The sequence below is a fragment of the Lagenorhynchus albirostris genome, chromosome 9 (genome assembly GCF_949774975.1).
Source record: "Lagenorhynchus albirostris chromosome 9, mLagAlb1.1, whole genome shotgun sequence".
Classification (NCBI taxonomy): Eukaryota; Metazoa; Chordata; class Mammalia; order Artiodactyla; family Delphinidae; genus Lagenorhynchus; species Lagenorhynchus albirostris.
In genome coordinates this window covers 46,183,690-46,286,148 of record NC_083103.1, presented here as the reverse complement: position 1 = coordinate 46,286,148, position 102,459 = coordinate 46,183,690, and the positions used below count along the sequence as shown (strand labels likewise).

Sequence of the window (102,459 nt, the reverse complement as noted above, 5' to 3'; positions counted from 1 at the left end):
GGGAGAGGCCACAACAGTGAGAGGCCCGCATACCGCAAAAAAAAAAAAAATTATATATATATATATGTAAGATATATACCTGGTTTAAAAACTTCAAAAACAGTATAAAAGAAAATATAAAAAAGTCTTCCTTCCCACTCTTGTCCTCCAGTTCCTCTCTCTTCAGGCAATCACTGGAGTTTCTTGTATATTTTTTCAGAAATTTTCAAAGGGAATGCAAAATTATTTATGTGTGCATAATACATTTTTGAGAGGAGAGGTCCATATACTGTAACAGATTTTCAAAGAGGTTCATAATCTCAAAAAAGGTAAAAATCACCAGCAAGGCTAAGGGTTCAAGTTCTACCCCAGTGTATTGGTAGGATTAGCAGGATTCAACTTTCAGTTTGCTTGTGAATATTACTATGCACAATTCCAGACTACAAAATAGCTTCAGCAAGCAATGTTGGTTAACGTACAGATATGGTTCAAAAATACCACATCTGTTTGTAAATAACCTCCTAATTTTATGTTTTTCTCAAACAATCCCTCCAATAAATAGTTCCTCCTGTTGACTGACTGACAAAGAAAATCTGTAAGAAATTTCTGGCATATACATACACAAAGACAGTAGATATTTTTCTCTCACAACCTGAAATTTTTCTATTGGGATAAAATAAAGATTTTATTTATATCTACACAGAATTTAAAGGGGAAAATTAACAGTATTGCTGGTAGATATAATTAACATATGTTTGGGGTTATTAATAAAGATCTTAAGAACCTATCCTTTAAGATACAAATTAATTTTGTCAAGATAGTAAATCTCCTTTGGATTTCAGTGATTATTACTTTCTTAAGTGTTTTAACTGGGATTTTAACATAAAATTACAAATAAGTTATTAGTTTGTTAAAGTATTTAAGGGATAATGGAACTGAACTACTTCACTTATCTCCTTTTTCATAGTAGAATCTATTTTGCTTGCCTAAATAGTGCCTTTCACTCTCCCCTTCCAAAGTACATGAAAGATATAGTACCTAAGAGCAAGGTTTTTTTTCTATAATCAGTTTACAAAAAGGTTCGGTCAGACCTAAGTTCATTTCTTTTCTTGTTCTATAATGTTGTTTGGGGTTTTATTCCAAATACTAGGCTATTTAGTATTTATTTAAAGAAAGTATTAGGATAGCTTGACTGATGATGCTGGGTGGGCTGAACCTAACAGAGAATAAGATGAGATGCCAGGTGCTCATTAGATGGATTAGAGACAAGAACAAGCTCAGAAAGGCTGGCTTAGTCAGCCTTATATCGAAGAAATATCTCTACATTAAAGAATGACTTGCCCTTGTCACTAAGTTCACTGAATTTTGCCCAACAAGCATCCCCGAAATAAGAATAATAAGAATGTAATATCTTCTAGTCCATATTACTTGCAAAAAAAGAACCTATAATAAATAAGAAAAAATGATTATATAAATATAGCTATTTATTCACTCAACAAGTGTTTATTAAACACCTGCAATAAACTGATTTTGATCACGGGGAATAAAAGAGAAATAAATTGTACAAGCAAGTTTATAATCTATATATAAACAACTAGTCAGAATAAAATAAGTGGTATAAAAGAGACAATGAGGAGGAAATATAGAAATTTGCAGAAGTAGTAGAGATTCTTACTGAGAACTGAGGGAGAGAGGGCTGGAACTGAACCTTAAATGATTGTTAGAATTTCCATTTCAATAAATAGAAAAGAAGGGAAGATAATTCAAAACCAAAGGAATTGCCTGAGCTGTGAAATAGTAGCTTTAGGAACAATGACCGGTCCTCATTTGACTACGGTAACACAGACCAAAAATGTAGATTCAGTGGAAAAGAGTTTGGCAGTTCCTCAGAAAGTTAAACACAGAATTACCATATGACCCAGCAATTCCACTCCTAGGTATATACCCCAAAGATTAAAAACAGATGTTCAAATTAATACTTGTACACGAATGTTCACAGCAGCACTATTCATAATAACCAAAAGGTAGAAATAACCCAACTGTCCATCAACAAATGAATGGACAAACAAAATGTAGTATATTCATATAATGGAATATTATTTGGCCACAGAAAGGCATGAGGTATTAATACATGCTACAATGTGGATGAACATTTAAAACACCATATAAGTGAAAGAAGCCAGACACAAAGGTCACTATATTGTATGATTTCTCTGAACTATCCAAAACAGGTAAATGTATAGAGACAGAAAGAAAACTAGAAGTGATGGTTGCACAACACTGTGAATGTAATTAATGCCACTGAATTGCACATTTTAAAATGATTAACTTTTATGTTGTATGAATTCCACCTCAATTTTTTTTTTAAATGGTAGATTAAAGGTCGGTGGTACAAACTACTAGTGCTTACTAATATTCTTCCCAATCCCCAGAAGTTTATATCATCCAGTCACCCTACAGTTACGCAGGGCCATGGGGCTGTTTTAGCAAACAGGCTGTGAGCAGAAGCAACACATGTCACTTCCTGGCCAAAGTACTGAAGAATGGGTAAGAGAAGAGAGGCCATGCCTGTCTCCCCTGCAAAGCCCTGTGAGACAATGGAGAAGACTGTGTCCCTGAATAAATGAGGGCCTCCCTATTGGCCCACGCTGGACTTGTCGTATGAGTAAGAAATATGCTTTTGCTATCTTAAATCACTGAAATTTTAGGGGTTGTTACTGCAGTGTAAACTAATCCTACTCTGACTAATAGAGGGTCAGATCCAGGAAGACCATGAGAACAATATTAAGAAATTTTAATCTTATTCGGAAGGGCGTAGAGAAACAATATTTTTGAGGAGAAAAGTGACATGATGTGTACTTGAGGAAAATAATTCTGGATGCAATGTGCTGAGTAAAGTATGAACAAAAGCAATCCTCAACCTCTGGTGCACATCAGAAATCACCTGAGGAGAACTATAGTCATCTTCTAATTTCTTTATATTTCTGTAAAGAATAAAATATTTGTCCTCTGGGGAAAAAAATCATCCGAGGAGGTTTTCAAAATGCAATGCTCTGGTCCAGGGTGTCTCTAGATATTCTGAACCAGAATCTCTAGAGGTAGGGTCTAGGCACCTATAACTGAAAAAAACTCTATGGGAAATTCTAGACTACAGGTTAGAGTCAAGGAGGAGATGTCTAATCCTAAAATGACCAAGTTTACACGTTTAGTGATTTCAAATAAACAGTATAACAAAATAATTATTTTCTTGACAAATGGAATGATAAATGTTTAGGGAGTTTCTGTTAAAATACTAAGTTATTGAAAGGTTACTCACATTAACATTTGTATATTGCTACTAAGAGCTGAATAAAGAATGTTCATTTGGTATGCAGGGATTTAAGCTTTCGGGGCTTTTTGTTTAGTTTAGTTTTGGTTTGATTTTTCTTTTTAAAACCATGCCACAATGCCAAATCTTACATTTTTTTCTTTTTCCTGTTGAACTGATGCTACATTAAGATATAGGCACAAACATCTCCTAAGTGTTTTAAATCCATCCAATTGTTTGAGAAGGCATACGTGCTGGGCCAAAGAAGCCAAAACATTAGAGCTAGGAATTTTGATGAAGATAATAATTGCTTACAGACCAGCTTGTTTTAACTTGCTGAACAAAGAACACAATTTTATACCACATTTTCATCACAGGCTTTTTCTCTGCATAATCACTACTATACATAATGAGCACTTTGAAAAGGGAGATTATTTACAGGTTAAAGAGTAAGGAAGTTATCAGTTAGATTCCACCATCTTCAAAATTTCACTTACTCAAATTTTACATTAATTAAAAAAACTTTTTTTGCTGGCCTAAGCACTGTTTTGAATATTTATAACCCATTTGTTTAGTGTGCACAGCAAAAATCTAGGAACAAAGACACTGTTAATTTCCAGTTAATTTCCCTGAATGGTTCTATAACGTTGGATAGGTCAATAATTTCTTTGTGCCTTAGTTCTTTTCCAGGACATTTCTATATAGCAATACAGTTCCATCTTTCTCACATCTGAAAGCTGTATTCAGGCTCTGTGCCTATGTCAGGAGTTATGCCCTCACTCCTTCTCCCATTCAGTTACTTCCATCACTTGCAGACCCCATAATTCAATACTCAACCAATATTTATTAAGGGCTTAATCCAGGACAGGCAATGCAGTGAGGGTGGGGATGAGTTCAGTCCACAAAGAACAGTGATGCTAGTTTCCTGACTAATAGAATGGATGTCTCAGTCATTTTGCTTGTTTCATCCTGATTCTGGATTTCCTATTCTTTACTTCCTCTAGAATATGTAGCTGGAAGTCCTAAAAATCAAGGTAGTATAAATTCTGAGTATCGGGTTAAGGCAGTCACTCGGTGATCAGATGGTTATAGGTCCACACAGTCCGGAAGTCAATATGGTTTCAAGACACAGATTAAGAAGTCACGGAAGGAACCAAAGCCACCAATTCACAAGGCCAAGATAACTCTTTGTTTGTGGTACCAGTGATGACCCTAGGTTTGCTTAATCTTTTGCCCTTACAACTCCAGCCTCTAAGGCAGAACTCTGTGGACCTCAGCAAGCTATGTAGATTTCTGATTCCCTTAAAGCAGGGAGCCATTCATCTCAGCACCTAAGCCTTCAGTATCAGTGTGCGAAAGCAGGGTCATGACTTCCAACTAAGTCTGAAATCTTGTAAATGACAGAGAGAAAGGAGGGTGGGAAGTGAGAGACCTATGTCGTCCAGATGTATAAGGGGTCAGATTCTAATGGTAGACCTTAAGTTTGAGACTCCAGACCCTGGACATGTGCTCATTATTCCCCATCTACCCATGCCACTGGTGTTTGTATGTCAATCTCTTATACTCTGTCTTTGATCTGTTGCTTGCCCTGAGCCTTGCCATTCAGAGGCTATCTGATTCTGATCCATGGCCTTGTTCTGATCTTGGATCATGGATATGCCCAATCTCAAACACTTATCTGGCTCTGGATCCCTAGCCCAGGCCTGATCACAAACTTTATTCTCTTGCCACCTATGCTCATGCCACTTATTTCAGTCTCACCACAGTTTCTTGTCCTCCTTCCGCATACATTGTTGCCTATAGTTTGGGGCTGGCTAGAATTTTAGAATCCTTTCTAGCTCATTCTGGCAGGACAAAGGAGGTAAGTAATAATTAGTTTATTTAACAACAGTGTACAGAGAAGACCTAAATTTGCTCACATTTAACTGTAGTATGTACATCACGTAATTATACCTTTCTGTATCTCAAATTTCTCTCTTTAAATTAATACATTTGCCATCACATTCCCTCAAAGATATATTTATACTTAATTAAAATAACATGTCTTCTGAGGTTATAATAAAGCTATATATAGTATGCTCTTGCATTCCTAACTGTAAAATGAGTATTAAGAACATTTAGAAACAAATTGGCTCCCTAAAAGGAATAAAAATTTTGAGTAATTTATTTTAAATATAGTACAGCCCACTTAACAAAATATTTCTGAAATGTTACATAAAAAGAAAAATATTATAAATGAATTAAGTAGAACATATTATTCAGAAGAAATTCAATGGTGGGTTCTTTTTCTTAGTGAGGAAAGATTTTGGAAATGTTATCAGTTGTCCCATAATTTAATAAGTTTTACATATTCAGATATAATTGCATTGAGTTTTCTGAAAGAGATTTATCTTAACAATCTTAGGGGAAAGGAATATTCTAAGTACATTTTATTGGGTTAACTCAGTTAAAGGCTTTGATTTTCCTAGCAGGGAATTACTAAAACAGACGCATTTTTCTTTTAAAGGCACAAGAATTCTCATTGTGCTAGTATAAAGAGTAGATTCTAAAGTGTTATATAAAGTATGCTTCTAAAATTTAAAAGAGTTAAAGGAGATTCCTCATCTCAATTCCTAGGAGATGCTGTATCTGGAAAGGGTAAACAGAAGCAAATAGTTTCCTGAAATTGTGCCAAGGCTACATGTCAACTGCCTGGCAGGAAATGCTTTTGGAGGGCCTAGATAAACAGACTATCATCTTTTTTTGGAAAAATCTTCTTCTTTGACTTCTTACAAAGCAAATGTACTGAGTCTAACTAGCATCATGAACACAATAAGCAGAAAAGGGCACAGAAGATTTTTAAATGATGGTATCTTAAGAATCTCTAACAAGTGATCTGTCCTTCACTTTTAACATACATGGACCTCACTGCTCAACAAGCATATACTCAGTACATGGTTGTTGAAATTTGCTGGTAAATTAAATCTTATCTTTCTATTAATTTTCATCATGATTTTGGTGAAGCTTTATCTTACAAGAAATTTTCATTTAGCAGCAGCTCTAAATACTTTAGCATTATACAATGATAAGATTTTCTTGCATTTATATAGCAATTAATTTTTCAAAATATTTTACATCCATTATCTTAATTTTTGTTCTAACATTTTATTTTACAAGTGCTAGCATTGATGCTAAGCTAGCATCTAACTAACATCTCGTGAGATGTCAGTACAAAAATTAAATCAAAGATTAAGTTAGAGGACCAGACCTAACCTATTTGTCTGAAATATTTTCTAGTACATTTCCTTCTGTCCCCACTATGTACCAGATAATGGATCCAAAAATCCTACTGTCATATCTACTAAAATAAACCTTTGACCTCACCTCACTTTCTTAAACTGCAAAAAGCATGATGAGGATCTAGGTGTTGACTCAGAACACCTACTATCAGCTAGAGAAACGTCCTGCCTTGTATACAGCCTAGTCAGCTTTTTTGTACCTCCTCTCTCCACCAGCCTACCTGTTCTGTTCTGCTACAATCCTATCACCAATATTCTCTTCCCCTTTTCTCACACTGAAAGCATCCTATGCCCCACTCATCTTATGCCAAATCTTACCCAGTCCACAACCCAGAGCAAAATTTCCCTGGCCCAAGTAACAAAGTAATATGAAATGTGGCATACCTCTCCACCTGCCTGCCTTATCCTGTAGTCAGGGCGCCTCAGATAACAATTTGACCCACTGCAACTATGAGGTCCTTCTCCATATTCCACAGCCACCAGCCATTACTTCCAATATCCACCCAATCTGCTCCTTCCCTCCCAAACAGAACATCTTTACCTTAGTTACTATTGGGCCTCATGGGAAAAAACAAGACAAAACAAAACTTTGTGTGTAGACCATTTTATGCACTCTCCACAAAATGTGAAGGGGATGGTATGTGACTGGACGAAAGAGTCACAAAACTGAAAGATACAAATATTTGAGTGTAAATAGTACATTTTAAATGATATAGTCACCCTATTATTTCTTTAAAATCTTAATTTATTTCTATTATTTCTTAAAATAGAGTATACCTATAATTATAATTAGGTAAACTTAGTACAGACCAGGAAATATAAGTAAAATTTTCTCTAGGACTGGTATAAAACTAACCCTAGAAATTTGGTTTCCTACTCCACTTGTTAGAGCTTCTGGGAATGGAAATAGATCCAAACATCAATACAGAACAGAGGCTTAATAAATGACCACTGAACAAATAAAGAAATATTGATGGAAAGAATAAACATAAATTTCATCCTAAAGAATATGTAAAAGTAAATCTTAAGAGAGTTAAGAGTTATTAGGAGTTTGGGATTAACATAAACACACTACTACATATAAAATAGATAACTGGGACTTGCCTGGTGGCACAGTGGATAAGACTCTACACTTCCAATGCAGGGGGCCCGAGTTCGATCCCTGGTCAGGGAACCACATCCCACATGCATGCCGCAACTCAGAGTTCTCATGCCACAACTAAGGAGCCCCCGTGACGTGACTAAGGAGCCCACCTGCCACAACTAGGAGCTGCTGCAACCAAATAAATAAATAACTATATTTTTAAAAAATAGATAACCGGGCTTCCCTGGTGGTGCAGTGGTTGAGAGTCCGCCTGCCGATGCAGGGGACACGGGTTCGTGCCCCGGTCCGGGAAGATCCCACATGCCGCGGAGCGGCTGGGCCCATGCGCCATGGCTGCTGAGCCTGTGCGTCCAGAGCCTGTACTCCGCAACGGGACAGGCCACAACAGTGAGAGGCCCGTGTACTGCAAAAACCAAACAAACAAACAAAAAATAGATAACCAACAAGGACCTACTATATAGCACAGAGAACTACACTTAATATTTTTTAATAATCTATAAGGGAAAAGAATCTCAAAAAAATAGATATATATGTATGTATAACTGAATCACTTTTCTGTATATCTGAAACTAACACAACCTTGTAAATCAACTATACTTCAATTAAAAAGAGAGAGAGAGTTAAAAGAGTTATATTTTAAAAGGTTAGGAGGGTTATAAAATTGGAAGGGAACAGGAAGATCAATATATTAATTTTTAAAAAGCAGCTGGGTCTGTGAATATATACTGTATCAGTTTTTAGGACATTAAAACTCCACATTGGCATGTATTTTTCATTTGCCCCAAATGCAAAGAATATTTCCCTTTCATGGGATTTTTTCCATGATGCACTTTTTTTCTGGAATCATACCTAGATTTCCAGCCTGGTGCAGGTACCTCTCAAGGTCGCCAAACTGGAAGTAACCTCTGCCACTCTCAACTCCCCAGACATTGTTCTATGCTACTTATCAAGTTCCACTGTACATCACGGTTACTCAGTCCTCATGTTTACATAGTACGTACCTCCACTCTTAGATTATAAACTTCTCAAAAACAATGACTTTCTTACTCATTTCTTCTTCTCCTCACAGCAAACTATAAAGGTCTATTCAATGTATTTAGAAAGGGCTTACAATTCTTTAAATTACTGTTATCAACATTCATCCAATAAAAGACTAGAACATTAAAAAAGAAAAAAAAAAAACCCTCCACATTGGGAACACTTCCAGAATGATGGACTGAGGAGACTGACAAATCATCTATCCAAAAAGTCACATTAAAATAATACAAAATTATCAAAACAATCATTTCAAGATTTTGGGGGGGAAATTAACCAGAGGTACACAACAAATTGAAAAGCATTATTTAAAAGAACAACAACAACCGAACCTCTGTTAAGAAAAGTAGGGATCTGGGGCATCAGAGGCTGTTCTCATTCCCTATTCCCTACCCCCAACTCCAACATGATGATTCTATCAGGACAGGACAAGCCATGAAAACCAGCAGCTCTGCTGCTTGGAGGGTGATGGCTTAATTTGGTGTCCAGAGTATTGTCGGAAACAAATGATCTTAGAAAATAAGTGGTAAATGATCACCAAAAATTAATATTACAGCTGGCTGAGACTGCAGCACTGGTTGGGGCAAGCAATAGAGCAGCCAGAAATTTAAGTGAGACCCAGGGAACTGTCGTAGTAGACCTTGATAAGCTCTCACATATCCGTGGTGGTCTAGAAGGTGTGCCCATGTCCAAGGTTATACACTGGCTGAATGTAAGGCCTTGCATATACAGAAAATAAAAGTCACAGCAGACTTGACTGAACTTTAAACGTGTTGCTCAAGTCATACACAGATACTCAGCAAAGGGTAAAGCCAAACTAGGCTCAAGATATTTAAGTACAACCTGTTACCAATCATTAGCTGACCACTAAACTATGCTGACAATCCCTAGGAAGTCTGGCTTAAAAATAAAAACAAGAATTAAAAGAAAAAAAAAACTGAGGAGACACATCAGTGGCCACACATTGCAGGGGAAACAGACTCTACATACTTAGTCCAGGCAAGTTACCAAACAGCCAACAAACAACAGTAGTAGCAACAGCCCCTGGTGAGGGGGAAGATCAGAATCGAGAGTTGCTATATTACCTAAAACAGAGGTCAGAAAACTATAGTCCACAGCCCAATTATGGCCCATTGCCTGTTTTTTTTACATAAAGGTTTTTTTGGAAGACATCTATGCTCATTCATTTACATATTGCCTATGTCTGCTTTCCCACTACAACAGCAGAGTGAGTTAGTTACAACAGAGACCACATAGCTTGCAAAGCCTAAAGTATTTACTGTATGGTCCTTTATAGAAAACATTTGTTGGTCCCTGATCTAAAATGTTCAGTTTTCAACAAAAAATTATGAGACACACAAATAAATAGGAAAGGGAGGCCTATATACAGAAAGAGGACACACTTAATAGAAACTGGCTCTGAGGGGGCCTAAATGTTAGACTTAACAAAGATTTCAAGGCAGCTGTTATAAATATGTTCAAAGAACTGAAAAAATAGACAAGTTTTTTAATTAAAGTATGACAACAACTCAATAGAGAATATCAATCAAAAGATAGAGATTATAAAACAAAACAAATGCCAGAGTTGAAAAGCACAGTAACTGAAATGAAAATTCACCAAGGGATTCAACAGGAGATTTGAGATTGCAGAAAAAAAGAATTAGTGACCTTGAAGATATATCAATAGAGATTACCCAATCTAAAGAAAAGAAAGGAAAAAAGATGAAGAAAAATAAACACATACTAACATATGTGTAAGGGGAGCCCCAGAAGGAGGAGAGAGAGAGAGAAGGGCAGGAAAAAAAGGCCCAAAACTTCCCAAATATGAGGAAAAACAATCTACCCATTCAAAAAGTGTAATGAACTCCAAGTGTAATGAACACAAGAATCCACAAAAAACCTACTAGTACCAGCAAATGAATTCAGCAAGGTCACAGGACACAATATCAATATGTAAAAATCAACTATATTTCTATATACTAGTATATAATCTACAAATAAAATCAGGAAAACAATTCTATTCCCAATGACATAAAAAAATAAGTATTTAATACATTTGTTAAAAGAAGTGCAAGAGTACAGTAATAGCTATACAACATTGCTGAGAAAAACCTAAAAAAAAAACCTGAAATACACAGATGTTCCGTTTTCATGAATTCAAAAACCTAATGTTAAGATTACAATTCTTCCTAAATTGATCTATAGATTCAGTGCAATCTCTATCAAAATCCTAATAATTATGCATAAGCTGATAAGCTGAATTTAAATTTTATGGAAATACAAATGACCTAGAATACCAAAACAATTTTGAAAATTAAGAACATAGTTGATGGATTCATAGCTGCCAATTTCCAAACTTAACTAGAAAGCTATAATAATCAAGACAGTGTGATACTGACATAAGGACAAACACAGATCCATGGAACAGAATTAAAAATCCAAAAGCTGATCCTTATATTTAATTTGTTAAATAATTGATATTTAACAAAAGTGCCAAAGCAATTTAATGAGAAAAGGATAGTCTTTTCAAAAAATGGTACTAAGATAATTGGATATCTGCATGTAAAGAGAAGAATAAAGACCCTTACCTCATAACACATACAAATGAATGCAAAATGGCATAAACCTAAATGTAAAAACTAAAATATAAAGCTTTTAGAAGAAAACATAGGGAAAAAATTTTCAAGACCTTGGGTTAGGGAAAGATATATTTAGATATGACACCAAAAATATTGTACAATCCATAAAAGAAAAAAATTAATAAGTTGGACTTCCATCAAAATTTAAGATGTTTGTGCTTCAAAAGACACTATTGTGAAAATGAAAGCCATGACACAGACTGGGAGAAAATACTTATAAATCATATGACTGATAAAGAATTCTTGTTAAAAATAAGAACTCTTGGGCTTGCCTGGTGGCGCAGTGGTTGAGAATCTGCCTGTGGTTGAGAGTCCGCCTGCTGATGCAGGGGACACTGGTTCGTGCCCGTGTCTGGGAAGATCCCACATGCCGCGGAGCGGCTGGGCCCGTGAGCCATGGCCACTGAGCCTGCACGTCCAGAGCCTGTGCTCCGCAACGGGAGAGGCCACAACAGTGAGAGGCCCACGTACCGAAAAATAAAAAAAAATAAGAACTCTTATAACTCAATTTAAAAAAAAAAAATTTAAAAATGGAGCAGAAGATTTGAATAGACATTTCATGAAAGAAGAAATAGGAATAGCTAATAACCGCAAGAAAACATGTTCAATATCATTAGCCATTAAGGAAATGAAAATTAAAATCACAATGAGATACTACTTCACACCCATTAGAATGACTATAATCAAAAAGACAATAACAGGGACTTCCCTGGTGGTCCAGTGGTTAAGAATCTGCCTTCCAATGCAAGGAACACAGGTTCAATCCCTGGTTGGGGAAATAAGATCCCACATGCCGTTGGGCAACTAAGCTAACGCGCCGCAACTACTGAGCCCACGCACTGCAACTACTGAGCCTGTGCACTCTGGAGCCCATGTGTCACAACTAGAGAGCCCACATGCTGCAACTACTGAGGCTGCATGCCACAAGTAGAGACCCTGTGAGCCGCAACTACTGAACCACATACTGCAACGAGAGATCCCGCATGCCACAACTAAGACCTGACGCAGCCAAATTAAAAAAAAAAAAGACAATAACAAGCACTGAGGAGGATGTAGAAAAATTGGAACCTTCATACATTGCTTGTGGAAATGTAAAATGGTACAGCCGCTCTGGAAAACAGTTTGGCAGTCTCTTAAAATGTTAAACATAAATTTACTGTAGCACCCAGCAATTTAACTCCTAAGTATCTCCCCAAGAGAAATGAAAACCTGTATCTACACAAAGTCTTATACCCAATCTTTTATAGCAGCCTTATTCATAACAGCCCCAAGCTGGAACAACTGGTAAATGGATAAACAAAATGTAGTATATTAATATAGTGATGCAATATTATTCAGCCATAAAAAGGAATGAAGTACTGATACATGCTACAATATGGATGAACCTCAAAAACATCATGCTAAGTGAAAGAAGCCAGACAAAAAAGTCACATATTATATGATGCATTTATAGGAACTGGACAGAAAAGGCAAATTTATAGAAATGGCAAGCAAAATAGTGTTCGCCTGGGTCTAGGGGTGGGAGCTAAGACTGACTGCACATGGTGGACACTAGGGTTTTTTTTTAGGTCATGAAAATGTTCCAAGACTGGATTGTGGTGATGATTGCATAAATTAACTAAAATTAAAATAAATTAACTGAATTGTATACTTCGATCAGGTGAATTTTATATATAAATTATGCCTCACATTAGTTTTTAAAAAACTCTACATGGATTCCAACTATTTATATCTTCCAAAATTACTATTCCTTTAATCTCTGATGTTTTTAAAATGACAAAACTTTTCACTAATCATTCCTGCTCTGCAATCAATTTTTTAACTTCCAGTCAATTTTTAACATTTTGTGAAAGCTAATTCTCAGAAGTTGGATTCATTTTCTTTAATCTATATAATTGAGATGACAATTTTGATGAGTTTCTTTCATTCCCCAATAACCCAATGAGTTGATGTAATCAGGCAAAATGAATGATCTAATGACTCACTCAGTCATGATATAATGACTGTAATACTACTTTACAAAGCTATAATGATTCTAAAGCTCTCTAAGTCTCCTGAAGAAATAAAAATACCACCTGTCAGATAAAATGATTTATACATTCTTCGGTATGTGCAGTATAAATCATTGTCTAACTGGCATGACACCCACTTTTGCATCCTACGTTTTTAACCCTTTTTGCCCCCTCCACATAGAGAAACAGAATTTACACTGCTCTTCACTAGATTTGTTTTTTGTCCTCAAAAAGTCCCAAATACGGCATCAATCTCTTTCCTCAGATCTCAGGAATAAAGACTTCCTCCAGTCATCTATTCCCCCAAACATAGACAAATAACTTCTATGTGTTCTCTGTAATGAATTTACCCTTATGAAGAGAGAAATCATGGAAGACTTATACCAATGGTTTCTTTCTCCATCAATGATCAGATACATTCCTGATTATATGCCCTCCCTCTATTTTTTGGTCCATTTCTAAGTCTCTACCAGTGGCTTTCAGGAGTACCTGGCTTGGACTGTGTTTGATTCACAAGGGTCCTGATGGCAGGTCATGTTCCATCACTTTTTTCCATCCAATCTTAAAAAAGAGAAAAAGGATTCGCTCAATCTGTGGCTTACAGTACGAACGTTGAAATTATTTTTAAATATATATATATATTTATTTATAAACATAAAGACAAACACAAAGATTTAATTTCATGTCAGTCTTCAGGCTTCAGTTTCATTCCAAGCAACTTCTTTCCCATATATTTCTAAATGTTAAATTCTGGAAAAATTAGTTACAACTGAATATTCATTGAATTCATTAAAGTGTATGTATGTGGATTTTTTTAAGAAGCCAATTCTTATCTGGCCTAAAAGGAATCTATTTAAACTAAAAATTCAATCAGTAAATTCAACAAATATCTATTGAACACCTACTGCTCAACAGTCCCTGGATACTTAGGGACAAATAAGGAACAGTTTCCACCTTCAAGAAGTTTATAAGCTGATAGGAGAGAACTAATCAGAACTACATATAATTTAAATCAGATGGGGATAAATACCACACTATTAAAAAAAAAGCCATGAAAACATAGGTTGTACTTGGGAATCATGGAAGATTTCAAAAACTTCCCTTGACAAAAAGATAATGCTTCAACTGGAATGGAATTGGGAGTGGAGAGTAGTAACAGAATCCTGGGGAAGAGAGTCAAGTGGGGTGCAGTGTAGATGTAGTCTCAGATGAGTGAGGGCATATTGGGAGAGAAGGCTGAAGTCTGATGAAGATAATAATACTAGCTAATATTTATTGAGCATTTACTATGTGCCAAGTACTATTTAAAGCACTTTACATATATTAACTTATTTGATCCTCACAACTACCCTATGAGGAATGTACTGTTATTATTCCCACTTTATAGATGGCAAAACTGAGGTATAGAACAGTTAAGTAGTCTGCTCATGGTTACACAGACACAGATAACAGTTATGGAGCCAGGATCTCGAAATCCATAAATAATAAAAGAAGAACAAATTCTATCTCACCCCTAACTACATTCATTATAAGAGCAATTCACAGGTATCTTAACTACCCCTTCTCCCATTAACTCCTAAGCCATCCTTCAAGGCCCAGCTCCAATGTTTCCTTCCTACAAAACCTTTCTTGATCCCCCAGCTGAACAATATATATTTCTCCTCTAAGCTTTGTAGCACTTATCTGGATCAATCTTACAGCAAACAGCATATGAACAAAATCTTAATATTTCATTCCTAGCATTACGGATTTTATGTGCATCATTCCCTCTTTTAAGTTCTCCTTTATACTTTGTATTCTCCACCCCTCCTAGGGCAGTGCCTGGCACTTAATGGTAGCTGTATCTATGGAGCACTTATGCTTGGCAAGGCATTGTGCTGAGTATTTTACAGGAATTCTCTCACAAAATCCTTACAGCAACCCTATTAAAGCATTCAATAGCTATTTTCAGTCCCTTCTGTGGCAACTAAAATACTAGATGACTCTTAAACTCAGTAAACAAGGCAGATATGGTCCATGTCCTCAAGAAGCTCACCGTCTATGAAGAAGTACTATTGGTATCCTCTAGAATAGAGATGAGGAAAAGTGAGACTCAAAGAAGTTAATTTGCCCAGAATCACACAGCAAAAAAGTGGCAGAGTCTGAATTCAAACTCAGCTCTCCAGACTGGATATTTGGAACCCTGTGCATAAAACCACTATGGTCTAAAGGAGGCACCTAATAAACACTTATTGAAGGAAAAGTTTTAGAAAACTCCTACAATGAAAACTATCCCGAGGATAATGAAGACTTCCATTCAATTTCGCTCTGAGAGGAAAGCAGGAAATGAGCAACAGTGCAGATGGAGGTTGTAGTAGTATCCTCATACACACCTGATACCTCAGAACTGCTAATCAAGCCATCTGCTGAGGAGACCTGCTCAGCACTGAGGATTTCCTCGTGTCCCTTAAAGTGGTCCCTCCTGAGCAACAAGGCCTTGCTGCGCGCCAGGATGGTGTAGCGAAGTCACTAATTCTCAGTGAGACCCTGTATCTCCTACCAGATAACCGGTGGCGTGGAATGGAAGGTAAAGACGCACGGCTCCTTATTTAAACGTGGGGCAACTATTCTTGAAAGGTGAACCCCCGCCCCCGAGAGAAGCGGCCTCCAAAAAAGGTGTGTCTATGCTTCTCACCGGAGGAGTGAGGAAGCAACCACGAGGGGATTACGAGAGACCCTACAAACAACGCAGGCACCCCTGGCCCTGTGGGCCGGACATCCCACAGCCCACAGCCTGCTGGCCAGACAGACTCCCTTCTCCAAACGCCACTGTGGCGGCCGCACTGTTTGGCCTATCCTAGTCATCTCCCAAACAAAAGAGGTTTGAGAGTAGTGATATCCCAAAATATAGACCAGGCATTAATAGGCGCCTGGAGGCACGCGTCTTACTACCCACGATTTCTTAGCCCAACAGACCACCTGACTTTACACCAGGTTCTCCGCGTTGGGCGGCGGAGACGACCTCTAAGGGCCAGATCCTGACCCAGGGCCTCCTGCGACAGCGTGGACAGACAGCCTCCGCCACTCGGTCGACTCCGGTTCCCGCGACCCGCCAGCTGGCAGGCCCCGCCCCGCCCCCTACGCTCTGGCAGTTAGCCCGGCAACCCGCTCACAGGAGCAGCGGCCGGGACACAGTAGGCTTGTCCTGTGAGGGCCGCACGCTTCACCGCCCCCGCCACATCCCTCGACCCCGCACCGCCAATGGCCTGCTGCGCCGGCGCAGCATGCTCCAGGCCCAGCCCTCCCTCGACGACCGTGCGCTGAGCGCATGCGCCTTGAGAGGCCGGTTGGGTGAGGGATTCCTAGCGAGGGAGGGGGAGACGGAAATGGAGGGGCTCCGCGCGCATGCCTTCGCCCCTGACACCAAGCCCGCTGGAGAGCGCGTTGGGCGGAGCCGGGGGCGGCGGTCGCCGGGGAGATCAAGGCCCTGGGTCCGACCCCGAGCTGGAGCGGGGTCCCGGAGGCCTGCTAACCCGCCGGTGTTTGTGTGTATGTGCCCTCGCAGGGAGACATGGAGAACTGTTTGGCGGCCGCGGCGCTGAACGGGGTAGACCGACGTTCCCTGCAACGCTCGGCTAGGCTGGGTCAAGAAGTGCTGGAGCGGGCCAAAAGGAGGGCGGTGGACTGGCATTCGGTGGAGCTTCCCAAAGGCAGCGTGGGGGTCATTTCCCGGGAGCGGCCCTACAGAGAAAGAGGGCTGGCAGCCGGCCCCCATCGCCTTCTCCCAGGAGAGGTGAGGGCCCCAGTGCGGCGGGACCAGCCCATTCATTCGCTCAGCGGCGGCTTGCTGAGAACCAGGGCACGCCACACAGCAGCACCCGAGGGATCCTGTCCTTGGCGGAAGCTGTTAAGTATCAGGACAGTGAACCGGAAAGCCTTTTGAAAACTCTTGACGTTTGACAGATTCCTATTGGCTAGCTTTAGGATACCAATAGAGACCGCTAGTGCTCGGCCCTGGTTGGTTACTTTTTACAACAATTCTTACAGGCTACCGTTTGATATTAGAGGAAAGCCAACAAACCTGTCTTTGTCCTGGAAAAATTGCATGTCTGTGTATTCCTTTTAGAGTTGGAATTCTTTCTCAGTAAGAGCCTTTTACTGACTTAAACGAGCAGTGGCCTTTCAAAAAGTAAAAAGGAAGGTATTCCCAAAATGACTTCCTTCTCCAGTAGGGAATACAGATCTCACCTGTGACTTGCCGTTTATTCACATAGAGAGAAGAAAGACACCCAACCCTCAGTGCTTCCTTCAGAACAATGGCTGAATTCATGGACTATACCTCAAGTCAGTGTGGGGTAAGTTGGTGTAAGCCAAAGTCATGCCCCTGATCTGCCTGCTGATGGATCACAAAGTGGATTTTTGCGGAATTTAGGGAGAATCTGGAGACTGCCTGTTCACCCTGCCCTGCCTTCGTGGGCAGGTTGTAATCAGCTAAGGGTTTAAACCAGGTGATAAATCCAGGTTAGAATTCATTCGACAAATATTGGATGCCTAACTTTAACTGTTATGAGGATACAGCAATGCACAAGCCAGAAAAGATCTGCCCTCACTATTGTTTGGGGGGGCGGGGCTTATTTGCTGAATTCCAAAACAAGTCCGAATATTAGCGGTATTTAAAACTTTGAACTGAAATTTTTTTTTTAATCAGTAAGATCGTTCTAAACTGGAACCGAGCCTCTCTGTTTTCAAAGCAAAAACTGAAACAGAATCCCTCCATTAGATCTTAATCTCTGTTCCAAGTCCCTGGTAAGGTAGTGTGCTTGTGTGTGTGTGTGTGTGTGTGTGTGTGTGTGTGTGGCCACACAGCATGTGGGATCCTAGTTCCCCAACCAACTTGCACCCCTTGCATTGGAAGCACGGAGTCTTAACCACTGGCCACCAGGGAAGTCCCCCTGGTAATGTAGTTTTTAAGTATGCCCCTTTGGGTCCATATCACTTGTTGGCCACAGAAGTGGTTATGTGGCACAGATGCAGTGCCCTCATCAGAGGTAGTGTGGCTTAATGGCAGGAGCAGCCTCCCAGGAATCAGACCTGTGTTCTGCCACTTTCTGGCTATAATGCCTTAGGCTAGTTAGTCTCTCTCAGCCTTACCTTCCCACATGGTACAATGATGATGTTTCAAGTCCTTTCCAGCCCTTATAATCTGTTTCTTTGGTTTCCCCTGGGAGATGAACACCAGAAAATTGTCATAAACTGTAGCACAGGGTACTTATGTGAGATTTTTGGTCCCATTCATTGAAGTGGGTGAACAAAGGTTTTAAAGGCCCTCTTCTCAAAACCATACACTAAGGTCATCTTTAAGTACTTTCAGGGAATGTTGAAGGCAGGCAGCCAACATTCAAGAAAATCACCTGCATGGAAGGTACTCTCTGTCTTCTAGGAATTAAAACAGACTCTGTGGTCTCTTCCAGCCTTAACATTTTATGATTCTTATGTGTTTGTAAGGGTGCTTGGTCTGTACGGCAGAAGGAAGAGAATACCTTGTTTCTGTCCTGCTTTTCAATTTCATAATGAATATTAAGTTTCAAAAAATCTCTAATATTTCTACATCTTTTATAAAATCCTTGTGACTCCAAAAATAGGATTCCAACCAGTGAGATACAGTTCAGAGAGTATTTTTATGTTATTATTTTGTTAAATGGTTTTAGAAAAATCCATAACTTTGGCTCTACTATAAAGTGATCAAGTTAAACACTTTGGTTCATGGTTCAGTAAAAGGAATAATATTTGTCTTTGGTTTGAGGTTTAGCAAATTGGTGTTCTTCGTTTTGGTTTTCAGTTCATGCTTTAGTTCAAATCTCCATTAAGGAATGGAGGCTCAGAACCTCTCAGCTTTCTAGAAATAGAATTAAGAACAGTGTTTGAGTTTGCTTTCAGAATTTTGGAGCATCCCCTAAATTACATCATTAGAGACATGTCCTGACATGCTTTCCCCAGCTTCTCATTCTTTTGGTCTCTTGCCTTAAACATTGTCCCTACCCTCTGTTCAAAGCAAGCAGGCTTATGTTGTCCTCATCATTAGTCACAATCAGGGGCAAGTCTAAGGTTAACTTTGAGGGGGAGGAAGGAAGTAGACAAGAAAAAAACTGCATTCTGATCCTTTGGATTATTTTTGCTTAGATCGGAGTCTTCTCCCTCCCCTCCTCCGCATGGGGAGAACGGCTGCATAGCTGTTGGGTTTATATTTCCTGTTGTATTTCTAAATCTCAAGGAGATGCACCTCTCTCTTCTCTTGTCCTTGTCTGAGACTTAGTAAACCCAGACCTGTTTGTCAGAACTTGTCATGAGAGGAGATGAAAGGGCTTGTGTATTTGACCTCGGGGTGAGGATGTTGTGAAAATTATTTAACCTGGCAGAGAGCATGGTCCTACCCAGCTTGAGTTGCCAGAGTTCTTGCCCTACAGAGGCAGCAGATGGCAGCAAAGTAAGGCCAAGTGCAGTTTCCTTCTCTGCAGCCACTTTACACGGGCTAAGATTTGTTATATGACTTCAGAGGCCTCTCAAGAGGGCAGGTAATTTACCTTTGCTCTCTTCCCTCCCTCCTTAACCATACTTTGCCCAAGTAACGGAGTTTTTTGAAAATTTGACCAGTCTATTTGGTTACCCAGCATCTTCCACATTACTTCTCTAGAAATATTATTCATCTGTGCCAGAGGAAGGAGGGGCAACCCACGTCTATCGTTATCACAGAGGGAAGTCGAAGCTGCACTTGTGCTCGGACACTGGGAATGGTCAGGTATGTATCCTCAGCTGTGCTGTGCTGTGCCCTCAGCTTCCCAAGATAGGAGGCCTTACATCTTGGAGCTCCTGCTGGATTGTATTACTGGATGCCTGGGTGACTCAGCATTACAGCGCTCCACAGAAATCTATCACCTCCCAGCCTTAGAGAACTTACAGCAATGAACATGAAATAGGAGTTTTTGTCCAAAATAAGATATTAATGCCACTGTCGGATCTTCAGTTGAACCTGCAGTCCTGGGCCAAGGGATTCTTGGACAGGCTTAACAAAAAGCCTTTCAAATATCCTCTTCTGCATCTAGGGATATGAAAGAGATTTTTAATAATCACATATTTCACTCTAAGGTAGTGATAAGTATCATGTCTTTGGTAATTTTAAAAAAGGAAATGCAAGGTGGGGGTTTCTTTTAACAAAATGCTTTTCCTAAAGATAATTACAAGCCTCTCACTGCAAATTACCTGTATTTTACCACATGTCACTCTGGGAAGCCAAAGACTCTACTTGTTGAACTGATTCAACAGGAGTCCTTTGTTGTTGTTTCTGGGGAGAGTAGGCTTTTTTTGCTTTTGTTTTTCTTTTTAAACTCCCCTGGTTGTACTCAAAGATAGCAAACTTAAGTTCAGAGTCTAATCCACAGGTTGGATTCCTGACTTCTCTGGCCTGTGGGTTTAGGGAAGGGACGGGAGAGTGGCCGCAGGGATGTGAGCCATCCTGTTTCCCTGGCCTGGGGTACAAGGGGTAGCACCAGAGCCTGGATCCTGGCCTTCCTCTTCTGCCCTGGCCTAGGCCCTCTTAAGAGTGCTTGACCCTAAGGGAGTTACATGTGGGCAAGAGTCATTCGTATCCCTCCCATCCCTTCCTATAAGACGTAAATTGGTGCCTCTAAGGGAAATTGACTTTCTCAGTTCAGCCTCTTCCCCTCTAGTACTCCCACTGCTGGGAGAACCTTGGAAGAGAATTCTATTTTCTGAGAGCCTGTTAAATGTCAATCACTTTTGCACTTTAGATCTTCCTTACAGCGTAGTATGCCGAAGCTATAGACTAGGAAACCAAGGCATAGAGAAATTAATCTGTCCGTCTCAGTAAATGACAGAGATAGGATTCAAACTCAGGTCTATCTGAGTCCAAAGCCCATGTAAGGATAAAAGGTAATCATGGTAAACATCTGACTAAAAATACTTTGCAGAATTCACTAAAAGCCTTAAGAACTTAGGTGACAACTTGGAAAACACTGACAGAACAATTGTTAGTTCCTAATTAAGAAGGAAAAATTTTCTACCATTCAGAAGTCAAAGTTTGGGCCCTAATCAATGTTTCTACCTCACTCTTCAGAGAAAAGACACCCCCCTTGGTGTCGGAGGCATCCGTCAGACGTCAGAGTGTGCGCTAGAGGCATCCCAGCCTGTGAGTACAGAACTTCTAGGGTACTGGGCTCCACCACCACTGCAATTCCATGAACTGATCTGGTTACTATAGGGTTCTTTGTACTGGATCTATAGTATTTTTAAGTTGGGATATTTTTACCCTTGGGGACAGTGTACAACATTTTAGTTCAGTGTAAAATTATGTTTTCTTGGTATCCTTCCTTCACTTGAAATTTCAGGGATACTCTTTGTGCCTGAACTCATAGTTGCGGTTGGAAAGAATGCAAAGTATTCATATCTCCATTCCTACAGCTCAGCTGGGCTGGCACTGGGTCCTGTTGGAATTCCACCATCTGTTCAAGCAGCAGGAGGGGCCTGACCCTCCTGCTTACAAAGTGAAAACCATTGCTGAAATTCTGAAACGTATACATTTGGTTAGATCAGGTTCCAAAACATTTGAAGGGATTTGTTCCTATTTTCCACAAATGTTTCTCTGTGAAAACATACAGTGATGTTTTTAGGATAAAATATTCATTAGTTCATGAACCCACGGAATCTTTTGGAACTTGGAAGAGCTGGAATTCTGAGGAATGGAACTCTGGTGTGTTGCTGCAATAGTTTGCTTAATTTTTGTTTGCATACAGTGTGCTACTAGCCAGGATTCAGAATATACTAGAGTTAGTAGCAACTAAGACTATTCTGCTTTTAGTACAAGTTGTTAGGCTTAGGTGCCTCTAATACTTACTGTATTTTGGTAATGCTAATCTTCCTGATGTTCACAGTGTAGGAATCACAGAGGCCAATCTTGCACCTTTTATGCAGACAAATGAAGCATCCTTGGCTTTCTGCAATTCTGATACAGCTGTATTTTCTGAAACCTTTTGTTTATTTTCATAGTTGATGACTAATAAATAGTTGTGGCATTGTCATACACATTCACGTCAGTTAAATGATGATAAGCCTCCAATTTTGCAGTAACCGGGCATGAAAGGATATAGCATAAAGCAGCTTCGGAAAACCTTGGCTTCAAATCTATTTGCAAGATGGAAAGAGAGGAAGTTTCATAAAAGTATAAATATTATCATTTATTCCTCCTAGCAGAATTTACTGGCAGTAGTTTGGTCCACCTGCCCCCCACCCCCAGGGGTGGTGTAGAAATGACAGCCTGTGGCTCCTTCTGAGCATTGAGTAAGCATTGGTAGTGGTCTCCCAGTTGTGGGATAGGCGCTTTGGCTCTTAATTACAGGCTCTTTTCTGGTTTGTGACTCTGCTCTTTGGCCATTTGAGCTGAGACCCTTCCTCTGCCTGCATATCTGCCATGACCACTTACCAGCCGGGCATGAAGTCTGTCCTTGGAGAATGGCTTGTGCTCAGCTCAGCTCTAAACATAAATCTTTCCACTAACTCCAGCTTCCAGTGTTTTGTAGTATCGATCTTCTTTGACTTACGTCCTGATAAACCCATTGTAAGTTGAAAATATCATAAATTGAAAGTGCATTTATTTTTTTATTTTTATTTTTAAATTTTTATTTATTTATTTTTGGCTGCGTTGGGTCTTCGTTGCTGCACGCGGGCTTTCTCTAGTTGCAGTGAGCAGGGGCTACTCTTTGTTGCGGTGCATGGGCTTCTTATTGCGGTGGCTTCTTTTGTTGCAGAGCACGGGCTCTAGGCACACAGGCTCAGTAGTTGTGGCACGCAGGCTCAGTAGTTGTGGCTCGGGGGCTCTAGAGCACAGGCTCAGTAGTTGTGGTGCACAGGCTTAGTTGCTCCGTGGCATGTGGGATCTTCCTGGACCAGGGCTCGAACCCATGTCCCCTGCACTGGCAGGCAGATTCTTAACCATTGCACCACCAGGGAAGTCCAAAAGTGCATTTAATACACCTAACCTACTGAACGTCATAGCTTAGCCTAGCCTACCTTAAACGTGCTCAGAACACTTACATACCCTGCAGTTGGGCAAAATCATCTGACACAAAACCTACTTTATAATAAAGTTTTGAATAGTTCATGTATTGATAATTTATTGAATGCTGTACTGAAAGTGAAAAACAGACTGGTTGTATGGGTGCAGGATGGTTATAGTGTATCAGTTGTTTACCTTCGTGATCCTTGTGGCTGACTGGGAGATCACTCACTGCCGCTGCCCAGCATCACGAGAGAGTATTGTGCTGCACATCACCAGCCCGGGAAAAGATCAGAATTCAAAATTGGAAGTACGGTTTCTACTGAATGCGTATCACTTTCACACTATCATAAAATCAAAAAACCATAAGTCTGACCATTATAAGTCGGGGACCATCTGCATAGGAGAACCGGTCTCCCAAGGGAGGGCTTTAGCCAGCCAGCTGGCTTTCTGCATGACAAAGTGGAATCTACTCATAGTGTTCTCAGCTTTAGGTGAAAAGAAATGTTCCATCCTCCTAATAATGAACTTAGCAAAGCACAGTTAAAAAGAATACTTCTCATTATCCCACAGCGCCTTGCCATTACTGCTGATCTGTGATAACAAGTGCCACTGCCTACTTTTGAGCCCCAAAGCAATCGTCATTAGCCTTTCCCTCTACCTGATTCTTAACCTTTCTGCTCCAACCAGAGTGTTCCTTTTATGATCCTTCATGTTCCTATAACAATTTAGTGTTTTCACATACATGCTTATTTGTGAGCTAATTTTAGAAATAAGGAAACAAGCATAAGGAGAGGCTGAGACTGGCCTAAATGGCAGTCCTATTACGTTGCCAAGCCAAGCCTTGAAAGCAGGACCTCCATCTCCCACGTTAGTACCTCACTCCATCACACACAGAGGGAGCCGGGTGGAGGTGCCCTGACGGCACTGGTACATAAAATCTCTAAACTGCTAATATCCACTTTTCCTTCCAGGCTGAGAACATCTCTAAGGACCTCTACATAGAAGTATATCCAGGGACCTATTCCATCACTGTGGGTATAAATGACTTGACCAAGAAGACTTACATGGTAGCAGTTGATTCAGGACAAAGTGTGGACTTGGTCTTCCCCATATGATGTTGACCATCACAGACATCGCCTTTTTCTTGTTTGTTTTTTAAGTATCAAGAAGAATAAAGCTACCATATATCCTCTTAAAGTTTACACATTAATCCTGCTTTTAATGCTGACTGTAGAGGGTCAGCCTTCCTAGGAACTGGAGTTTGTCTCTTTCAGTGCCTATTTTAACTTGAAAGTCCCTTCACCCTCTTCTGCCTGAAGTAATAATGTAATGATGCTGTCTGAATAGTTTTTACTGCTTGCTTTCCAAGTAAAGGTTAATTATGATAATAAAGTGAGAAATTTGGAAATGAAGAGAATTCCTTTTTATTGGCATTAAGAAGTCAAACAAAATGTTGCTCATGTACAACTGAGGCTTCATGAAAAGATGGCAGAGAGGCTGTGGACACATTTGCCCAAAGCAGGCCAACCATGTTCTGTAGCTTCTGTGGAAGAGGCATCCTCAAGCAGATCGCACCAGGCCCCTGGAAGGGAGCCCTCGCCAGGGCCGCCACACTCCTGTGCCCCTTAGGACAGGTGCCTTCCTGCCACTTATCTGCAGGGATGTCTTCCTGGGGTGAAGATGCTGCTGCTTATTGGACTATCACCTGTGGACTGCACTGTACCATTTCCATAGAAGAAGGCCTTGTGTCAGCCACTTTGTAACTAACTCCTCCTCAGGTATCTACTCTTTAGCTTCCTACAAGAGAAAAAAAAATCCTGAGAGTCTTATTTTGACTTTAAAATCAGTGACTTTCTATTCTTAAAATTACAAAGTCATTGATGTGTCCTAAACATCTTTAAGCTACCACACCAACAGTATTGTTGCATCTCTCCGTTTAGTTGCCTAGGGAGTCACCTCATTTTGAACATGTCTTTCCTCAGAAAAAAGGCCAGTATTTTATATGATGAAAACAAAGGTTTGGGGACCTCCCTGGCAGTCCAGTGGTTAAGACTTCACCTTCCAGTGCAGGGGGTGCGGGTTCTATCACTGGTCGGGGAGCTAAGATCCCACATGCCTCACAGCCAAAGCACCAAAAAAACATAAAACAGAAGCAATATTGCAAAAAATTCAATAAAAGACTTTAAAAATGGTACACATCAAAAAAAATATATATCTAAAAAAAAGAATACAAAGGTTTAAGTAGAGCTGTATTCGCATTCCTAGCAAAGAACAGACTCTCACGGACCGAGGGCCTAGTAAAGCAGGCCCATGCCCACCACCATAGGGTAGAGGGGTCAGTTAACTGGGGATCCTTGCACCCCTAGTGATGAAATTCGTGGGTTCTGTAAGCCTTCTGAAATCATATGCAAAACTGTGGGTGTGTGCATTTTTCTGGGAAGAGGTGCCATCGGTTTTATCATTCTCAAAAGTGGTATGACCCCAGAAGGTCAAACAACCATGGAAAGAGTCCTTCAGAAGCCCCTTCCCAGCCATCTGCTTTACCTAGATCCTTGGGGCTTTTCGTTTAGGGGGAATTCTGGTCTCCTGATGTGCCGCAGTACCCCGACTCAGTTTTTTGTGTTCAGCTTCCTCTGGCAAGATCTGTAGTGGCTTCATGCCAGTGGCTTCCAGGACCAGCTCCCTGGGACTCCCCACTGCTGCAGTTTTCACTTTCTGTTGTTTGTTGCCCTCCTCTTCTTTCCCGATGTTGCAAAGTCTTGTTCCTAAACCCAAAATTCAGTTAGTTGAATATGCCACCATTTTGATGGGATTAGACTTGACTTATGTAGAAGTGTATCAAGGATCACAGAATCCCTTAACTGTCTGAACCCTGTTTCAGTCATAAGCGAGGGTGGGGAGCAGCATGACTGCTGGCATGAATCCTGGCCCTCTAGGACTGTTAGGTTAGTCTCAGACAGTAACCTCACTGCCTGCAACTAAAAGGAGTCAAAAGTGTGGAGGGCGGAGGACCCATACAAGAGGATCGTTAAGAGGTAGAGCCTCAGACCAGACTGTGAAGCATCAGTGCTTAATGGCAATCAAGCGCAGTTAGGAGAAGCAAAGCAGCACATTTCCTTAAAAGGATACAAGATCTGGAGGGGAGAGAAGAAAAGCTCTGGTATTTGCCATTGTTTCTAGCCCAGGCACACACGTCGTTTTACAAGCTTCACCTCACCAGTTCACCTCGCTAGTTAGGGTGGTGTGCAGCACTCCATCTGGGACGGGGGCTGGAGATGCCCCTTTCTCCACGCCCCATGCAGGCATACTCTCCATAGCTTTGGGTGCAGAGATAGGACCTGGCAGAAGGCAGGCTCACTGATTCTCATGGTTCAGCTCCAAGAATTAACCTTTGCCCAGAGCATAACAAATGATCCAGTACCTAGAGGAAAGCCAGGCCAAGTACCTGAAGATACTATATTTCTCCTTATAGCCAATTATTAGAATGTATTTGGGTGCGGGGGTAACTTTAGAGTGGATCTGTTTAAATATGGTGATGCGGGGAGAGAGGCTGAATGTAGGTGTGGGTGCGTGGGTAGTGGCGATAAGAGCGGTGTATGCTTGGGGTGAGGGAAGATTTGTTTGGCCTCAGTCAGGTTTAGAACCAGTCTGGATAGAACGCCATGGAGCAGGCCACAGCCATGGGAATGCAGGCCTGGAGTCTGGGGCAGGTCTGACCGCCATGGCTTCTGGTTACCCCACTGGCATTCCTCTCCCTGAGACTGGGTCTCATGCCACCTCAGTTGCTGCCCCAGAGACTCCTCCCTGTTGGAGAGATACAGCTTTTCTTTCTCCAGTCTGTGCTGAAGCAGGAGGGCAGTGGAAGCTATGGAGAATTTAGCTTGAAAACTCTAGACTTTGGCACCATTTTCTTTATATTATCACTTGTTGGAGGGCATACCCTGTAGAAACAGCTGCTTCCAAGCAGCTTCTGCCAAGGCCTTTCACTGCAAGGAAAGAGGCCCAGGAACACCTATTCCTGCTCCCACCTTTATATTTTCAATACAAAGTGTCCTCTCAGGGAGGGGAGGAAGAGCCCAGCTGGTCATAGCTATAGCTTCTCGTTCCTCTACTTATTTCCCTCTCAGAGGTGGGGGAAAGATCGCACACCTCGAAAGCCAAGGGAGGAACCTCATCTAAAATACAGCAGCAGCCAACACATCCATCCCTGCCCACTCCGAAGCCCAGGGGTCCAGAGGAGTCCCCCAAGAAGGTTTCTCAATGTAGAAACAATTTCTCAGCCTCCTGGAACTGAAGACTAATAAAGGCCTTACTCCTGGTGTAAGATTAAAATCCTCGTGGGCTGAGAGGTCCTTCTGGTTGAGCAGCTGTCCTGAAAATAGGGCAATGGCTTCCCATGGGGACCCACAATGAGTCCCAGTGTGGGCAGTGCCTACAGATCCTTATGCCCTTAGCAGTGGTATTCTTTAGCCCTCAGTATCCCTGCCCCAGAGTGGATGTTCATTTAGTTCACTGAGGTTGAATTAGTCAGCACAGGGCCCCAAGAATCTAGTCTAGGGCTGGCTTATCCAAGTCACCTCCTTCACAAAGCTCTGCCGGCTGCCTTAGGCGTCTGCTCTTTCTGGGCCCCACTGGGAATTTAGACCGCACGGCATGAGGCATATCAATGATACACTGCTCTAAACCTACACGGGCATGTTGCTTGGGTAGAGAAGTTTGGGGATGGCTGCAGGTTGCCGATGACAATGACACTGCCTCCCCTCTCAGTGGTAGAGTGAGACGCATAAGGCTGTGCCTGGTTCCTCCCGCTCTGACTTCCTAAGGGGCCCATCTGGAGAGTAGGGTCTGATGGCCAGTGTTTAAAGACCCGTTTCTGTGCTTCTCAGGGTGCTGAAAGACTCCAGTCAACACCTGGAGGCATTCTGACTGTACATCTAGAGAAAAATCAATGCCTCCAAGGAAAATGAGGGAGGGGAGGGTAGAAATGGACAGTGGCAGAGTCCTGCCGGTAGAGACTAGTGAACAAAGAAAAGACAGTTGTCAAATAGGGATGCAAACCTTAGCACAAAGATCTGCCCATCCTTCCTTGTTAGGTTTCCATTTAATCAATAAAACCCACGTTTCCCTCTTATCACAGCCCCTCCTTTGACATGACTAAGTGTTACTTCCAATCCCAGCACAGCGGACATGTGCATCAGATTCCTGAGAGACACATGGGAGGGAAGGGAGCAGGGGCCTCAGCCCTGCCTTAGGAAAAGGTCTACCTGGCTTCCTGGGATGCGGCTCAGACCCGTTTCTCCTCCAGTACCTCCATTCCGGCTGGCAGAGGCCACCCTGCCTCCTTGGAGACTCCTCAAGAAGGATGGGGGCCGTGTTGCCTGTGCTGTCCACCAGCAGCCTCTGGGGAAGGCCCATCTTCAGCTCATTCTCCAGATCCTCCTCTTCAGAAGAAGAGGAGGTAGAGGAGGAAGAAACAGTCATGGGAGCCTGCACTGCTACTTCTTCCTCCTTAGGACCCTCAAGGGGCAAAAGCTGTGCCGTGGGCTTCAGCTCCATCTCTGTATGCTCTCTGGCTGTGACCCCTGAGGTTCTGGTTAGAGGCCACCAGGTGGGTCCAGCCAAGGGGCGGCAGCAGAGGCAGCCCTGGCCCAGCAGCTGGCAGCAGGCATGCGGGTGACAGGGAGGGCACAGGAATGGAGCGCTCAGAGGAAGCCCGCCGGTGACACATCCAGCGACCGGCCCCACCAGAGAGCAGCAAGGGGCCCAGAGGAGGGGCCTGGGGTGCTCCGTGGTGAAAGGCTTGTGCAGCCTGTCCACAGCCTTCTTCCAGACAGCTGGGGGCACCCACCTGACCCCTCCAAGAGGCACAGGAGCTGTCCTGCCATTCCAGAAGTGAACAGTAATTTCTTCTTCTTTGGATGCTACATAACAGAAAAGGTCACAATTTTGTTACAGCCGCCTCTTTCATATCATGGGATAAGGGTTCTCCTCTCCCCAGAAGCAAAGCCTCATCACAGCCCCTCTGCTCTGCTTCCGCCTGTGTGCACCTCTCCCTGGAGAGCCTGCCAGGGACATTCCTCACCTGTCCCATGTTTACTACCCCTTCCTGTGCCGCCATGTCTTGGTTTTCACGTCAAAACCAAGATGCATCCGCAGGTGGGAGAAGGGAAGGAGAAACCTCCTTCTGTCGCTTCTCTGAACACAACGATGCTGACTGGCTGGCCTCGCACAAGGGGACTGTCCCAGTACCTGGACGACTTGGTGGGGGACCAGTCATGAGTACTGGTGTGACCCCAGGATAACCTCACCACACCATAGGTTAAGTAACCAACATAGACATAGTAGCCTTGGGCTATTTTGCCCTGATAAAGAATATTTTATAATCTGAAAAATATGATTTGTCTCTCTGTGGCCACCCTCATGACGAAGCTGCAAGTGAAAGGGTAAGGATTTTTTAAGCCTCTAAGACCCCTAAGCTGGAGAGACACCCTTTGCTCTCTCCTCAGCCTGATCACCAGCCTGGCTCCTGGGGACTGGGAGGCCAGAGCGCTCCCTTACCTCTCTGGGGGTCTCTTGCCTCCAAGCCCAAAGGAATGGTGCCGGGGCCATAGCACTGTTGGTCTGGTCCCCAGAGTGCCAGCACCTTGTCCCCAAGGCGCAGTGAGTATTCCACGGATGGCGAGAACTGAATGACATCTTCCTCCAAGACCACGATCTGCCGCTGGGCTGGCAGCCCTGGGCATGTGACAAGGGGAGCCTCAAATTCCACCAGCAGGAACCCCTGCCTCTCCAGCTGTGGGAAAGAAAACACTCAGAATAAGACCTGGCATTAGGAAGTACTACAGGGAGCACCATGGTTCCCTACAACGCCTAGGGCCAGACCCAGGGTCCCCCTCGCATGCGGCAAGGCCCAGTTAGGGAAAGGGCAGGGCCAGGTGCTGCTCGGGAGCCCACTATGGCAGAGACAGGCCGGCTGTGAGGCGGACGCTCTTCCTTCTGCTTCTTGCCGTGGCAACTCTTGTTTATCACTTCTTGTCTTTCCTGTCCTGCGCTCTTCCTTTTCCTGTTTTGTTTTTTTGGTGGTACGCGGGCCTCCCACTGTTGTGGCCTCTCCCGTTGTGGAGCACAGGCTCTGGAAGCACAGGCTCAGCGGCCATGGCTTACAGGCCCAGCCGCTTCGCAGCATGTGGGATCTTCCCGGACTGGGGCACGAACCCGTGTCCCCTGCATCAGCAGGTGGACTCTCAACCACTGTGCCACCAGGGAAGCCCTCCTGTTTTGTTTTGTTTTGTTTTTCTCCTATCTTTATGTTTGGCCTGCAATTCACAGGAGTAACCTGGGTCCTCTGGATCTTTCCCCAAGCACACCCCCTCCTCCCAGCACTCCCAGGAAGTGTTGTCCCTGTGTCCGCGGCCAGCCAGGGGTGGGGTATCATCTACAGGCCCTCTCGGGCGAGGACAGGCTGGGGCTGTTGGAGCAGCCCTCTGCACTGCCATTACGTCCATGAGGGGAGGCTGGGCAAAGGAAGCAAATGAGCAGCCTGGCAGAGAGGGCAGGAGAAATACTAAGCTAATTAAAAGAACAAGCTTACAAATTGACTTTTATCAAACCACTAGACAGGATCTATATTTGAGAAAAACCCTGTTAATATTTCATTTGAAATTACATATTAGTTACTTGAAAATGACTTTTGATTGGAAATTCTATCATTTATATATATTTTTAGAAATCACACTTGTTTTCCCTCTATGGATCCACATTCACAAAGTCTGACTCTTTTTGGGAAGAGAAAAATCCCGAAGAAGCAAGTAACCATCAAAGTAAAGCCCAGGCCTGGCCCCAGCACGCAGGCACCGTGCTCCTGTGTGGAGGGACACAGGCTTACACGAGGAACACACATCTTGCTCCTCTTTCCCTTAGGCTGGCGCCCATAATTTGACACACTGAATTTTCCTGAACAAAGTGCTTTTACTGTATATTTTCTTCACTGTTATGGATTGAATAGTTACCCCACCAAATTCATATGTTGATGTCCTAGTCCCTAGTACCTCAGAACGTGACCTTATTTGGGAATAGGGTCATTGCAGATGTAACGACTTAAGACAAAGTCCCACTGAGTACAACTGAGTAGGGTGGGCCCCTAATCCAATGACTGGTGTCCTTACAAAAAGGGGAAATTTGAACACGGACATGCACCCAGGGAGAACAGCATGTGAATATGAAGGCCAAGATCAGGGGGATGCTTCTACAAGCCAAGGAACACCAAAGATTGCCAGCAAACCACCAGAAGTTAGGAAAGGCGCATGGAACAGATCCTCCCTCACAGCCCTCAGAATCACCAACCCTGCCAACACCTGGACTTCCAGTCCCCAAAACCGAGAGACAATTTCTGTTGTTTAAGCCACTCAGCTTGTGCCACTTTGTTACCCAGCCCTAGCAAATTAATGCACTCACTGACATTACATTTTCACTTCTGCATCCTGACCATGGAAGATCTGTGCTTATCCAAGAAACTGAACTGCTGGGCACACACAGCTGAGGCATATCAGGTATGACAGGGCCATCCAGAGGAGCATATGGGGAGATTCTGGGACTTAGGGACTTGCCTCGGGAGCAGCCTTTATCTGAGCCCTGTAATAAAAGCCATCTGCTTCCCTTCTTGCCAGGACCCATGCGTCCGCAGCATCTCCACCTCTTCTCAGCCAGCCAGGCCCCTGCCATGCTGGGTCAGCAATGTGGAGACACGGGTCATAAGATGCATATCTGGGAAAAAGCAAACGGAATTAGGGAGTAGAGAAAACCAAGCCCTAAAACCATCAAGAAACACGTTTCAGAGTTAGATCTGAGCAGCGCCACGGTGTGTGCATGACAGATAAGGCAATATGGAACAGAAATCCATGTAAAGAGTGGCAATCTGTGACTTCCAGTAAGATAAGGTAAACTACTGGAAGGGGCAGAAGGAGAGGAGAGTGAAGGGAACCGTCGTTTGAGGATTGGGAATTGTTTCAAGGTAATCAGGGTGGGATTAGCTTTTATGTATTCTGGTTATGAGTGCTGGTCTGAGACTAGACAGCAGGCCAGGAAAGACTTCCAGGAAGGGAAATTCTGAGGCGGTGTGTGGGATTCCACGATGAGGCATGGAGGCTTGGATGGTGATGCCAAAGGAGCAAAATTGCAAGAAGGCTGAGCACTGTGGGGTAATAAGAGAGGAGGAGGTGTTTGAGCACAGGAAGCACAGAGGAGCTGACTAGGAGGCTGTGAGACAGAAAAAAGGAGAAGCTAGTTCTGGGAAATTTTGTGGACAGGACCAAGCTGTAGGGAATTGTTGAGTCAGGGTTGGGTTTCCGAAAAAACCTGTTTACTTTGTGGGCAAGCCCGGATACAGGCTTTGAATGAGATGGTCCACACAAGTGAATCAAGAAAGGGGCTAAAGTGTTCAGGCTGGCATGTCTCTAACCTGGGCAGACTGACTTGAATAGCATGGACATGAATCCCTGGGACTTGCACAACCTGTATGTGCTTACAGGCTGAGGTTCCTTTCCCCTCTTGTATTCACACTGTAGACAGCCAACTAAAGATACCATTCACAAAAAGCCAGGATAACTGAGGGATACTGAGGGAACTTGAGGAGGGACCTGGAGACCTCACCTTAGCGGTTGGTAGCAGAAACCCTAATTGCTCATGTAGTCCCATGGCAAGTCTCAGAGCTGATGGTAAAATGAGCTAGAAGTTTATAACTGATGATGCCTGACCGCCTTCCCTCACACATGCCAACTCTGACATCTGCCACTCCACTAAAAGGTGGGATGAAAGCCAGGTCAACCCTTGATGTCACTGGGAGTGCAGTTTAGACTAGGGGAATATTAAACCCCAAGCAACTCAGAGCCCACACGGTAAAGAACCCTTTCAGCCTTCCCAGGAAGCAAGCTCTCTCCCTCCTGGGCCATCTCTCCCACCATCTAGAACCAAGAACAGAGAGGAAAAAGGAAGCCGAGATCGATACCTGGTGAGAGGCCTCTGCCGGGTGAGCCAGGGTGCTTGGGAGGTGAGAGGGCAGACGAAGGAGAGTTCCCAGGGAGGAGCAGTGCCGGCCCAGGCAGGGGCCTTCAGGGTTGTGGCCACGCTGCAGTATTTGGGCAAAGGCATCCCAGGCCCTGGGGAGGAGTCCATTTCCTTGGGAGAAAACACCTGAGAACAAGCGGCACTATTATCTGAGTTGCTGTTTATCTGAGTTGCAGCCCACAGCCCAGGAGAGGGCGCCTGGCCGGGGCTGGGCTCAGCTCTGCGGTTTGCGGCCTCTCTGCGGGCGCACCCGGTCCCACCGAAGCGCAGGGTGTCCCCAGAATCACCTGCCCGGGGAGGCTCAGCTCAGGAAATAGGGGAGGGGTTGAAAGAGCAAGAGCTGGGATTTCAGAGAAGGATCTAGCTGTAGTAAATCCTTCACAGCCTGCTGGCTGCGTGCTCACTTCACCTCGGTGCTTCAGTTACCGCCCAGGAGATGAGATATGGAAAGCACCTGGCATATTTAAGTAGCTCAACATACGTTAGTTTTTTTCCCCCATCTCCACCCCAGTTGTAGGGGCTTCGGGGGTAAGACCACACGCCCCTTCGCAAATCGTAGTCCTGGTGACAAACTGACCCCTAACCCAAGCCACAGACTTCCCTCCTAACCCAGTCACCTGCGGGACTAGACCGAGCTGAGAGCCCAGGGCTATAGCCTCCGTAGACGTGCTCAGAGGCGACAGGGCCACCCAGGGCCCGAGATACCACTCCGCTGGCCCAGCCCACCACGGCCCTGTTGAGTCTGCTCCTGCCCAAGTCCACAGCTCTGACCCCAAAGGGACTTATCACAGCCTCAAACTCCACCTCAGCCTCAGCCCCTTCCAACAGTTGGAGTTCACGGCCTCAGACCAACTGACTCCTGGATGCCTAGCAGGTTGCCATGGATGCGAGCCAGCTGGGCCGAGGGCGTGTACTGAGCAAGTGCAGAGGGGGGCTGGGGCCTTAGGCCGCATGCGCGGGGCGAGAGGGTAGGGGGTAGTTCTCCGCCTTTCTGGGGAGGGGGTGTTGGCGGGAAAGGCCAGTGCGACCTCAATTCCCCAAAAGCTCGGGCTTCACCCTCTGCCGGAAGAGTCCGTCACGGTGTGCAGCCCTCACGGATCCCAGGAGAGTCTCGTGATGGGGGGAGCTGGTCCCCCAGAGACTCAAGGCTATTGACCTGCCTTCACCCGGTGCGGGCAGGAGGCTGGAGTGGAGGGAACCACTGGGTGGCCTAAGGACCCTAAGCTAGAATTTGTCTTTAGTTTAAAAAAAAAAATAACCAAAAGTGTGGGCATGTTTGTCTGTAACAGGACTGCTGAGGAGCAGAGGTGTAATGATCACTTGGGGTGGTGGGAGTGGACAATGGGGACCAAAGGAACAGAAGTCTAGATTCTGCTCTCATTTGAACATCCAGAGGAGGAGGCTGGTATCTGAAGCATCTCACAGTCATTGTGCACTGGCTGTGTGCCCAGCACTGTGTTCAGTGCAGAAGACCAAAAAAGTATGTAGGGACGTTTGTGGTTGTCTCTACCCCATCCATCCCTGCCTTCCACCAGTTCCTGTTTCTGTTGTGGCTCTGTGTGGTTAGGAGAGGCTAACTGTACCCCCCGATTCATGAGTGTCCATCAGCACATTCCATCCCCTGGCCACTAGGGCATGGGCATGTTCCCGTGCCTCTGGAATCAGAATGAATCTGTTGGAAATCCTGGGTTATAAACTTTCTTTTTCCTCCTATACATAAATAAGAAAGCTTGAGGTTCTGGGAGCTTCTGACAGTCTTTCTGGGACACTGAAGCTATTCCCAGAGAGGACAGACCTAAAGAAAACAGGTTCTTGGAACAGTGTTGAGCCCTGCCTGAAGGCGGCCCTACTGCTAGAAGTTAAGGTATGTAAACCAATAAATTCCCTTTATTGGTTACACCAATTTTTATCAGATTTTTGTATCGGTTGCCACCGAAAGCATCCTAACTGATGTCTACCCTCACAGAGCTTAATTTTGCAGCCAGGAGAATGACTGTTACCCTAAAGGCTGAGGGATTTAGTCTCTGGCTATGAGAGAAGTCTTCCTGAATAAGATAGGTGGGATTTCAATGGTGAAAGGAAGAAGGAGAATATTCCATTCCGTCTTGGTAGGAAGCAAGAGCTAAGACAGAAGGATGCATTTGCAAGACTGTGATTTTCTTTTTGGGGTGGAGGGAATGGGGTGTCATGGGAAAATCAAGTGTGGATATTTGGGAAGGGGCCAAATTGATGGGAGCTTTGAAAACCAAGCAGATAAATGTCAACAATGTCATAGTCGAAAGGAAGTTGTCATGGGGCTTGAGCAATGAAATGACATGAAACACTTTAAGAAAGAATATCAGAGTGATGATAGAGCCAGTTGAGAACAGAGCCCAGGAGGCCTCGGAGTTATCCAGACACAATGTGACAAGATGGGAATAGGAAAATAACACCACCAAATATTTCCTGATGCCTACCTGACTTGAATCACTTTGCTGGGTGCTAGGAATATAGGATGAATAAGACTGACCCCTATCTTCAAGGAGCTTACACTCTACTGAAGACAGAGATAGGTGTACAAAGATAGCAGGATAAGAACGGCAAGGAAATATGTGTTCAAAATAAAGGAACAAGTAATAGCTGTGGTGGAAAGACTTCACAGAGAGGTGACAATGGAGATGAATGTGACAGTGTGTTGGAAGTCCTGCCTGGGCTTGGTGACAGAGGGGACGTGGGAGTTAAGGAAGAAGGAAGAGCTGAAGCTCATCATAGGAATAGAAATAGAAACATTTTGAAGGCAGACTCCAAGATAGGGGACGTCACTGTCCTTCCCACATTTTCTGGCCTGGAGAACCTGAAGAATGTTGATGTCATGGGCAAAAAAGGAAAAAAAGAGGATAATAAAGTTTAAAAATAATGGCTATGAAAACATTATGTGTTTTCATAATGTTTCACATTATGTTTTCACATAATGTTTTCATTATGTTTCACAAGCACTGTTAATACTGATGATAAACATAAGGGGTAGCTGCTTTTCCTATAACTCTCATTCTGTGGATGAAGAACTGAGAAAACACAGTGGGGATGCAGCAGAGTCAGAATGTAAACGGAGGCAGTGTGACTGTGGAGCCTGCACTCTTAAGCGCAAACTAAGCTACCTGAGGATGTCTGCTGCATGCAGGAAAAAGATGACTCTGAAGTAATTTCAAATGACAACAAGGTTTTGTTAACTACTTTTGCTTTAGCCCCAAGATACTTCCGCATCACATTATGAGTGAGGTATAGATTTCTTGCCAACTCCAAATAATAAAACCCACCAAACTTTGACAAATCCAGGGAGGTTCATTGTGATTGCTTAGCATGAAGCGTCTGCAAAGTGCAGTACAGGCATTGAATAGTCATTAGTCTTACAATACTTTTGTGAGTTTCTCACAGCTGAGACTCTGGCAAAGTGTGCGAGAAGGGCAAGGTGAGAGATATAGAGAATTCTAGGGACTCCTGCTTCCCTAAAGTTCTTGAAAGAAATTACCAAAGGTTAAGAAGCGTTTTCTCAATCTACATAAGATAGTTTAGTACATCTGAAACCCAGGTAAGAAATATCCAACACAGCTTTGCATTTGAACTATTATCTGCCCACCCAGAGATTCCATTAGGAAAACTATCAAATGATGTAAGGGACCACATTTTGTGAAATTATTTGTTTCTATTTAGAAACACAGAATCAAATGATTCTGAAAATGGGGTCAGTGTGGCGGCTGGTGGCTGCCATTACGGAGGAATCTTTCCTGGGTTATTCTTGGCCTCAGCCTCATCAGGGTACAGAAGGGACTGCAGGTAATTAATGTACTTGACTGCGGCTCTGAGGGTTTCCACTTTGCTGAGTCGTTTCTCCAAGTACTCCTCTGGCAGATGATGTCGGAGCTGGGCATAGCCTTCATTGACACATTTCACACGCTGCCTTTCCCGCTCATTCCTTTTCTGGATAAAGGCTGGCCTGTAGGAGTCTTCACACCTTCTGTAATTTGGATAAGGCATTGGGAAGGAGAAGGCGCAGGGTTCCCCATAATCTTCCATGATCAGAGAGTCACTGGAAAAAGGCAGCAATGGCAGGTCTTCAGAGTAAGGAGATGGCACCGGGCCCTCAGGGTACAGGTGGAACATGATCATGGGGTCCAGATAGAAGGACCTGGTCAGTGGCAAGTGGGTGGAATCAGAGGAGACAGGCAGTTTGTCTGGCAGATTTGAGTAGCTTCTATTGTCCATCGTTTCCTCTTTAGCCTGGAAACAGAACCAAGTTTATTAATTTGGCCAGATCAAAAGAGAACAGATATCGACAGAGATCAGAGACTTTTCTGCTTTGATGAATAGTTTCTGAGCTCATTCTGAAAACTTGATGGGGTTACAACATTCTTTGGGTAGGATTTTTGATGGTACACAGAAACAGCATGAAATAACATTGACTTGCCTTGTGAGAAAGTTATTTCCTTTCAGTCCTTATGATTACAAGGATATATCTTTAGTCTGATGAGAGTGTGTTTTCCATACTACTAGAATGCTTTCTAATCCTCCTCAGATGGAAGCCTTCAACAGGAATAGTATCTAGCTAGAATCTAATAATATTATACTATTAATTTCTATTTATTGTGAATTATACTGATTTCACATTTACAGTAGTGATACAAAGTCTCTTTTAAAAATAAAGCTACTTGAGTAAAAAATGTAAATTGATTTACAGAAAAATAGTAAGTAAATAGCAGTACAGGTGGAACACTAATATAATGAAGATTGTGAAGGTGTATGCAAATACTGATGTTTGGGAAACACTGAAACACCACAATATTCAAATACGTGTTGGAGAAATTACAAACTAGTTAGTGATCATGCAACCTCACAGGCATAGCCTTCTTAAACGATACCTGATATGCCGGGGGCAAAACTGAAAATAAAAATAAAAAAGGAATCATTTGCTCTTAAAAATTCACTGTAAGATTCCCTTAATGAGAAACTCCCCTAACACATTTAAAACATGGTCAATTAACATATTTTTACTTAGAACTTTAAATATATTAAGTGCATCTGTATTTAGGTTTTTTTTTTCATGGAACTTAAAGTATAATACTCTAAGATGTCTCATATCAACACATTCCCTTCTTCTGAATAGGCCTGCATCCAGCTTATTTATTACACTACCATTACTTTTTGCCTTTGACTGTAATAATGTGGTCACAACGGATTTCACAGGAACATTACAGTGTAACTAGTTAACTGGAAGTCAAGGAAGTGCTGTAGGAAAAGAGCGTTTTTCTTTCAATCATTAACATTCTCAAGTTTCAATCTTGGCTTTGCCTCTTCTTAGCTGTGTGTCCTTAGGCAAATTTCTTAACCTTTCTGAGCTCTGGCTTATTCCTATGTCCAACTGAGATATCAACTATTCTGCAGGGTGGTTGTGAGGATTAAATGAAAAAAAAATACATAATGCACTAGGTATTAGTTCTTTTCCTGTTTCGTTTGTTAACAGATGAATACTTGTGAAGCATCCCTTTCTCACCTGCACCTTATAGAAAACCTGGCCTATATTTTCCCTAACACTGGAAAATCAAACATTGATCTATCCAAAGCACATCTGTTGAGAGATGAAGAACACACCCAAAATGGAAAAGGAAAAGCCACATGAAATCTAATTTTGGGCTTTCAGAAAAGAAGGAAAGGTGGCTTTCTTTTTCCACAAAAAACCCAGCCCTAATGTTTAAGGGCAAGATTAGGTAAACACTGGCACTTGTTTCTCTACCTGAGTAAAACAAAACTCTGCAGGCTGCACTATGTAATGACAGGAGCAGTCTCTAAGCACCAGAAGTCAAGTGCAATAAAGTGTATTACAATTCTTGTGAAAAAACCTATCCTATCAAGTATGGTTACAGAAAAGACAAATGACTCTGGAACCAGAAAGAGCAGTAGGGGATGGGGGATAGCGGATGAGGGGTGGGAAATGTGAGTGGTGGGGAGGGTTATAATGTCATGGTGAAAAAGGCTGAAAAAGGAATAAATGCCAGGAAAAGCTCCTCCTAATAGAAGTGTGGTGGTGAGGGAATGAGATAAGTGCCATAGGTCCAATTAAAAATCAAAACAGAGGAAATGAAAGATTCCAAATTACTGATCCAATGGCCTAAAATAACTAACATAAAATGAAAATCTCTGGATTACAAACTAGCCAAGATTCTGCCAAAAAGAAAAAGTTGCTGAGAAAAAGAGTTGGGAAATTCTCGAGCCAAGAATTCTAGAGGGTAAGAGATAAAGGATGTGTATGGCAGAAGTTGGGAAATGATGGCACAATGGGTATGGAGCCCCTATTACTACATTTCTGAGAACATCAGCACCTTATTTCTGCCTATAGCTAACGAGCCAGAACTGATACAACAAGGTACCAAAAAGTAAAGCAGATGTCATCAAAGCTAATTACACACAGAATTCTTTCGGTATAGTTCATCCTGACTGATAATTTTAACAATATCTTAAGCCTTGACCCAGATGAAGTCTGAGTAATTTGTATACACAACAGGTAATTAATAGTTTCTAGGTTTTAACAAGACATTGCATAATTCTTGGAAAAAGAGCCTGGTGTCTTTGGAGACACACTGATGAGAAAGCCTTTTCTATTGAGCATTTCCAAAAAGTTCACCAATCAATGTAGCAGCATTTAAATGATCCTTTATTCAAAGAAGAAAATTTAACAACAACAGTGATAGAATGAAAAAGGCAGTAGCGAAGACGATCAAGATAGGAAGTCTAGTGGCAGCTGGACATGTTTGTAGAAACTGAGTAAAGGTTTTAAAAGAGAGCCACACAGGCTGTAAGTGCTGTGGCTCCAAAGCCAGATACACGCATAGCTAACAAATGCACCTGCCTTTTAGGGAAAATCTCAGGTGTCTGTCTTAGAACTCTTCTGGGAAATAAATGATGAGGTCTTAATGATAAAATCCTAAGAGATTCTGGATGCTCTGCTGAGCATAAAAGCTTCAACTTTCTGAGAGATTACAACTATCTAGCATGGAAAAAACAAAAAGCTACAACTGCACATATAATTGAATTACTGAACGTTAGGCCTAGAGAAACCTTAGAAATCCTCTTATCCAATCCCTCATAATTGTTGCAGAGCTGGTAGCAGAGCAGAGGTCAGAACCTAAATCTCCTGACTTCCAAACCCAAAAACACTTTCCGCTCCTCCAGATGACTGAATCATCAGCAAAACTGACTCTTTCAACATATAAGCATATTTGATAGTTTAAGATAATGGAATAATCAGATAGCTGAAAAAATTCATCATTTATCAACCGTGCCTAGGGATTTTCTTAAAAACCATGTTTTTATTCTCCCCCATGGGCCACTCTGGAGAAGAGTCTCTTACCTGAATTTTGTTGCCGAGAGGCTGTACTTTGGGCTGAGTCAGACTTAAACTGATTTATAGGTGATCATTTAGTAACAACATGCAAAATAGCTTACAGTTAAACAGAACTGCTCAGTCTGGTTTATCTGTTTTCTCTACCTAATATGTAGATATGACAACATACAACAAAACTAAATAGAAAGCTTTGCTTGCAAAATTGGACTCTTGTAACAAATTCTTTTATAAAAAGAATGCCCTCCCATTTATCTGAGTTATATAATCTTATATCAAAATTATTTATGGAAAATATCTTTAAGTAATAATCTCATATTGTGCAAATATTCGCCAATATTTTTAAAACAGAGATTAAGGCCATAACCAGGAAGCTCAGTATGAACCTCCATTTTATTATATATCTATTAAAATTTTTTTCCTTCTAAATAAACTATTTTTCAGAGCAGTTGCAGATGCACAGCAAACTGGGCAGAAAGTACATAGTTCCCATTTACCTCTTACTCTTACATATATGCACATTCTCCTCTACTACCAATAAGCCAGCCCCAGAATGATATATTTGTTACAAGTGATAAACCAATACTGACACATCATTATCACTCAAAGCCCATGGTTTACATTACAGTTCACTCTTGGTGTTGTGCAATTCTATGGAATTTGACAAATGTATAATGACATATTATATACTGATTTTTTTTTTACTCCATAGTTTTGCCTTTTTCAGGATGTCATATAGTTGGAATCGTATAGTAAATAGCCTTTTCAGATTGGCTTCTTTCACTTAGTAATATTTATTTAAGGTTCCTCCACATATTTTTGTGGCTTGATAGCTCATTTCTTTTTAGCACTGAATAATATTCCATTGTCTGAATACCATATGATATCACTTACATGTGGAATCTAAAATATGACACAAAGGAACTTATCTATGAAACAAACAGACACACAGACATAGAGAACAAATTTGTTGTTGCCAAGGGGGAGGGGAGTGAGGGAGGGATGGATTGGGAGTTTGGGATTAGCAGATGCAAACTATTATAATATAGAATGGATAAACAACAAAGTCCTACTGTATAGCACAAGGGACTATATTCAATATCCTGTGATAAACCATAATAGAAAAGAATATGAAAAAAAGTTTTTCAAAAATTATTTTTATTGTTACATTTCAAAGAGGACATAGGAAGAAAAAAGCCAGTTATCCAATAACTGCTATACCTTTCAGAGGGAGGCAACTGGAACTCCAGTGCTAGTTCAAAGCTGTACACACTACAGCTCAAACAGCTGCCTCTCAACCTGACTGGAGATGCTGACAAATATGTGTACGTCATCAATCCAGGGAGGCTTGGGTTTAAAAGAAAATTTCTTTATTGCAAGTGTCCAAGTCCTTAGGATTCATCCTTAAAGATACTAGAAGAAGATGAGAAAGACCACACACCAAGACTATGTTTATTCATTACAGTAAACTAGTGAATGGCCACTTTGTTCTAGGATGCATTGCATCAGACATCACAGTACATGAAGAAAATCTGCATCTTATGAAGAGCCACCAGGCATTTCAGATCCAATTTACCATGAAGTGCAGCCACAGGCCAACCAGATGTCCAGATAACATAGTCAGTGCAAAATTCAAATAGGTAAGTCAGGGCTTTGATGAGGCTGACAGACTTCAAAATATAAATGAAACTTGAAAATAAAAGGCAAAGTCTATTTACAACGATTGTTTAGTAAAGTGACTTGAGAAAAGTTATGTTAAGCACTTCTCACGTATCCCTCCCCTACTCTGCCAAAAACAAAAACAAAAACAAAAAACACCACACAAAAACCACCCCTGAAAATTATCTTGAAAACCAAATTAAAACTGTGTGGTAAAAAAGAGAGTGCTTTTTCCAGGTAAAGGACTTCAAGATAATTTACAGGCAGACATATTTTTATTAGTAAAAGTCACAAATAGGAAAAGGCTAACGTTGTTTGAGGCGTGTGCTTTAAAAAATGCCTCCATTAATACATTAACAAGAAAAGAAAATACCAAGCATGTTTTTGTTTCCAGTTTCGAATTTTCCAGCAAGAGTTAGTGAAATCAACAGGGCATTAACACAAAACCCAGGAAAACTCAGTCAATTTTTTCCCATTGTCTGCCTTATTTCTTTCTAGTCACCTTGAATTCGATTCCCAATTAGCTGAGGACAACATGACGGTCAAAGACGGATTTTCGCTGCTCTTGGACTTGAAGCTTCCAACGCTGCTGGGCATACTCTACTTTATTCAGCACATTGGCTCGACTGCGGGAGCGGGCCAGCACATCGTGGGCATTTGCAAAAGGCTGGTGATCCTGAAAGTCCAGGAATGGAGAACATCAGACAGTATGGTCCGTGTAAAACACACACACACAGTTATCCAGCCACAGAGATAGGAGCAGCTGGCCTTTTCAAACAGACCATCTAATTTGGCCAAGCACTCTTAGGCACTCAACTACCAGAAGCAGGATGAACTCAACTACAGAAATAGTTGGTTCAAGTAAAATAAGCGATGAGGAGGTATTTGTGCAAAGTTCCCATGAGTCACCATTTCCAAAGACATTCCCTTAAGAAGTTGGGATCAAGACAAAGACAGTGGTCATTTACGTTAAAGAGAAGCCCGTCTTGATGAGTGGTGGAAAGAAAATCTATTTTGCATGTTAATATCTATATGTTACAGATACAGAAAGTGAGGCTTTTCCTTGTTTTATTCAATACTATATAGCTAATCTGTGGCTGAGGAAACTCCTATCTTTTAATTTCCTGACTCCCATTATATTAGAATTTTTACTTGCCAGCTTGGGGCCACATTCATCCTGGGAGATGAGTTGACTGGATCCTATCTTGGTTGGTTTCCGTCTCTTCTTATGCCCTCAACACCTACATTTCCCCCCTTCCCCAATCTGTAATGAACAGAGACATAGCTCAAGTGCTACAATTACCCTCTAGTGCTAAGGACAGTAAGGAATTATTACTTCAGCATTTCTATTTGGTAAAGACTTGAATCTTTCATTGCTAAGCACACAGTAGCTTCCATGTTAGCTGCCGCATTAGGAAAGAGGCCATTGAAGGGTCAACCAGGTATCTGTAGAAAACGAACCTGTCCTGGTCAAAGTAAACCAACGCCACTGATGTTTGTAGTCATTACACAGGAAACCACCATGCTTATCTATCTATGCATGAGATATAAACACAGCTGCCTAAATGACAAAAGGCATTCAGTACTAATTTATTGCTTTTGTTTGCCTTTTCCTTGATCTCTTTTTCCTGAACCTGGGTTAGCAAAGCTCCTAAATGTTCCAACATAGGATAAAAGTCACAAGTCAGACCTCTTAAACTTCGCCTCTCAGAAAGAAACAATATTGTTTTGCATGTTTGCAAAAGCTCTATTATATACCCAGGGCAGCAGTCAGCGTGTCTATGGAAAGCTATACATAACTGCATAACTATATATATAAAACTATAACTAAACAGTGTTTTAACACCTGGTCTTCTTTTTAGAGCAAGATATTTATATAATGTCAACATTTCAAAGACATCAAAGAGTTTTCTGTAAAGAATCTATCCCTGCCTTCTTTACCAAAATTGCTTCAACTTTTCACTTAATTTAGGTAATATCTTGTGCAAACCCCATTCTTTTTTTAACCTTACAAATGAAAATAATAAAAACAATTCCACAAAGTTCAAATGTTTCAAAGATGTAAGAAAGAACATTAGGAAAGAGGAAGGCAGCTAATGTTGTTAGATTACTTTATTTCCCATGAGGAAATAAACCGATCCAAGGTCATCTAACAAATGAGCACAAGCACAAGTCTTAGCTTCCCTAAACGTGACTTGGTGTCGTATCTTACCACACTGATTTTGTTCAGGTAGATTAAAATGACACTATCCGAATATGGTGCTTCAGTGAACTTGTATATAAAACATTATTACCATTGGTTTGTTTTGACATAAACAAGACTGGGAAGAAGGATGTACTTTACCAGCAGAGTGCTTCTCAATTTCATAGTCCTGTTATCTACTCTTCAAGGTAGGGAGAGAAACATCTTCTTAAGGAACAAATTTAAAGGACTAAACACACAGTTAATCCTTCTGGCCTATTCTCCATCCATCAGAACAAGACTGAACTAGCTGCTCATAGTCATGGATGCCAGGAGAATGCAAATAGAGATTTACTCTTTATATATGTTTGCACTTTTTATACCTGATAAAATTACAATAAGTACAAAACATGTTTTAATGTAATGCTTTGATAATAGCAATGATGTGTCGTGGATATATAACACAGTAACTATTGTGACTACTTTCAGTGAGCTTCTTAACTATTTGTGCTCTCACTTGATTCAAAGTACTTTACACCCAACAAAAATGGAAAAAATTAAAACAGAACTTAACTGAGAATTTAACAAAAGCATGTATAAAGGCACATAAAGAGTGAAGAACTATCGTCTTGGATTAGCAACAATTGTAGGAATTTAAATTGAACTTCTTTTTGAACGGAGTTGTTACCATAAATTCATACCTGTGTTTAGAAAACCTCTCTCTGCCCAGAATCAATTTAACTGATATGCAAAAGTCAGCCAGGCCTCTCAAGACAATGTTCTCACATGATCGACATGCTCACAGAATCAATCTCTGGTGAACAAAATGGTTACTAAGCACATGGTCCCATCAAATGCCTTTCCTACATGTTTTTATCTATACATTTGTACATCCATTTCTTTTATGCTCTGTGTATTACATTAATATTGTCTATCCCTAAAATCAGGAACCAGATATTTAATGCTATAAGGGATGTAGTTTAAGTCACAGTTTCTGTCTCTGTGCCTATAATGAAACGGTTTAGGTGGCCTTTGATACATAACGTCTTCATATGTTAGTAGTTCTCAACTGGGGGTGATTTTGACCCCCAGGAACATTTGGCAATGTCTGTGGGCATTTTTGATTGTCATGATTGGGATGAGGCTTCTAGTGGGCAGAGGTCAGGGATGCTATTAGATATCATGCAGTGAACAGGACAGCTCCCTACAACAAACAATCATCTGACCCAAAATATCAATGGGAAATGTTGTATGTGAATGAAAATTAACATGGGAACAGTATTTGAGACTCTAATTCTTCCTGATATGGAAAAGTTACTTGTTATGTGTTGGTTGAATTACTAAAGGAAGCAAAGGGAAAGAGGCAAAGAGAGGTATTTCTATGAAAGTTCTTCACAAAACAAAAATGAAATCTTGCTCAAATTAAGTTGAGTATTCAATATTGATATTCATGAGACAAGCAGGCTCTGTAATTATAACTTAAGCTATTCATTCGGGATCCCCTTTCTCATCTTTTACCAATGGGTCCACAAGCCATTCCAGAGTAAAAGGACTTTTGACTGTGATTGGCAAGGCTTTATCCTGGCTTTGGCTTTTGGAATTGATTCTTGACACTCTACTAAATTTTATTCACTTTAAGAAACATAGTTCAATAAAGTAATCCAAAATAAAAACTAATTTCTAAAGAATATTATATATGTAATAATGAAATAGTGGAAAATTTGGAAACAAACCCAAACAGGATAATGACAAAACAAACAATATAATTCTCTAAGCCATACTGAATAACAAATTTGCGGACTATGTCAATTTCTCAAAGGTTTTGAGTGAAGTAATATTATTATATATACAAATATGAATGTGTTTTAAAGATAGGAAGAGAATCAGGAGTGATGGTTTTATTTTTCTCTAGAGTTAAAGATCACAGATTTTTTTAAAGAAGGAGGAAAATAGGAAATATAAAACATCAGCAGGTTATCAAGCTGTACTTCATTAAGTAAAGAACATTATGGTTTTCATGCTTCCCTTCACTAAAGCCTCTTTGCCTTTTAAAATATTTGGTGATGTTGACAGGAAAGGTGTTCAGGCAGGAGCCTAGGAAGAAGACTATCTCTGATGCTTTTCTCAATGTAAACAGGAAAAGGCAATGAAAATTGTGCCCTTGGTAGTGAAAGGCAAAGCCTCGTACAGCACACTCACCAAGGATCATCGGTCAAACCACCACATTTATGGCTTTACAGAGCAATTTCCTCATAAAGAGACATACACTAATATTAGAATTGTCTTTAGGTTCTCTGGTGCAGGATCTGCTCCAGATAGGGACATCTATTATGTAACTACTCTTTACATGCACTTTATATCAGATGATGACAGAGACTGGCCTTGAACACCTAGGGCATGCTAAGAACTTACCCCAACATCATCATCGCTCTGTATCAATTGTGAATGTCCAAATAGGCGTCTCTTCAGTATGGGCTCAACCAGAGTAAGATATACCATGTACAGAAGCAGAAGGCCCAAAATGGAGAGATAAATTATAATGGTAACCTAAAGGAAATTGAAAATAAGTTGTATCTCTGTTCAAGCCAAGAAATCTGAATTTTGTATAATAATGCTGAAGCCATAGTGAAGACTGATCTGTTAAGCATACAGGATTTCTATACAAACCAGATTCCAACATAAGAAATAAACTCAACTCTTCACCAAAGTATTATTTATAGAAAAAAAGGAAAGAAAGCATTTTGCCTTTGGGATCTTTTCACGAGTCTTCAAATTCCATCTTCACCTACTGCTAATCATTTGCACCACTGCTAGCACAGCAGTTCTCTTTTTTCACCTGAATACAGTGTCCTAGATTCAACAGCACTGCAGTCAAGACCACTTTCTGTTAGGATCCCTAACAGAAAATGTAATTCAGATGAATTTCAACAGCATACTGCTTTAGATCAATTTAGATATACAAAAATACATTTTAGGCACATGACTTTCTTGAGATCTTAATTCGTGCAGTGTCAAGCAGTACAGTGTGACACCTCCCACTAGAATGGCTACAGTTAAAGACAGTCAATACCAAATGTTAGCGAGGATGTACAGAAACTTAACCCTCATATGTTACTGGTGAGAATGTAAAATGGTACAACTACTTTAGAATACAACCTGGCAGTCTCTTAAAAAATTAAATATAGGGCTTCCCTGGTGGCGCAGTGGTTGAGAGTCCACCTGCTGATTCAGGGGACACGGGTTCGTGCCCCCGTCCGGGAAGATCCCACATGCCGCGGAGTGGCTGGGCCCGTGAGCCACGGCCGCTGAGCCTGCACGTCCGGAGCCTGTGCTCCGCAACGGGAGAGGCCACAACAGTGAGAGGCCCGCGTTCCGCAAAAAAAAAAAAAAAATTAAATATAAACTTACCTCTCTTAGGAATCTACCAGAGAGAAAGGAAAACATACATCCACACAAAGACATGTATGCAGATATTGATGACAGCATTATTCATAAGAGTAAAAATCTGGAAATAAATGTCCATCAACTGATGAATGGATAAACAAAAGGTGGTATGTTCATGTAATAGAATGCTATTCAGTAATAAGAAGGAATTAAGTACTGATACATGCTACAACATGAAGAGACATGTTTTTGAGGTCTGTGTGAAAGAAACCAGTCACAGAAGACCACATATTTTATGATTCCATTTATATGAAATGTCCAGATCTGTAGACACACAAAGCAGAATAGTGATTGTCTAGGGCTGGGGGTAGGAATGGGATTAACTATAAATGGTTATGAGGGATCTTTTTGGGGTGATGGGAATGTTCCAAGACTGGATTTTATTTTTATAATTTTTTTTTAGAAAGTTATCAGGGCCAATACCCAAAGTATTTATTTATTTTTATTTTTTGGCTGCGGGGCATGTGGGATCTTAGTTCCCCAACCAGGGATTGAACCCGTGCCCCCTGCATTGGAAGTGCAGAGTCTTAACCACTGGACCACAAGGGAAGTCCCTAAAACTGGATTTTAAAAATTGGTTTTAAATTTGCTAAAATTTATAAAATTGTACACTTATAATGAGTGACATTTGGGGTATGGAAATTATACATAAAAATTTTGTTTAAAAATAGAAAAGTACAATGATGGTTTCTCTATGGGACAGTACCCTGCTGGAGCAGGAGCTCTCCACAGGGTCAGTCACAACAGGAGTCTTTGTAACTGGCATAGCTGAGCACCCCAGATTCCCCTGAGGCTTTTTTTTTTTTTGCAACAGGAATGGGGACCTCCATATAAAAAAATTGGGGAGAAGAACTATTAGCCACCATAATAAAGTAACTGAACTCATTAGAGGTCCAAATTGTGATGAGTGATCTACATTCCATTTCCTATAAAAGATAAAGAAAGGAAATCTTAAAATCCAGAAGTGATGTTTTCTAGGATAGAGCAGTCACTCTATATATAACTTTTTCTAAGGGTTGAGAGGGCAGGAAGAAGAAGGTCTAATCATCCTGCTTTCTCACTAATCTTTGGCGTACATGGCCCGCAGAGAAGCTGGAATGTCTTTCTGGGAAATGCTAATTATACTTAGGGCTTTTTTTGTGCCATTTCACATATCACATCTATCTAAGGTATCCTAATTAATGCACAAGGCATCTCAACGAGGCAGGCGGAGAGCAGGCCCATTGCTCCTTTTAGGGTGCGGGCTGGGGATGAGAAAGGAGGGGGTAAGAGGGTGCTGGGGAACAGGATGGAAGAGCAATAGTTTAGGTAACTAAATAGATTTCAAATGTCCAAAATTTTCTTTCTTGTCTAGATACCAACAAAAACTGTTCCAGAAGCAGAAAAGATGGATTATTGTTTTTTTACCTTGATCGTAACAGAACTTCTCTCCTCATATTTGCATTCACAGCGTAGACAGTATGCTTCTACATCAGGCCCCCGCACAGGCATGGGGTCCACAACATGAAGGCAATCGCTGGAAAAACAAAGATAAAATACTGCCTAAACCTAGCTGGATTTTCTACTTGCACTGATCAAAGCTTTCCTGAAATCCGGAATAATCACTGAACTTTCCCAATGAAAGAATGAATATAAGGAACGAATAATCAGTAAGGGAAGGGAAATCATTTCCTCTCTAAACATTAGCAATTTGGTAAGCTTTAACAGTCTAAGAAACCATAAAGACACATATGTAGCAGCTATTTTCAAAAGTGCTATTTATAGTTAAAAATGGGAAAAATCCCAAATGGGACTGAAAACTACTTAGCAGATCAAGTCATATTTAGACTTGTTCATTTAGCAAGTAAAACTGCCTTAAATGATTTAAAGTGACCTGAAGCATTATTCAAATATGAGATTACCTCTTTTATGAATTAACTAATATCATCTAAACTGCCACAGTGTGGTATATGAATGGCTAATCACACATAACAGTTGGTAAATTATGAAACTCTAAAAGCTGAACACCAGAGTAAGAAACAATTACTTTTCTTAATGAGCAAAAGTCTATTTAAAAAGCATGGAGAAGTAGGATTAGGACAACAAAAATATTTTAAAATGAAAACACTACCTGGCAACAGTACCTAAAAATAATAACAGGCTGAATGTTTTTGTGGTTGGACGTTTATCTCCTCCCCATTTTCCAGGTCACTTATTTACAGCTTATGATAAGCAAGCCTAACCAAAAAATCTTTTTCCCAGAAATCTGTCAATTCTAGGAAATAATTAAATTCTTACTCTCCCCAGCTATTAAGAGCCCACTACCCTGATCACCTTCAGCAAAGGCAGGCAAAGCTTTGCTGTCCTCCTGCTGGCTGCTGGGCAGTTTCCCTCCCTCTTGTGCTCTCTCCCTTAGGCATGTCTGGCTGCCTCACGAACTCTACCACAGCATCCTGTCTCACTCCACCCACCTTCTTGAGGGCATCCAATGCTCCAGGCTGATTCTTTCCCTTTGCCCTATCAGAACGTACTTTTTTGTGTTCTGTTCCCTCTGAGCTGTGGCATAAGAAAGAAAACCCAAAATGGCATAAATGATAAAAGTTCAGTCAGTTTTCCTTAACAGGTAATTTAATTTTAACAAAGGTAGTAATGAAAGAATAAGTCTCAACTGGCAGACTTTCAAATAAGAGTAAGGTCCCACAATTCACACCATACAAGTGTGTGATATTTGTTCCAAATGTACAGAAGACCAGGAACGTATCCAGCTGGATGCAGGCATAAAATAGGCAGAGGAAGCTAAATCCCACTGCAGGGGTATCTAGCTCAGAATCATAGAAGTCATCCAGCCCAGCACTCTCGGAGAGGTCACCTGTACAGGTCAGAGTAAAGTAATAGGTAAAAGGACCAGAATCCAGGGCTCCTGCCTCCTAGGACAGCCCCCCTGTATCTCTCTGAACCTCAGGAAAATGAGACTTATCTCCTACTTAGTTTTCTATTTCAGCTTCAGAAGCCTTAGTAACAATACTTAAGAATTACTTGGGGAATTTAAGTGTTGAGTATTTCTTTGGAAGTACAAATACAGTTTAATAACAAGGAGATTTTGAGTGCTGTGCAGGATGGGAGAGGAAGCAGGAAGGTTGGTTCTGGCTGGCCACTCATTGTAAACACAGAACCCAGATACAGAACACAACCACTTCAGGAACTAGGCGACACCTCCCCCTAGTGCCAAAAGGAGGACATTATCAGCTTGAAATCACGCCTCAAACACAAACCAGAGAACTCAAAATTTTTCTTAAGTTAGACAGTATAGGTCAATGAAGAATTAAAGCTAACAGCTGGACAAAATGGAGAGGCCAGGAGGTAAAAATATATATAGGGTCAGATAAGATATTGGAAGCCTCGCAAAGCCATAACATCTTGATTAGTCATAACTTGCCTACCCTTCTAAAGCCAGTTAAAAAACTTTCAGTGACATCTGTGAACCTATCCCTAGTAAAAGGCTAAGCTGCAGGAAGGAAGCAAGGGAGAGAGGGAAGAAAAATTCCAAAGCAAGCCTAGTTTTCAACTCTTTATTTTCAAAGCTCCCTATTTTCACCAATAACCAGGGATAAATGATATACGGTTCTCTGTGAACCTGGAAAAACAAAAAGTCAGTGAAAAGATTAGTGCTAAACACTTGAATAGTGAGTTCATTTGCCACTCAAGTAACAGGCATCATATTCTACTACTGATAATAAAATAAACTGATTGTAAGTGCTCAATATATTTGGAAAATTTATAGGAATAACTTATTTGAGTTTTCTTTTCATATAAAGTAACTTGCTGATATAAAACCTAGAAGAATAGCTAAATCACTGTAGTATGAGACAATTTAAAGTAGAACACAAAAGCTCACAAGAAGTTCTCAAGAATATACTCACCAAATGTCGGATTGAACCTAAATGCACATCATGGGAAGAACAGACAATGACATCAGAAAAGCTAAACATGCTCAAAGCCTGCCTTTTTTTACTCAAAGTCAGCCTGGAATATTGTAACAGAATGAATTTAATTCTGCTTTCAAACTTTCGGGGCTATTTAGCTGTGAAATCGGGCACATGTGAAAGTACAGAACATTTGGAGCTATTTTTCTTCTAGGCCTATCCTGGCAACCTTCCATTACAAACCATAAAACGTCCCAGTCCAGAGTAAGGAGCCCACCTATCCTGCTACAAAATAACTGCTTCCCAATCATTTTACGGCACATGTAGAAAAAGCTATTATTTGTAAGGTCCACTGGGATAAACAGAGAAGGCTGCTGGTGGCTAGCTAGTCAGGATCCCAGTCATCACAGGCCTACTTGATTATATGCCAAGGGCTGAAGGGATCAATGACTTGGCACACCTATAACCTATTAATAGCACACCAATTGGTAAACTCTGATATTCATGGCTCATTCCCATTCCTTCCTGAGCCTTTTGACACTTTTAAACATAGTCTCCTATATCTGACAAGATATCATCAAAACCTACAAATTGTAAAAGGTCTGACCCAGATAAATGAGGCTTGCTTACCTTCCACTGAGAAGCAAGAGGGAGGACCAAAATTTAAGGGGACGCAGAAGGGTAGCTATGAGTAGTTTGGGTGCCACAAACTCAGCCCCATCCCAATGTAAAAGCCTCCCTGCCTGGGGATTTTGGCTACATTCTTTTAGGCCTACATCATGCACTCAGGGCCTTACTCTCACTTTTTCAAATAGAAATGGAATTCAACACTTTTGCTTAAAGAGAAAACAATACATTGGATGAATATCCAGGGCTAACAGTGGCAACCAAAGAAAGAAATTTGACAGGTAATTCAGTAATCCAGAATACTTACCAGTCTTTTTGGGATATGTTCTTATTATAAATACGCCCAGAATTATCTTTATAGGGAGGACAGATACATTTACATCGGACATCCTCAGAATTCTATAACCAAAATAGAAACTTGTTGACAGTTTATCATCAATATTTTTAAAAACTGCAACTTACACATTGTGCTAAGCATCCCCGCCAAGTATTCTAAAACCATTCATTTAAAATTTTAAATAACTGTGAGATATACAAGTTTTTAAAAGCCATTGGTAATGCTAATGAATGATTATATACTACATAAAATTATTTTGAAATAACATCTAGTATCTGTGACTTGTTAATCGCATTTTTGTGTCACATGACAATCAAATTGTGCTAATGTTATCACCATCTACCTGCTAGTAGAAAGACGAGGTAGACAGACAGCTGCGCCTGCAGATAAGAATGCTGATTACAGAAGGATGGGGAAATATCAAACTAAAAATTACTCACAAAACAAATCACAATTCTTCTACTCACCATCCTTCCACCCTTTGGTAGAAAGGTATTGCTATGGATAAAATGGGTTGGGCCAGAGTCCTATAGAAGGGATGAAGTTTTGGAGGCACTCAGCTACAATTAGAAAGGAAGTACTGGGTTGGCCAAAAAGTTCGTTCGGTTTAAAGTAAAAATAAAACACACCTTCTTCATTTTCACAGAGAACTTTACTGAATGTGTTCATTAACCGAACGAACTTTTTGGCCAACCCAATACATAAGGGAAGTAGTGTGAGTGTAGCTGAGATCAGTTTGGTCTACCCTTCCCAGGAAACTTTGCTTCTAATCCCTGGGAGACAGAGAGGACAACTACTGATAAAGCAAGTTTCAAGAAGTGGAGGAAGGGGTGACTAAATTTATGAATAGAGGGAGTAGGAGATGCTTCCCCAACAAAGGGGAATCTAATCTGAGAAGGCAGCAGCTCATTAGTCTCCAGAGGACCAGGTCCAAAACTCCTAGATATGGTGGTATATCTGGCAGAGTTGGTAATTCATTTACTCATTGAGCAACTACTTAGTGAGCATTTGTCCTGTGCCAGAACTTGTGTACAATGAGGTGGATTCAGATAAGTGTGAGACATGGTTCCCGCCCAGAATTAGGACATGCCCAAGCAAAGGAGACTGACAAGTACATGGTTACAATATACCACTTCAAGTGATGACAGAAGATATGCAGAGGGTGCCAGCAGTGTTTTGAAAGTCAGGAGACTTGCTGCTGTCCCTGTTTCTGGAGGGACATAGGGAAGATTTCAAAAAGAACCCTTGACCTAAACAACAAGGATCTATTGTATAGCACAGGGAACTAAACTCAATATCTTGTAATAACCTATAATGGAAAAGAATCTGAATTACTTTGCTGTACACTCGAAACTAACATAGCACTGTAAATTAACTACATACTTCAATAAAAAAAGAACCCCTGACCAAAACCCCCCTGATCTGTATACTTGTCACCCATCTTTCCCAGCCCCTATATTTAAAGGTATTATAGAGTAAAGCTCCAATTTAGAAAAGAAAAATGTCATTCTGTTTTCCCATCACATTAATGTGCAGGCCATCTGTTTTCCCTAGTAATGATCTAGCTCATCAAGGACAGGTCTGGAGGGTATCGGCACGAAGGGGACTAGAGATAGCAGCATGAGGGGGACCAGAAGGGCCAAGAAATGGAGCAGGGGAGAAGGCCACAACCTCACCTCTCCTGTAGTTTGGATCCTCCCTTACCCTCTAAATTATCAAGAAGAGAGAAGGCAAGAAAGGGGCCAGGAGGTCCTGGAGGGAGTCAGGTGAGGATATGAGGCCAGTGAGAGAGCCTCCTGTAGGTCGTATTGAGAAGGAAGGCTGCCAGGAGAAGCAAGTTCCCACAGTGGGAAGGGATGAGTTCAGGGGTGAGTTGAGAGGAGTTAGTTCCTAAGAGGGAAGACAGCTGTGAGATGCGGGCTTCCTATCATTTTGGCCTGGGGAATTGGGGCAGTGGTCTGTGAAGCCGGTGGAGGGCGGCGGTGGACTGTCAGAGCTCAAGCGTATGAAGTTAAAGGCTCTTAGAGTTGGAAACGCTGTCAAGTTTGAGGGAGGGGGGGTGCTGTCGGGGCTGGGAAGGGAAATTCAAGGAGGCGGAGATGCTGTCCCGACTCTGAGCGCCGTCAGGACCGGGTGGGGCTGGGGCGGGGTGTCAGCTCCGCGGGTGGGAGGGGTGCGGGCGGGGACCGTCAGACAGCTGGAGCAGGAAGGCTGGACTGCTCCCTGGCCGTCGGGAGGGTTCCGGGTGGTAGTCAGTCAGGGCTGTGAAGCTAGGGGTCGGGCTGTCAGGGATGGGAGAGGACTTGGGTGGGACGCAGGTGGACAAGGCCGGAGGCAGGGGAGGAGCTCCGGTCTGGGGCGAGCGCGGGGCGGGACTCACCTTGGCGGCGTCCGACAGCTGCACTAGCAGCAGCACCGAGAGCGCCAGGCAGGACAGGCTGAGCATGGAGCCGAGACGAAGGAGGCCGGCCCACAGGGTCGCCATCGCTGCCAGCCCCAGCAGTCCCCACAGCCGGAGCCCCCGAGACCTGCTCTCGGTCGGGCTCCGGCTCGGGCTCCGGCTCTTCCACCCGCACTTCCGTCTGGGCCCTCGCGTCACGGGCCGCGCCGGGTCAGCTACGAAAAGCATTCGCCCCGGAAACGGTTCCCGGTGCGAAGGCCGGGAGGCTGCGCGGTTCCCCAGAAGCAAAGGCGGCCTCTCGGGGGCGCAGCGTGGGTCCGGCGGAGCTTTGAGGTGATAGGCCATCTTTCCCTGGCACCGAGGCTGCGGGGCTGTGGGCCGCCAGTGCACTAGCAGGTCCTCCAGCCCAGGGAGACCCCACCACCACCCCCCCCAGCAAGCCCGGGCTGTCAGCGGGGGGACGGGGGGCGGGGCCAGAGCGACCCCTGCGAGGCCGGAGCAGTTCGTTGCCGGACCCAGAGTGAGCCTAATAAGCCCCAGGAATTGCTGAGAGGCGGCCCGTCCCAGCCGGCGCCGGCGGGGCGGGTGTGAGGCGTGGGGACAGGTATGGGACTGGCCGAGCCATCGCTTCCCGGGATGCCCACCCCCAGTCAGAGGGTCGAGAGGTCCTCTCTGGCACTTTGGGTACTGACCTGCGGCCCACTCGCATCCCGGACCCCACTCGCCGCGAAGTTGCTAACAGTCTGTGAGCTGCCTTCTTGGGTGTGGCCTCCGTTTGGGGCTCCCCGCTTGCCTCCCACTGGGGGTCTGACCGCCTAAGCACAGCCTGCCGCCAGGAACTGGGAAACAGCGGAGGGGCTGGGCTGGGCCAGGCCTGCCTCCGGAAGGTGTGGAGTTGGCGAGAGAACCGCCCTAGTAGCCTCCTCCGTCCACGATTCCAGAAGGTGGGGGATCGCGGCGCTACAATCCTATTCAAGGTGGCTGGTCCCCTAAGTCAGAAGCCGGGGAGGACTGACCCATCCTTCCCAGAGCGGGTCATCCTGAAGGGTAATTTAGGATAACCTTGGAGATGGCATAGTGTCTCCAATTAAAATATTTTTCAGTTAGTAGAGACAGTGGGGTTGTAGTGGAAAGGATGCAGGGGCTCATCATAACTTCTACGGATTTTTTGAATGACCTTGGTCCAAACACTTCCCTTTTCTGGTCTCAGTATGAGGTGACTGAACTCTTACCTATGGATTTCAAATTCTGCTTTCATGGAATACCCCGTGTTTCCTTTCTCTAAGCAAAACTTAAAAGGTGGTCTTTTCCTAGTTTGTGGAAATGTTTAATTAACGGATAGAATTTTCTCAATATTTTTCTCCCATGTGATTCTTGTTGATGCTAGACTCTAACACAAGGTGTCTGATGCTACGCCAAATATTTTTAGCCCCTTTCAGTCCCACATGGCAAGTGGTTCCCGGTCCCAACCAGAACCAGAATGGCAGGACTAGATGACTTTTCACCAAGGCCCCTCCAGGCTGCCTTCTGAAGATGCTGTTACGTTAGTTAATTATCAGGTTTTCTTAGCGGGTGTCCTGCTGGCCAGAGGACAGTCTGGAGACACCAGGGGTCAAATGTGTCTGACTGTGATGCACTTGTGGATTTGTGATTGCTAAAAGCTGTCTTATCAGCAAGTTTGAGATCAGTTTTGGGTTAGTTGTCTAGGTCTAGCATCTGAAGGGAGTGATTACTCTTTGGCTGAAACCTCACAGGCCTTCCCGTTCTTCAAAATTGTTCTCAGGGCTTTGACTCGGGGTACAGAGACCTAGAGGAAATATATAATAGTGCCTCACCAAGTACACTCAGTCTGGGCAGAATTTTAGAGTTACACTGTCAGATATTGTAGTCACTAACCACATGTGGCAATTGAGCACTTGAAGTGTGACTGAATTGAGATATGCTGTAAGTGTAAAATATACTGAATCTTGGGCTTCCCTAGTGGCGCAGTGGTTAAGAATCTGCCTGCCAATGCAGGGGACACAGGTTCGAGCCCTGGATCCCACATGCACGGAGCAACTAAGCCCGTGTGCCACAACTACTGAGCCTGCGCTCTAGAGCCCGCGAGCCACAACTACGGAGCCCGTGTGCTACAACTACTGAAGCCCACGCGCCTAGAGCCCATGCTCTGCAACAAGAGAAGCTACCGTGATGAGAAGCCCGCGCACCGAAGAGTAGCCCGCTACAGCTAGAGAAAAGCCTACGCACAGCAACGAAGACCCAGTGCAGCCAAAAAAAAAAAAAATATATATATATATATATATATATACTGAATTTCAAAGACAATATGAAAAACAAAATATCTCAATGTTTTTATATTAAGGTTGAAATATTTTGGATGTATTAGGTTAAATAAAATATGTTATTAAAATAATTTCACTTGTTTCTTTTTACTTCTTAAATGTAGCTACTAGAAAATTTAATATTTATATTAGATATAGCTGTTCTAGAATATAGGCTGTTGCTGCCTTGAGTAGAGTAACTGTAGTAAGATGGTTAGTTGCCTGGCTAGAGTCTGAATGAAGACTCAGGCCTGGGTAAGGAGAGGGGTGACGGAGTTGAACTGGCACAGCTAGAGCCAAAGGTTTGAGGTTGGGGGGGTATATGTCACTAAACAAGGAATGTAATTCCAGGTGACACAGTGGAAGTGGAGGAGTCAGTTCTTGTTCTGCCCTGCTCATGCCTAGATAACTCTTACTTTCCCCTTAGGTCAGGAGTCTCTTCAACTAGAAAGCCTTCCCTGACTTAGGTGCACTTCCATCTGTATTTGTGCAGATCTGTTTCCAAACTTAACCCATGAGGATAAAATTATGTTTTCATATCTGCCTCTATACTCCCAACCTCCATCAAAATTTTGCAAACTCTTTGAGGGCAGTGGCCTTGTTCATTATCTTTGTACCTGGAGACTGGGACAGAGTAAAAACCAATAAATGTTTGTGGGGACCTGGAAAAGGGAAAAGGAATGGGAGAGGCTCCCCTGGTCAGTCTCCAAGAATCAGGTACCTACTTGAATCCCTACTTTATTCCTTTATTATCATGAGAGGGCAATGCTGAGATGCCCAAAGAAGTGCAGATGGGATCTGGGCACCACAGTAGGCAGGAGGGGGGAGATTTTCTGTCCTAGGGTCTTCCTAGACCTTCAGGTCACATCAGAGTTGTTCTGTTTACAGACAAGACTCGCCTTAGTGAGTACCCACTCTTTTCCCTGCTTCCCTGTGACTACGTTTCCTTACTCTATTCCACTTAAGGAGTGATAAGTCCAGGTGCACCTTCCTACCAGGTATGCGCCCTCTCACTTCTTTGTAAGGCCTAAAAAATTCCCTGGTGGGGGATGGTCAGAAGAGTAAGAAGACTCTTCTCTAAATTTAAGTGTGGAAGTCAGAAGGTTAGGAAGCAGAAGTGACAATTTATGTATCTGGGACCGAGGTTTTGCTAGCTCTGTCTGCAGTCCCCTCACCCCTTTTCCCTCCAGAGCTTAAATAGTTCTCTGGATGCCCCAGTCTTCTTTCTCCACCTCATCCTTTCTGATCTACTCAGCACTTTCCCAGGCCACAGCAGTCCAGGAGAACAAATGGAGTCATGCACAGCATCAATATGATGGTTTCCTTGGATCATGTCTCCAGTGGTTACAGCAGGACACACAGAAGTTCTTCTGAGCATACCCTGGGAATGTCTCATGTGAGCCCTCTCCTTTACCATGTGCATTGCCAGGGTGCTCCCTCCTACTTAAGCCCCCTTTAGTAAGATTTTCTGCCCCCTGCTACTTGTAAAGCCACATAAGTATACTTGCTGGCTCCCACCATGGTAACAACAATGTATGAGGCCAGAATTACATCTTTCTGTTCCTAGAGATGCTGGTATCAGCAATAGCTGACAAGTTACTGGAGACTGTAAAATAACAAAGCAACACAAGGTTTAGTACCAAAGCAGGGAGAATTTTTAAAGTTTCTTTCAGAAGGGTGCTAAATCAGTATTCTTGGTTTCCCAGTGTCTTATATCTTACAATACCTAAGGGAAACAGTTCCTCCATTCTGACTGCTAAGATTTTCAAATAAATGAAAAACTATACTACTTGTATTCATCTTTATTTTTACCAATATAGTATATATATATTTTTTTTTGGCCGCATCACACGGAACTTCCCCGACCAGGGATCAGACCTGTGCGCCCTGCAGTGGAAGCACGGAGTCTTAACCACTGAACCACCAGGGAAATCCCCAGTATAGTGCATTTAAAGATATCAAATGGTACTTCACAGTTGACCCTATCCCAGCACTCTACATTCTGAATTTCTGCTCCCCAGAGACAACTTCTTTCTTATCTTTTAAGATAAATCTCTTCTGGGATTTTCTCCCTATTTCTTAATAGCATGCTTATACTCTAGTTCTTGATTTTTCAGTCTGGGCTATTATCTTACTTCTTGCTATAGGAAATAAGCTATGTACTTACACTCCAATGTCCTCTCATAAACACATGTATTATTTCTCCATCCTCCATCCCTCAATATATCTATATCATCTTACTTAGGTAAATCACTATTCCTTACATTATTATAACTGTGTACATATTTATTCACGGTTGAATAAATTAGCATAATATGATTTCATTTCCTTTTTTTGACCAAAGTTAGCCATTGCCTCTTTTTCCATGTTTCTTAGCATTCAAGTATCTATAATTAATTTATCCCAAACTCTCAATACTTTCAAACACATCAGGTAGCCTATCAGTTTAGTTATTTTTTTTTTAATTGAAGACAACCCTCCAGGGCTTCATCATCCTCCTTCATTCTGGACTAGTTATTCTTTAAGCCCACTACACAGGTTTTGCCCTAGAATAATTGAATAATTTTATCATTTCTTCCCCATTTCTACCTCTTTTTGTTTTTCTGAAAGGCTTCTATCTTCCAACTCTCTTTTGAATTTTCACATTTCTGTTATCCTGTTTTAAATGTACTACTTTCTTGACTGCCCTGCCCCCTTTTAAATAGCAATCTGTTCCATCTGGGAATACAGCATCTTATTTCTCTGACGATATTTCTAATGTTATGAGTTTTTCAGTCTTTGTTTCATGGCTGTGTTTTGGTTTTTTTTTTTTCTGTTAGAAGCTTTTTTTATGGCCACACCATGAAGCTTGCAGGATCTTAGTTCCCTGACCAGGGATTGAACCCAGACCACGGCAGTGAAAACACAGAGTCCTAACCACTGGACAGCCAGGGAATTCTCAGAAGCTTTCCTTAAATGTCTGGAGATCCTTGGCTATCTATTCGCATGTAAGAGTTAGGCATTAGAAAACTGACTGGAAGCTCTGTGTACATAGACAGGGCTTGTGATTAGTAGAACACACTGCGGTATTTTTCAAACTTCTGGTTGCAAACCCATTAGTGGTTTGTGAAATCAATTTAATCACTTGCTACAAACTTTTTTTCCCAAAAGACAGAATAGAAAATACTATGTCAGAATATATCACACATAAAAAGGAAATTGTTTTGTGAAACTTTGGTTTCACATACACACATATACATCATATGTACATATTATGTACTGGGTCAAGTCCATAAAATGGGGATTTCTTATTGTGGGTGTTTTCTTGAAGAAGTTTGAAGAAAATACCACTTAGGGCACTCAAGATCAACTGCCAAGATGCATAGTTTCTTTCTCTTGGAAGGCGAGGTAAGTTTCTCTAGAGAAAAATTCTCTAAATTCCTACCTGCTGGCCTGGTAGCCAATGTTCAATCAAGCATTTGTTGAGCACTTACTACATGCTAAACACTCTTCTAGGTACTTGGTATACAGCAGGGTGTAAAACAGATAAAACTTTCTGCCCTCCTGAAACTAACATTCTAGTCGGGGAGACAATAAACACAGTAAATTATACAACATTTTGGTTTTGTGCTATGGTAACACAGTAACAGAAGGGAAAGCTGAATTCATGCATAGAGATGCTGGTAAGAGGTTAGATGTGGTAGGAGTGGTGAATGTTCTGATTATTTCATGAATGAAGTAGAAAGCAAGGCCATCATCTGGCAGTATTAGAAGGCAGTATTAGAGACTTGAGAAGAAAAGAGAAGGTGTGAAATAACTTAGGAACACAGCCCAGCAAACTAGAGCCTGTGGCCAAATCCTGTTTTTGTACAGTCTGCTAGGTAACGATAATTTTTATACTTTTAAATGGTTGGGGGAAAAAACCTAAAGATGAATACTAAATTGCGACACATAAAAATTACATAAAATTCAAATTTTATGAGTTGTATGGCAATATGTAAGGCAATGCTTATATATTGCCTTTGGCTACTTTTTTGTTACAATGGCAGAGTATAGTAGTCGTGAAAGAGACTGTATGACCTGAAAAGCCTAAAATACTTACTATCCGGCCCTTTGCAGAAAAAGGTTGCAGACCCCTGATCTAGAATAAAAAGGTGAATGACTAGGGAAATATGATTGTTGGGCAGTGTTAAGGGCCTGGGAGTTATGGACATGAGTTTAAAATGAGACCAGTCAGCATGGTTGCTGCACAGGGGTAGGCAAAGAGCTGGCTCTGACTGGAATTGTGGTTTTGCAAAGTGAGTGTGACAAAAAGAGAAGGTAAACTGAGTTAAAAGTATATGCAAGTGAATCATTATATCCATTGACCCAGGGATTTAAGTTGCTTATGAAGAGAGGAGAGAAACTCAGGTTAGGGACAATGAAAGGTGATAATCAAGGGAGTGTTGCAATCAAGTTGCTAGGAGATATCTGGAAGACAGAGCTGGTGGTCAGTCAGATACATGAGCCTGAGATCATGAAACGGTTATAAGTTTTGGTAATAACAAGATCTAAGGTATGACCATTGGAGTAAATGGCAGGGAAAGGTAAAGGATAAAATCAGTGGAAGACTGTTTATTCAAGGAACCAATATGTCAGGGAGTTGAAAGGCTCATCCATTTATGTAATTAAATTACGAAGAATTAAATCTGGAGTAGTGTTGTGGGGAGTGAAATGAGCCAAGAGCTAAACTTATTGAAAACTGAGGCGGAATGACCCAGGGGCTTGTAGATTTTGTAGATGATAGCAACAATTAAGGGACAGAATTGATATAATTTGATGGCATGAGGCTCAAAGCTGGGGGGTTTTAAGGGAAAGCAGAGGGAGAAATATCTGCAAGAAGTAATAAGAAGCAAGGAGACCATCTAACCCATCTCTAGGACCAGTAATAGAACTGTGGGAGAAAAAAACACCTTGAGAGAGCTGCAGTGAAAGCACTGTCCTAAGAGAACAGCCACATTTCAGGGTTCTGGGATCCAAGTCAGCTTAAGAGGTATCTGATGCTTCAGAATGCTGAACCTTAAGTCCCCATTTTCAGTAGGATGCCTCCTCTCAGCTGCCAGTTGTTCCTGGTGGCTCCAACTAGTTCAGTTTCTCCAGGGGATAAACAAATTAACAAATGAATGACTAAGGGGTGAGGATCTCAGGTCTAATTTACTTTATAGTCTTTCGAGTAATCATCTTGTTTTTAGTGGCTAATGGAGTCTTCGGTGATGTGTATTTTACCACCATGAAGCAGAGCAAATTAAAATTATTATGAGATGTATAAGTCAAATATGAGTTATACAGTATGGTTTGTTAATTTAGGTCTACTTCAGTATTCGTGCCCCTTCTTTGATTATCAACGTAGGTTGATGCTGAGCTTCCCACCCATTTTCCCTTCCCTTTAATTGTCACTCTTTTCAAGTCCTGGCCTTCCTCCTAGCCCTTGCCTACTGATACTGAGCCTTTATATCTGAAATTCTACTCTCCATGGGGCATACCAGTTGGATTCTCCTCTCTGGCTACCCTTCCTCAGACCTTAGGACAGACCCCCTTCATACAGCCCTGTGACTGAACTGATCTTTATGAAATCTATTCACTTTAAAGTACTTTCTATTCTCCAACCGGTTCTTATCTACCACAGAGAAACTGTTATGAACTCAGATACGTGGGGGATAGTTTCTGTAGAACCTTCAAAACAGAGTAGTTGACTCTTCATATGGGCAGCCCAGAAACAATGAAATTCTCATGTCCTTACCCATTTTCAAAATAAGTAAGATGAGAACCACTATAGCAGCCCCCCAAGTACAAGGGCATCCAGTATATCCAAGGAGTTCAGAATTTCACAACAGAATCCCAAGATATCCCATATTAGTTTGCCAAATGATGAAAGCAAAGTTAAATTCCCGTTATCCAGGCTCACAGCACAGGAGATTAATATGTCTCCACTCCCTTTGTCCTCGAAGTCTCTCCTCTGGCAAACACAAGTATCTCTACTAGATCAGCCACACCCCATCTCCCCAGCTTATTTCTCCTGTTCAAGGGTTTGAGTACGTCAGCATTGGAGTATGTGGGTCCCCTGAAGAGTTAGGTTTTCTGTATTAGTTACACACTGGAAGGCTACTCTGCCTCCAGTAAAAACAATGCCAGGATTGAATTCCCCTCTCTGATTTTGGTGGCTGGGCTTTGCTGGTTAGGGGCATAGGTCCAGGAAAGAGTGTGATAAAGGTGCTGAAAAGAAAGAACAGGGCTGGTAGTCATCAGGCTGCTAGAACCTTGGGACAAGTCACTACCTAAAAGCAGGTAAAGACCCAGCTTTTTCTCCATTCTGGTCAGGCATCTGGCAGCCCCAGTCTTCTGAAACATACCACAACCCTTGAATAAAAAGGTCTCTGAGAAAATAGATGTCACAATGCCCACATGCTTGACACCATGTGAGAAACAGCTGCCAGTAGGTCACTGACCAGACAAGCAAGCATAAAATAAGATAGTAGCATAGCTTAGGATGCACTGATAATGGAAGGAAGAAGTAGCGGCTAACAGAGGAGTCCAAGCTATAACACACAGACTAGTACGTCTCTGCTTTCTGATTTCTTGAGAACAGTAGCCTGCAACTCTTCATAGCTGCATAAAAAGCTCATAATTTCAGTCCAAATTAATGAGTCTATGTTTGTAGTGATGGCAATGAGTCAAAAATAAACTACATTTGATTCACAATCCCATTTAATAAATACGTCCTAGAATCAAAGAATTTTGGCATTAGAAATGACTTTGGAAGTCTCCTTATCTAACCTTCCACCCAATGCAGAAATCTCTCTCCAATATTGCTAGGAAATGATCATCCCACCTTTCACTCCCAGTGAAAGAGAATTTAGAGACAGTCCATTTAATTGTGCTAAGCAACTGTGTCTTGATACTACTCTGAGCCTTAGCTTTTCCTTCTGCAAAATTGTGAACACTACTACCTTCTTTGTATAAATTAGTATAGTCCCTGGATTAAAGTAGATGCTTCCCTCCAACTGAGTCAGGATATGCCTCTCTGCAACCTCCACCTATTGGAAATGCTTGCTTTCTGGTGCCAGAAAGAACACTTTCCACATGACAACTCTGAAGACCATAATGAGGTTACCATTGCCCTTTTCTGGATGCTCCACAGATTATATACACATCCCTGTCTTACAAATGACATCTCCTACACACAGACTCCTTGATACTTCTACATAGAGAATGCACAATCAACTAAACACCAATATCATCTTCACAGGAATTTCTGTTAATCCAAGTTCTCCCCCACTGTGCAAGTGCAATAGATTTTTTAAAAATGGAAGTCAGAATATATTTTTTAAACTCTGTTAAAACAATTTTGTTGGCTTTATTCTATTAAGGTGATTATGAATCTTGATTCTGTTGCTCATTGCTTGTTTGTTTTTGTTTTTTTTTTCTGTACGCGGGCCTCTCACCGTTGTGGCCTCTCCCGTTGCGGGGCACAGGCTCCAGACGCACAGGCTCAGCGGCCATGGCTCACGGGCCCAGCCGCTTCCCAGACTGGGGCACGAACCCGCGTCCCCCGCATCGGCAGGCGGACTCTCAACCACTACGCCATCAGGGAAGCTCTGTTGCTCATTGTTTAAGAGTCAGATTGGTTAAGTCTTTTTACATTTATTATATTTAGAATAAATGGACAAAAGTAAGACAGAAAACCTTTTGAGGTGGAATGGTAATATCATCTGAGTAGTGGTAGAAACATAATTCTAGATTGTGATAACCACGGTCATGGGTATAGAATGTTTCTTGTTGACTATTTAATAAATACACTGTTTAAATACTAAAAATATTAACACTTAAAAGGTAAGTTTCTATCATCTGTAAAATGCAGTTATTTGCAACATCATTTAGACCTTAACTTTAACTATATATTAAGGTTCATTCAACCCTTCCCCTTTCCAAACCTCTTATTTGTTTGAACCAAATAAATATTTCCTTTCTAAATAAATAAATATATTTATAAAAAGTAAATTCGTAAACAAAATTTCTAGAAGTAAATGTTCTCTCACACACTGGGGATCCACCATAAAAGATTGTTCTCACAAACAGTTAAATCTTTGAGGGACTACCATAAGCCAACCACTTTACACAGGTTATCTCATTTGATACTGTGAAGTAAGTACTATTATCACTTCTGTTTTGTAGATTACAAAGCCAAGCTCACAGAGGTTCACTAATTTGCCCAAGGACATACAGCCAGTAAGAGGGAGCAAAAGGGCTAGTAGCAATGGAGGAAATGAGGACCACAAAGCCTTGTGTTCAGAAGATCCTTTAAGAGAAACACAGATGCAGCTGGGCTATGCCTGGGCTCCGCCATCTTCCAGGGGACCTGACACAAAGATTTGGTCAGACAAGCACACAGAGGGGAAGATTTCACTTTATTGTTACATTAATCTCACAAATAAACTCAACACAGCCACGAACACTGAGCAGATAAAGTGCCAATGCAGAGGACTGGCAACAGAAGGAGGGAGGAATCCAGTTCGTCTCCTCCATGTGCCCAGCCTGGAAAGATATTTCTATTATACAAGAGTAAGGGCAGCTGACATACCAAGCAACCCATCTATAGACACTTTGAGCTAAGGAATAGAAAATCTTAACAGGTGGGGTCTGTGCAGGGCAAGGAAATAGAAAAGTCAGAAAACATTTTTTCCTCAAATAAGTCAGGCACAGAAATACCAAACGACAAAGACAATATTTTTCAAACTCCCTGTATTTTATTTGGACATCTAATAAGGAATGAGAGGGATACAGTTCTACAGGGTTACTTCTTGCTACCACCTGTCTTCAGAACGGTGACCTGAGTTTCCTTATTCCCACACCCTCAATCAGAGGTACCAGAGAGAATTTTCTAGGATTCTGGGAAGAAATGACCTTCCCTGCTTAGCTAGCCAGCCTCAGAAAAGTGGACCAGTGCTTCCTCATGAATATCAAGGAGATATGGGCTATCAGAGTAATCAACCTAGAAGCATTTAAAGAAAATTAATGAAGCTCAAGACTTCCTATAATTATCTTTAGACAACTTTAGGTACCTCTATCAAGCCTGAGGTTTAAAGCACAATTATTCGGTTAGTGAATTCAAATGGTCTGACTGCATGGAGTGAGATTATGATACCATAAGCTCAGATCACCCCAACTGTCTCTATTCCAAAACTGGGACGTCACTGACTGATTTTCAGAGGCCAGAAAGATCACTAAAGGCCACCTGATCAACCCCCTGATGCTATATAATCCTGAACTCGAAGGGTCAAAATCAGTGGCATCTTTCTAGCACCTGAGAATTCCTGGCCTCACTTGGTCCACAGGGAATCTAAATAAGGATAAACCAGGCCAAGGAACTTCTAACATGCCTCACTTGTGGCCAAGAATCAAGGCTCAGAGTGGAACTTTCAACTAGGGAAAAGGTGAAGTATTTCAACTCAGTCCTAGGATGAGAAGCAGGCCAAAGTGGTTCCATGATAGGTAAGGGAGGAGAGTGGAAAGGCCTCAATGGAAAGGTGCAGGTGCCCCCATGTAAGAAAATGGGGGTAGTTTGAGGGGGCACGGAAGGCTGGTAACATGGGATCACCTCTGCTGAGCTTCAGATGTGGCCTCCCCTACTGTGGCTGTGCTTAGTTTTCCATCTTGCTTTCTCTGTAGAGGCTGATAAGGAGGGCCTGGGGGTGACGCAGTGACAACTGGCTACAGTATGGCTGCCTAGCTGTTCAAATGGGGGTCACGTCACCAAGTTCCTAGTGTTTAGGGAGCTTCTGAAAAGCTGAAAACATTCAGAGTTCCAAAAAACTGTTTGATAGAGACAGTAGCTTAACGCTAGACAAGTTTGGCAAAGTTTGAAGTAGGATCATTAAATACTCGAGGAACTGCTGCTATGAACCAAGGGTAGACTTGGGAATCTCTTAAAGGGACACCCACAGCTGGCTATTTTTCTGACTTCTCTGAGCACATCTCTGACCAAACTGAAGGGGAGATTCCATTACAGGTATCTATGTGCCCAACTGACACCCCAACAGAAAGGCTTCAAGAAACCCCATGACCTTTTTGAGAGGGGTCAGGAAATACTGAGGAGTCAGAAAAAATTGTTGTGAACTCTTGGGCAGGCTCCTGCCCTGCCTCTTTCCTTATTCCAGGACAGAACTGAAGAGCTTCCCAACCATCAATTCCCTGCCAGGAAGTTTCATTCCTGGCCCCCATCCCAGAAATGTTTCCCTAGGTTAGGCTTTCCCACCAACTGATTCTATCCTTCTATTTTGGACCTGCTCTGGGTTTTTTCATCTCCTTTCCCCACTCCTGTTCCCAGCTACTTGAGTCTGATGCAGACAAATAACAGGCTAGACAGAAATACTGACTGGATCTTGGGGTTATCAACATCTGACAATGATGCCCAGATTATTTACTGAAGCCTTCAATTCCATCTCAGAGAGTGTTAATGTTTTTCTGTCTGTGAGTCCTTCCTCCTCCTACCCTCCAAGACGTTCAAGGTGCGAAGCCACCTCATTCATCTTTATACCCATGGCTTTTAGGCACCAAGATAAGCACCTAAATGTGACAGTCTGGGTCAGGGGACTTCTAGTGGGCTTAGCACCCAGGAGGGAGGGCTACCCAGATCCTCTGGCATCCATCCCCAAAGCATAGCCTTCCGCTACCCTGCCTTTTTACAAATCCTCACCTCTTCATCCTCCTCTCGAGGCTTGACGCAACAAGTGAGAATGAACATGGCCTTGGCCTTGGCTTGTCAGCTCTGAATTCTAGGTCCCCTCTGCCACCAACTCAGTATATGAGCTTAGACAATTCAATTGACTCTCCGGACCTTTAAATGAAAGGGTTGGACTAGATGATTTCTCTGGGCTCTTTCAGATTAATTCATACTTGAGAAATCAATGAAAGAATTAGAAGAAATTCGAATTCTGAGCCATAGGTACCCTGTATCTCTTTGAAATAGCTGAAAGGAGGTAAAGGTCAGATTCCTGTTCATTATACACTTTAACTACAGGAAAAGAAGCAAGTGTATCTATGGAGAAATAGAACCTAGCAGCCCCTATACTTGACTAATAAAAGCAATTTCCTTGAAGAAGCAGAGAAATAGGCCACAAGTGGGACCTGGCAGTGTCAAAAAGGTCTATAAATTAAGTGATCAAAGGAGTAAAAAACAATGGCTATAACCAGACAAGATCTCTAAGCACAGACTAAAGTCTAGAGAGGTCTGGGTGGGAAGGACCCCCTGGAGCTTCTATTAGAGGGGAGGACTTGGTCCAAAGCAAGTTGCTACTGCATTTGGTTCAAACCCAGTTTTCTTAATCTGTCAACCTGGTATGTGTGCACACGTGCAGACATGCTGCAGGCTGTAGTTATGCTTCTGAAGTGCTGAAATGAGAAAGAAATAAAAGAAATGATACCAAATTCAAAGAAGTTAGACTGAACGCAAGTACAATTTTAGTTTAAAAGCTACTCATCTTCCCCACCACTCTATGCAGTATCATCACTGCTCATTCTGAAATGTGGGCTATAGTTTTGTGGGATTGTGAACTCTGGGGGTGAGGAGGGGTATACTTGTGGAATGATTGAAGGTCAAAAGCAGGATACAACCCAATATCCTGTGTGAGAACCCCTCCAGTTAATGACCAATGGATTTTACTTGACCACACCCATTTGGGCACTCACTTGTCTTCATTCAAGGAAACTGTCTCCTCAAAAGGGATTTCTTGCTTGTCTGTCTTCCCCATGATCAGCTGGTGCTTATCCAAGTTTATGATGCACTGAAAACAAAGAAGAATCACTGGTTACCCTCAATGATCCCACTATGGGGTCTCCATGTAAGAGGACCCTTGCCTCAGAGAAGAAGTACCAATGGGAATGTAGAATCAATCCTACCTTCAGGGATCGGAGAGTCTGGAGACCAAGGGACAAGTTTTTCTCATTGTCCTCTAATAAAAAAAAATTAAGATTTAACCATTTACATGTTGGTTTAGAAGTCAGCCTTATCACCATTAGGTTCTATGCAACCTAACCTCCCTTCCTTCCTTCCTTCCATCCATCCAATAAACATCTGTTGAGCATTTATTATATTAAGTAATTTTCCCAAATCATTATAGTTAAAAAGTGACAGAGTCAAGATTCAAACTGAAGTCTTTTTAACTCTAAAGGACAAAGGCCTTTGGACAAAAACCAGGAACTTAGAGTACTCTAGAATAGAGTACATGAGGGAAAGTATAGGAGTTGGTGGGAAATTATGAAGGGATTTATGGCAAAGGAGTAAGAGGATCTTGCCCTCTACCTCCAACTAGCCCACAGAAAGCTCTCAGGGGCACACAGAAATGTTTGTTTTCTTACCCCTTGAATTTTTTTATTCTCTGAGTGATTCTCAATATGTCTTGAATGTAGCTCAAGGCCCATCTGGTACTTCAGAAGGCAAAAACTGGGACAAGATTTATAGTACAAAAAAGTGGAAACCTGGGATTTTGAAGAAGTCAATATTTACAGGCATAAAATCCCATGAGGGTTTGGTGGAAGGAGGGAGAGGGTTTAACTTAGGGGTCCATAGGTCCAGTCCCCCATTCTACTCACCAACCACGGCTGCTGGGCAGTCCAGATGGAGGGAGCCCAGAGTGATCACTAGGTGCTCAATCTGGCCCACTACTTTCAGATGTCGGGGTAGAGAAAGCTTCTCTCCTTCATGCTTGTGAGATCTGACATGCTCCTTGAGTCTGCACCAGAGAGGAAATAACAGAATCCCCTTGGCAGAAGTTTCTGGTGGAATCTGGCAATGCCTACCTTCTGACACACAGCTGGAATTTTCCAGAGATTTCCTGGGTTAATTTACCAAAAAAAAAAATGCTAGTCTACAATTCTTGTTTCAGCACTTTATCCTAAACATGCCAGGAGATATAAAAAACTAAAGATTCAGCTCCTATTCTCAAAAAGCTATGTCACTATCTGCACTGGTGGAATATGAGAGTTGACACACTCAGAGAATCCTTTTCTGCATCTCAACATCCCCACCTATGTGCAAGGCAATTTAGTTAACATATCCTTTTATCCATCTGTGGGTAACAGATCTCAGAGAGGGCAGGTAAATCCTAATTTTAGAAGATGCTTTGTTCAGTGTCTAATTTTCTCTTTGTCTATTTCAGTCTATCCTCATCATTTAGTCTGAGGCCATAAGGATGGTGGAGGCAGGTACTTATTTGTTAAGTGCATTGATATTGGCATCAGCAAGGCATATTGTGGAGAAAGTCCTAATTAATTTAACTTGTCTGTCTAGGGGAGGAAGGAAAGAACAGCACCAAGGTTTCACACAGTTATGTAAGCTCATTGGAACAGCTAGCACCGAGCTATTATGAGTTGGTGGATAAATACTTAATTATGGACTTTCTGTGCCAAAACTTCTGCTTTACTCCATTTCCTCTCTTTTGGTGTTATAGCCCATCCAAAAGAAAAATAATTGCAATTTTACAGATGGTTATTAATTCCTCTGGAATCATGGCAGTCTTCTGCCTAATTATGCACCAGGACATTATTAGTCTTTCTGGAAACATCATGTTGCACTACAGCTCATCTCTTCACCACATAAAAATGCTCAGGATTCTTCTCATAAGAGCACTTGTGTCCTTGGACTCCACCCCCACCCCACCCAGTCCACCGCCCTAAACAGCAATGCACAAAACCCACAGAGCCAGCTTCAAAGAGTCACAGTTGTGGTGAGGGGTGAGGAGAAGGTAGAAATGAGAAGGAACAGAACATGTGGCAGAGGTCACTGATTATACAAATCAAGACTTGTGCAAGCCCTGCCTAATAGGGATATTTTGAAAGGAGCTTAAAATGGGCCATTATATCTACCCTAGTGATTGTTTCAATACAGAGATTTAGGCTGGGGAATGCTCTGTTGTACTTAGGGCTAGAGAAGTGGAAAAGGATATTGGGTTGATCCTCTCAATTCTGGGCTAGACCTCAGGGCCCATCTGGTACTTTGGAGGAAAGAGAAGGAAGAAGAAAGGAAATAAAAGTACAGATTGAGTGAAAAGGAGGAAAGATACAAAATGGCTTTCCCTGACTAAAAAAGAGGGAGAACCCAATTCCAGCTGTTAGAGAACTGAAGATATTCAATATATGAGGTGTCTGCCTCACACCCAGGCCCCAGCAGGGGCAGCAGTAAGAGCTGATTTTACCTGTTATTTGCAGAGAGGAAAGGTACTAATCACCCCTGTGATGGTTCAGGCCCAACAGCAATAGCAGCTCTATTCCACGGTCTGACTGATACTTCTTGGGACAGGCAGTGTGGCCTCCAGAAGGACCCCAAGTAAGCTAAGGCCAACCACATCCCTGATTTTACTTCTCTCGGGTACACCACCAGGGCAGATCCTTCTAACTTGTTGTCTGGGCAGGGCACAAATCAGGATCAGGGCATGGCACGCAATGAGCCAAGGATTTCATACTTTCTCATTCCGGAGCCCAAAGGTCTTTGCTCAAAACTTAATTGGTGGGAGTTAATGGAAAGCCTGGACTTCAAAATAAATTCAAGCAAAGAGTGTATTAGCATCTGACTTCCAGCACAAGTGACTACTTACCCCAGTCTGTCCACACAGGCTGAAGAGATGAGATTATATTGACAGCCTGTGTCAACCAAGGCTTTCACATCCTTTCCAGCACACTGTAGAGAGGAAACATACTGTTCAATAGGAGCCAGAGAAGCAAAAGGGAAGGGAGATCCAAAGAGCAAGCAGCAGGTGTCATATGAAAGGCAGGGTTGGGGAGCATCCTCACAATTATGGGTTGGTAGTGTCCCATCTTTATCCATTGCTGAGTCTCCTTTGAGGGGTTCTTTTTCCTGCTGAATCTAGAGCTTACAGAGGATCCCAAAGGACTTTGGGTATTTCATTCTATACACCAAGTGGCTCTTAATTTTGTGTGTGTGTGTATGTGTGTGTGTGTGTGTGTGTGTGTGTGTGTGTGTGTCACATACTCCTTTGCAAATCTGATGAAACACTTAGTCCTTTTCCCCATAAAGATGCACATGCATACAAATTACTGCATATATTTCCAGTGTTGCATTGAGTGTCCCCCTTAAAACTCATTTATGAATTCCATGATAAGACCCACATTCTATACAATTTGGAGGACAGGTCCCCATTATTGGGATAATGGGCCCAAATCCTGTTCTCCAGAAAACCCGGAAAAGCTATTCTCAGAACATTACCTGGCAAGAAACCAAAATCATGTCATCCACCTCAGACTTCTTTAGCCCCTCAGACTTGGCATGATTGAGTTTGTTCGTTTTGGAGGCCCAAGGGACACGACTGCTTCGGAGCTTTGACAGGTTGGTTTCCATGAGGCGCCTCTGCAGAATGTTATGAGGTTGCTTGAGGAACAGAAAGCAAAGGCTTCTTAATGACAGGTCATTTCCCCCCTTCTCTCATTGTCCCCCAGGTGCTGCAGAAATAATGAAGGAGCTGCCCATAACTGAGCTCTACCTTTGCTTTTTATTTATCCTTCCTTCAAGTAAGGACTTCATGGGTATTATCAGAGCAGGAACTATAAACCAATTTGCAGTAGGCAACCCTGAGTGAATGAAAGAGCAATGTGGGACCCTGGGAAACGTGGACAGGGCTAACAGTCCATGGCTAAAGAGAACTAAGGGACCCTTGTGATTTGTACTACCTGGGCTTGCTGCTTTCCCTTCCCTTACAAGGGCATTTCAGGAGGAAAGTGGCCATAGTCTATGTGGAATAAATGTATCTTTCCAGGGGACTTATAGAAAGGGCAGCTAATTCTCACAGGCCAAAGAAACCTTCTTAGCGCTGGTTTTCAGGAGTTCTGTGTACTTCTGTTTCAAGTCTCACTCCCTCACAGTATTATCCTTTGGACCCAAATACATGTGCCTTGATGACGTGGCTCTCCTGTGGGCTGAGTTATCCATGGGTGGATGAGATAGGAAGACAGGGATTCACACCTGCTGAATAACCCTCTTAGAAGACACACTTTAGAACCTGGCAGAACCCAGAGGAATCATCCTTACTGTTATTCTCTGGACCTCAAGGAGCATAAGGCTCCTCCTGCCATGTGCTTGTCATCCATCCCCGCTCTCTTCAATGGGCCAAAAGTGGAGTGTAAAAGGGACAGAAACTGACCAATAAGCAGGGGACTTAATTAGACCTTATATCTGTGCCAGGATACCTAAGGTTAGGAAGAAGAATGAGGAATATGAAATCAAGTCAGCGCTTTAATAGAGCTTAGGAGAGTTACTAGGGCAGATATATCTATGCTCTACTGTTTCTACTCAAAGTGGCCTCCAGAAAGTGTAAGCCACCTCTTAAAGTCATTTGACCTGAGAAACTTCTATACAAAAGCATATTATTCCTAGTTTACAATAATATTGAAAATCCCTCAAAGGATAGAGTCTAACCCCAAGTTTCTATGTGACACATACTAGATGGCATTCCAATTCTAGGGGGGGAAGAGAGTTACTCCTAGAAGCCCAGAGCCTAGAACCTTCCCCAGGAAGTGGGTAGAAGTGCAGGAGGTCTTCATTTCCACCATATTACAAATTTCTGAGGAAGAATGGAGTCAGAGCCATGACTCGCTGTAACCCTGGTGAGGCGAAGAAATGGATTCCCAAAATACACTGACTCTTGGCAAGGCAGATTTTAAATTAGTATTCTTGGGAAAAGGAGAGAGAGGGGCATTTAAAAGAAAATGAGAGCTTCTTAATTTGACAAGGAGCTGGAGGAAGTGCTAACTCTGATTTCCTGATTGGACCCTGGGAGAATGCTTTGCTCCTCAAAAGAAACAGAAATTCTTCATTCTTATCTCTCTCACTAATAAGTCTAGATTCATACTAAAGCAGGTGTTTGTTTCTGTCAGGTCCATGCTTAGCATGACCAACTCAGATAAGCTGGATTTGTAGAACTGAAGACTGGAAGGGACTTCAAAGTCCATCTAAACAAAGCCCTCTTAACCTAAAGTTCGAGGTTTTCCTTCTACAGTGGTCTTGCCCAACACCACTTTACCTGGTTATTCTGAATCTTGAGAGGAGTCTAATCATCACTGGACAGATCAGGCAAACGAGGAAGGTTCTGAAATCGTTTTCCTTGAAGTCATCTCTCTTTGAATTTTCCCACTCTACCCTTTCTCCACAGGCTATACACATACTCAAAGTTCTCACACACTGGGAAGAAAACACCTCCACAAACCCTCAGACCCTGCCTCCTCAGTGCCACGTCCTAACCACAACCCTGCCTTAAACGGTCTTAAAAAAAGGTTGAAATCACTAGTCAATTTCCTGATATCCTATATTTTCTTCACTGAAATCACTTCTGATCCCACAACACCAATAACGATCTCCTAATTTCCAAATCCGACAGACATATTTCAGCCTTCATTTTACTTGACTTCTCTAGGGTGTTTGGCCCTGCTGACTATTCCTTTATTTAGTAACCAAAAAAATGTTCAAATGTAATACATCTTCAATATAAAATATTCAAATGTCACTGAAGTATATACAATTAAAAAGGGAAAGCCTCAGGCTTCCCTGGTGGCGCAGTGGTTGAGAGTCCACCTGCCGATGCAGGGGACACGGGTTCGTGCCCTGGTCCGGGAAGATCCCACACACCGCGGAGCAGCTGGGCCCGTGAGCCATGGCCGCTGAGCCTGTGCTCCGCAACGGGAGAGGCCACAACAGTGAGAGGCCCCCGTACCGCAAAAAAAAAAAAAAAAAGAAGGGAAAGCCTCTGCAACCCTTCAAACCTTCTCAGTTCTACTCCCTACAAAGAACAACCATTAAATTTAGAAGTACATCCTTCCAAAAATTTTAATACATCTACAAACATAAATAAAAACAGGATCATACTATAACACTCTTCTAAATTTTTAATTTTTGTTTAATATATGAAAGGCATTTTTCTATGTCAGTACATGTAATTCTTTTCATTCATTTTTATAACTACAAGTCTTCATAGTATAGTTCAGGAGTTGAAAATTCACAGCCAATTAACTCATATGAACCTCAGAGATGCTCTTCTGTAGCCATTTAATTATGCCCTTATGTTTGTTTGTTTGTTTAAAATTTTTTTTTTTGGCCGCACCACATGGCATATGGGCTCTTAGTTCCCTGACCAAGGATCAAACCCGCACCCTCTGCACTGGAAGTGTGGAGTCTTAACCACTGGACCACCAGGGAAGTCCCTGCCCTCATGTTTTAAATGACAATGTAACTGCACATTTACCTTTGCTCCCAACGAAAATTTCACTAAAATCATAGTCAAGGAACAAGAAAGGCCTAAAACTACAAGAACAAAGAGAATAGTAAAGTAAGCAACAACAATAACAAAAGAAGAGATTTTGACAAAATTTTGGAATCTAAAAAGCAGACGAAAAACTGGTAACTGACCTAGACTAGAGAAAGCTAAGTGCTTCACACCATTTTACTTCATGGAACACTGGAGTGGCAGAGACTGCCGGTTACTAATTAAAATCCATGATCTCTTCTTCTTTCTGGAAAGATACCTAGATTATGTTTCCCAGCCTTCCTTGTAGTTAGGCAAGGCCATATGACTGAGTTTGGCAAACAGAATGTGAGTAGAAGTGACACATACCACTTCTAGGCCTGGCCTGTAAACCTCTCCTGTGTACACTCCTCCATATTCTTTTCCTCTTCTGACGGGCTGGAATGGAGATGACCCTTAGGGTAACCTTCCTGGAGGTAACATGTTGAAGACAGAAGAGCCACTCACTGTCAGCCTGGGTCACTAAATGACTACATGGAAGAGGGCTGTCTTGTTGACCTTCCCACTAGAACTCTTACCTAAGAAAAAATACACTATTATATTTGAACTATTTTATACTTGGGGGTCTAGCTGTAAAAACAGTTTTCCTACTTAAACTAAAACCCTGGAAAAGCTGAGGAATTAGAGGTATTAGAACCTCTACAATTGGAGGGTATGATTAGGGTTGGAAAGAAATTAGTATAAAGCCTGCATAAGACTCCTATGCATAAGACTCCTTCCCAGTTGATCCAGACAACTGGGAAGAATGCCAAAACTTTATTCTTTTTGTAAGAGTAAATCAAAAGACTCTGGCTGGTTGACAGTTTGGCTAGGCTTAGAACAGATTCCTTCAAAAGCTAAGAATGAGAGTGGAGTGCCATACTATACCAGAACTGAAGAATATGAGTTGAAGGGCTCACATGGAGCCTTGCATAATGAAAGATACAAGACCCAAACCAAGATTTCACATCATTAAGAATTTTTGGAATATCATGGATGACAAAGATTCCAAAAGTTTCCAAAGAGAAAAAGATGATTTCAAATACAAAGGATTAGGAACCAGAATTACATAGGACTATTCAGTGGTAATAATGGAAGCTAAAAGACAATGGAATAATACTTTTAACAAATCTGACAGCACATAATTTCTAAACCTAGCCAAGCTATCAATTAAGACTCAGGAAAGTTATTTCCCAAGAATCCTTAAGCAGCTTCTGAAGGATATACTCCACCATAGCGAGGGAAACCAACAAACAAAGAAAAAAGCATAGGATCCAAGAAATAGAGTATACAATAGAGAAGAGAAACAAGAGAAATTCTGAAAACGGTGTTGAAGAAAAAGTCCAGGATATTGGTTGTGTAGTGGGCCGTGAGAGCAACCAGTCCAAAATGAAATGCGAGGATAGAGCACTCCAGGAAGGCTGTCTCCAAGAAAAAAAAAAAAAAACACCTGCTAGATCATCTGCAGTTTTAAGGTACTTGGAGGAGATTTAAATTTTAGATGGAAAATTAAACAAAGGGAAAAAACTAGGCAATTATTAATTTTGATAAAAATAAATATTTGTATGAGAAAGAAACATAATTATGGTATAGTATTTGACTCAGCTGTGAATAATATGAATATAGTCATAATAATGTAAGCAGTAAATGCTGATTTGACCCAAGATAGCTATTTAACTGTTATTAACATATTACAATATTAATATAGTAGGAGAGGGGACATGATGGGAAGGTATAAGAGAATTAAGGAACAGTTTAAATTTTTTTAAGTTTTAAATTATATACATGTGCTTTTTGATAAAAAGTAAATTTTAAAAATATACCCTATACATTAAGAAAGCATACAGCCACAAGAAAAGCCAACTTATGATGGCTTAAATGGAGGTGTATTTTTTTTCTCACATAACAAGAAGACTGGAGGTAGGCAGCTGCTGGCATTAATTCAGCAGCTTAACAATTTCAGGGCTACTGTTTCCATAATTCTCTTGGATATTCCCTCATGGTCATATGATGGGTGCCCCAGCTCCAGGCATTACATCCACATCTAAGGAAGGAGGAAGGGACTCTGTGCCATCTATCCTTTTTATCAGGAAAGCAAAAGCTTTCCCAGAAGTTCCCTCAGCAGTCTTCTGCCTATATCTTCTTGGTCAGAATTCCCACAGCCACTTCTAACTGCAAGGGGGTCTGGGTGTATTTAGCTTCTGCATAGAGGAGTCAGGTAGATAGAAAAGGGCTGAAAATGGGTGATGATTTAGCCAACTAACAGTGTCTGCCAAATCATGCAAAAACTGAAGTGTGTGTACATGTGTGCACACACACATACACGCACACACCAACAATGTAACTTAGGCAGATGTAATGTCAGGTTACCCTATAACCAACCACCTTAGCACCTATTTTTTTTTACATCTGCCCTACTTTCTGCATTTTTTTTTTTTTTTTTTTTTTTTGCGGTACGCGGGCCTCTCACTGTTGTGGCCTCTCCCGTTGCGGAGCACAGGCTCCGGACGCGCAGGCTCAGCGGCCATGGCTCATGGGCCCAGCTGCTCCGCGGCATGTGGGATCTTCCCGGACCGGGGCACAAACCCGTGTCCCCTGCAACGGCAGGCGGACTCTCAACCACTGCGCCACCAGGGAAGCCCCGCTTTCTGCATTTTAAAATAGCACATCATCTATAGACCTATGAGTCTGTGGTACAAACATACCTCAGTTTATTTAACTACTAATGGACATGTAGATTATTTCTACATGTTTGCCATTAGAAACAATGTTTCAATAAACTCAACATTCCATTTTTTTGAAACTCTCCTCCACTGGCTTCTAAAACCACTTTTCTGTCTATTCTGCATCTGTCTCATTTATTGGCTCCTTTGCCTCCGCTCATTTCCTAAATGTTAGTGTTCCTTGTTGTTCTATCTTAGGTCCCTTTCTCACTCTACAAAACCTTTTAGAGCAATCTTACCTGCTTTCATTGTATAAATTAGTACCCTTATGATGATGACTCCATCTCATGCCCAGCCCTCACTTCTGAGTTTCAGACCCATAGAACCAACTGCCTCTTTGAACTTCTCCACTTAGACACCCCACAGGCACTTTCAAACTTAACTTGTCCCACTGATCTTTCCCACAAAACTTGTACTTTCTCCAGTATTCTCCATCTTGGTGAGTGAAATTCTGCCTCTTTAACACCTTGTAGTTTCCTCTCCATTTCTGCTGTTATTGCTAAGTTCAAATAATCTCCTAAAACATTATGTTCATGGTCTCCTTCCCCTACAGTGGCTCCCTTGCCAGCTGTATCAAACACAAAATACTCAATTTAGCATTTAAGATCTTCCACTAATTCATCCTCCTTCCCAGTCCTATCTTTAATCCTCCATGAAGGCATTCTACTTTAGCAAAAGGACCACTTATCACATACTACCTTGGGCAAATCACTAATCTCTCTAAGCATTACTTTTCTCTCAGTCTCACCTTCTTCATCAGTAATAAAAGAGGTTTGAGCTCCAAAATCCTGTTCTATTTTAACATTCTGGATTATTCCCTTTACACCAATCTGGTAAAATGGCATCACTACACACCCATCCATTCTTGATTCTTTTCTTTTCCTAAACTTCCATCCCAAGTATAGATAGTCCCCAATGTACAATGGTTCAACTTATGATTTTTCGACTTTGTGATGGTGCTAAAGTAATACACATTCAGTAAAAACTGTACTTCAAATTCTGATCCTTTCCCAGGCTGGTGATACGCAGCACAACACTCTCTCATGATGCTGGCAGAGGCAGCAAGCTGCAGCTCCCAGTTAGCCTCATGATCATGAGGGCAAACAACTGATACACTTACAACTATTCTGTACCCATACAACCATTCTGTTTTTTCACTTTCTATATGGTATTCAATAAATTAGATGAGATATTCAACACTTTATTATAAAATAGGCTTTGTGTCAGATGATTTTGCTCAACTGCAGGGTAATGTTAAGTGTTCTGAGCACTTTTAAGGTAGGCTAGGCTGAAATACGATGTTCAGTAGGTTAGGTATATTAAATGCATTTTCAACTTAACAATATTTTCACCTTACAATGTGTTTATCAGGATGTAACTCCGTCATAGGTCGAGGAAGATCTGTACTGTTGCTACTTCCTCCAAAACTTATCTGGTATCGATCTACTTCTCCTCATCTTTACTACTTCCAATCTAATACAAGCCACCATCATCTCTTATCTGTGCTACAACAGCCTCCTAACTTGTCTTCCACCTCTTCCTTCACCCTTCTCCAAATCATTCTCTACACAGCAGCCAGAGTAAGCTTTTAAAAATGTAAGTGAGATAATACATTCCCTTACTCAAAAGCCCTTCAATGGGGCTTCCCTGGTGGCGCTGTGGTTGAGAGTCCGCCTGCCGATGCAGGGGACACAGGTTCATTCCCCGGTCTGGGAAGATCCCACATGCCGCGGAGCGGCTGGGCCCGTGAGCCATGGCCGCTGAGCCTGTGCGTCCGGAGCCTGCGCGTCCGGAGCCTGTGCTCTGCAACGGGAAAGGCCACAACAGTGAGAGGTCCACGTACCACAAAAAAAAAAAAAAAAAAAAAAAAAAAAAAAGCCCTTCAATGGCTTCTCATTGTTCTTCAGACAAAATTCAAACTTCCTACCACGGTCTATAGGGCTCTGTGCCATCTGGTCCCTGTCTATCTTTCCAACCTCCACATACATACCATATACACACCACTCTACCCTTTATTCATCCACACCTCCTTGCTCAAAAACTCTTTCCCATTCTAATGCCCTTGCACCTGCCATTCCCTCTGCCTGAAATGTTTTCCCCTAATATTTCAAATAGGTAGCTTGATCTCATCTTTCAAGTCTCAGCTCAAACATCACTTCCTCAAAAACATCTTCTCTGACCATACTATTTAAAGTAGGCACTCCACTTCTTTAGTTACTAACATATCCCACTATTCCTTTCAGAGTAATTATAAGTCCAGAATTATTTTGCTTTTCTAGTTGTTTATTATTTCACTCCCCCACTAGAGTGTTAATTTCACAAGGGCAAGGACCTTCATAGTCTTGATCACAGCTATATCCCAGCTCTTAGCATAATACCAAATGAATAAATCTCTACCCTTTACTTCTTCAAAAAGCCTTTCTTGATTAATATCATCCAGTTCTTTCCTTCAGAATCCCTTCAGTACTCATACATTACATAGTTTGTACTACTTGCATTCCCATTCCTTGACTGTTGCTTTGTAAATATGCTTAAGTGGTTTGTTTTTGTTTATTGAAATATTGCCTTTCCAAGGGCTATCTTCTACTTTCCAGGTGTACTTCAAGATACACAGTATTAGTTAGATAGGTGCTGCAGGTACTCTGGTGGCCTTTTGGACATAGCTATGTCATCTTCCTGACATGGATCCTGCTTTATGCTTTAGCTCAACAAGGCAACACTAAGCAGTCACAGGTTCTCTACTGTCCCTGCAGTGTGGCTGCTAAACCCTAACCAGCATTTAGGCATCTAAATCCTAAGCAGGCAAACTCAAATGTGCTGCCTTTATCACCATCGGGAGCTTCTGAAAGAAATGGGCACAGTGGGCAATGCTGTATTCCAGGTAGACAGAGCTGAGGTTCCTCAATCTAGGAGCCAGTCTGATTAAATATCTCTTCTAACCAGGCTATAAAGTGGGAAGAAAAGTGAGGTGAGAGGAAACAGGCTATACTGCAGGATACCACAGAATCATGATTTGAGCAAGAACTTCTAAGGCCACCTTTTCAATCCCTTTACCTACGCTGTACTGAATCCAGACAGAATCAAACTAATGGATTTCTGTGGTCCACAGAATGGGTCAGACTGGAAAATAGGAGAAATTATAGAAGTCTGCTTTCTTTGTAGCATTTACTCTCAGAGGAGAAACCCAAGGTTTCTAGCTTCCAATAGAACTACAACTAGAACCACTTAGAAATAGGGGGCAGCAAATATGGCCCACAATCCAAACCCAGCCTGCTGCCCATTTTTGTAAATAAAGTTTCATAAGAACACAATCAGCCCCATTTGTATTGCCTATGGCTGTTTTGCATTACAACAGCACAATTGAGTAGTTGAGACAGAGGCTGGCCTGCAAAGCCAAAAACAATTAACTATCTGATCCGTTACAGAAAAAGTTTGCCAACCATGACTTAGAGTATTGTTTAAACTATATATGCTTTGGGGTCAGACAGAGCTCAGTTCAAGTTAGTAACCACCTTGCAGAGCTTTTGTGAGGATGAAATGAGATGGTTTGTATGAAGCATTTAATACCATGTCAGGTATAAAGTAAGCACTTAAATTTTAATAATTATATGTATGTGTACATATGTATTTTAAATTCTCATGCTCGGCTTAAAATTGAAGCTGATTACCATTCACTTTTTTTTTCTTAAAAGGGCATGAAATCATCTTACTCCACTTTTGTCCTCATGTACAGTTTGTAGACAGACATGGGCTCCTGATTGACTCTCACTTCAAGCCCAATATACATGTCTCTGTCTGGTCTTGGAAGTCTAAAAGGGCACTAATATCTGTGCCTTCTCTTCTTTATTTACTAGCTGAATATACAACACGTGACCCTTTCATCACCATAGGATCATAGACAGATTGTCCTTAGGTTTACTGCTGCTCAAAAGCACATGGAATCTACCTAAGGCAGTCTTGTCACACTGCCCCAGGACTTCTGTGTTCTCTTTGCCTTTACCTTATGACCCAATAGACATGTTATTTCAAAGAGAACAGCCTTATTCCTGATTGTTACCTGCTGGTGTGAGATGGTGGCTTCTCAACCGCCCCTGGCAGACTGCATTTTTGTTACAAAGGACTCACACAACTGCAGGGACTTCAACCAGATAACCTGTAAAGTTCTTCTTACTCTGAGGTTCTATAGGGCACACTCGAAGCAGCCCCCTCTCCATATAATCTCATAGTCAGTTGACTCACCAGGGAATGATGAAACTCTAGTCAGATGTTGGTCACCATCACTATTGTCACACCAGACCAGAGTAATCACTGCTTCCACTGAACTCCTCTAGCGCTTATTGACTATCATATCTTGACAACTACCATAGGCTTCCTGGTGGTATTATTTACATTTTCATGGAACTATCTATTCAACATCTACAATTGAATAGCTAATAGACATCCCAAACTTAACTTCTTCAAGAATCAAATTCCTGATTCTTTTTTTTTTTTTTTTGCAGTACGTGGGCCTCTCACTGTTGTGGCCTCTCCTGTTGCGGAGCACAGGCTCCGGACGCGCAGGTTCCGCAGCCATGGCTCACAGGCCCAGCCGCTCCGCGGCATGGGGGATCTTCCCGGACCGGGGCACAAACCCGTGTCCCCTGCATCGGCAGGCGGACTCTCAACCACTGTGCCACCAGGGAGGCCCCCTGATTCTTATTCCCTATCCCTAACCCACTCCTCTTGTATTCTTAGCCATCTCAGTAAATGAGAAACTTTATTCTTCCAATTGCTAGATCAAAAACCTTGAGGTCATTCTTGACTACTCTTTCTTTCAGATCCTTAATCCAATCTCTCAACTAAACTTGTCAGCTCTGTCTTCAAAATAACCTGAGAGTCTGATCTTTTCTTGTCCCCTTAACTGCTAGCACACTGCTCTGAGCCACCATCATCTTTCACCTGGATTACTATGTAACAGCTCCTAACCAGTCTCCCTGTTTCTACTTTTGCCCTCTATAGTGAAATCCACACAGTAGTCTACTTTGTGAAATAAGTCATGTCGTGTCACCCCTCTGCATAAAATTTTCCACCAGTTTCCCATATCAGATTAAAAGTCAAATATCTGTACAATGATCTATAAGGCCCTAAGTAGTTTGGCCTCCCACTATCTCTCTGATGTTATCTCCTATCGCCCTCCTGTTGCTCACTTTGCTCTGGCCACAATGGCCTTCTTACAGTTTTTTAATCACATCAAGCACACTGACAATTCAGGCCTTTGCACTTGCTGTTCCTTCTGCCTAGATCATTCTTCATTTCATGGTCAGTTGGCTTTGCTTCCCCCAGCCTTCTCCTAATTCTAGTGAGTTTTGCTAAAGCATTTGGCTAGAAGCAGAATCAATCATAAATAGGAAAGCAAAACTGTCTTTCTATTGCTGAATAAGTAAGGATATAGCCTGATGGTCAGTAATATTATCATATAGGAAAGACAGCATATTATCCCATGATATGACTGTTTTTAAAAATTAAAAATTCCTTACCTCAATGAGAAGAACATTTATGAACCTGGTAGCTAAAACAAAAGAAATTAGAATACGCAAAACTCCAAGAGTGATTTTTTTCTCCACCCTCATCAACTTAAAAAATAATAATAAACGAAATAAAATATTACTCATCTCTCTGATTTTGATTCTTAATCTAATACACAAAAAAGAGCACAAGATAAAAGGACAAACAAAATAAGACAGCCAGACATAAGAAATAAAATTAATTTCCACAGTAGACTTTGTAGCAGCCAACTACACACAAACAGGAAAAGGGCAAAGGCACCTCCCTAGGGTCAAGAGAACAAGAACACATTTCACTGCCCATGGATGCTCTTTGCCAATCCAAAAAAAGTTGGCATGCTGGATTCAAATAGTGAATGTTATAGAAACAGCATGGTAAAAGGTAGATAATTCAGAAAACTCAGCAGTATAATTCTAATATAGGTCACTAGTATGAGGAAAACAACCCACAATCTTCTCACTGGCACAAACCCCAGAATCAATGAAAACTAATTTGTCCTTTCCCCCCTATCTCCCTCTGATGCCATCCCTTCCCTTTTCTTGTCCCTCTTTTATTGAGTTTGTACTATAGATTTGTACAGTCAATTTTTGTATCCTCAAAAATTTCACTTTGGTGAGAGAACACTGAGTCAGCACTGGTCTATACTACCAGATCTATCCATATATATATCCATATATATGAAGTGATATAGTACTTCTAAGGTTATTTCTAAGATTATCCTGATCCAGCAGCATAAGTTCCAAGAAAGCTTAAGCATGCCACGTCACCCCAGTACTCAGAGCTCTCCTAGCCCTATCTCAGTCTGCCTTGGCATCTGTGACCTGTTCTAGCTCTTCTGTGCAATCACTTGCACATTACAGGTGTGAGAACAGTGAGAGAGGGACATCAACTCATGGCAGTGGGGGGAGGCAGGGGAGAGAAATTGTGAACCATGGTTCAGGGTCTCACAATAAACTGCTGTGTGTCACATCCACAGCAATAACCTGCTTCTTGAGGAAGCTTCTTCCTTCCAGCCTAGTGCCTATGTTCTATGCTATCAGCTCCTGTGTGGCTCAACTAAGACAAACTGGAGTCAGAAAAGCAGATGGAGTTCTTCCTACACAGGATGAAGCAGTATAAAGAATGCTAGGCAGAAGAATGGAGAGGCAGTTCCTCAGGGCTAGGAAACTCCTTGACATCCCAGAACAACCAAATGTCAATCATATCTTAAATCCAGCATGAAGGGAAAAAAAATTCCACATTGTACTTATTTTCCTATTACTGTTTATTGGCTGAGGCTTCCAGGAACTAGGATTATTGTGGCAGGAACTAGGATTATTGTGGTCTGAAGGTAAGAAGACTTGAACCTGATTTGCTAAATGAATCTAGACTGTAGTAAAGTGAAAGGAGGGAAGAAAGACAGTTATCGCTTTTCTAGGAATATATTTCAGTCACTCACCACTCTGAGTTAGCATGAATCAGATTAACTATCCTGTGGCTTGTGCAGGTAAAATACCTTTTAAAAAACAGAGCAAGATAATTGAGTAGACATCCCCTGTACAATAAATAACTAAAAATAATTCTCTATCACAATGGGGGAGGGCAAATCTGATCTTGGGATCTATGTGCCATTAGAGTTGATTAAAACAAGAAGAAGAAGAAGTAGATTCAGCAGCTCTGCCCTCCATACCCATCTTGTGGTGGGAAATGGCAATTTCAGTGGCCCAGGCTGACACCCCGCTTCCCTGACAAATTAAACATTCCAAAAGCTCAAAAAATACTGGAAAAATTAAACAGAGCATCTACTTCATTTAAGACATTTAAGTAATGCTTCATAAATTATTGCCTAGATGAATAAAGTGATTGTGAAATTCAAGAAAACAAGTTAAACTACAAGAAAATTCCAGATAAAACTACAAAGCTAAACATCAATTTGGTCCAGTGACTTAAATATAAGAGTCAGATACAGTTCTTTAAACTAGTAACCCTTAGGCCCCCATAGGATCCCTCCTATAGATAGAGAACAGTACGGTCTTTGAACTCAGACCTCCAGTCCTGGAGTTTCTCCTTCTTAATGCCAAGAACAACCCTGCTAGAAAAAAAGACTGCGCCAGCCCCAGCTCCAGCTCCACACATCAGCCGGTGGAACAGCTGGGGCAGCCTGGCCTCCTCCCTCTATCCACTCTTTGGGGGTGGAGTAGCAGGAGAGGAAGATGATGAAGAGAGGTTTGGGGCTCAGGAAACCTTCAAGGTCCACACTGTTTCTCTCCCCGCCCCCCGCCCTCCTGTTGGAAGGTCAAAGGTAGGTGAGACCAAAATCAAACGGAGAAGTAGATTTTGCATAGAGGGGAAATGGATTCAACAAAAGTCAAGTGTATCTGGATGTGGTGACTGCCCAGAAAGCCCCCTTCCCACTTCGTTCTCTCCTTCTCACACCACTTAGGAGTCACCTCTGTCTGGGTCACGGGCCCGGCCAAGCAGCCTGGGAGGCAGCGGGAGCTACCCTGGCTGCGAGGCTCAAGCCCCAAGCAATCAAACTCGGTACTGCGAAAAATGGGAGGGAAAGGGGACCTGAGGGCAAGAAGGCAGGGCTGGGTCTCTTCTGCTCCAGAGGAGAGACACGAAGGGAGGAAGCTGCGCTGAAGGGAGGGCGAGCTGGAAAAGCTACGACGGAATCCCGAGAGAAACTAAAGCAGGGGAATGCTGGATGGAGAGGAATCCGAAACAGAGCAATAGCGAGACAGCCGACAGCGGCCGGCGGCCGGCGGGGGCCCGGCCGCTGACTCAGTGAAAGCTGCAAAGGGCGGGCCCCGGGAGACCTCACAGCGCGATGGTGACTGGCCGCCGCGCGCGGGGACCCCGAGGCGGGCGCGGCCGCGGGGGCTCACCGTGTCCTTGGACGAGCCCAGCTTCTTGAGGCCGTCCAAGGGCAGCAGGTCGGCCGAGTCCTTGTGGATGAACTGCACAGCCTGCTTCATCCGGCGCTGCTGCCGCAGCGACGCCCCCTCCCGCCTGTCCGTCTCCTTGCGGCCGCCCTCGGTGAGGAGTCCTGAGTAAAACATCGCTGAGGCGCCCGCGGCCCAGCGTCCCGGTCGCTCCCGGACCCCCGGGAGCCCTCAGCCTCGAGCTTCTCCAGCGCCGCAAGAACCGCGCGCCGCCCTTTTTATAGCCGAGCGTGACGTCACTGGGAGCAGCCAGTGTACACGCGGGGGGCGGGGCCGCCCCAGCCTGCGCGCTGCTTCCCAAAGTCCCGGGCCGCTGCCCACACCCGCACCACCCCACTGGGGCACGGGGCGAGAGAGGAGGAGTGGCGCTGGCGAGACTGACTCCGAGCGCCAAGGTCTACCGCGGCAGCTTTACCCAACCGGTCCCTCGCGTTGTGGGTGCCCCGCATCCCCTGGACCGAGATGAAGTGTGGGGAGGCCAACGCAGGAGCGGCCTCTCCCACGGCAGCCGCCGCCACCTCCTGGTCCCCGCTCACCTGTCCACGCCGTGGCCGACCCCGGGATCACCGACAGCCGGGCCATGCCCCGAGTCCTGCCTCCTGCGCCGCTGCTCGGCTTCACCAGTTCCCACTTTCGCGCCCCTCCTGGAGCCCTAGCGCCCAAAGCCCCGGCTCCCGAGGACCGGCGGCGCACTCCGAAGTTGGATTGCTAGGGATTTCTCCAACTTCAGATCGGTCCCCACCCACCAGGCCCACGTGATTGGGGAGGGGGCAGCCCCTGCGGGCCGGCCGGAATCTGCCTTCCGGGGACCCTCCCTCCTCCCTGCTCCCTCTGCCCGCGGGCCCAGGACCCGCACATCCGAGCCAGGGAAGCAGAGCTTGGTGGATGCCTGCGGGTCACCCTGGGGCTGAGGAGTGGCGAGGGTCCCCGCCTCCGCACGACTGCACACGAGTGCGAGCCCTACACCTGCTCTTCGGAACACCCGGCAGAAAAGCACGTTTTTCTCAGCCAACACTCGGGCTCTCTCCAGCATGACTCCGGGAGCAACTGGAACCCGGTTTTCTTTGTGAATCTGTCATACTCTCAAGCCATTCCAATCGGGCCTTCAGGCATCCTGGGTCCTGGCCTCAACGTTGTGACTTAGTACAAACCACGTTTTCCACTCTAGAAACTAACACCACTGCACTCTCCCACCCCATTTCACAGGAGCAGGCATGAAATAGAAAGATCTGCTCCCTGAAGAGAACCAACAAAAGTAAGAATAACGACATTTACTGAGCCTTTACCATGCACCAGGCACCAGAATAAATACTTAAAATGCAGTCTCTCATTGAATCATGGCAATAACTTATGAGATAGTATCATTATTCCCATTTTACAGGCAAATGCCTGAGACCTCCTAACTGGTCTCCTGAATGTGCCTTGGTTCCCTTCCAATCCATTGTTCCCTGCTGCCAGAATAATCTTTTCAAACTACAAATGTGATCATCTCACCTCCCTGCTTAGAGCACCACAAAAGTCTTCCTATTGCTCTCAAAAGACCTATATTCTTGCATGGTCTGCCCCACACCTGCATCTCCACTCTGTACTTCAGCCTCATGAGCTTTCTTTCCTCCAGTTCCTTGGAGAAGCCATTCTCCCTCCAAATGGCTGACCTTTGAATATCCTGTTCCCTCTGTGTGGAATGTCCCCTCCAAACCTGTGTAGTAAACAGACCTCAATTCCACTGTCATGTCTTTAGGAAAGCCTTCTCTAACCTCCCAGAGGGAGTGAGTTCTTCCTAATTATAAACTACGCATCTCTCCTGGACGTTCCACTTTTTTTGGTGGTAGTGGTGGGGGCGTTATTGGTTGTTTGGTTAATATTTATTTCCTTAATTAACTGTAAGCTCCAAGAAGGCAACTGAGTCCATTTTTTGCTTACCATTGAATCCCTAGCTCACAGAAGGCACTCAGTAAATACTAGTATAAGTACAGCAAGAAGTTAAGGTCTTATCTGAGGAAAGCAAGAGGTAGAGCTGGGATTTTAACCTCAGACTGTCTGCCCCCAGAACCTGTGCTGGACTTCCCAGACCTAGAAGGGCTGGGTTTGACCTTGCTTCTTTCCCTCAGTTCCTGCCTTCAGCACTTGTCCTAGATTCAGAGCTCACATATTCCTGTGGGGAGATAAATCCAGAAGGTCAGAAGGCTGCTCACCTGGCTTCAAGGAAGCCCCAGGGATTCCTTGTCCCCCAGCACACATTGAGCGCGCAGCCACCTGGAGGGGGGCAAAGGGGGGGGGTGGGATTGCAGCTCACCTTCCAGTTCCCTGGCACACTTCCAGCAGTGAACAACAGTGGCTGCCCTGGGCCCTTCTGTCCTGTCGCCTGGATCCCTGCCTAGTCACTCCTCCAGGCCTGAGTCGCCCAGGGAATGGTAAAAGACAGCCTTGCCTTGTCTCTCTAGGATAGGTGCCTCTGAGCTCAGCAAAACATCAGGACAGGTCCAAAAGTGAGGGCCCCTGGGGCTCCGGCCAGGACAGCTACTTTCCTCTGAGAGGAAGCCAGGCAGGCAGATTCCAACTCCCCATCCGCAGGCAGCTCAGCTCAGTCTTGCAGCCTTTTTGTTGGGGATGGCCCGACAGAAGAAAGGGGCTCCTTTCATAGTGAGATTCCCCCGACACCCCTACCCAGAAAACCAGGAGCTGAATGTCTCTGATTGAACTGGAATTTGTCCATATCAAGTGTTATGGGAAAATAAATAGAGCCTTGGCTGGAGCTGAGAGTCTTTTTGTGAATGCAGAGCTCTTTGCTATAGTGGGATTTGTGTTCTGCAATTGGATCTATGGCCCCAACACCTACTGGTCCCCTCATCTCTCAGAGATCTTCCTCAGCCAGACTGATACCATCACTGCTCTTAAGCATGGGGCAAGGTATGAGGCCAACCCCACTCCCTGTAAACACCCTATGAGTTTCTGCAGACTGCAGACCTCTGGGCAGTTTATCCCGTTTGACCAAATGACTTTGAGCAAGTCACTTCCTACCTCTAAGCCTCAGTTTCCACATCTGTAAAATGGATGCAGCAAGATTGCTTATAAAATTGGGCTTTGTAAACTCTGGAAGGCTGTACCAAGGAAAGGTCATTATTAATTCTCCATATAGCCAACCTCCCCTGCCCCACTGACCCATCTAGAAAAAACTATAATATAGTTGTGAAAAGCACAGGTTTTGGAGTTTGATACACTAGGTTTGAATCCCTGCTCTTCTACTTACTAGCTATGCAACTAGTAAGTTACTAAGTTACTTCGCCACTCTGAGTTTTAGCTCCTCATCTAGAAAATGATGCTAGTAATGTATCTACCTCTCAGGGCTGCTGTGAAGATTAAATGAAATAATAATACACATAGCACATTGTGTCATGTAGTAAGGGCTCAGCAGAAGGTAGCTACCGTAATTACCTGGTACAGTCTCAGGATTGCTGAGCCTCAGAATGGGCCCTGGCCTATGCTTCCTCCAAGCCTCCCTACAGACCTGAGCATCTCACCCCCTCCTTGGAACCAAGGCCTCCTGGGGTAGCAGCTGGCCTCCTCTCTTCCTCTCTGTGATGTCTCTGGATTCTGAATTTACCATGTGAAGTAAATTCTGTTTTAAATTCTGTTTTAAATTCTGTTCTAAAATCCTCAACATCCTGCCTTGGCTGTTATAGAGGGTATGTCCTGGAAAATTATGCTAGATAAGCTGATGCTGCTTCAGTTAGGATTTTATTCATGTTGTTCTTATTATAAGTGACAGGAAACCCAGTTGAAAATTTCCTAAGCAAAAATGAAAACTTTTTCCTCCTGAAACTAACACAATATTGTAAATCAACTATACCTCAATTTTTTTAAAAAAAAGGAAAACTGTCCCCTTAATTTAAAAGTGCAGGGGTTTCAGGCATGGCTGAATCCAGGGGCTCAAACAACATTAACACTGTGTTTCAACTCTGAGCTGATGCCACTGTAGGCCGGCTCTTCTAGTGTGATGGCTGTCAGCAGCTCCAGGCTTATAATCTGTTCGCCTAGAAACTCTCTTTTGGGTCTTCAGGTAACAGGGAGACCTTTGAGAATGGTCTACAGGATGAGTGCTGGGGGTGAGAGTCCAGAAAAGTAGATGAGAAGATCAGAGGAGAAAGAGGAGATAGTCAAGGAACTTTCATCCCCCTTCCCTTCCTACCCATGCATATTTTGTTCTGACTTTGCCCTTGGGCACACCCTGGAAGTAATGGCCACTGCCCAGCTCACCCTTCACTCACCATCTCCATCCTTGTAGTTGCAGAGTCCCCTTCTTCCTCTGGTGCCCTCAGTACCACTCCAAATCCCTCTGGCAGGAAGATTCTTCAAACAGCTGTCCCCTGCAGGTGTTGTATGTCTACCAGGATCTCTGGCTACACGTTGCCCCCAAGTTGACACCAAGCCCTGAAGACTGTCGACTTTGGCAGGTTAACGCAAAGACAAGCGTTACTTCTGTCTTCTTCCTTCAGGGTAATTGCCAGTGTCACCATAGCCTCATAAAACAAGACTGATGGCAGCCCCGCTGGTGTTTTCCAAAGTTGGCTGGGTCTTTTGGATCCATTCCTGTCAGCAGTGATTTTGTTTCATTTCCTGGCATGAGAACGGGATGTAATCTCAAATAAGATAGCAAAAGAGGACAGAAAAGTGTGGGGGGGAAATCTCAGTATCTCAAGCGAGAATGTCTGGTGGAAAGAGGCTTGGCACTGAATCCCGGCTCTGCTCCTTGCTTGCTGTGGGACCATGGCCAAGTTTCTGCAGCTCTCTGAGCCTCAGTTTATCCATCTGGCCAGGCTCTGTGTGGTTTAAATGGGATAACATGTAAAGCAAAGGGCCTGGCACAAAGTGAGCCCTCGATAAATAGGAGCCCTGTTCCTCTTTCCTTCCTCTGTCCAACATAGGTAGAGAACCTGGAGAAAGGGCGAGAACAGAGGCCAGGGGAGAGCTCTACCGTCTGCAAACAGACCTGTGAAGATGGCAAGCTTCTGAGAATGCGGCACAGCCTTGGCTTGACAGGCTGGCTCCAAATCCCTTTCTGTCACCCAGCCAGAGGTAAGAGGGCTTGCAGGGCAGCTCAGCACACCTGGTTACCTCCGTCTACCTCAGGAGCACGGAGGCCTCCACTGCCTTCCCCCAAAAGAACTAAGCATGTGGCTTGCCTGTGACAGTGACAGGTCAGTGGCCCTCACTGGGCAAGCTCTGGCTTGTGGGCAATGGCAGCAGAGAGGCCAAGGGCTCTGTGCTTGGGCGTGCAGACATCTACACACCACACACACTCACACTCACACAGCATTCACTGACCTATATTCACACAGCTCTGTACTGCCTGGGGAGATAAGTCCTTGTGATTATTTTTAAAGGTTTTATTTGGAAACAATTTCAAACTTACCAAAGTTTGCAAAAATAAAAGCAATACAAAGAACACCTGTATATTCTTTAACCAGATCATTAACATTTTACTGCATTGGCTATATCATTTGCTTTCCCTCAACACAAACACACAACAAACACACCCAAGCAAAACACTTTTTCTAAACTATTTGAGGATAAGCTACATACATTATGACCCTTTACCACTAAGATTTCATTATATATTTCCTGGGAATAGGAATTTTTCTCGTATATAACACTGCAGATATAAACCTCATAAATTTTCATTGATACAATACTTTTATTTATTATTGTTCGTGTTTCAGTTTTGTCAATTGACCTAATAATGTTCTTCATGACATATTCCTCTAGTACAGGATCCAGGCTAGGGTCAGGGTTGTACTTGTCATGTCTCTTTCTTTTTCTTTTTTTTTTATAGATTATTTTAATTATTTATTTTTGGCTGTGTTGGGTCTTTGTTGCTGCGCGCAGGCTTTCTCTAGTTGCGGCGAGCGGGGGCTACTCTTCATGGCCGTGAGTCGGCTTCTCATTGCGGTGGCTTCTCTTGTTGCGGAGCACGGGTTCGAGGCGCTTGGGTTTCAGTAGTTGTGTGCGCGGGCTCAATAGCTGAGGTTCGCGGGCTCTAGAGCGCAGGCTCAGTAGCTGTGGTGCACAGGCTTAGTTGCTCCACGGCATGTGGGATCTTCCTGGACCAGGGATCAAACCCGTGTCCCCTGCATTGACGGGTGGATTCTTAACCACTGTGCCACCAGGGAAGTCCCCTGTCATGTCTCTTTAGCCTCGTTTAATCTGGAACCTCTCCACAGTTTGCTTTGTCTTTTATGACACTGACATTTTTGAAGAATACAGCACTCCAGCTTTTTATTAAATAACTGTTTTTTTTAATAAATATGAGCAATTTCATTCTAGAATTCCATCTTTTAGGATATGGGGGGATGACATTCTGGGTACCAATAATTCTGTTACTTAGGGTCGCTTCAAAAAAGAGATGCTATTCTTTATTTATTTATTTTTATAGTCAGCCATCTTTTTTGAATCTTTTTTTTTGAATTTTATTTTATTTATTTTTTTATACAGCAGGTTCTTATTAGTTAGCCATTTTATACATATTAGTGTATATATGTCAGTCCCAATCACCTAATTCATCACACACACACCCTCACCCCACCACTTTCCCCCCTTGGTGTCCGTATGTTTGTTCTCTACATCTGTGTCTCTATTTCTGCCCTGCAAACTGGTTCATCTGTACCATTTTTCTAGGTTCCACATATATGTGTTAATGCACGATATTTGTTTTTCTCTTACTTCACACTGTATGACAGTCTCTAGATCCATCCACATCTCTACAAATTACCCAATTTCACTCCTTTTTATGGCTGAGTAATATTCCATTGTATATGTGTACCACATCTTCTTTATCCACTCGTCTGTCGATGGGCATTTAGGTTGCTTCCATGTCCTGGCTATTGTAAATAGTGCTGCAATGAACATTGGGGTGCATACGTCTTTTTGAATTGTGGTTTTCTCTGGGTATACGCCCAGTAGTGGGATTGCTGGATCATATGGTAATTCTATTTTTAGATTTTTAAGGAAGCTCCATACTGTTCTCCATAGTGGCTTTATCAGTTTACATTCCCACCAACAGTGAAAGAGGGTTCCCTTTGCTCCACACCCTCTCCAGCATTTACTGTTTGTAGATTTTCTGATGATGCCCATTCTGACTGGTGTGAGGTGGTACCTCATTGTAGTTTTGATTTGCATTTCTCTAATAACTAGTGATGTTGAGCAGCTTTTCAAGTGCTTCTTGGCCATCTGTATGTCCTCTTTGGAGAAATATCTATTTAGGTCTTCTGCCCATTTTTTGATTGGGTTGTTTGTTTTTTTAATATTGCGCTGCATGAGTTGTTTATATATTTTGGAGATTAATCCTTTGTCCGTTGATTCGTTTGCAAATATTTTCTCCCATTCTGAGGGTTGTCTTTTCATCTTGTTTGTAGTTTCCTTTGCTTTGCAAAGGCTTTTAAGTTTCATTAGGTCCCATTTGTTTATTTTTGTTTTTATTTCCATTACTCTAGGAGGTGGATCAAAAAAGATCTTGTGGGCTTCCTTGGTAGTGCAGTGGTTGAGAGTCCGCCTGCCGATGCAGGGGACACGGGTTCGTGCCCCAGTCTGGGAAGATCCCACATGCCGCGGAGCAGCTAGGCCCGTGAGCCATGGCCACTGGGCCTGCGTGTCCGGAGCCTGTGTTCTGCAACGGGAGAGGCCACAACAGTGAGTGGCCCGCGTACCGCAAAAAAAAAAAAAGATCTTGCTTTATTTCCCACTGACCAAAACTTTAAGTATTTCATGGAATAAATAAATAAATGTTCTACACTAAGAAAAAAAAAATCTTGCTGTGATTTATGTCAAAGAGTGTTCTTCCTATGTTTTCCTCTAAGAGTTTTATAGTGTCCAGTCTTACATTTAGGTCTCTAATCCATTTTGAGTTTATTTTTGTGTATGGTGTTAGGAAGTGTTCTAATTTCATTCTTTTACATGCAGCTGTCCAGTTTTCCCAGCACCACCTATTGAAGAGGCTGTCTTTTCTCCATTGTATATCCTTGCCTCCTTTGTCATAGATTAGTTGACCATAGGTATGTGGGTTTATCTCTGGGCTTTCTATCCTGTTCCATTGATCTATATTTCTGTTTTTGTGCCAGTACCATATTGTCTTGATTACTGTAGCTTTGTAGTATAGTCTGAAGTCAGGGAGTCTGATTCCTCCAGCTCCGTTTCTCTTTCTCAAGACTGCTTTGGCTATTCAGGGTCTTTTGTGTCTCCATACAAATTTTAAGATTTTTTGTTCTAGTTCTGTAGAAAATGCCATTGGTAATTTGATAGGGATTGCATTGAATCTGTAGATTGCTTTGGGTAGTATAGTCATTTTTACAATATTGATTCTTCCAATCCAAGAACATGGTATATCTCTCCATCTGTTTGTATCATCTTTAATTTCTTTCATCAGTGTCTTATAGTTTTCTACATATAGGTCTTTTGTCTCCCTAGGTAGATTTATTCCTAGGTATTTTATTCTTTTTGTTGCAATGGTAAATGGGCATGTTTCCTTAATTTCTCTCTCAAATTTTTCATCATTAGTGTATAGGAATGCAAGAGAATTCTGTGCATTAATTTTGTATCCTGCAACTTTACCAAATTCATTGATTAGCTCTAGTAGTTTTCTGGTGGCACATTTAGGATTCTCTATGTATAGTATCATGTCATCTGCAAACAGTGACAGTTTTACTTCTTCTTTTCCAATTTGTATTCCTTTTATTTCTTTTTCTTCTCTGATTGCCATAGCTAGGACTTCCAAAACTATGTCGAATAATAGTGGCAAGAGTGGACATCCTTGTCTTGCTCCTGATCTTAGAGGAAATGCTTTCAGTTTTTCACCACTGAGAATGATGTTTGCTGTGGGTTAGTCGTATATGGCCTTTATTATGTTGAGGTAGGTTCCCTCTATGCCTACTTTCTGGAGAGTTTTTATCATAAATGGGTGTTGGATTTTGTCAAAAGAATTTTCTGCATCTATTGAGATGATCATATGGTTTTTGTTTTTTGATCATATGGTTTTTATTCTTCAATTTCTTAATATGGTTTATCACATTGGTTGATTGGCATATATTGAAGAATCCTTGCATCCCTGGGATAAATCCCACTTGATCATGGTGTATGATCCTTTTAATGTGTTGCTGGATGCTGTTTGCTAGTATTCTGTTGAGGATTTTTGCATCTATATTCATCAGTGATATTGGTCTGTAATTTTCTTTTTTTGTAGTATCTTTGTCTGGTTTTGGTATCAGGGTGATGATGGCCTCATAGAATGAGTTTGGGAGTGTTCCTTCCTCTGCAATTTTTTGGAAGAGTTTGAGAACAATGGGTGTTAGCTCTTCTCTAAATGTTTGATAGAATTCACCTGCGAAGCCATCTGGTCCTGGGCTTTTGTTTGTTGGAAGATCTTTAATCATAGTTTCAACTTCGTTACTTGTGATTGGTCTGTTCATATTTTGTATTTCTTCCTGGTTCAGTCTTGGAAGGTTTTAACTTTCTAAGAATTTGTCCATTTCTTCCAGGTTGTCCACTTTATTGGCATAGAGTTGCTTGCAGTAGTCTCTTAGGATGCTTTCTATTTCTGTGGTGTCTGTTGTAACTTCTTCTTTTCCATTTCTAATTTTTAAATAACTGTTTCACTGAGACATAATTCATATACCGTACAATTTACCACTTAAAGTGTAGAATTCAGTGTTTTTTAATATATTCACAGAGCTGGGCAACCATCACTACAATCAATTTTAGAACCTATTGATCATCCCAAAAGAAACTATGTACCCATTTCTTTTGGGCAGTCATTCCCCATTTCCTCCTAAACTCTCCAGCCCTAGGCAAGCTGTCATCTACAGGTTCTGTCTCTATGGATTTGTTACATTTCATATAACTAGAATTGTACAATATATTTTCTTTTGTGACTGGCTGCTTTCACTTAGCATGTTTTCAAGGTTCATCTATGTTATAGCATGCATCAGTATTTCATTTTTTTATGTCAAATATTACTCCATTTTATGGATTTCTCACATTTCGTTTATCCTTTCAACAAATGATGGACATTTAAGTTGTTTCCACCTTTTGGCTATCATGACTAATACTGCTGTGCACTTTTGTGTATGTGTTTTTGTATGGACTTACGTTTTCATTTCTCTTGGAGTGGAATTGCTGGGTTACATGGTAATTCTATGTTTAAACTGTTGAAGAACTAACAAACTGTTTTCCAGAGTGGCTGCACCATTTTACATCCCTACCAGCAATGTATGAGGCTTCCAACGTCTCCGCATCGTCACCTACACTTGTCCCTTTGATTATAGCCATCCTATAATGGGTGGGTGTAAAATGATGTCTCATTGTGGTTTTGATTTGCATTTCCCTGATGACTAAAGATGTTGAGCATCTTTTTCATATGCTTATTGGCCATTTGTTTATCTTCTTTAGAAAAATATCTATTCAGATCATTTTCTCACTTCTAAACTGACTTATCTATTATTGGGTTGTAAGAGTTTTAATATATTCTAGCTATAAGTCTCTCATCAGATATATGATTTGCAAATTTTTTTCCCCATTCTATGGGCTGCCTTTTCACTTTCTTGATGGTGTCCTTTGAAACACAAAAGTTTTTAATTTCGTTGGTGTGAAAGTTATTTCTCTTCCCTTTTAAAAAATGGAGTATTTCTCATTTTGTGTTTATCCAGTTTTCTTGTATTGGGATTGAGGTTATTCATTCTTGGTCTGAGTACTGTGTAGGTGATGTTATGTTCCTCTCTGGGTATCACATCTGAAGCCACATGTTGTCCATCTGTCTTCTATTGAAGATGCTAATTTTGATCATCTCATCAAGGTATTGCTTGATTTCTTTACTGTACAATTACTGGCTTTGTTTTTTTCCTCTCCCATTCATATTCTTTAAAAAAGCACTGGGAGTTCTTTTCCCAATGGTGTAACAAAATTCTTTAATAAAACTTATAAAGATGAATATTTAAGAATAGTTTTTTCAGCTTGAATTGTTTTCCTTTTCCACTCCCAAAGAAAATACAAAATTACCAGCACCCACATATACACTCAAAACTATAGTGATATTCTCTACACAGAACTACTTTAGAGTTTAAATGCATGTAATACTTTTGCAAGTATTGCGAGTTTGGTATGTTTTGAAAAGAGTAATTTAATTTTGGGGTGTCAGGAAATGGGTTTTGTCAAAGTCCATTGCCGGCAATGAGCAGGCCTAATAATACTGGCACAGAGCATTAACTGTACCTCTTATTAACAGTGAGGTGAATAACTTTGAATAAGTTTTAGAGAAATAAAAAAATAACTGGGATTGGAAGTTTGGGATTGGCATGTATACATTACTATATTTAAAATAGATAACCAATAAGGACCTACAGTATAGCACAGGGAACTCTGCTCAATACTCTGTAATAACCTAAATGGGAAAAGAATCTGAAAAGAATACATACATGTATATGTATAACTGAGAAAAAAAGAAGAAAAGAAAAGAATTTTCAAGTTTATCAGTTACGCTGCAGTGACGCAATGAAGACGTGCTTTTTGCTTCTGCCACATGTTGTTTGAAGGTGGGCAGGAGGCACCACTCTACTCCATCCTCAATATGGAAAAGAGAGTGTGGTGAAGCACATGCTGTTTTCTCAAAATGTCAATCTAGAAGGGACCCAAGTCTCTCTTGGGTGACCAAGAGTGACACACATTTCATTGCCCAAGATGAGTCCCATGGACACATTCAATTTTTTTTTTTTTTTTTTTTTTTTTGGTTGTGAAGCATGCTGGATCTTAGTTCCCCGACCAGGTATCAAACCCATGCCCCCTGCAGTGGAAGCACAGAGTCTTAACCACTGGACCACCAGGGAAGTCCCTGAATGCATTCAGTTTCAAACTCCATGAAAGTGCAATAGCATGGCAGGATCGATGTGGAATACTTGTGAAAAAACATACATCTTCTATTGAATATAAAAATGTTGAAATATATGAAAAAATAAATGTCAGTGAGATAAGCGATCCATGAGGAATGTCAAAAAAAAAAAAAGTAAACACAGGATAGACTCTCAAGCAGGTATTTCACATACCATAAAGATCGCTTCAAACTAAGGAAAACCATAACAGAATAAAATTCTGTCTTAAGTTAAAAAAAAAAAAAAAGGATGAAATTCTCTCTTTTCAGACTGTCTACACTCCACTAGCACATTTCGCTTTGAGTTCTGTGCTCTCTGAGGCACATGATGGTCAGACCCACCTTGGCCAGGCCTATGTCCTCCTCTCTCATCAGGGACTTTGTCCCACTGACCACAAGCCTCATGCAAATTACTCATTTTTGGAACCTGAATTCACACCCTGACAAAGTGAGTGTGTTCATCGGCCTTACTTGCCTACGGCCCTGGGCACTGCTTCTCTGGGGTCAAAGGTTGGACTTACTCATGCTGGAAACATCAAACCTGAGATGAGCAGCTCTGAAGAATGTGTGATTCTGAGCTCAGCAAGGAGATGTACTGCCATCTTCATACATCAGAGGCTGAGGACTGAAAATAAGGAAAGATGATGGATTGACAGGTCTCTGTATATGGGTGCTGTTTCTGATCTGAGAGAGATAGTCTTAGGAGATTGGAAGAACACATTTCTCCTTTCCAGCTCAGGAGAATAAGGGTTTTCAGAAGGTCCTGTGGAAGAACCCTAGTCAGGCATTATGGCCTTTCATTCCTACTTCAAGCTCCAATTCTTCTGGTTCTAGAACAAACACATCCTACTAGAAAGCCTGAAACTAAAGGATTCTCTATTTCAGTGAAATGGGAGAAACTAGCAGAGTACGAACCCATTTTTTAAGTGTATCTTGGATTTAACTTCTCTAGTCTGAAGTGGTGGAAGATGATAATGATGATGATAGTTAACATTTATTGAGCCCATACTACATTCCAGGTAGTTTTCTAAGAGTTTTCCATTTGTGAATGCATTTATTCTCACAACAACCCTATCCAGTAAGTACTATCTTTTTCTTTATTTACTATATGAGGAAACTGAGGCACAGAGAGGTCAAGTAACTTGTGCAAGGTCACACAGCTATTAAGTGGCAGAGCTGGGATACAAATCCAGGTACTGCAGAGGACATAATGGGAGTCTTGGAGAAAATGAACATTATGAAACATAAATCTTTGAGAAATCTTTCACTAAGATAAACAGAAAGAATGCATTCTCAGAAAAGTACATTAGGAATACTGAGAGGGGGAATATTGGGTGAGTCATGCTGCTTGAGTCCCCTTAGTTCCTCGTTGGAAATCCCAAGTGAGGGTTTACCAAGCCTCTTATAGTTGCACCCACATCACTCAAAACTTCAGCTTTGGTGCCTGATGTGGCTGCTAAAAGCTGCCTTCCTCAAGCCAAGTCACCTGGACCTAACATTGGGATTCTGAGCACATATTTTTCCTTTGCCACCATTACCATCTGGCTATATTGTCCACAGTTTTATGCAATGGACAGGCATCATTTACTGCAGCTGCACTGGCACTGTGTAACGATGACCAGTTTGTGGTCATGCACAGTGAGTTACACACAAGGCTGCAGAGGGCTGAGCCCAGCAGGCCCGGCCAGGGTTCACCACAAGCTCACACTCTTTACCACCACACTCTTCTGCTGGCCATGACTGTGTCAGTCACACATTGCTGGGTCTATCCTCCCTGGGGCATTGGTTCCATTTTCTGCTCAGAAACTATTAATTATTTTTCAACCACAAAGTGTATAATAAGACAAAGATAGCACCAAAGCTCAGATTTGAGGTAGGTTTGTATTTCTGCTTTTTGCGCTGCACAAGGAAAAGACAGAAAACTCCAAACTATGCCTCAAAGTTATCCTTCAATCCTAGGTAGGATAAAATATAAGATCATAAGACAGTCCAAGTCAGTGGGGTGTGTAAGCTCTTTAAATGACACGTGGTGAAAATCACACAAGATTACAATTTGGGACTGATTGTTCCCCTGCATTCTTTTTTTTTAAATTTATTTTTGGCTGTCTTGGGTCTTCGTTGCTGTTTGTGGGCTTTCTATAGTTGCCACGAGCGGGATCTACTCTTTTGTTGCGGTGCATGGGCTTCTCATTGCGGTGGCTTCTCTTGTTGTGGAGCACGGGCTCTAGGTGCGCAGGCTTCAGTAGCTGTGGCTGGCAGGCTCTAGAGCGCAGGCTCAGTAGTTGTGGCACACAGGCTTAGTTGCTCCGCGGCATGTGGGATCTTCCTGGACCAGGGCTCGAACCTGTGTCCCCTGCATTGGCAGGCAGATTCTTAACCACTGCACCACCAGGGAAGCCCCCCCTGCCCCCCCCTCATTCTTTCAAGTCCTTTTTCCTCCTGTCTCAGGAATATGTATCCAGCCTAGCATGGTGCCGAGACCATAACAATGAATAAATGAATGTGGTGTGTGTGTGTGTGTGTGTGTCTTTGGACATGGATGTGATTCAGAGAATTGTTGATAGTTTGAAAGGACCTGAAGATCAATGACTTCTCACCTGGTCATTAGTCATTAGGCCAGGCAGAGGGAAGGAAAAGACCTAAACAGATACATTCCGAGGGCTGTTTGAAACAACATGCAATCAGTTGTCAAACCACAGCCCTAGTCCCCAACATCCCATTGGTAACATTTTGTCTTGAATTATGAGCATTTAAGCTCCAAGGTTACTTAAGCTCCAAGGCAGTGGGATGACTGAAACACAGGTGGATTCCATTTACAACCACTAGGTGGCACCTGTTCTAGGAATTGCAAAATGGCTTGTTCACATGCTGGAGCTTTCGTCATCCTGGCCTGAGCCAAACTGTCAAGTTCCTGCTGGGTGGGCAGAGGAACTTGCCAGGGCCAGTGCTGCCAGGCTTGGTTTAAGGAGCCAGTGCCCTGGGAGGGGGCTGGATTCATGATTCCAATGATGAGCTCACCCTATCTAGAGTAGCTGCTCCCTCCCACCACCTCCTCATACTCTTATCTTTTCACCCTTTTTAACTTTCTTTATAGCAGTTATCACACTTGACTTTACTATATGTTCGTTTATTTTCTGTCTCCCTCCACTAGAATCTAAACTCCACAAGAGCATTTTGCTCATTACAGGATCACCGGTTCCTCAATACCTAGCACTTGGTAAGCCCTCAGTAAACATGTTGTATAAATGAATGAATGAGCAAACACGTTAACAAAGAATTATTAGTAACTAAGGTCTGTAGTCCATTCCCCTAATGAGATACTCTGAAAACCAAGCAATGCTGAGTTATGAT

At 42.4% G+C, this 102,459-nt stretch overlaps 5 protein-coding genes across 7 annotated transcripts; 1 reads left to right on the top strand and 4 right to left on the bottom strand.

Annotated features, from left to right (window-relative positions):
- Positions 1-16,633: 16,633 nt before the first annotated feature.
- Positions 16,634-24,811, top strand: AKIP1 (A-kinase interacting protein 1). Its single transcript, XM_060159719.1, has 6 exons — positions 16,634-16,685; positions 16,900-17,127; positions 17,609-17,689; positions 20,026-20,130; positions 21,466-21,537; positions 24,375-24,811. The coding sequence occupies exons 2-6, from the start codon at positions 16,906-16,908 to the stop codon at positions 24,516-24,518; spliced, it is 624 nt and encodes a 207-aa protein (XP_060015702.1). The 5' UTR covers positions 16,634-16,685; positions 16,900-16,905; the 3' UTR covers positions 24,519-24,811.
- On the bottom strand, positions 24,812-36,390 carry C9H11orf16 (chromosome 9 C11orf16 homolog). Its single transcript, XM_060159718.1, has 6 exons — positions 33,407-36,390; positions 32,010-32,166; positions 29,962-30,196; positions 28,668-29,324; positions 25,948-26,168; positions 24,812-25,200 (listed from the first exon to the last, which is right to left on the bottom strand). Exons 1-5 carry the CDS (start codon positions 33,571-33,573, stop codon positions 25,948-25,950), a joined length of 1,437 nt encoding a protein of 478 aa, XP_060015701.1. The 5' UTR covers positions 33,574-36,390; the 3' UTR covers positions 24,812-25,200.
- A 376-nt stretch (positions 36,391-36,766) lies between these two features.
- ASCL3 (achaete-scute family bHLH transcription factor 3) lies at positions 36,767-37,707 on the bottom strand. The gene has a single exon (XM_060159715.1). The coding sequence runs from the start codon at positions 37,705-37,707 to the stop codon at positions 37,213-37,215; it is 495 nt and encodes a 164-aa protein (XP_060015698.1). The 3' UTR covers positions 36,767-37,212.
- Positions 37,708-43,016: 5,309 nt separating this feature from the next.
- Positions 43,017-56,205, bottom strand: TMEM9B (TMEM9 domain family member B). Of its 3 annotated transcripts, XM_060159712.1 has the most exons (5): positions 55,369-56,205; positions 52,959-53,050; positions 49,530-49,638; positions 47,091-47,225; positions 43,017-43,172 (listed from the first exon to the last, which is right to left on the bottom strand). In XM_060159712.1, the coding sequence occupies exons 1-5, from the start codon at positions 55,732-55,734 to the stop codon at positions 43,017-43,019; spliced, it is 858 nt and encodes a 285-aa protein (XP_060015695.1). In that variant the 5' UTR covers positions 55,735-56,205. The 3 variants fall into 3 exon arrangements, with proteins under 3 accessions (XP_060015695.1, XP_060015697.1, XP_060015696.1); XM_060159714.1 differs by lacking the exon at positions 52,959-53,050 and having other exon boundaries at positions 55,369-55,502; XM_060159713.1 differs by lacking the exons at positions 52,959-53,050; positions 55,369-56,205 and adding an exon at positions 50,573-51,379.
- Positions 56,206-66,116: 9,911 nt separating this feature from the next.
- On the bottom strand, positions 66,117-87,358 carry NRIP3 (nuclear receptor interacting protein 3). Its single transcript, XM_060157800.1, has 7 exons — positions 87,144-87,358; positions 72,946-73,107; positions 72,317-72,399; positions 70,317-70,456; positions 69,624-69,676; positions 69,414-69,508; positions 66,117-69,116 (listed from the first exon to the last, which is right to left on the bottom strand). Exons 1-7 carry the CDS (start codon positions 87,315-87,317, stop codon positions 69,101-69,103), a joined length of 723 nt encoding a protein of 240 aa, XP_060013783.1. The 5' UTR covers positions 87,318-87,358; the 3' UTR covers positions 66,117-69,100.
- Positions 87,359-102,459: the final 15,101 nt, after the last annotated feature.

Coding starts and splice junctions, on each gene's coding strand:
- AKIP1 (XM_060159719.1), top strand. CDS start 16,906: ATGGAGAACTGTTTGGCGGCCGCGGCGCTGAACGGGGTAGACCGACGT. Junction 17,690..20,025: donor ATACCTCAAGTCAGTGTGGG/GTAAGTTGGTGT, acceptor TTACTTCTCTAG/AAATATTATTCATCTGTGCC. Junction 20,131..21,465: donor CGGACACTGGGAATGGTCAG/GTATGTATCCTC, acceptor CTCACTCTTCAG/AGAAAAGACACCCCCCTTGG.
- C9H11orf16 (XM_060159718.1), bottom strand. CDS start 33,573: ATGGACTCCTCCCCAGGGCCTGGGATGCCTTTGCCCAAATACTGCAGC. Junction 32,167..33,406: donor CGGCAGAGGCCTCTCACCAG/GTATCGATCTCG, acceptor GCTTTTTCCCAG/ATATGCATCTTATGACCCGT. Junction 30,197..32,009: donor AGATAAAGGCTGCTCCCGAG/GCAAGTCCCTAA, acceptor TCTTTCCCACAG/CTGGAGAGGCAGGGGTTCCT.
- ASCL3 (XM_060159715.1), bottom strand. CDS start 37,707: ATGGACAATAGAAGCTACTCAAATCTGCCAGACAAACTGCCTGTCTCC.
- TMEM9B (XM_060159712.1), bottom strand. CDS start 55,734: ATGGCCTATCACCTCAAAGCTCCGCCGGACCCACGCTGCGCCCCCGAG. Junction 49,639..52,958: donor AACATATCCCAAAAAGACTG/GTAAGTATTCTG, acceptor TTGTTTTTCCAG/CGATTGCCTTCATGTTGTGG. Junction 47,226..49,529: donor GAAGTTCTGTTACGATCAAG/GTAAAAAAACAA, acceptor AATTTCCTTTAG/GTTACCATTATAATTTATCT.
- NRIP3 (XM_060157800.1), bottom strand. CDS start 87,317: ATGTTTTACTCAGGACTCCTCACCGAGGGCGGCCGCAAGGAGACGGAC. Junction 73,108..87,143: donor TGGGCTCGTCCAAGGACACG/GTGAGCCCCCGC, acceptor CTGTTCCTCAAG/CAACCTCATAACATTCTGCA. Junction 72,400..72,945: donor TGATTTTGGTTTCTTGCCAG/GTAATGTTCTGA, acceptor TCCTCTCTACAG/TGTGCTGGAAAGGATGTGAA.